This window comes from Oncorhynchus clarkii, chromosome 19 (assembly GCF_045791955.1).
Source record: "Oncorhynchus clarkii lewisi isolate Uvic-CL-2024 chromosome 19, UVic_Ocla_1.0, whole genome shotgun sequence".
NCBI lineage: Eukaryota > Metazoa > Chordata > Actinopteri > Salmoniformes > Salmonidae > Oncorhynchus > Oncorhynchus clarkii.
In genome coordinates this window covers 19,123,801-19,267,979 of record NC_092165.1, presented here as the reverse complement: position 1 = coordinate 19,267,979, position 144,179 = coordinate 19,123,801, and the positions used below count along the sequence as shown (strand labels likewise).

Sequence of the window (144,179 nt, the reverse complement as noted above, 5' to 3'; positions counted from 1 at the left end):
TGTTGCCTTACAACCTGGAATTAAAATTGATTTTGGGGGGGGTTGTATAATTTGATTTACACAACATGAAGATGCTAAATATTTTTTCTTGTGAAACAAACAAGAAATAAGACAAAAAAAACACTCTTCCGTAAAGCCCAGCTCTGTGGCTTAAAGTTATCCTATGGACAGATACCCTAATCTCCGCTGTGGAGCTTTGCAGCTCTTTCAGGGTTATCTTTGGTCTCTTCTTATTAATGCCCTCCTTGCCTGGTCCTTGAATTTTGGTGGGCGGCCCTCTCTTGGCAGGTTTGTTGTGGTGCCATATTCTTTCCATTTTTTAATAATGGATTTAATGGTGCTCCGTGGGATGTTCAAAGTTTCGGATATTTTTTTTTAAAACCAACCCTAATCTGTACTTCTCCACAACTTTGTCCCTGACCTGTTTGGAGAGCTCCTTGGTCTTCATGGTGCTGCTTGCTTGGCGGTGCCCCTTGCTTAGTGGTGTTGCAGACTGGGGTCTTTTGGAAAAGGTGTGTATATACTGAGATATATATATATCCATGTGTGTACATGTGTGTATATACATGTGACACTTAGATTGCACACAGGTGGACTTTATTTAACTAATGTACCAGATCTTATTTTGGGGCTTCATAATAAAGGAGGTGAATACATATGCACGCACCACTTTTCAGGTTAGAATTTTTTTTTAAATGTTTAAATACGTTTTTTTTTTCACTTCCCTAATTTGGACTATTTTGTGTATGTCCATTACATGAAATCCAAATAAAAATCTATTTAAATTACAGGTTGTAATGCAACAAAATAGGAAAAACGCCAAGGGGGATGAATACTTTTGCAAGGCACTGTACACTACCATGGTTCAATTAATCTATATCACATACAGTATACTGCATTTCATTTCCAGGGGGCATCAATGAAACCACATATTTTTTATTCAGATATTACCAGTGTGGAAATGTACCAAATTGTCATACTTGAGTAAAAGTAAAGATACCTTAATAGAAAATGACTCAAGTAAAAGTGAAAGTCACCCAGTAAAATACTACTTGGGTAAAAGTGTAAAAGTATTTGGTATTAAATACACTTAAGTGTCAAAAGTAAAATCATAAATAATTTAAAATTCTTTATATTAAGCAAACCAGATGGCGTTTATTTACAGATAGCCAGGGGCACACTCCAATACTCAGACATCATTTACAAATGAAGAATGTGTGTTTAGTGAGTCCGCCAGATCAGAGGCAGTAGAGATGACCAGAGATGTTAACTTGATGTGTGAATAGGACCATTTTCCTGTCCTGCTAGGCATCCAAAATGTAACTAGTACTTTTGGTTGTCAGGGAAAATGTATTGAGTAAAAAGTACATTAAGTAATGTACTGAAGTAAAAGTAGCCAAAAATATAAGTAGTAAAGGCAAGCAGAGAGACCCCCAAAAACTACTTAAATAGTACTTTAAAGTATTTTATAAGTAGTACTTTAAAGTATTTTTACTTAAGTACTTAACACCACTGGATATTATATTAAAGGAAAACTCCACCCAAAAATGATATTTTGGTATTTGTTTAATTAGTCTATTGTTGACATAGTCCCAAAATGTTTTGCTTGTCAGCAATCAAGTTTTCAAGATATGTAACTTTCAAAATACAGAAATCATCATATGGTGCTGCATTTTGCATCATATGATGCTGCGTTTTTTCATTAGTTGATGCAAAATGTATCATAAGGGGATAATTTCTGTATTTTGAAAGTTACATATCTTGAAAACTTGATTTCTGACAAGAAAAACATTTGGACGAATCAAACAAACACCAAAAAATAGTTTTTGGGTGGAATTGTCCTTTAAGATGGCAGAATAATATACAGAAAAGAGAGAAAACATCCAACCTGCGGGTGATGTTTCTGGACAGCAGAGGGCAGCAGAAGTGTACAAATAATAACAGTGTCAACACATACTACTGTAAGAACTAATCGTGATCGTGATAGTACCTCATAAATCAGATTAAACTAAGAACAGCTCCATTTTCAAAATTATTGGGTACTGCTGCTCACTCTTAAGTGAATAGGAAATATTGGACAATGTACATATTATGATATACGGACGTTTAGTCCCAAATGGCACCCTATTCCACATTTCGAGCACTACTTTCCACTAGAGCCCTGAGAGAGAGAGAGAGAGAGAGAGAGAGAGAGAGAGAGAGAGAGAGAGAGAGAGAGAGAGAGAGAGAGAGAGAGAGAGAGAGAGAGAGATTCAAAGAATGAAAAATGTTGATGTGGCAGCAGTGGTCAGAGGATTGTTGAGAGAGGTAGTTGACGTCAATAGATTGGCAACATTTTCACAGTTGTATAGGACCTAACCAATCAAAAAAAGGTCTGACTGAGAAAGCGAGCCAAACTTTTCAACGTTTGGCATGTTCATCAGAAAGTCAAATGAGTTTACGTCCGTTATTATGTCACTTAGACAATGAGAAAATGGAGGACAAAAACAACAAAACAACATAAAGTCAAAGGGATCACTGGTTTGTACTAATGTATTACGTCAAGTGCCAATTAAACACAGTAAGTGAATGAAATGTAATAAATTGCAGGTGAAAGGCTTCATAATGATAGGAGCATTCTATGCATACTGATGTAGATCAGGCATGATGATACCACATGGACCGTGGCGTATAGAGAAGCTCCAACAAGATCCAAGATTCCAGATAGAGAGAATTGACTTCTACATTATTATTTATATGACGAGAGAGTCGAACAGATCAATGTAACAGTGTATACAGACGATCCAACAAGTTGAAAGATCAATAGAACAGTTTTCATGAAGGTACGTGTATCTCCACTACGACTTCCAATAAAAGGAAACATCTTGTCTACAACATAGCCCCCCCCCCCCCCCCCCGTACACACTCGGGTTGTAACTGATGTACAACGCATTAGACACAACTGTTGTGATTACAACTGATATTTGTGACGCAATGGAGAGTTTGTCTGCACAAAATTGCTTACTCGGCCCTTGTTCTCTCCACAGCGCAAGTGTTCTAATTCTTGTGCAGAAAAACTCTCCATTATGTCACAGCAACTGTGCCAAATGCATTGTTCATCAGTTGTAAAAATGAGTTTGTAAGGGACCATGGATGAGTCCTTCTGCACCAAGAATAATTAGATTTTTCTGCCAATATTGAAAGCTCCCTAATTACGACTGGTTGAAACTAGATTTCTTCTATCCCATTGATGAGAACGATACATGGGTCTGGAAGCAAAATCCATGTACACAATGACAATGATTATACAGACCACTGCATTTTTAGCATGAGCCATACTGTCGATGCTGCCATGGTAACAGAGTATGTCTTATCAAGTATGGCTCTTGTGTGAATTTTTTTCCCCAGTGGAACTTATTTTGGGCCAGCTTTCAGTGGTGTAGGTATGACAACAGGCTGGTGAGTTGCATTCATTTGCATATTAATACTGCTAACAGCCATTGTGTGTTAGTTTAACCCTTGCCTGAGGGACCTCGTCAAATCACTGTCACATTACCTAGAACTTGGGCTATATAGAGAGGCTTTTACGTAAATGGTGTAAAACACTTGGAAACTATAAATAGGTGGTCGTTCAGATACGGATGGTGATATCAACACATTGCTTTCCTGTTCTGATTCAGTGAGGCTCGTGGAGGGTTCCTATTTATCACAAACCACGTTGAAGACCATGTCATCTTCACACCGTATATCTCACACAACACTATTTGACGTATGGTGTAATTACTTCATAGCAGAATTACGCAAATCCCAAAAGTGTACAGAAGCAGAGGGGAGACACAGCAGGAAGGGGCCGACATGGGGACTGAACCCTTGTCTCCAGTGGGGAGGAATGTACAGTATATACGCTACCACTAGACCACAGGCTCTGCACCAGTGTTTTCTGTGTTAATAATAACTACTTTTATCTCCACTGACAGTCTGACAGGCTCTCTGCCTACAGAGATGGGTGGCCTGTCGATATAGCGTGCATAGCATAACCACAAGGTTCAGATATTATTTGAACTTCAGTCACTTTGTAGCCCCCGCTTCGTCATCTCTGTGTACTTCGCGTTTCCTCCCTTGTTGAAAATAACGAGCAGGTTTGATGTAGGGCTACTATAGCCGATAATGAGAGGAGTGTTGCTGTTCAGACGACTTGAAAGCTCTTCAGTCTATCTGGTCCCACAAGCGGCGGCCATTATGGAGCCGGATAGAGCGATTAAAGCCACCATGGAGTTCTAGTTGCAGACTTTATAGTGTGAGACAGCAGAAAGTGACTGAGGCTACAGCTGGGAACATGACCCCTTTTAAACTATACTGGAGAGATGGAGCCGTAATGCTCAAATTAGGTTATACTAGGAAATCCCCCCTAATTTAAGTGGGCATTGTGTCAAGAAGCAGTGTGACTTGGTTGGGTTGTGTTTCGGAGGACACACGGCTCTTGATCTTCACCTCTCTCGAGTCGTACGGGAATTGCAGCGATGAGACAAGACTGTAAACTACTAATTGGATACCACAAAATTGGGGAGAAAAAGTGCTAAAAATATATATATGTTTTTTTAAGTAAAAAAAAAACAGGGTGGCACAATGGTCTAAGGCACTGCATCGCAGTGCTAGCTGTGCCACCAGAGACTCTGGGTTCGTGCCCAGGCTCTGTCGCAGCCGGCCGCGACCGGGAGGTCCATGGGGCGACACACAATTGGCCTAGCGTCGTCCGGGTTAGGGAGGGTTTGGCCGGTAGGGATATCCTTGTCTCATCGTGCACTAGTGACTCCTGTGGTGGGCCGGGCGCAGTGCACGCTGACCAGGTCGCTAGGGGCGCAGCGTTTACTCCGACACATTAATGCGGCTGGCTTCCGGGTTGGATAAGTGCTGTGTTAAGAAGCAGTGCGGCTTGGTTGGGTTGTGTATCGGAGGACGCATGACTTTCAACCTTCGTCTCTCCCGAGCCTGTACGGGAGTTGTAGCGATGAGAAAAGATAGTAACTACTAAAAACAATTGGATACTATAAAATTCAAAACAAAAAAAATCTAATTTGAAAAAAGTCTGAGAAAAAAACAAAACAATGCAAGCTGTTGTCAATAAAGTGGTTGTCTTGTGTACACAGACTGTGCAGTGAGAGTGGGGGTTTTCATTCATAGGAGTATGTGTGCTTTTGCTATGTGGAGATGATCATAAAATACAAATGTATAGCTTGTAAAATAACACATCCACTCAAAGCCATGTCTAAAAGAGGTATATTGTGGTACTCTTAAAACTATATGGTAACATTTATTGTCACATATATAAATGATATGGTGACAACTTCTTAACAATCATAAAACAATGGTGCGGCAGGTAGCCTAGTGGTTTGAGTGTTGGGCCAGGAACCGAAAGGTTGCTGGATCGTATCCCCGAGCTGACAAGGTAAAAATCTGTCATTCTGCTCCTGAACAAGGCACTGTTCCCTGGTAGGTCGTCATTGTAAATAAGAATTTGTTCTTAACTACTTGCCTAGTTAAATAAAATGACAAGCTCTGTTGTTTTCCCTTGGTGTGTGTGCCTCCATCCAGTGAGAACGACGAGTCCATAAATTCTTCAGCCATGTAGAGTAACAGGAAACAGCACGTTCGTCAGATCAATCTATCCGTTTATCCTTATCATTCACGTGTCGGGGGACACAACTGTCCTCTGTGGTGAATGAAAGAGGGATGAACAAATAAAGAGGAGGAGGGATGGTGATGGAGGGATCAGGGATCCCTCTCTATCTGTCTACGGGACGAGATGAAGGCCCCGGCGGTGACACGGTTAACGGTTAACCACCTCGTCCTGGGGACCGTGTGATCTATCACCCCCCCCCCCCCCCAGAGCAGCCCAGGAAACTGGCTCTCCTGCCCCAGTGTCATGTACCTGGTTAATGATTAAACCCAGCATCCTGACACCAGCCGTCATTTTGGATCCATAACAATAGAGGGTGCCTGGACCTGGATGGATCTACTGTGGAGGAATGGAATTATCTCGTTGTCTGTCTCCCCTTGGCACGCAATGGCTGTTCGGTTAATGGTTAATGGGGGTACGCATGAATCAATCGGATGGACTGTCAGAGGGCACAAATACACACACGGGATACTGAGGATCGACTCATCTGATTGTACACGGATCATCCAAATAGTTTGTTAACAGGAAGTTGACCCTATGCCTACAGTTGTACTTATAGTCATGAATCATCAACATGTCATTACGTCTCAGCCTTTCTAGGTTTTGTCACATCATGATCTGTTTCACCTGTCTTTGTGCTTGTCTCCACACCCCTCCAGGTGTCGCTCATCTTCCCATTATCCCGTGTATTTATACCTGTGTTCTCTGTTTGTCTGTTGCCAGTTCATCTTGTCAGGTCTTACCAGCGTTCTTTCCCGCCTTCCTGTTTCTCTAGTTCTGTTTGCTAGTTTTTTTTGCCTGCCCTGACCACGAGCCTGCCTGCAGTCCTGTATCTGCCTGACTCTGACCTGATCACAAACCTCTGCCTGCCCCGAACCCGAGCCTGCCTGCAGTCCTGTATCTGCCTGACTCTGACCTGATCACAAACCTCTACCTGTCCACAACCTGCCCCGTGTTTCTAATAAATCATCTGAGAACTGTACAATCCGCCTCCCGTGTCTGCATCTGAGTTGTGATAGGTTTTGTGAATTAAATAAATTATTGGCCTGCACACGGACACTGTGAACTAGATTGTATAGTTTAACTATATTGCAAAGTTATATTGTACCAATGCCATGTATTATTTAAACTAGGGGGGAAGGATAATGCATATTCAACTTTGGCTCTTCAAACAGCCGTGTGGCTCTTTAAGTACAGTCTGTTATTCAACAGAAACATTACTTTTTTAACACATTTTAAAGCACACATTTAAAAATACACATTCTCCTTTTTAGAATTTAGAAACCGGTTTAATTGCCCCCTTTATATCATTTTCATTTTCACCTAAGTTTATCTCATAATCACCTTAGCCACAAAAGTAATTACCCAACCGAGCATTAATTCACATTGTCCCATGATCCATGGGAGTGCTATTAGAGCAGCCCAAGACAAGGGAATTAGCGGCTATAACAAGAGAAAGTGTTTTGATTTTCAAATGGCCAGCGATGCTCTGAGTCATTCATACGAAACCCCCATTTAAAAAGAACAAAGCAAATAACCGCGAAACGTCTCTTAAGGGGCTCAAAACACTCCAAGGGGATCACATCCAGCGACAGTTTCCGTCTGCGATACTGCCAAGGTCTGGGCTCTGGGTCAACTGAGGCCTTTTGAGGGGCCCCTGTGTGGCCCCAGCACAGAACAGAGAGAGACGTCACTCTCCCCTTCCTCCCCCAGGTGAGGGGGACAATCCATCACCCGCCCAAAGGCCACGGCACTGGGGGAGCGGGGAGGGAGGAGCAGCTCTATTATGCGTCATTGAGGGGAGGAGAGGAGTGAGGGGGTTGTGACTTTGTGTGATGCTATACTTTTAACCGGGGGGGGGGGGGGGGGGTAAAAGAGCAGGTACAAGCCAGGATGGAGGAACAGAACAGGGGATTCTCTAGCTAGCTACTACTACTCCACAACAGCCTGCTATTGTTCTCCTACGGAGGTGTGTGTGATGCTGGCTGAGGATGAGTCCTAAATGGCCCACAATTCCCTATATTATGCATTTGGTACACAGCTACAGTGTTTCCATATGGAGGTGTGTTTGTATGACGCTAGCTGAGACTGGAGCAAGCCACATGTGACGTTACACTATTGCCTGGGGGGCTGCAATGTGGTGTTTCGACTGGACAGGTTATAATGTGTGGTGTATCGATATGACAGACAGGTGACGTCATACTGTGTAGCCTACCTTCGTGCCCTGAGCACGATCAACTTGGATTACTCCGCTTTGTCTCAACGACTGATTGGGTCCCATCAACTCCTATCATAACTGAGTATGAGATTATGAAAAAAAATAAAAATCCCTATATCATGCACTACTTTTGACCAGGACCCGTAGGGCTCGAGTCAAAAGTAGTGCACTATGTAGGGAATATGGTGCCCGAGACACAACCAATGTAATTTGGCATGTTTGCCTCTGAGCAATTAGTAGATGACAATAATTCAGAGAAACATGTAATTCAACATAATCTAAGAATGGATCATTTGGTCCTTTGTAGTCGGTGGAGAACGCCAGCATAGTGGGTTCAATTACCAGGACCACCCATACAGTGCATTCGGAAAGTATTCGATCGGGTTCAAGTCCGGGCTCTGGCTGGGCCACTCAAGGACATTCAGAGACTTGTCCCGAAGCCACTCTTGCATTGTCTTGGCTTTGTGCTTAGGGTCGTTTTTCTGTTGGAAGGTGAACCTTCACCCAGTCTGAGGTCCTGAGCACTCTGGAGCAGGTTTTCATCAAGGATCTCTCTGTACTTTGCTCCGTTCATCTTTCCCTCGATCCTGACTAGTCCCCTAGTCCCTGCCGCTGAAAAACATCCCCACAGCATGATGCTGCCACTACCATGCTTCACCATAGGGATGATACCAGGTTTTCTCCAGAAGTGACGCTTGGCATTCAGGCTAAAGAGTTCAATCTTGGTTTCATCAGACCAGAGAATCTTGTAGGTGCTTTTTGGCAAACTCCAAGCAGGCTGTCATGTGCCTTTTGCTGAGGAGTGGCTTCCGTCTAGCCACTACCATAAAGGTCTGATTGGTGGAATGCGGCAGAGGTGGTTGTCCTTCTTGAAGGTTCTCCCATCTCCACAGAGGAACTCTGGAGCTCTGTCAGAGTGTCCATTGGGTTCTTGGTCACCTCCCTGACAAAGGCCCTTCTCTCCCGATTGCTCAGTTTGGCCGGGCGGCCAGCTCTAGGAAGAGTCTTGGTGGTTCCAAACTTCTTCCATTTAAGAATGTGTGTTCTTGGGGACCACTGTGTTCTTGGGGACCTTCAATGCTGCAAAAATGTTTTTGTACCCTTCCCCAGATCTGTGCCTTGACACAATCCTGTCTCGGAGCTCCATGGACAATTCCTTCGACCTCATGGCTTGGTTTTTGCTCTGACATGCACTGTCAACTGTGGGACCTTATGTAGACAGGTGTGTGCCTTTCCAAATCATTTCCAATCAATTAAATTTACCACAGGTGGACTCCAATAAAGTTGTAGAAACATCTCAAGGATGATCACTGGAAACAGGATGCACCTGAGCTCAATTTCGAGTCTCATAGTTAAGGGTCTGAATGCTTATGAAAATAAGGTATTTCTGTTTTGTTTTTTTATACATTTGCACAACTTTCTAAAAACCTGCTTTCGCTTTGTCATTATGGGGTATTGTGTACAGCTTGATGAGGAACATGTTTTATTTAATCAATTTTAGAATAAGGCTGTAACATGAAAACGTCAAGGGGTCTGAATACCTTCTGAATACACTGTATATAAAAATATGTATGCACGCATGACTGTAAGTCGCTTTGGATAAAGCTGTCTACTAAATTGCATTTATTATCATTATACTGTCAAGCCACAAAGGAGAATGACTATGTTTACATGGTTAGATTTTTCAAAGTCCCCCAGCTAATGGTTATAATTCACTGCTATAGCAACACAGTATTTGACATGCACACCATATCCCTTGCTAGATGATCGATGCTGTTACTACTGTAGTAGGTACGTTTTGCATACATTTCATGCTGCTCAGATGTGCGATGCTTGATTTGATGGTTAATTCAGATGCAGGAAACAGAGAGCTGCGTTGAGCCTGGTAAGCAAATGCAAATCCTCACCCTGCTCAAGCTGAAGGTTCAGTGTACTAGCAGAGCCCGCGTTCCGTTCAGCCCACTCATTTTATACTGCTATTCTTTATGGCTCAGGCTTCTCTCTCTCGCTCTCCCTCTCTTTCAGGCTCTCTGATTCCATCTTGCCCGTGACAGAGGGGTTGTCATTAACACACATGCACATGCACGGACACACACACAAAAATGCCCACACGCACACACACACACACGCGCGCACACACGCACGCACGCACGCACGCACACACACACACCGAGTTTTCTCCAGGCCTCTGCCATTTGCAGTGATGCTCGGTGGGTGAGCCATCGTTAGAGGAGAGCGGTGCACCGGTGCCATCGCTTGGCCACAGTACATCTCCTTCCCCAGTGTTCGTCTGAATCGCGACAGTACAGTAAGAGAGCAAACAGACGGCTCGTAGTGACACAGCTGTCACAAGACATGCCTCATTAATGCTCCTCAAATGTCCTCCACTAAAGTCATCACTCAATGCACACACTGATCTGCCGGGCCTGAACATACGTGGCGCTTTATTTTAGGAGAGGACGTTGTGTGATTGTGTTTGTAAGGCATGGATATTTGTAGATGTTTATTAAATTGGAGAACTTGAAACAGGCTGCCATAAAGCTGAATGCTTTGAGAGCCAGTTGGAAGAAATAAATGGGTCTCTGGCCAATAAAGTGTGGCTAAATGTAGTCGCATATCTATGACATGGTTGAAGTCCAACTCCAGCATTCTGGTACAACACTTCGCTATTGTAATTTGTTTCCACTAAGAACAATGTATTGCAAGGTGTGAACTACACAAACACACTGAAATTTCGACTCTTCAGATACTAGGAGTGCATCGCTGAATCAGCAGAGTGGTGGAGCCGATCCATCCATCACTGGGCGTGGCAGGAACCAGCCATCACAGGGGCCCCAGTGCACTACAGCTCAGCCCAATCTGGGGAAAACAGGGGAGGTAATCCCGTAGAATCTATACACAATGACGGCCATCACAGACTGATCCATCACACTAGACTAGAGGAAGTTGAGCCACTGAGAGTCGCTGAGCCTGTTGCTGTGCTTCCAGTGCCACCGGCTGGACCAGGTTAATGGTTAACCCATTGCATCCTGTCATCCATCTTGGATCTGCTGGATGCCATCCCATGCAGGCGGAGCCACTGTCAGGGCCATTGTTATGGCCAGGGGGGCTGATAAAGTTCCAATGCAAGCTAAGGCGACAATGAGAGAGAGTGGGAGGGGGGGGGGTTGTTGTCGTAACAGAGTGCTCTTGTCTTGGGTTCTCGCTTTGGGGTTTTCCTGGTCATTTCTTTGTTTCTAGTCTCATTTAGTTCCGAATCAAAGATCTTCTTAGAAAACCTTACGTAATGACATGTCGATGACTCAGGGCTATCAATACAACTGTAGGCATTTATAATCCAAAGAGTATCAACTGTAATTGAATTTACTTAGATATTCCACAAAATCAATCGGTTTGACATCTGGCAAGAAGCCACAGGTATACACAGTGAGTAATCTCACATTTAGTCATTTAGCAGATGCTCTTATCCAGAGAGACAACTAGTGCAGTAGAGTACACCTAAGATATAATTTACATTGGGACAGTACATGATGGTACTGCACATTGGTAGAGTACATTGGTCATTGCCTGGTAATTCGTTCACATTTCCATTAGAGCTGTGAATCAATAAATTGGCAATAAATGAATCCCACCAGAAATACTAGGAAACTGCATTATCCCCCTGTGTTAACATGATGTGTGTCCAAAATGGCACCCTATTCCCTTTATTTGTTTGATTGATTGATTTGACCATTTTAAACACAATACAACCACACATGGGGCTCTGGTCAAAGGTAATGCATTATATAGGGCAGGGATGGGCTCCCCTTTTGAAGGCACTGGGATCAATTTCCACAAGAAAACTCAGTGACAGTCTCAATTTACTGTTGCGAGTTAGAATCGTAGAATGCACAAGGTGTAAGTTAGCTGGCCGCTAAACTATCAAAACGTGTTATCATGGTGGAATTACCGGCTGGGGGCCCCCACTGATTTTGTTAGTCAGTCTAACTCCGATAAACTGCAACATTTCTCTCCACCCTATGGCAAAATGTGTAGAATTGCACAAAATGAACTCTGAAACTTGAAAAATGATGCTCTCAGCTGTCAAGAGGGAGGCCACTCAAATGTTTTGCATACAGACCTGGGAGCAACTGCGGTGAGTTCAGATTTTTTTCTGAGTTGCACATCCCTGATTTAGGGAATAGGGTGCCATTTGGGACTAAACAATGGTAAAAGTAGAGAAGACACTGCCTGTCAGGATCTTCAATAAATATTTTTCTCCAAGAATGCCTGTCATGGCAGATGCACAGCATACTAACGATCCAGGGTTATTATGAGGGCCTTTGCTTTTTGACGGTTTGCATCAAGGACAGCGGTGAATTGTCCAGTAGTGATTGAATTGCCTTGAAGTAATTTACCTCACGCCAAGAAATATTCACCTTTCCATTGCCGTGCACCTTTGAATGAGTTACCAAGGAGATGTTGTGTGCGGGAATAAAACAGCAAACGAAGACTCCTTGACCCTTTGGTTTGACACGCAATTTGTCAGGGAAGAGATACGAGAAATGAGTACAGTGCGTTTCCCCTCCCATCCATCCGCTATAGTGCCTCGCCTGATCAGTCATATTAATGAAGAAATTTGGCGCCTCCGGAACAATGGGAAAGAATTAGACACTTGGAGAACAGGTTTGCATAACGAGCTCCTTCGCCGTTTTCAACAGTTTCTAGTCTTAATCACCTGGCGCTCTCCAGAACACCTACACCCTTCTTCAGGATCAGATATGGGGACCACCGGACCGGGAAATGATCTGAGCCGCGGCATTAATCCGCTAAGCCTGATTGCTATTACCGCGGTGTGATTATGCAGCTTGATTACCGAGCCCACCAGAAGGACCATGGCGCGCCTGCTTCTACGCGTTCTCTAGGTGCGAATCAAATTACGCAGTGATTACCTTGTAACGGATCAATCGAGACGTGGCGGCCGGTGTGGTCATACACCATGTAGACGTGCGTCTGAAGAAGGGTGACTGTGATTATTAATGGGTACTTGAGGAGGCCTGAACGCTGTAGACTTGAACCGTTAAATCGAACCCTGATGCGTAATATAAGCAAATGCATTCATAATACGTTTCAGAAGAGTGATTATTGGATTATTGCCGTAGACAGAAATGTTTGGAGTTCAAGCATAGACAATGGGGTTGTTTTGTGCTCTTGAGAGGCCCAGGGCAGTAACTACTTATACAGGCGTTCCCTAACTCATTTCAGCCCCACAGTAGTGGATAGCTTGCACAGCGGATGGAGTGCAACTTTTCATCCCTTATAGGCATTTTAGTAGTGAATGCTTTTTATTATGGAGCTGTCTGTACCTAAATAATACCCTGACCTTAACCACACAGGGGTTATTATCTAACCTTAGCCCTTCTAGGTTATTGCATCCTTCAAGTCATGATGTTTGCAGATGTTGGATAAATGCCAAGAACAGAAGTGTGCTTGTGAGATGAAGTTGGGCTGCAACTAACCACATGTACATGGAATTCTTTGACATTCCAATAGACCTAGTCCACAAGGCCAGAAAAGGGGGATGATAACCCTAACACGAATTCGTAACATGGGTGTCAGAGGTGGGATGGCAGCCGTGGGGATAGGCGTGTACACGAGAGTGACTTAGAATAGAGAAGCATGCGAACACGCTCTCCCAAAGGAAGGGGTAATGTAGCGAACTTAACCCAACACCTACCAACCTCATCAACAAGGCATAAAGGATAAGGTGTTTGCTTGACAGTCGCTGGAACCGGGTTCAAGTCGGGGCTACCCCCGAATTCACTACAATATCTCATCCTTTACTAGGTTTCATTCCCGCGTCAGGGTTCTTCGTGTAATCTTCAACCAAAACACGAATATGGTTCAGGCAGATAAATAGCAAGGTTGACTTCATATCCAGTTGAAATGCGATTCAATAGAAAACACAGACAACCGGGCTACGTTTTTTTTGTCTCACTGGCCCCTTAGACAGCATCAATCATACAGACATGGTATATGAATTGAATTACTGAAACTCATTACCCATCACAGAACATTGACTTGAATGGGGATTTCCGTTCTAGTAATTCTACTTTTATGACTCTCCCTTTCTCCTGTGGTTGTTGCTTGAGCTTCATGTCAACACTATGCACTACGGAGCTGACGGCTGGGGGCTGATTGACACAATGAGTTGTCATCACCGTCGTGCAGGGCCTACCCCGGTGAAAACAGGTTTTCGCGGGGCTCGCCAGCTTTTCCCGACAGGGCTACTTAATGGCCTTCATATAATTATTAACAACCACCGTGCGGCTACAGCTCCATAAATGTCAACCTGAAAGTGGAGTTGATGCATTGCGGGCTGGACTCTCATCTCCATGAAATATACATGGTTTGAAACAACATTAACATATATCTGAGAGCAATTCGTGATCGGCTATTTAGGGGGGGGTTTGGTAATCACAGCTGATATGGTTGAGGCTGCAGTCACGGGGTTCACAGGAGTCATGTTCTAGATCTGAATGCGGAAGAAGAATACCAGTTTGAGCTGCTCCATGCGGGATTCCATCAGTGGCACAGTTCAACAGCTCTTCAGACTTCAAGTGTCTGGATAATGAATCACTGTAACTGCACAGCTATGCAATTCAGATTTCAACCACCCTCCACTGGACATGTTGGCTACTTAAACAATGTGCTATACCACTGAATATCCCCCCGTCCCCTCTGCTTTTGGAAGTGGTGAGGATGGATGGAAGAGAACTGTTGCCATCCATAAGTGATGATGGACAGGAGTTGGTAATATACGTTGAGCTCCCTGTGGTGTGGGTCACATGTTTCACGCTGCCTGGTATGGTGCGTTGTGTTGTCAGAGCGACGGGGAGAACGCAGGCTCTTACACACTGGTGTGGGCAATGGGCAATGTTCTGCCAGGCAGCCACGTCACAGGCACACAGGGGGTTCTAAATTGCCTGCCTGCCTGCCTGCCGATACACTACCAACGACAGATTGCCTGGAGAGAGTCCAAGCGAGTTGCCTACAGAAGGAAGTGTGCTGAAGATCTCGACTGTCTCTCCAGTGTTATCCCGATATAACTCTCTCTTGTCTCCTCTCTTGGTAATCCCTACTCCCCTTCAGTGGGGAACACAACGGGCTGAGTTGCGTTAACCACCGTCAGGGAAGACCCTGCTCTACTCTGCTCTAATGTGGACCAACAGCCAGAAAGACCATGCATAGAATAGAATAGAATAAAATAATTTTTCGAAGTTGTTAATGCAGGCCTTTCACATGCCATTGTTGGGAATGACACTTTCAGGGCACAACACTCAACACTATATGATGTGCCTGTGATACAGTATAAAGTATTGTATGCAAATATGTTGGTTGTTAAAACCTCAAGTATAGCATAATTATGAGCATAATAATGGGCAATAACGACACATAGAAAATGCTTGTTTCTGTTCGGAACAATCTTATCAAGTCTGATCTAACTCATGAGTGACCAATGAGATAACTGATTGCCAGCTCAAGAATACAACAGCCCGATGAGAGTGCAATCTGTCATTTGCATAGAAATAACATTAGACATTGAAATATGCTAGTCTCTTGCCTTCTTTTTAAAAAAACCTCTGACACATTGATTCAAATGGACTCAGTTGCATTTAGTAGACCTACTGCACACTGGTAAAGGAGCAGCACCACACAAAAGTCAAAGTACCATTGAATTAGCAGGATGTGATCTCTTGGAAATTGCATATCCTTTGTGCATATTCATTTTGATAAGTGATATGAAGGATATGAATGATGAGCGAGTCAGAGCAACAACTGTCAATAGGTAACATTCTCTCGACACAGCCACTATGAAAAGGAGGAGGTGAAATGGGACGATTGCAGTGCTACTGGGTCACAAAGAGCCAACTAGAGAGAAACAAACATCATTGATCTCTTATCTATCAGCATTGTGGGAATGAATGACAGGTCAGACAGAGGAGAGGCTAACCATGGAGACATGCAGTATTTCTATGGGTCCATTTGAGGCTAACAACATACAACAGGCCATAGACCTCCATGGAAATAGGAAGTATTGTTAAGGTCTCTTTCTGATGAAGGTCTGTTTTAGACTGAAACATCTGCAGCCGAGGTTATACCAAATAAATACCAATTATAATGGTGTCATCCCTCACCTAATGTGAGTATCTCATCTTTTGGTAGCTATAAACCTGTGATCTTTTTCCTGTCAGATGGAACAGAATCACAACAATGAGTAATCGGGTATTCACTTTAATGAGTTGGAGTCCAAAGCCTTGTGAGTCAACATTACATAGAACTGTGATGTCAAATGTTAGGATTCCACTATCTGCTGGTGCTAGGATGCCCCGTTTAAGAACGTGTATTTTTAGGAACAGCCGCAATAGTCATCCATATGAGTGTGCCACTTACATAAAGGAAGTTGTCAGCATAGGGAGGAAGGACTGAGGAATTTCTATGCATGGACAAATGACTCTTGCAATGTTTCCAGAAAACCACACATTTTATTCATAAACATTTGTCATAAAAATAACAACATCAATATTCAATTTATCGAAAGTATTTTCATATAAACTTTGTATATATACAAAATTCATTATATACCCAAGCAGTTAATATAACTTAAGGCGAGTTAAAAGTTTTTTTTTTACAGTACCCTGACTGATTGGTGACATTCTCGCCAAGCCATAACCATTGTTTTTTTTTTGCTAAAGTGAATAGCTTCCTCATCAGCAATGCCTTGTCAAGTCTTAAATCATCTCATCTGAAAAGTACATAAACTCGCAGCAATGTGTGCTACCTGATTACTCAACAGCAATGTTTTAGTGTTGTGCTGCTAGTCAATTCTGGCTTGACAGTACAATACAGTACATCGTACTGTACCTGAGCCATGTATAATGACATACTAGTTTAACACTATAGTCCTCATCACGAACTGATTAGCAGTGGAATCAAATGAGATTTCGAGTCACTATTATAGGAACAGTTAGGTCATCTTTTACTTGTCTTAGAAATATATTTGATATCAAATGACAATCTCTCTAAAACACTGTTTGCTACCAGCCCTCCAAAAGTACACGTAAAACATTGTGAGTTTGTTTAAAAAAGCCTTTTACACTTTAACAATTCAAGGTTAAACAGTGGTCTTTTGAAATATGTATATACACAGCTATAAAAATACAAAGTACAGTCATACAAATATATTTATTTTCCATTTATGGTATAACTTCCACGATTTAATAATTCAACCAGTTTTCTTTAAATACAACACAAAGACCAATCAATAGAATACTAATAGCAAAGCAAAATAAATTCTCAAAACCTTGGCACAAATGGACTGCTTTGTGACTAAAGCCAAGAACAATGTGTTACATTCATGTCATAAAACGAAGTCTCTTTCACTTCCATTCGGTAAGTGGAGGACTAAGTTATTTGTTGGCTATATTTAATAATACCACATGAACATAAACATGCATTTGAAGAACCACTATCTGACTGGTTGCAGTGTTCGTGTTATAAAAGCCTCGAAAGCAAAAAATATACGACTTTCTAATGGATAGAGGATATCTCAAATTAGGTATATAAGTGCAATATAGCCCAGCAATTTCGATGCAGTTTGTTGTCTTAATGGTATATTTCTTCGTCGAGGTTTGACGTTGGAGCTGTCCAGACGAAAGGGTACTGAACTGGTGAAGACATTTGTTATGATGCCTTGGTGTTTGGTTTGAAATAATCAAATTGGTTGATTGTAACAGAGAAACACAATACGTGTCTGTTGAGCTGTCAACTCGGGAAGGTTTTACAATCAAGTCATGCATGATCTTGCATAGAGTCAGCAGCAGCAAGTAAACTAGGGTCGAAAGAGCAGACCCTTTTCACCATTCGCTCCCCGATATAGCACTATGCAAATCTAACTCGTAAAACATCCTTATTCTTAGACTCCCTATAGAGACTTTCACAGTCAAACCAATTTCACTCGACCTATATGTCACACCGCAAACGTTGATACGTCGACCTGTAATCAGCAATGAACTGTTAAGCGTTTTATCTTCGACAGAAAGATTGTAAAGTTGTGTGGACAGAGCTACTCGTGTGCGTAATGGGGTCTCTTCAAATTCCCTCGGGAAGAGTAAATGGCCACGCACTGATCACTTGTGGCTTCAGCTCCATCTTTTCTTTCTGTTTCAGGTGCACGCGACCGTGCCGTTTCCTCTCGTCGCTCCGAGCGAACCTTTTGCCGCATACGTCGCAGGAGAACGGCTTCTCTCCCGTGTGAGTCCGGGTGTGGGTGGTGAGGTGGTCGCTACGGCTGAAACTGCGCAGACAGATGCGGCACTGAAAGGGTTTGTGTCCCGTGTGGATGCGGATGTGCCTGTTGAGTTCATCCGAGCGGGAGAAGCGCCGGTCGCAGTTCTCCATGGGGCAGGTGAAGGGTTTCTCTTTGGCAGGCCCGGTAGAGGCGGCGGGGCTTTTCCTGACACGCGGTGCCTTTTGCGCGCGCGGCGTGTAACTTTGGGCAAAGGAGTCTGGCAACAAGGAGGAGTAAAGAATTGAGTCTATAGTACTGGGTAAAGCTGGTGAGGTAAGCTGGCAAGACGAATCGCACTGATTAGATAATGGCGGAAGTTCAATGTTGGGAAACATAGCTGGCTTGAGGAGGTTGTTGGTTGAGTGGTCCATGACTGGCGCTGGGTAGTTGGGGTAAAGAGAACTGCAGAAACTCTGAGAGCAGGTGTCAGAATAGCACTGCTCCTGCTTGATTCCACCTTCAACTTTGAACTCCATCTCTGGGTTAGGACACATGGGTGAAAATGAGTCCAAAAGTTCCTTTACATCCACTTGTTGGTCAGACGGGAAGTCACTGGACATCGGGAACGTTTCTGATGTTTGGAAGCTCGTTTCCAAATAGGCGTCCGATTTATTGAACGTGCCCCATTCGTAACAGCTGCTATCGAATTCATTCTTGACCACCACTGGAAAAGACGCAACTTCTGACTGCGGAACGGTGGTGCTGTTCTGGTTTCGGACTTGAGCGGGGGAGCCGAAGCTCACGTGGGGAGAGGTTGAATCTTGAGCTTGGCCGCCGGACTGACCGTCGGGGTAGCTGGGGCATGTCTGCTCCGACGAGTACAGGGGCGGGGTGGCGCTGCAGGTGGAGGATTGCCTCTGGACGCCCGCGTCGACGAAGCTGCTGCTGTCCATGGTGCTCAGTTGAACTTCGGAGATCGGTAACGTAGAAATACCGACAATTTCTGTGATCATGTTGAGCAATGTCTCAGTGCTGCACGGGCCCCCCTGAGTCGCCTCGACATAGAATCTGCCTGAGTAGGCGAGGGAGGAGGAGGTGCCTTTGGGCCCCTCACAGGGATTAAAGGCGAAATCTGAGTTGGAGGCCTCAGTTTTCAGGGTTACAGGTGCTCCCTCTGAAAAAGAAAGAGGGAAAGTTTGTCATTACAAAGGTTGATTGTATTCTGATAATTGCACATAAAGTAAAGTCGTTATGTAATCAATAAGCATAAATGCATAACATGTAAGCTGCAAATGGACCAAATTAAATCCATGGAATGTTTTTAATAAATCACAATGTGCAACCACAAACAATCTTATTTAAACTGTCAATGCATGCAAATTGATTTATCATATTATGCAATGCAGCAAGAGGCTACTGCGAATTTACCAGGGGTATACTGGGCAGGTGCTCCTCTCTCTGCGTCCGAAAACATCTCCTGTGTATCTTTCCGAGCGCTATTTTCCACCCCCAGGGAAGAACCGTTACAATTCTCAAACTGTGGGTAGAAGGAATCTTTAGAGTTCAAATCCATGTTGTTCAGCATGATTGCGAGATTGATTCCAAGTCTGTCAATCCAGGTAAGTGTAGGTAGATAAAAATAAATAAAACAAAGCAGATGCAAATTATGCGTCCTTTTCCCTCGGATGCACGGGTCGTCGATTATCCCCGAAAATGTGCAGGTAGTCGTTTGAGGAAAAAGGTGTCAATAAATAATTCGAAATGTCCTTTTTGTCCAGATGACTGCGTGCTGTATCGCTTTGTAGCTTTTCGGCTATCTGTTGCTGTGGCTATGTTTCACACCAGTGGCTTCCCTTGCCTCTCCTTATATACACTCTGGCGGGTCGCTAGAGCCCTCCCCACATTCATCGGCTCCAGTGAGAGGATTCCCTGCTGCGTGTAAACTTCATGCCCATACATGGACAGAGGATGTGACGGGCTTCCCCAAAAAAAGGAGAGTTACGATTCTGACGTTGCACAAGTCTCTTGGATCTGCGAGAGAGACTGCCATTGATATACCATCGGGAATGTTTAATGTTATGTGTGATAATAAACGCTTGATTTGTCAAATCATGATAACAAGATATCATGGCAGTGGCATGGCAAGTGTTCTTACGTTTAACTCGGTCGACTAATATACATGGTAGCTTGTAGACAGTCATTCTATGCCGTGTGGAGATGTCTAATGCCTTCTGCCACCAACCAACACACCAAGACACCAAACAACTTAATTTCTCATCAATTAAACAGATGAAGTTTAGGAAGGCTTTAGGGCATAACACGTTGTGTATAAGCTACTAAGCGAGACGAATCAATTTCAATTGTCTGTATGATTCATAGAAGAGAGATTTTCCAAATCAAGTTAACTGTGATGTCGACAAGGAAGAAGCAATCCCTCCCCCCAATTAGAACTTTCCATTGTGGCAGCTGAAGTTACTGCACACATCAATATTTAACTGGTTATGAAAGTTTGACCACGGGCTTGAAAAACACAAAAAAGTAACAGTTGTAGGCAGTTTCCTTTGTAGTGCACTGCTTTTGACTGGGGCCCATTGGGAATAGGGTACTCTTTAGGATGCATCCTGTAGGCTAAGCTAAGCTATGCAATGCACTTGCTCACATCAAAAGATGACAGACCTTAAACTCAAAAGAGAGGCATTGGATTACCTGATAACAGAGGGGCAATAGGCCTAATCCTCGAAACATTTGATATTTTTGTTGTACACTTCATGACCAAAGGTATGTGGACACCTGCTCGTCGGACATCTCATTCCAAAATCATGGGCATTAATATGGATTTGGTACCCCCTTTGCTACAGACTCCACCCTTCCGGAAAGGCTTTCCACTAGATGTTGGAATATTGCTGCGGGGACTACCATTCAGTCATAAGAGCATTGGTGAGGTCGGGCACAGATATTGGGAGATTAGGCCTAGCTTGTAGTCGGCGTTCCAATTCATCCCAAAGGTGCTTGATGGGGTTGAGGTCAGGGCTCTGTGCGGAGTTGAGGTCTGGTCTCTGTGCAGGCCAATCAAGTTCTTCCACACCGATCTTGACAAACCATTTCTGTATGGACCTCACTTTGTGCATGGGGGCATTGTCATGCTGATACAGAAAAGGGCTTTTACCAAACTGTTGCCACAAAGTTGGAAGCACAGAATCATCAAGAACAGGGATGGGCAATTCCAGTCCTCGGGGGAATGATTGGTGTCATTCTAACACTCCAATAATCAAATAATCACGATCTTCAGTTTAGAAAGGAATTTGATTAATCAGCTGTGTTTGCTAGGGTTGGAGAAAAAGTGTGACACCAATCATGCCCCCGAGGACTGGAGTTGCCCAACCCTGATCTAGAATGTCATTGTATGCTGTAGCGTTAGGAATTCCCTTCACTCGGACTGCCAGATGGTGAAGCGTGATTCATCACTCCAGAGAACGCATTGCCACTGCTCCAGAGTCCAATGGCGGCAAGCTTTACACCACTCCCGCTGACGCTTGGCGTTGAGCATAGTGATCTTAAGCTTGTGTGCAGCTGCTCGTCCATGGAAACCGATTTCATGAAGCTCACGACTAACAGTTATAGGGCTGACATTGCTTCCAGAGGAAGTTTGGAACTGGGTAGTGAGTGTTTCAACCGAGGAGAGACAATTTTTACGCGATATGCGCTTCAGCACTCTGCGGTCCCGTTCTGTGAGCTTGTGCAGTCTACCACTTTGCGGCTGAGCCGTTGTTGATCTTAGATGTTTCCACTTCACAATAACAGCACTTACAGTTGACCGGGGCAGCTCTAGCAGGGCAGACATTTGACGAACTGACTTGTTGGGAAGGTAGCATCCTATGACGGTGCCACGTTGAAAGTCACTGAGCTCTTCAGTAAGGCCATTCTACTGCCAATGTTTGTCTATGGAGATTGCATGGCTCTGTGCTCAATTGTATACAACTGTCAGCAACGGGTGTGGCTGAAATAGCCGAATCCACTAATTTGAAGGGGTGTCCACATTCCTTTGTATATATAGTGTAGCTGCTGCTACTTCAAACTCGGTCAGTTCTAATGCCTGGCCCCACTGAGCACATGTGGGCGACAGAAAGGTAGGCCTGGATGCTGTTTTCTTTTATAAATGAAACTCAGGAAAAGTGCTTGCTGGTAATTGCTTCCTACACGCTGCTGCTGCTCAGCACTGAACTGTTTTCACTCATTCACTTCCATCGTTGTCTAATAGCAAGCGTGACCGCTGTGGTGGCGTTGTCACTGTGCTGCGAGCCTAAACTACAAAACACTAGGCTATCTAAAGGGTTGGCCTTTCAGGTATGCGGGGGAAATCGATCATACCCCGAAGTGTTCAGTGGTTGAGCCAACCTGTTCACACAGACGTTGACATTTCAAACAATAAAAAAGGCGTTTTATTTTCACTATCTGATGCTGGGTCCATAGAGGCGATGTAGCACATGTCCCTATGGGGAAAGTTGTTTAAATCGAGTGGGCAAACTGTTATGTGCATGAGTTTTCTTTCCATGATATCAAAAACTCGATAAACACTGAGTGTACAAAACCTTCCTAATATTGAGTTTCACCTGGTTAGTCTATGTCATGGAAAGAGCAGGCGTTCTTAATGTTTTGTACACTCAATGTACACTTTCAGCAGCGGAAATCAGTCGTTGTGCTGTCCATGGTCCTGAAAGGACCCACACCATGTATAGCCACACTCCGTTGCGCTGATAAGGGTGATTTCAGGAACACGGACAGCGCCAGTGCTGATTTTAACACTGTCACCATATAAACGCAATGGAGGCTTAATTGCATCATATTCCCTGCTTAATTAATTTCACATGCAATCTATATTATTGCACAAGTGTATTGAAAACGATAGTCGAGGCTACTTACTGCAATATGATGACAATTGGTAATGGTATAGCCTACCTAAACGCGCTAAAGAGAGGGGGAGGGGGGGGGGGGGCTCTATGTAGAACTTATTTGAACTGTATTTCACATGGTTTGCTCTCTCTGTTGTGTTCTCCTAGCTCACAAATGACACCGATTTGGAGAGCAAGAATGGATCTTCAAAATCGTTGCCATAACTGCATACGGAGAGAGGAGCACTACCCGTCCACTTTTTAAGTTATGATAATATCCTAATGCGCTACTGGTCGCGCCAGCCAGCGAGGGGTTTGACATTCTCTGGAACAAATCGTTTTCACCTTAGTGACGTGCCTCTAGCTGCTCTAATTCTAGGGCCTTGAAATGTTTCGTCTTTCGGATATGTCTTCAAGTAAACCCCTTGAAGTCTATTAAAACAGATCTGATCACACAGGGGTATTCATCCCAAATAGCACCATATAGTGCAATACTTTTGACCGGGCCCTGGGTCGAAGCTAGTGCACTAGATAGTGAATAGGGTGCCATTTAGAGCCACGGAGTTTAGAACGCTGTTAAGATAACTGCAGAGTGCGCGCTAACCTCTCCGCTCCCCGGCGAAATACCACAGGGCCAAGAAGCCTAATGGATTTGCGTAATGTCAGCACTTACCGAGATTATTGCACGGAGCCCAATTTAGTGCCTGTAAAAGTTTAATGAGACACAGGTGTTATTGTATTCTGTGTAAAAGAAGTCTCATTTCTCTTATGGAATTTGGTAGGCTAGTTTTAGGATTGGATGTTCGTTCTAGATCTTAGCATGGGTGTTGACATCAAAGAATGATGTTCAAAGTGTTTGCTAGTGCTAAAATATGAAAAATGGCTGGAATGAAAGGATATCGTCCCAGGCTCATGAGGCACACTTTGACTAAGGTTTGTCCCAAATGGCACCCTATTTCCTATATGGCACATGGTCAATAGTATTGCACTATGTTGGGAAAAGAGTGCCATTTGGGACACACCCTAATGAATCCAGCTTTAATTAAGTAGAAGTACAACATAATTACTTCTACATCACTATTAATAGAGTTACAGATGTTGAAACACACTTCCTTTACCAGGACAATAATGACCTACATATTGAATAATGACCTTCGAAAACTGTCCTAGCCTGGTCATCTCCTATCGTCATTGTCAAGTTGGCGAGACAGCTCTGGGACCAGGCTATCTTTTTATTAAACGGTGTGATTTTTATGAAAAAACTGGGCTGTTTATCAAATGGTACCCTATTTCCTTTACAGTGAAACATTTTTAACCAGAAGCCCTTGTCAAAAGTATTGCACTATGTAGGGAATAGGGTGCCAGTTGAGACATATCCTGGATGACCTGCAGTAAACATTGGGCTTATACCATTGCTGAAAGAGGACGCAAAGCAGGATGCTTGAGGGAAATTGCAGAGCATGCTGAAAGGCCTAAAATACCTATATAAGGATATAGGATAAGGGTTAAGGATACGCTCTCTCTTTGGCCAATTGAAGGTGCCAATTAACTCTCATCAAAGTAGAACATCTGTGGTCATTGGAAGCTCCCCGTGGGATATATACAGTTTAGATACAATTAATGTATGCAGAGCATAGAGAATCCTTCTGAAACCATCCATATGGTAATGAAATGATATCATACTGTATAATGCAGGACTGCGTCCTAAAACAGCACCCTATTCCATATTTAGTCCCCTACTTTTGACCAGGGTCCATAGGGCTTGGTCAAAAGTAGTCCACTATAGGGAACAGACATAATAATTAATATCCCGTATCTAGGCTTGAGCTCAAGAGCAAGATAGGCTCTTTATTCACCGATACATCTGCATTTATATACAACAGGTTTTTGGAGGCAATACCACAAAAAGAGAAGGAGAAATCCTATACGCAACCCATTTCTGACAAGAAAGTCCCCCACATTAAAAATATGAAATACCCCCTTAGGCAACGGATGAGAGAACATCTCCGTCTAAACCTGGATGGACGTACAATAGGGCTTCTGAAGAGAACTGAAAAAATTGATTGGGAGTGCTAACAACGGAGAAACCTCTGCCGGAAACACGACTCGCTATAAATACAAGATGCTCGCCTCGGCTGCCAAGTTTTTTCTCTCTCCCTTCTCTCTATCTCTCTCTCGTTGGGCCACGCAGTTACATATACCAACATTCAAAACACCGGGCGACGGAGAGCGCATAGAGAAAGAGGGAGAGAGAAAGAGAGGAGCAGAAGCATGGCTTTTCTTTTGAAGGAGCAGCTCTTTCTCTGTGGGAATGATGGGTTAGGGAAGCCCGGGTAACTAGGCCCCTGTCTGTTGGTCAGTGTGGCAGGTTTCCCTTGTGTTCTTAAAATACACCCCACCGCTCGCCCACCTCTGCCCCTGCCCGGCCGCCTCTCTTCTCCCCTCTATTTTCCTCTCCGGCAGCGATGGGATTAAAGCCTGCACTTCTTTCTCCAATCAGTGACTGCAGATGGTGGCTCCAGCTCCAGCAGTTCACCCAGCCCTCCTCCTCCCCAAACACCCCGCACTCATCCGGGCCCCTACCCTACCCTGCACTCCTCTCACCACAGGATCCCCGCTCGAGTAGCACTCTGACAGGCCAACTTGCTGGTCCCATGCCAGCTACCTGCCGTTACCTAACTACTCAGATGCTTGGAAGTTAAAGCGGCGTAATGGAACGCAGAGTGAAATTATAAGAGTGAAATCATACCCTTTGTGGTCGATGTTGAGGGTCGGGGCAATACTTAGCTTGGTTGGAAGTTACTTAGGGTGAAATAGAACCTGAAGTGCTACGCTGTCGTTGTGATGTGAGTGACAGAGGGCCTTGAACAGTGAAAATTAGATGTACAGTAGGGTGATGATAATACAGTTGAAACCAAGCTTAGGAAAGCTGAATGATTTTCTCTGCAAGACGCAACAACTACCTCCAACGACTACACAAAATCTATACCCCACTTAAAAACCATCTGTACTATTCAAAATCAATAGGGACCAAAATTCTTCATATTGGTGACTGCCTTCGACTGCCATTTGTGAGATATTCTACAAGCATATATTAACTGTAACATTTGAAGCAGGCTTGCTTATTTGATACATTGACAATATGCAACAGGGAGAATGGGTTATGATGACAGTTCACGCTCTAAATAAAAGATATCTGATAGCACAAATGGTGATTCAATCACCTTTTCGATGCACAACCGAGAGAGAAAGAGAGACAGCTAGATAGAGCAATAGATAGCAAGAGAGAACACTGAATTCAAACAAATAACTTGCAGCTGTTCTGAGGCAACAAGACTGAGAGAAAGCTAAGCCTTGGTCGGCTAACAAAAGTAACTATGGTTACGGCCGCTCGGCATGGCACTAGCTTTCCACAGCTTCACTCCAGAAATAAAACTGTTGGGCTAAGAGCGAAGAGCAGGTAAAGACAAAAAGATCCTGGCCGAGCACTATTTATAGCGGCCAGGCTTTACATAACCAGCGCAGAGGGCAGTGTTGGTACTGTAGAGCAACTGGGTGGAGTGGCTGCTGCTTGGTGCTTCTAGTTGCTGGAATGCACTGCTGGTTTCTGAAAGGGGCAGAGGTGCTGGGCATGAGGGAGGGGAGAGGTCCACGGAGAGAGGCGAGAGCCAGTCCTGGGGAGAGGGAAGGAAGGGAGGGGGTGAGTGAGTGTGGTGGCATACCAGGGGAGCTCTACATTAAAAGATAAGAAAGTGAGGAGGGCATTTGTTGCTGGTGGTGGTGGTGATGAGGGGTGAGGGGAGGAGAGGGGGTACTACGCAGGAAGATGTTGTTTTGTTTTGCTGACGGACGGATGGACACACACACACACAAACGCTATACTATTGCGTCTATCGTCATCCCATGCTCCCCTGGGAGAGGCAGTGATGTCAGCGGAGAGACGACACCAGAATGTCCACCCGCCGCTTGGCGTCAACATCAGCATTTACATCATTGGGCGACGCGTTAACGAGTGTTTGAGAGTTGGGAGTGAGAGAAATACATTAGCCGAGCTCAGAGGGGCCAGCTTAGCCACGGGGTGTGGAATCCACACACAGTCACACACACACACAAACAAAACCTAAACGTCATAGCGTGAGCTCATAGACAAAGCCAGAGGCGAGTTAGGTGATTCCCCCCACATTATCATATCACCCTAGGACAAAGCCCTTACAAGTCTCCCCTTGTTATCCATGAGAACGTTCTCTTTTGGCTCTAATGTCCGTGCCAATGTGAAACAACGAACGAGGATCTACGCAACTGCCTAGAGATACTCTTCATGACCACCACCAGATCTTACACAAATTGAACTATTAGCATAATTACCCATTTATATGGCTCTAATGTACTGCACTTCTCAATTGTAAGTGTAAAGCGATAGTCAAACTGAATTCAAAAATAGCTTTTCTCCAACGGCAGAAAAGCTTGATTAATTGGAATGGTGCTTGATTTTGTATGGTGCCTGACGTCATTCAGACTCAATCATATGCCTAACCAAATCAAATCAACATTTATTTACAGTGTATTTTACAACAACAAAAAATGTGTCACAATACTCATTACACACACAAAAAAAGAAAGAAGGAGAAGAAAGAAAGAAAAGAGACAAAGGGCAAAAGGTAAGGGAAAACAGTCAACTGTGACCATAACTTTTACCCTCAGCCCCATTAACCTAACTCTAACCTTTAACCCCAAACATATCCTTAACACCCCTATGTACAAATCTACCAGCTGTACAATGTTCAATTCCAAATGGACCCCTTATCCTACAGTAGACACTCCTGTAGATCTGAAAGGATTGGATAAGCAAAACTCCACCCAACCCATCAGAGGTTAAGGTAAAGCTATTTACCATATTGCTTATATTTATCCAAGCCTTCCATGTCGACAGGAATTTCTAAGGGGTAGGGGATAAGGGTCTATTTGGAATAAAGGAACACACTTGGTTATTAAATCAGCTCCCTCTAGCATAACTTTCTAGTCATTGCATTCTAGATAGCCGTGCTGAAAGAGGGGTTATTCATTTCTATCTCCAACCAGCATTATTTTAATGATGCTCTCCATATGTAATTAGCTTTTTTAAAGGCAAACTTTATACAATAATTGAAATGTGAGATTTTGCCCAACACATAGCTTCCGTCTAAGAGGGGTATTGGGCAGTCACAAATTCTCTAGAGGACGCTCACATGTTGTTTGGCTGTAAATCCATAGAGAAAACGCACCAATGAATAGGCCAACACCACGGGCCTGACTCATCTGTTTATTATGCAGCCACATTAGTGAGCTCCGGTGCCATTTGGCTATTATCCCACTTCAGCGTGAAAAAAGGGGTCTTTGGAACAGGGTGAATGCTCTGTGAATGCTTTAGTCACACTGATGGGTCGCTCTCTTCAAAGGAATTAATGCATTTGTTTTCTGACTGACTGCCATTGCTTTGAGGGGAAGTGGAAATGTGGAATACATTTCCTCAGTGTGTGTGTGTGTGTGAGAGTGAGTGAGTGAGTGAGTGAGTGAGTGAGAGAGAGAGAGCGTGGTGTGTGTATGGTTCTACCATATGTTACACTTACTCAGGCCCAAGGCCCATGATGACCAGATTTGCATTTACATTTACCCAGCAGTACAGCACTAAACCAGTGGTATTCAAAGTTGGGGTCACTTGGTAACTGCAGTGGTTTCACCAAAATGTAATGCAAATAAATATACAATAATTAAGAGTACAGATTATTGGATGGGACAATATAGATATGTTTTTTAGAAAGATAATTTGAAAGATACAATGTTATTGAGTAAATGTACTTATTAGTTTCTTTTCACTTTGATAAGAGATGAAAATGCAATGAATTGAAGGTTATTTGTTGCCGTAAAAATCTAAATTGAGCAAATTTAAGGACGTGTCATTTGGGGTGGGGTGGGGTGGCGGTGGGGTCGCAACAAATTCGTGGAGGAAAAAAATTGGGTTACCACTGTGCTCCGCTGAAAAAGTCTGAACACCACTGTGCTAAACCCTCTGCACTTGCGGCCTCTCCTGTGGAGCTTCTGACACACCAGAGCGGCAGGTAGCCTAGTGGTTAGAATGTTGGATTAGTAACCGAAAGGTTGCAAGATCGAATCCCTGAGCTGACAAGGTTAAATCTGTCATTCTGCCCCTGAACAAGGCAGGTAACCCACTGTTCCTAGGCCGCCATTGAAAATAAGAATTTGTTCTTAATTAACTGACTTATCTAGTTAAATAAAGGTAAAAAATAAACATCAACCCTCCCTACTGGACAACAGAGTGAGATATCACTTCCACACTCAAATGTTGGTTGCTAAAATTCCCAGGGTTTCTAGATTAGAAATTACATTTGGAAGATTTCAGGAGTCTGGGGAATGTTACAGGAATTTTGCAAACCTATTCTACATTGGAACTGTTGTGGGCTAACGACAATGAACAATGAATGTCTCTGTAGATCAATAAAAAAGGACAACTCACCATTGGCAGAATGTGAAATAAAGACAACAGCAGTTGTGCTTATGTTTTTTAATAAAACATTTCCAGTAGCCTATTTCCCAAAAGTGAGGCAAATTACATCAATACATAAAAGATGTCTACTTTATGTTGGTGATGATAGTTTAAAGATAAATACTGAATGTTGCATTGCTAGGTTTTTCACCTTTTACAGTCATTCTCTAACTAGCTACAAGCCCGCGCTGCTTCCTCCTGAGCATAGGCCTATTTATAGAACTGCAAACCTGACTGTGACAAGACAGACCTTGAACTACACATCTATTCAAAAGGCTGTGATAACATGAAAGCCAGAAAGATTTCGGTCCCAGGGTCACGCGGAAGCTGTAAACCAACATCAGTGCATTCAGGAGCCAGGCCCTCTGTAATGGTGTACACACACTGCTGTGTTAATAAAGATCTGAACTGAACACTATGCTCTTGTCTTGTTTGTATGCGTCTCGACTCTCTGCATGTCAACGCTTGAAAAGAAGTTGACACCGGCGATGCACTCCGAGCCTCTCCATTTTATCCAATTCAGCATTGGGCCCCTTCACAACGATGCCTCGCCATGGTAACCGGGCGCCGTAGAAACAATGACTCTCGGCGGATTGACGTCAGCGGCTGTCCTTCGCGTGTCGCAGTCTGACAAAGGACCAGGATCAGGCTCTGACAGTGGCTCTTTCTCAATTCAGCTTTCCTCGATTCCTCGCATCATCTCTCCTCGCCTTTCTTAAAACCCATCGAAAGAGGAGCTCCCAAAGAAGGGGACCATCTCGTCCAGTATGGTTGAGAAGGAGGCTGGCTAGGAGAGAGCATGCAAGAAATCAAAGCAAGACAAATTGACCCAGTCAACGGTTATTGATCTGGAGGGTCACTCCTATCAGAAGTGTACATTATCAGCTGTAGTTTAATACATCTTAATAAGCACTGCTATAAACTATACAAAAAATATATACTTTGATTGAATTTCTAAAATGTCATGATTGGTTACCAAAATCAGAGGCTAGAGTAACAACACCACACAACAGTACATATTGAGAAAATAAGCGTCTTCCTAAAAGGCGATAATGACATCCTTCCCACAGATAAAAAGTAATCAGTACAAGGGTTTGACATATTTATTGTTCTTTCCACTGAAGATGTAACAAACCAACGCATTGAAGTTACTCGTGTTATTCCGTGCCACTCAGGATATCTGCTACCAGTGGAGATACATCTGTGACTTGTTTTGCATTGATAAAATGAACAGGAAACCGTTTGTTTGCAGCAAAACATTTGGCAAAAAAACAAAACTTATTTCTCAATTTTATACGGGCTTAAATGAGATTGTATGAGGGGACAAAGCAACCCGAAACAAAATGACCCTAGGGATCAAATATTTGTTAAGACAGAATATACTATTTCTCAATAGGTCCACCAATTGTAGGTATTATTTTGTTCAACAGAAAATGCATCCCCGGAGACTAAAAAAAGTTTGAATGATCGACTTTGAAAAAGTGCATTATTTCCTAGTACGGTAGTCTTGATATGATACTGTATGAATGATTTATGTCAAGACTATTCTTTACTACTACTATTGTTACTATAGTTCTTAAAAGATTTCTGCCATCAAACAGACTTCTCTCAGTCAGGCGGCACTTGGGGAGTTCATTGATAAGTATATGGGGTATTCAAAAATAACCTTTCATCTGTTCTTTGGGGTATGGGCTTTGCACAAACACTCACTGAGACAGCCAAAGGGGAAAAATTGGAACATTAGAGTTGGCCCATAGACTTAACATCTATTGACGTTAAAAATGGCAAATTTTTTGAGAACATCTTACAAAAAGCGAGATGAGATTTTTTAGCATCAGTGTCAATACTGCTCAGCCATTATCAAAACAGTTAGTGCCGACCAGCCAGTGAAGGGGTGGCTCCCTTGCCCACTGCCCGTGCTGTCATTGTACTGTTCCCAGATATACCCAGTCTCTGCATACTGTCTGTAAACATTGTTCATGATATTAGTTCTGAGTTCCTGGTAGAGGGCGGCTGCCTTCTCCTGATATGGCCCCTCAGTCTTGCCATAGTGGTGCAGGGCCCTGACGACCAGGTAGTTGATGTTGATCCATATGGGGCCCCGCCAGTAGGGGGCGTCATGCTCCGTGTTACGCTTCATGTAGAGCGGGTCGGCCCTGGACAGAGAGCGAAGGCCGTAGGGCGTCCACAGCTTGTCCCCGTCCCTCATGTCTTTGAAGATGTGCTCTAGCTTGGGCGAGTCAGGCGTCAGGACGTGTAGCAGGAAGGGGAATAGGCTGATGTAGCCCAAAGCATTGACGAACTGTGGCTTGGGTGCCCGGCGGACCGAGCGCACCAGGCGCGTCACGGGAAACTGGTGCCTCGGCTGCCCAGGGGGCACGTACAACTTCTCCTGCTGCAGCGACACCGCCTGCGTATGGTTTCCATAGTCGCTGAAAGAGCGAAGCTGGTCTGACCAGTGCAGCTCGTCCAGCAGTGCATTGTCGCTGAGCGTCTGGTGGGTGCGCTCATACTCCTGGTGTGGCTCTCCCAGCAGCCGGGCCACGCTGGCCATGGTGCCTGACGCCAGGGCCATCCAGCAGTGCAGGTCCACATGGCGCTCCTCGGCTGACGGGTGCGAGGCCCGCGGGTAGTCATCCAGGCCGGACGTCAGAGTCTTGGGATTGAGAAAGAGGTTGGTGTCCTTGTCGCGGCCCCGCCAGCGGTAGGAGTTGGGCAGCGGGCCTGTCTGGGTGGTGTTGTACCACTCGAACCACGTCTGGAGCCGGGGGTAGAGCCTGCGGAGGAAGGGCAGGGTGGGCCGTGAGGACTCTGAGTCCGGATTGGCCTGGAGCTGCTCCACTAGCTTCTGCAGGGCCAAGAAGAGGGTGGGCGGGTTGGCGTTCTCATTGCGCTGCACCACAAACTCGGCAGGGACCTTGCTGCGTGCCTCATCGCCCAGGATCTGCTCCCGGGGAATCCATCCCTCCATATTGACCAGGTCCAACCAGTGGGCCGTGGCCTCCCGCGTCACCTGGGGGTCCCACTTGCTGAGCAGCAGCTGGTGGAAGCCTTCGTCCCACAGGAACCCCCGGGGGAAAAAGGAGCGCGAGGGCACAGCGGTGAACAGGGCACCCTCGGGGTAGAGCAGCGGGTATTCGTTGTACACCGACTGGACCACCGACTGGCCGTAGAAGTAACCCATCCCACCCAGCATGTTGCTCAGCGCCGCCTTGCTGAACTTCACCTGGGCATGGCCCAAGCCTTTGGCCTGGAGGCCGAACGTCTTCTCAAACTTGGCGTCGAACGCCGCCTTCCTCTCCTCCAGCTCCTCCGTCATGGCCGCCGCTGACAGCTGGTTGGGACGGTTGCGGAAGCTACCGGACTCGAACAGGACCTCAATCTGGAAGGGCACCTGGACGGTGACCTGGTGCAGGACAAAGTCGCTCCCCTTTCTGGGGTCGGCTGGTTTCGGCTGGTGCGGGGGCTTGTAGGTGCCCACCGCGATGTACTGCCTCTTCCCGTCAGAGGGGGGGCTGTAGACGAATCTGCGGTTCAAGCTGTTCCTCACGATGTCCGTCAGCCTATCCAAGCCTGGCGACAAGGTCTGGAGGTAGTTGTAGCTGAGGAAAGAAGATGAAGGTGAACCACCCTGAAGGTAGTAGGAATCTCATGTTCTCGTCTTGCCAAAGCTTCCTCTCAGAATTGGAGCAAGGCACCAATACCCTTGACCTGCCATCCCCATAGGGTTTTATACCCTTCAGAGTGCAATGGCCTCCTGGAAAGTGGCATGACCTTAAACCTACATCTGTGATTTCATACTACTTCAGCCAAGGGTCAGGCATAAAGAGTACAGCATACTGACCGATGGGTTATGTTGAATTGGCAGACACACTAAATGGCAGAAACAGTAAATGGCAGACACACTTGTGATAGGTTTGTTTGTTTGCTGTGTTCCTGCTCTTCCTACCTTCTATTCAATGCTCTTTTCTAGCCTGCGTTATGGCTTGATTGTGCAACCTCCTCATGAAACGTTGCTGTCCCTTCGATATCTATGCATTGGAGTCTCTATTGACCTTGTCCTCACCACTGGAACAGATCAATGTCTGTCTGTTTTGTCCCTCAAAACGTTGAACAGAACCATTATATCAGAGCCAGAACAGCAGTTTGGCTGGCCATCTTCACCGCAGACACTGAGGACATATCCCATCTCTGCTTTGTTTCTCAATGCATTGCTGTAGCAGTTGTGTCTTTATTAATATGCAATGCTTTGTTTCATACTACATTATTTCTGTCACATATCATGTTGCTCTCTTGACAGGCTCACTGATTTTATTGAAAAAGATTGATTATGTGCCATTTCTATTTTTTCACTTAGAACATTTTCTTCAGATATTTAATATTGCTTGGTATTATTTAAATATGAATTAATAGGGAATATTGAGGCACATTTGTTACTAATTTGGGGTACATTCATTGAGTTCTATTGGTTTTTGGGTATGAAAATACTAACGTTAGCAGTTTGGGAGTGTACCTACCTGGCATATTTGGCACTGGAGGACTCCCCGGCAACAGGCTTGCGGAAGGTGATCTTGAAGTTCCCCAGCTCCTCTGAGAACCCAGTGATGGAGCCCAGACGGTTCCTCTCCTCCACGTGGGCCTCCAGGGAACCCTGGGTGTCAGCAGCAGCATAGAACATCAGGGAGATGACCGGCGCGTCCGGAGCCGAACTCTGGGGGAAGGAAGAACTGGGTCATGTTCAATAAGAAGGAGAAAATGTTTTGAAACCTAGTGAAATGGGAGAGAAAAACTCTGCTCAGTATCATTCAAATAAAAATAAAAAAAGTCAATACCAGGAGACAATATGAATAGTTTCAAAAATCAAATGTCTTTCAATGTAAGACAAATAATCAGAACAATATATGCCTGGTTAATTGCCAGGTGGGTTTAAAGGTGTCAAATCAAATCAAATCAAATCAAATCAAATTTTATTTGTCACATACACATGGTTAGCAGATGTTAATGCGAGTGTAGCGAAATGCTTGTGCTTCTAGTTCCGACAATGCAGTAATAACAAGTAATCTAACTAACAATTCCAAACTACTGTCTTGTACACAGTGTAAGGGGATAAAGAATATGTACATAAGGATATATGAATGAGTGATGGTACAGAGCAGCATAGGCAAGATACAGTAGATGGTATCGGGTACAGTATGTACAAATGAGATGAGTATGTAAACAAAGTGGCATAGTATAGTATAAAGTGGCTAGTGATACATGTATTACATAAGGATACCGTCGATGATATAGAGTACAGTATATACGTATGCGTATGAGATGAATAATGTAGGGTAAGTAACATTTATATAAGGTAGCATTGTTTAAAGTGGCTAGTGATATATTTACATCATTTCCCATCAATTCCCATTATTAAAGTGGCTGGAGTTGAGTCAGTGTCAGTGTGTTGGCAGCAGCCACTCAGTGTTAGTGGTGGCTGTTTAACAGTCTGATGGCCTTGAGATAGAAGCTGTTTTTCAGTCTCTCGGTCCCAGCTTTGATGCACCTGTACTGACCTCGCCTTCTGGATGATAGCGGGGTGAACAGGCAGTGGCTCGGGTGGTTGATGTCCTTGATGATCTTTATGGCCTTCCTGTGACATCGGGTGGTGTAGGTGTCCTGGAGGGCAGGTAGTTTGCCCCCGGTGATGCGTTGTGCAGACCTCACTACCCTCTGGAGAGCCTTACGGTTGAGGGCGGTGCAGTTGCCATACCAGGCGGTGATACAGCCCGCCAGGATGCTCTCGATTGTGCATCTGTAGAAGTTTGTGAGTGCTTTTGGTGACAAGCCGAATTTCTTCAGCCTCCTGAGGTTGAAGAGGCGCTGCTGCGCCTTCTTCACGATGCTGTCTGTGTGAGTGGACCAATTCAGTTTGTCTGTGATGTGTATGCCGAGGAACTTAAAACTTGCTACCCTCTCCACTACTGTTCCATCGATGTGGATAGGGGGGTGTTCCCTCTGCTGTTTCCTGAAGTCCACAATCATCTCCTTAGTTTTGTTGACGTTGAGTGTGAGGTTGTTTTCCTGACACCACACTCCGAGGGCCCTCACCTCCTCCCTGTAGGCCGTCTCATCGTTGTTGGTAATCAAGCCTACCACTGTTGTGTCGTCCGCAAACTTGATGATTGAGTTGGAGAAGTGCGTGGCCACGCAGTCGTGGGTGAACAGGGAGTACAGGAGAGGGCTCAGAACGCAACCTTGTGGGGCCCCAGTGTTGAGGATCAGCGGGGAGGAGATGTTGTTGCCTACCCTCACCACCTGGGGGCGGCCCGTCAGGAAGTCCAGTACCCAGTTGCACAGGGCGGGGTCGAGACCCAGGGTCTCGAGCTTGATGACGAGCTTGGAGGGTACTATGGTGTTGAATGCCGAGCTGTAGTCGATGAACAGCATTCTCACATAGGTATTCCTCTTGTCCAGATGGGTTAGGGCAGTGTGCAGTGTGGTTGAGATTGCATCGTCTGTGGACCTATTTGGGCGGTAAGCAAATTGGAGTGGGTCTAGGGTGTCAGGTAGGGTGGAGGTGATATGGTCCTTGACTAGTCTCTCAAAGCACTTCATGATGACGGATGTGAGTGCTACGGGGCGGTAGTCATTTAGCTCAATTACCTTAGCTTTCTTGGGAACAGGAACAATGGTGGCCCTCTTGAAGCATGTGGGAACAGCAGACTGGTATAGGGATTGATTGAATATGTCCGTAAACACACCGGCCAGCTGGTCTGCTCATGCTCTGAGGGCGCGGCTGGGGATGCCATCTGGGCCTGCAGCCTTGCGAGGGTTAACACGTTTAAATGTCTTACTCACCTCGGCTGCAGTGAAGGAGAGACCGCATGTTTTCGTTGCAGGCCGTGTCAGTGGCACTGTATTGTCCTCAAAGCGGGCAAAAAAGTTATTTAGTCTGCCTGGGAGCAAGACATCCTGGTCCGTGACTGGGCTGGGTTTCTTCCTGTAGTCCGTGATTGACTGTAGACCCTGCCACATGCCTCTTGTGTCTGAGCCGTTGAATTGAGATTCTACTTTGTCTCTGTACTGGCGCTTAGCTTGTTTGATAGCCTTGCGGAGGGAATAGCTGCACTGTTTGTATTCGGTCATGTTACCAGACACCTTGCCCTGATTAAAAGCAGTGGTTCGCGCTTTCAGTTTCACACGAATGCTGCCATCAATCCACGGTTTCTGGTTAGGGAATGTTTTAATCGTTGCTATGGGAACGACATCTTCAACGCACGTTCTAATGAACTCGCACACCGAATCAGCGTATTCGTCAATGTTGTTATCTGACGCAATACGAAACATCTCCCAGTCCACGTGATGGAAGCAGTCTTGGAGTGTGGAGTCAGCTTGGTCGGACCAGCGTTGGACAGACCTCAGCGTGGGAGCCTCTTGTTTTAGTTTCTGTCTGTAGGCAGGGATCAACAAAATGGAGTCGTGGTCAGCTTTTCCGAAAGGGGGGCGGGGCAGGGCCTTATATGCGTCGCGGAAGTTAGAGTAACAATGGTCCAAGGTCTTTCCTCCCCTGGTTGCGCAATCGATATGCTGATAAAATTTGGGGAGTCTTGTTTTCAGATTAGCCTTGTTAAAATCCCCAGCTACAATGAATGCAGCCTCCGGATAAATTGTTTCCAGTTTGCAGAGAGTTAAATAAAGTTCGTTCAGAGCCATCGATGTGTCTGCTTGTGTGTGAATGTATCCCACCACACTCACATGCTGCTTGGCTGTGATCCTCCAGGTCCAGTCCCCTCCGTGCTCACCGCCCATCCGCTTGACGAACTCCGTGGTGAGCGTAAAGTCGCTGTCATGGATCTCCTGCACACCAAAGCTGAGGCCATCATGCATCAGCCAGCCGTAGCCCTGCAGCCGGTCACCCTGCTCGCATGTGTGCCGGAGGTTCACATCCACCTCAGAGAACTGGCGCATCCACATCATCCCTGGGATGTAGAGAAATGGAAACACCGAATTATTTATTTAAATCATTCCCAAAAATATTAAACATTTACACGGATTATGTATATAATCCAGGGTTTCCATTAGAAAAATGTGCCTCTGGACATTTCATTTACGGGACATTTAAGAAATGTACCGGATCCATATGCATTGGGTGCGTAACCTGATTAGAGCGTCCACCCACAGTGCTTAGAATGAAAGAAATGGCATTAACTTTAAGGGAATTCATTTTAACAAAACATGCAATTCGAGGATGCAATAGCGTGTCCTTCCTACCGAATTCTGATGAAAAATTTGAACTGTCCACATTTACTTTTCCTCAGCCATCAAGACGAGTAACGAAAAACAAAATCACTAGCCTAGGTCAATCTACTATCCCCATAATAGAAAAATTGACATATTCTATTGGTCAGCTTGTCGTTCTGTGTGAGAAAGAAAGACTATTCCAAACAGACAGGGACAGTTGAGAGACGATAGATACCACATTCATACAACCAGTAGGCCCAGGCTGCAATCACAAAAAAACACAAAAAAGCAATGAGGCTCACTTTAATTTTAAAATGTTGATTGAATATTATTTCTTCACATTATACGCGCAGCAATGTGCAAAGGGCAGTAGGCTACACACGCATGTTCGTTCCCTAATGCAATTAGCAGTTTCATGAGACAGAGATGAAAATATCCATTGGAAATGTTAAAAGAGTGGAGATCTAACCAGGGTTGTCAATATGACTAAGATTGTCCCGTTGCCAAAGGCACAATGAAAGAAATTTGGTTTCAATGACATATGGAAGTCTTTGTAAAAAAAAATCATAATAATAATTACCTGCAAGTTTGGTTGGATTTTGGCTAGGCTACTGTGAAGCAAGGTAAGACATGCCTCATAATATGTAGCAAAACGTTAAGGTTTCAAACTATATGTTTTCAAAATGCATACTGCCTCCAGCTCATTGCAAAGCGGTGTGTGACGCGCTGAAGCCTGCCAAGTTGTCTATGCACTTGAATGGCGAATGGGAAGCTCGCTTGAATTACCAATTGGGAAATAAAAATATAGGGCTAGGTTTAGTCTTCCAAACGGTCATCCCGCCATGTTACAGCAAATGTTTACGGAAGACAGAGGGACCACGTGTGCTAACTAGCTATCTAGCATGCTCTGAATACCTGTGTGTAATGGAAGGCCACCAGAAACGTGTTGTCACCGAAAAATACTGTTGGCTGCAACTGTGATAAAGCCGGATAAAAGTGTACAGTATAATTTGCATTTGTAAAATGATTTTGATGTGAGATGAAAGTAAAGGGCTTTATGTTTCAGTAACTGAAAGGTTGCTAGACCAAACACCCCGAGATGACAAGGTCAAAATCTGTCGCTCTGCCACTGAACAAGGCAGTTAACCCACTGTTCGTAGGCCATCATTGTAAATAAGAATATGTTCTTAACGGACTTGCCTAGTTAAATAAAAAGGTTAAATAAAAATGTTTCTAGAAACATATCGCAATTAAGAATCAATTCACGTTTAGATAAGAGTTTTGGCCGCCAGAGCCAGTCTACCTCTGAAAATAACATAAGATCCCTGGACCTTAAGGAGTAACGGTAGGGTCCTAACATAAACCCTGATATAAACCACATATAATATGAGGATAACACAATAAGTCATACAACTTATTTCCATTGTGTTCCTCTGGTGTTTTCGCAAACAGGTTAGTAGCGCTTGCCACATAAAACACACAGTTATTTCCAGCTGACACTTTAGTCAATAGTATTAGCAAATATTTAAGGGTGAATGTAGAGAAACCACAGTCTTGTACCTGTGACAACAGATCTGGGGCTCCTGGTTTTCATCCCAAAGTAGACCTGGGGTCGGTAGGAGCCCCAAAACCTCTCAGGGGACACCTCAGCACTGCTGCTGTTGGCATCAAGGACGGGCGGCGAGTGATGGAGAGTTACCACCCGTTTGGCCAGCGAGGAACGCATGTAAAAGGCATAGAAGAACCAGGTAAGGCTGAAGATGCAGAGGCCGATGGAGATATTGATGAAGATTTTGCCGATGTCAAGCTTTTTTTTTTTTTCCTTGCGTTGTAGGGTGGCAGGTTTCTCATCTTTCCTTGTGAGAGGGGGGTCAGCCTCGTCGGACACCACTCTCTTCCTCTGCCTGCCCATCCTTCCAGCTGAGGAGGAAGAGAAGGATACTGTGGGTGAATCTCACATTTCTCTCCAATTCCTCACGTCCTTCTCAACAAAGTGGGAAGCGAGGAAAGGACACGAGGAAAGGAATGCTCTCCACGTTTATAGGTAATATGAACATGTCTACACTATTTTCATAGCCATGTATAAGTTCTATCCAGTATGTTATCATATTTGGTTACCATAAAAAGAATGGCATGCCAGTGCTCTTAGTTTATAGAATAACAGGGACAAAGTCATTACCATATAAACATTAGCCTAGACCAGGGATGGGCAATTGGCGGCCCTTCATTTGAAGGCGGACCAATGGATGTGGGTACGCAGACCCACTGCGGCCCCTCATGATAAATTCAGGTTTTTTTGTGGGCCACAACCCCATCAAAGGTGTCCATCCCTGGCCTAGACCTTAACTGCTTTTAGCAACGCTATCATTTACACACTAGTGTTGCTTGGAATTAGCTTGCAAAAAAAAAGAATATTCCGCATGAATTTAATTTAAAATTCAACCACAAAAGCCAGGGAGGTTTTCCAATGCCTCGCAAAGAAGGGCACCTATTGGTAGATCGGAAAAAAATAAATAAAAAGCAGACATTGAATATCCGTTTGAGCATGGTAAAGTTATTCATTACAATTTGGATGATGTATCAATACACCCAGTCACTACAAAGATACAGGCGTCCTTCCTAACTCAGTCGCATGAGAGGAACGCAACCGCTTAAGGCCAATGGTGACTTTAAAAAACAGTTACAGAGTTTAATGGCTGTGATAGGAGAAAACTGAGGATGGATCAACAACATTGTAGTTTCTCCACAATACTAACCTAATTGACATAGTGAAAAGGAAGCCTGTACAGAATAAAAATCATTCCAAAACATGCAACCTGTTTGCAACAAGGCAATAAAGTAATACAGCAAAAAAAAATGTGGCAAAGCAATTCACTTTTTGTCTTGTTAGGGGCAATTCCAATACAACACATTACTGAGTACACCCCTCATATTTTCAAGCATAGTGGTGGCCGCATAATGTTGTGGGTGTGCTTGTCATCATTAAGGACAGGGAAGTTTTTCCAGGATAAAAAAATTAATGGAATGGAGCTAAGCACAGGCAAAATTCTGGTTCAGTCTGCTTTCCACCAGACAATGGGAGATTAATTTACCTTTCAGCAGGACAATAACCTAACAGACAAGGCCAAATCTACTCTAGTGTTGCTTACCAAGAAGACAGTGGCAGAGTTACAGTTTTGACTTAAATCTACTTGGAAATATGGCAAGACCTGAAAATGGTTGTCTAGCAATGATCAACAACCAATTTGACAAAGCTTGAGGAATTTTGAATAATAATAATTTATAACATTTCTAAAGCATTTTCATAGAATTTCAAAGCGCTTCAAAACAAAAAAGCAATATATCATGACAGGTCAACCAATAGAGGCCAAGTCTTTGGAAGCTGCATCCTCCGAAGATGGAGAGGTTCATGGCTTGAGCAGAGGGAGCCAAAGAACGGTAGATGGAGTCTGCTGATGATCTTGTAGAGGGCAAGTCTGGGAACCAGCCTGAGTCTTATAGCCTCTGGACTTCTCTTCCACTCTGTAGCACCCACTTGTGACGCCTCAGCAGCTCTGGGCGTCAGAAAGCTCACCACAAAGTTCAGAACAGTAGCCAGTCGCCGCACTGTTGAATACCTGTAGCACCCATTCCTCTTACACTTCAGGCGACTCCTCAAATTATGTTCTCAGAAGATCAGGAATTGGCAGCCAGATGAAACAAAAACGCAAAATCATAGGCAAATGTTGCACAATCCAGGTGTGAAACGCTCTTAGAGACTTACCCAGAAAGACTCGCAGCTGTAATCACCGCCAAAGGTATTGACTTATGGGTGTGAATACTTCTGTAAATTAGATATTTCTGTCTAAAATCATGTTTTTACTTTGTCATAGGGTTTTGTGTGTAGATGGGTGAGAAAAACAATCTATTTAATCTATTTTGAATTCAGGCTACAGCACAATAAAATGTGGATTTACATTTTATTTACTTAACTAGGCAAGTCAGTTAAGAACTAATTTTTATTTACAATGACGGCCTACCCCGGCCAAACCCAGACAACACTATGCCAATAGTGCGTCGCCCTTTGGGACTCCCAATCCCGGCCGGATGTGATACAGCCTGGATTCAAACCAGGGACTGTAGTGATGCCTCTTGCACTGTATTATATGACAACATTGTGACGTTTTTGTTGGTTTTCGGCTGTTTGTGCAAATTACATTTTTTCTCAAGGCAAGTCTAATTTCGGTAGCCGAAGTCTAGGCCCCTTCGTTGCTCATTTTGCAGACGGGGAGACAGAGCAGTCTTCTTGGTCAGGCTCTGTAGACAGGCACATCGCTCACCGCTCCCGAGTATACTACTCACCAATGTCCAGCCTCTTGACAAGGTAGACAATATTCGAGCAAGGGTTGCCTTCCAGAGAGATATCGGAGATTGTAACATTCTCTGTTTCACGGAAACATGGCTCAGAGTCGGTACAGCCACCCGGTTTTGCACCGACAGAAACAAACATCTGTCTGGTAAGAAGAAGGGCGGGGGTGTATGCCTTATGCGTGGTGTGATCATAACAACATACAGGAGCTCACAAATTATTTTGTTCACCTGACCTAAAATTCCTTACAATCAAATGCCGACCGCATTATTTACCAAGAGAATTCTCTTGGATTATAATCACAGCCGTGTATATTAGAGGTCAACCGATTATGATTTTTCAACGTCGATACCGATTATTGGAGGACCAAAAAAAAAAAGTTTATGCCGATTTTTAAATTTGTAATAATGACAATTACAACAATACTGAATGAACATTTATTTTAACTTAATATAATAAATCAATAAAATCAATTTAGCCTCAAATAAATAATGAAACATGTTCAATTTGGTTTAAATAATGCAAAAACAAAGTGTTGGAGAAGAAAGTAAAAGTGCAATATGTGCCATGTAAGAAAGCTAACGTTTAAGTTCCTTGCTCAGAACATGAGAACATATGAAAGCTGGTGGTTCCTTTTAACATGAGTCTTCAATATTCCCAGGTAAGAAGTTTTAGGTTGTAGTTATTATAGGACTATTTCTCTCTATGCCATTTGTATTTCATTAACCTTTGACTATTGGATGTTATAGGCACTTTAGTATTGCCAGTGTAATAGTATAGCTTCCGTCCCTCTCCTCACTCTTACCTGGGCTCGAACCAGGAACACAACAACAACAGCCACCCTCGAAGCAGTGTTACCCATGTAGAGCAAGGGAAACAACTACTCCAAGTCTCAGAGCGAGTGACGTTTGAAACGCTATTAGCACGCACCCCGCTAACTAGCTAGCCATTTCACATCGGTTACACCAACCAGCCTAATCTCGGGAGTTGATAGGCTTGAAGTCATAAACAGCTGCTGGCAAACGCACGAGAGTGATGTTTGAATGAATGCTTACGAGCCTGCTGCTGCCTACCATCGCTCAGTCAGACTGCTCTATCAAATCATAAGCTTTGTTATAACATGATAACACACAGAAATACGAACCTTAGTTTCCAGATTCGGGCATAATAATGACCTATCATCTCGAAAACAAGATGTTTATTCTTTCAGTGAAATACAGAACCGTTACGTATTTTATCTAGCCGGTGGCATCCATAAGTCTAAATATTCCTGTTACATTGAACAACCTTCAATGTTATGTCATAATTACGTAAAATTCGGACAAATTAGGCGGCCCAAACTGTTGCATATACACTGACTCTGCGTGCAATGAACGCAAGAGAAGTGACAGAATTTCACCTGGTTAATATTGCCTGCTAACCTGGATTTCTGTTAGCTAAATATGCAGGTTTAAAAATATATACTTCTGTGTATTGATTTTAAGAAAGGCATTGATGTTCATGGTTAGGTACACATTGGAGCAATGATACGCACCGCATCGATTATATACAACGCAGGACACGCTAGATAAATTAGTAATATCATCAACCATGTGTATATCTAGTGATTATGATTGATAGATTGTTTTTTAATCGTCCATTCCGATTAATCAGTCAACCTCTAGTGTATATATATACACCTATGTAAGAATGCTGTTCATCGATTACAGCTCAGCATTTAACACCATAGTACCCTCCAAACTCGTCATTAAGCTCTAGACCCTGGGTCTTGACCACGCCCTTTGCAACTAGGTCCTCGACTTTGACGGGCCGCCCCCAGGTGGTGAGGGTAGGAAACAACATCTCCACCCCGCTGATCCTCAACAACGACAAGACGGCATACAGGGAGGAGGTGAGGGCCCTCGGAGTGTGGTGTCAGGAAAATAACCTCACACTCAATGTCAACAAAACAAAGGAGATGATCGTGAACTTCAGAAAACAGCATCCACAGGACAGTAGTGGAGAAGATGGAAAGTTAAGTTCCTCGGCGTTCACATCACGGACAAACTAAAATGGTCCACCCACAGAGACAGCGCGATGAAGGCGCAACAGCGCCTCTTTAACCTCAGGAGGCTGAAGAAATTTGGCTTGTCACCGAAAACCCTCACGAACTTTTACAGATGCACAATTGAGAGCATCCTGTCAGGCTGTATCACCGCCTGGTACGGCAACTGCTCCGCCCACAACCGTAAGGCTCTCCAGAGGGTTGTGAGGTCTGCATGACGCATCACCGGGGGCAAACTACCTGCCCTCCAGGACACCTACACCACCCAATGTCACAGGAAGGCCAAAAAGATCATAAAGGACAACAACCACCCGAGCCACTGCCTTTTGTTTTAGCTACTGCGCTAGGCAAAGCATACATTTAAGCCTTTCGGCTAAAGCTAACTGGCTAATGAACGGTTAGCAAATCGGTGGCTGTCACGAAGCTATCGGGCAGACCTGTTTTAGCACGAGTTTGCAGAATTTTTAAAACTCGCTTTTCTGCCAATAATGCAGCACAAATCACCGAGAAATGTACTATACATACATCCTGTAATATGGACAGTAAATGTAAAACTCACATTTCAAATGGACAGAATATCAGCGGCACATCATTCGCGCTAGTTCCTGATCCCCTCGCTCTCGTAAAACACTGACTGTGTACAGTGTTGACGGCCCATTCATTGCGACCATTCTGTTGCGAAATGTTTCTTACGCGGAAGAAAACGTAACACCTACCTACCTGCATTAGTCGAATTTAAACTCGTTTGTTGCGAAACGGAACGCCGCAACTCTGATTACACCACAGCTCGAGTTGTCTGAAGCCACAACATTCAATCTATGCACACCATTTCATCAGTAGTTGACTATGACATTTGGGACTATGCCATCCTAAATGGTGTTCACTAAACCAGAATATGCAGATAAAGTAAAATGTTTGTATTCGAATTGGGCCAGGTTGTACAATGCATTAGTGTTGATCATTGTTTATCATTCAAGCCTATCAATTTGCTATCCAGTATGGAACGAGCATTTGACTGTCATATGCCTAGCAATAGCATGTAATAGAACTGGTTATACAAAAATGTCCAAAGAATATTACACTGAAGAGAAATATGGAATTTTATTGAAATGATTGTATAATGAACTGCACGAGGAAAGGAGTTGGAAACAGTTTAAAGTAATAAAGATGGCTCTGTGGGGCTCGTGTGTAAAAACCCACATTTTCTTTTTGAAATGCATTCACAAATGCATTGAAATCCATAAACTGTAGTTGGGTGTGATTGTATATGTAACAACTGTATCTGCTATGAACTTTTCAAAACAAACAAAATGGATAATGGCAATCAGGAACGGGTGGTTCAGAGCTGATGACTAGGAGTAAACGCTGACGTCAGGCGCCTCCTCTCAGCCCTAGGTGGCGATGACCACTCACTTCTAGCTCATTCTTAAAGCCATTCCCAAACCAGTTTATGTAAACAAAACAGGGGTGATGACACTCAACCTCACTAGTTTTGTTACATAAAAAAAAATAAAAAAATAACTGTTAACCCTCATCCAGAACCCTCACATTTCGATTGAGCTTATTACTTTACATATTGGTCAACAAAGGCAGGAAAAATCCATTGCATTCTCATACGAGACCCTAGCTCAGCGATAAGACTTCTGTTTCCTTCACGCTCTCCTAGGGCCAGACCTGGGTTCAAATGTATTTTCAATTACTTATTGAGCATTTGATGTAGCCTGCCTGGAGTGCCTGAAAAGGTAGGGAGACTTAATTCATTGGTTTCATTGTGCCAGACAAGTCTAATCAAGCACAAAGTGTTTTATAAACCTTTTTAAACCCAGGTCTGCCTAAAACAGATTGTACAGGTTCCACTAGATGACATGTAACAGTTGGAGTATGAGAATGAAACATCACAATACAGACAAAAGCCTCCAGGGTGTTCCAGTTTCTGTCAACAGCTCAGCGAAAGGAAGAGGGGTTCCAGAGACCCTGCGTATTTGTACTGTATATTCATTGAGACGCTAACCCTCCCATTCTGACACTCAATTAGTGTACTAGAAGGGAGAGGCCTTCCACTAAGGGGAAGGCAGGAAGGTCCTGATCTGGGCTCTAGTTATAAACCCGACAGGCTTTTGTGACTGCTGCTGTGCTGATAACAGTTTAAGAACCCTGCCTGTGGAGTGGACAGATAAATAACCCAACTGACTGAGCAAAATCACCATCAAAAAGAAAAATTAAGAACCATATAACTTTGTCTTTGTGTAATTACAGAAACCTTTGGGCAAACAAATGCAGAGGTCCATGTCATTCCAAAGAGCGATTCAGTTCATAAAGAGCTTGCGATGCAGTATGCTGATGAAGAGTTGTCTTTTTTGACAAGTGCTTTGTTTTTTTTATTTATTTTTATGAGCGTTATACATGCAAAGCGAAAAGAAAATTAGAGTCACCGGTGTAGCAACAAACAAAAAAAGCCCAAATAACCCGTGCCCAGCACAAGACAATACATAATCCCTTTTCCACTTTCCATTGACCCTTAACCCCAGCTTAAGTGACTCCATTTGACCCCCCTTCCCCCCTTATCCAGGGCCTCGACTCACTCAAAGAACAGACTGAAAAGAATGATCACCAAACCCAGAATTAAAAATAAAATCTTACAAAAATGACCGAAAAAGTAAAAAAATAAAGTAAAAGATTGCCCTGCCCGTCTCCTCGGTCCTCCTTCACTTGATGTCAGCGTTGGTGTGTGGGTGGTGATAACGAAGGGCCGGAGATAAAGCAGGGGAGTCTGACCGCGAGCCTGCCCAGTCTTAGGACTGCAGCTTTAGGGGCAGAGGGACGCCGAGCACACCCTCCTCCACACTAGTTCTTGATCAGGCCCCCGTCTCCCTCACTCACAAACCGCTTCCGCCCCCTGGTGGACAGACAGAACAGGCAATTCAGTACTTCAGGCTACCAATGAGTTGAGGATATCAGCCTTACAATGCAAAACACTTGGGGCCTAGTGAACAGCTATACATAAAGAAATTAACATACTCATATTGAGTGGGTTTACATGTACGCTAATAACTTGATATTACTCAGACTATGGCATTATTCATGTAAACACTTACCTTAATTGAAGTAAAGTATGCATACTCGGATTTGTCTAGTTTTATCAAAAACATGACTTTACTATAAAGCCCCTCCAGGATTTGGCAGAGATTGTGATATTTGCAGGTAAAAATGCTTTATTTTGAAGCAGCAATTCTGACTTCTTGCATGACAAAGTGCAATAATTCTGTCCAATTTGTCAAAATGCACCGAAGAGGTTAAAGGTTTGTTGACGTGTGGCTTGATTGAATCATTATGCAGTAAATGTGCGTTGATTGGTTGAAATCACGAGCACTATTTTTGTATTGTGGTGATGGGTCAATGCTTTTAGTTTCATGCCGAAATCATGCAGTGACAGGTCAAATTTGCAAGCCCTCGCGCATATAATATGCAAGGATTTGTTGATTTTTGCTAAAATAAATGCGATCGCAGAATCAGGAACTGACTATACCCAAGAGACAAAATGAGAGTTTGCACCACTCTACACTGGGACTGACCTGGAGGGACAGGAGTCTCTCAACTGTTTGGTGATAACAGACTCCTGGTAGCAGAGGTCCGTAAAGGACTCCATGATGGAGTGGGCGTGGGGCACGTCCAGGTTGATCTCTGGCAGCTCGTCGTACACACGCTGGAAGCCCTGGATGTTACAACAACTCAGAGTAAGCAAGTCATACAGTCAAAGAACACTTTGAATCATAAGAGATGATTGAATTCTGTCACTTGATCTTGTCAGGTAACTAATATGCCTTGACAGTGACTCGAGAGAATATCACAATATATACTGTGGCTATAGTTAAGAGGATATGGCCAAATACTGTAGCTATATCAGCAACAGTAAATATGCCTTGACTGAGTTGTTAGATGGGTCTACAGATGGGTTTAAATCCACAAGGTCTGACGTTGACAATTAATACTCGTTTAACATGAGTCATGCTATGTTAATAGTGCTGGAAAATAAAAACCTGCAGTCATATCACTGGAAATAGTTTTTAGAAGTTGGAAGTTATTGTTTTGTGCTAGTGCTACCAGTGAATTTGGTGCTACTTTCTGGTGCGTAAGGGGACGTACCCGGTTCATCTGGTCCACTGTGACGAGGCCAATCTTCCAGAAGGCCTGGAGGAGCTTACACATCATCTTGACGGCCGTGTCCCCCTTGGACTCCAGCACCATGACAACAGCCTGGTGTCCAGCCAGGAAAGGAAGAAAATGCATTGGACTTCATGCTAATGTCTATGAACAGGATGTTCATGTACAAAATGATTGTAAAATGTGTGTCCCAAATGGCACCCTATTCCCTATATAGTGCACTACCTTTGTCCAGCGCACTAAAGGGAATAAGGTGCCATTTGGAACACCGGTTATGTCATGCACAGTGTATTAACTATTCCATTATGTGCATTGACAGCTTGACCAAGATGAGACTGAAGAGTGGAGAAATAATTATTTGACACAATAAAATGCGCTGTTAATTGAGCTATTTTCAGACCAGACTATTTTCAGAGAGATTTCAATCCCTTATTTAACCACATTGGGGCAGCATTGCTTTAATTCTCACCGTGAATGGATTTGGCATGAAATATTTTGAGTAACTGATAACATTTGCATTTAATTAGTATCTAGGATGTTGGTGGAAAAATGTTTGGTAATGATTTGCAAGATAAAATGTCAGACAAACAATTAATCAAACTTTCTTTACAGCAGCATGGACCATAAATATTAAAGTAACACACTACCGTTTAAAAGTTTAGGGTCACTTAGAAATGTCCTTGTTTTTGAAAGAAAAGCACAATTTGTCCAATAAAATAGCATCAAACTGATCAGAAATACAGTGTAAACATTGTTAATGTTGTAAATGACTATTGTAGCTGGAAACGGCAGATTTTTTAAATGAAATATCTACATAGGCGTACAAAGGCCCATTATCAGCAACCATCACTCCTGTGTTCCAATGGCACATTGTGTTAGCTAATCCAAGTTTATAATTTCAAAAGGCTATTTGATCATTAGAAAACCCTTTTGCAATTATGTTAGCACTGCTGAAAACTGTGTTCTGATTAAAGAAGCAATAAAACTGGCCTTCTTTAGTCTAGTTCAGTATCTGAAGCGTCAGCATTTGTGGGTTCGGTTACAGTCACAAATCGGCCAGAAACAAACAACTTTCTTCCGACACTCGTCAGTATTCTTGTTCTGAGAAACTATGGCTATTCCATGTGAGAATTTGCCAAGAAACACAAGACATCGTACAACGCTGTCTTCTACTCCCTTCACAGAACAGCACAAACGGTCTCTAAGCAGAATAGAGAGAGTGGGAGGCCCCGGTGCACAACTGAGCAAGAAGATAAGCACATTAAAGTCTAGTTTGAGAAACAGACAACAATTCCTCAACTTGCAGCTTCGTTAAATAGTACCCGCAAAACACCAGTCTCGACGTCAACAGTGAAGAGGTGACTCCGGGATGCTGGCCTTCTAGGCAGATTTCCTCTGTCCAGTGTCTGTGTTCTTTTGCCCATCTTAATCTTTTCTTGAGAATGCCGTTTTACGGGTACTATTTAATGAATCTGCCAGTTGAGGACTTGTGAGGCGTCTGTTTCTCAAACTAGACACTAATGTACTTGTCCTCTTGCTCAGTTGTGCACCGGAACCTCACATTCCTGTCTATTCTGGTTAGAGCCAGTTTGCGCTGCACTGTGAAGGGAGAAGTACACAGCGTTGTATGAGATCTTCAGTTTCTTGGCAAATTCTCAAGGCAAATTCACCTTAGTTTCTCAGAACAAGAATAGACTGACGAGTTTCAGAAGAAAGGTCTTTGTTTCTGGCCATTTTGAGCCTATAATCGAACCCACAAATGCAGATGCTCCAGATAGACAACTAGTCTAATCAATTCGGATTAGCTACACAACGTGCCATTGGAACACAGGAGTGATGGTTGCTGATCATTGGCCTCTGTACGCCTATGTAAATATTCCATAAACTTTTTAAAAAACGGTTTCCAGCTACAATAGTCATTTACAACATTAACAATATCTACACTTTATTCCTGATCAATTTGATGTTATTTTAAAATGGACAAAAAAAATAGCTTTTCTTTCAAAAACACGGAAGTTTCTAGGTGACAACACATTTTTGAACGGTAGCGTAAGTCAAACCTATCGTCACGACGCCCCCTCTCTCTCCCTCCCACCACAGATTTATGACTCATGAATACCTAAAACTCTTTTCCCCACTTGGCCAAAATGAAGGTTGAGAATCCCTTTGTTACCACAGAAATATTTTGCAGTACGGTAACCTTCAAGGTCAAATAATGTAACAACATTTCTATATTCAAACCACTTGAAATGGTTGGTGGACACTTATGTCAAGTTTGTTTAATTTGGTGAATCTCATGAAGGACATGAAACAGTCTTTTTGGTTGTGTACACTTTTCAATTATGGGGTTTGCATCTGAATGTTGTATAAAATATGAAACTATTTGAGAAGATGTAATGCAATTTTAGCCTTCTAAACGAGATATGAAAACAATTAAGGTTTTAACTAGTCAGTGGCCACGCCTCCGTGAGCACAGACATTATACCCCAACATCATGGAATCGCCCCCCAAGGCAAGTGCTTCTAAAGGACTCCCGACAAAATTTACATTAGATCAGAAAACACAGAGCTGTCGCTACATGTTGAAATGGTTGGCGATTTAAATATAGTCAAGATAACGCCGGGACAGTGTACCCACGTTGAAATGGCTACTACTCGAGACCAAAACACAACCGGGTGGTTCAAATTTCAACTCTACCGAAGGACAAGACCAGAGAACGTGGAGAGCATTCCCACATTGTAGATGTCTTAGCCATTTCAATCTAAAGAACAATTATTCAGGCTGCAGCTGTTTAAGTACTTTAGTATGGTAAACGCAACCGGTCGAACGGTACTCTGACGTATCCATTATAACAAGCTACAACTCCGAAAGACTGATCTCTGGTGGACCAACCAGAGACTTTGTTGACAATCTATCCAGCAGACAGACCAGACCGGCAATCGCAGAGGGGGACAACAAAGGCGTAAATTTGTAAATTGCCATTTTCAAATGAGCAGTTGTTCAAAAAGTATAAGCATTTCCAGGAGTGTAGCGTATGTATGGGGTCCACTAACATTTCCCGCTCTGGAGCTGGCCACACCCCTTTCCTTTGTCTACCAAGCCATCATATAGGCTTAGCCCACTAGGGACTTTTCAGTGTATCATGTCAGAAACCAATGTATAACTAATTGTGTGTTTACGTAATTCTGTGATCGATTAGTTAGTAAATAAATAATTAAGCCAATTTGTAAATTGCTGATTCACGTTAGGGTTTGTGACATTCAAGAATGAGACTGAGGTAACAATACATTAATAGAACACAAAAATCGACAAGAAAATAGCTGAAGCGTTATAGTCGGGAAATTGAAACTAAAAAAAACTTTCCCATGGTGCCCAAACTTCCTAGTGAAATACTGTTCCGTGATTCCGTTTAATAATGGAATAATTAGAGAATTGATTTGATAAATATAACAGTCTTCACATTTTAATGACAGTAAACATGACCACACTACAGTCTTATCAATACTGAAAAGGCAAGTAAGATTACACCATATGTTGCCACTATTGAAAGTACAGTAGAGCCATCAATGATCCGCTACCAATATCCTTATATGCTGACAACAAAGGCCATATTCAGTATGGAGAAACTCCATGTAGTTGTCCAATAAAATATGTTTGCTTTCTGTTGCAAAACATTTTGATACAGTGTGTCCTTCTAAACAGGACACAAAGCGCTTTCGGTATTTTTCTTTACCTCATAGACAAGCTCGTGGTGGAAGTGAGGGACTTCTAGGTCACGCAGACAGCGTTCCGCCTCCTTCACCTCTCCCGATACAAGGTACTCCTTCAGCAGCAAGTTCATCTGAAACGCATATCAATAAAGTATGAATCAATCAAATTCTCCATCATACCATCATTCACCGCCCATGGATAAAACACTGCCCAATACAGATTTTACCAGTAAGGTTTCAAACGTCAACGTATCCCACTGAGCTAAAGCCTATGTCCAATAGATAAAAGATGCATCTTATCTATAGTTTCAGACATTTCTCAGCAGTGACTACCGGACATTGTTTATTTGGTAGTGCAAGATTTTTCCTGTTTAATACAGGAAGTCATGAATCGGGGGGAGGACTCCCAAGCGATCACTGGCTGGACAAGTTGGTCATTGAGCATCGTGATTGACTATTTGCTCAAACAATGTCTGCTTTGTGTGTGTAGTACTCAGCCCTCATGTTTCTGTTCAGTTATGAACCGCGAGTGCAACTGCAATTCCGCAAAACCTTGGTGACTCGGGCTTACCCCAATTTTTGGGGGGGCGATAAGAAATGTTGGTCGACCAACAGCCTATGTTGAGCATATAGCAAAAAAAAGAAGAAAAAAAAGTTGCTGTGTACAAGACACCCGTCTGATTCTCGTCTGTCTGACTAGACTAATCTATTGTGGAGGCAGTGGGGATGGCACAGTCCATCAGACATGTGCTACTGAAGGACAATGGTGCAACACTAATATTATGTTATATATTTTCTCCTGCTTTAGATAGAGGTCACTGCCTTATACATACCTACACGTAGACTACAGTCACAAGACACAAGCCTCCTTATTGTACCTAGAACTTCTGCGCAAACAGCTGGAGGCAGGGCTTTCCATTTTTATGGAATGGTCTGTCTATTCATGTGAGAGACGCAGACTCGGTTTCTGAAGACTCATCTCTCATCTAGTAGGTCCTATGATTGTGTGTCGTCTGGCCCAGGAGTGCAAAAGTGAACGGAAAGGCACTGGAGCGACGAACAGCCTTTGCTGTCTCTGCCTGGCCGGCTCCCCCCTTCACTGGGATTCTCTGCATCGGAACCTATTATGGGGGCTGGGTCACTGGCTTACGAGTGCTCTTCCATGCCGTCCCTAGGAGGGGTGCGTCACTTGAGTGGGTAGAGTCACTGACATGATCTTCATGTCCAGTTTTGACTGTTCTGCCTGCGGCTATGGAACGCTGACCAGTTCACCGGACGTGCTACCTTGTCCCGGACGTGCTGTTTTCAATTCTCCCTCTCCTGCTGTCTAGACCTCAATGCTCAGCTATGAAAAGCCAACTGACATTTAGCCCTGAGATACTGACCTGTTGCACCCTCTACAACCCCTGTGATTATTATTATTTGACCCCTGCTGGTCACCTATGAACATCTTGAAGGCCATGTTCTCTTATAATCTCTACCCGGGATACCGCCAGAAGATGCCTGGCCACCCCTCAGAGCCTGGTTTCTGCCTTTCTTGGGAGTTTTTCCTAGCCCCTGTGCTTCTACATCAGCATTGTTTGCCGTTTTAGTCTGGGTTTCTGTATAAGCACTTTGACATCTGCTGATATAAAAAGGGCTTTATAAATACATTTGATTCATGATTTGAAACGCAATCAAGCATTTTCGTTTTAAAATAACAAAACGACCCTTGAATAATAAGCGTACACAATCCTAAAACAAATGATTTCAGCAACAGAACCTTTGTCAGAAATGGCTGTAATTATTTTGCCGGTTCAGCAACATGGACAGTGCGATAAACACTTGATGTTCTGTGGTGGTCGCTGCAGCAGGGAGGAGAGACAGACAATGGGGCAGTCTTTTTTTCCCCCTTCTCTTTTTTTCTGCGCAGCAAGTCTGAGCCCGGTACAATAAAATCACTTGTGGTCAGACTCCCTCTAGTTATCCATGTGTCATTTAATCAAAACAGTGCACTTAAAGCATCAGACAAGCTCAGTGCATATAGTACATTTGAATAAAACACTCAAGTCAACCAAGGTTGTTGTTTTTTGTTGTTGTCGGGGACTGCTTCTGTTTCTACAGCCCAAGCTGTAAACAATCTCCTATGGAATGCACTGGCAGGAGAGAACCCCTAGCACCCCCCAAACATCCCTCAGCTGGAGAAGGCACACTGCCGACTACCCCTCTCCATGGTGAAGCAGTGAAATGGGGGCAGGGTTCCAGCGGTTGCCGCCACTGGGGGGGGGGGGGGGTAACTGGTGCACGATCTCACTGACGAGTGTGTGATGACCCTAGCGTGACCAGGGCTTCACCCCTGAGCAGTGAGCACGGTACTGCCAAACCATACAGTCCTCTGGCAGACAGTGGTAATAGGCAGCCTTCCTAAAGCCCAGATTAAGAGAAGCGAGAAAGACAGGATCAGGGTGCCATTTGGGACACAACCCATTCCTATTAAAGTGTACTACTTATTGGCTCTGGTTAAAAGTAGTGCACCATTGAGGAAATAGGTTGCCATTTGGGACAAAGCAAGATGCTCTGGAGGACTCCACTAGTCACTCCCAGCACTGACTTATCAGTCCTATTCGGGTTGTGTGTGCAACGGTACAGTATTCAATCAACCCTAGCTTAATGTTTGTGCAGTCGTCACCGGCAGCTTTGTATACAAAAGATACTGCCCACTGTGCACACACACACACCCCTGTATTCAATTCTGATCACTATGCACGGCCAAAAGCACTATATAACAGTAACAGCAGGGGAATAAGGGCACTTGTCTGACTCTTACACGCATATCCCTGAATGAGCCTGCTCTTGGAGCATGTTGTCAAATCACACCCTGAAAGGGTTATTTCAGGTCTTGTGAAAGAACACTCCAGGGAACCTCACCACAGTACTAAATGCATATGTGAAAACGCCCTAGGGGGATACTGCTATTCAAATTGCTCTCAACACCCATACTGACTTCAAATGTAGTCTCTGGCAGAGTGATTTGATCAAACCCAGAGGCTAAATCTGCTTCCCTAATGACCCTATGAAGTAACACTACTTTTGACCAGGACCCATTGTGCTCTGGTCATAAGTAGTGCAGTATACAGGCGATAAGGTGCCATTTGGGACGCACCCTAGGAGCTCCTGTTCTGGCAGGCTGTGTGGGCCGTGCCCTCTGTAGCCCAGTGTAGACACACTCGATCAGGGCCCGAGGCCCAACAAGGACAGGCAGGAAGTCAAACCTGGTCGGGAGTCTGCAGGCTAGAGACTAACGTACGTTGGGTTACACAATACTCTTGCTCTGCTACATCGTCACACGCATGTGTGCAACCGTGCACATTCACACGAGGGTGCCAAATGATCCATTTAGTTCAGGGAGCAAAGACTCTTGACCACTATAGAATATACAAATGCGCACACACACTCACACCTCTCACGACTTGAAAACCTGCACTCAGGTGTGTGTGTGTGTGTGTGTACGTCCCTGTGCATCTGTTTATGTACATACATGCACGCATGTGTCCCTATGCCTGTGTCCCTGTAAGTGTGAGCATCAGCCTCTTTGTTCCAGGCTTTGCAGTCAGAGCCAAGCTCTGAGGGACACCGTTGTGCTGACACCAGCCTGGCAGTGCTCCCTACGGCTCTTTTCCCAGCATGAAGTTCTCTCCACCTTGTTGTGTTTACATACCATACGAGTACAGATCCAGACCACCAGGCAGGCAATGTCCCAAATGGCACCCTATTTAGTGCACTACTTTATAGGGTGCCATTTGGGAAACAACCAGACAGAGCCCATCTCTCTGCACTGAGAGTCTGGGTTCAGGTGGAGGGAACAAAAAGGTAATCTCCACTGTGTGTAAATACAGTTGGCCCACAATGGAAGGCTGCAGAGAAATATAACAAAGCTCTCCTTTGATTGGTTGTGCATGTTTCTAGCTCTGATAGATGGGTGTTAGCTGAATATAGGTTTTGTTGAATTGCCATTCAGACCTGGGTTCAAATAATATTAACAGAACCCAGGCCTGTTGCCATTTATCCATATTTTGTTCTCATTAGGTGTCTCCTGTCACTTCCAACAAGGCATCAAATTTCATGCATGCAGAGAGAGAACATCCGGAATGGGAGGTTGCTTGTATACCTGGAATGTTTTGATGAGTCACACAATGATACAACACTGGCATGTGATGATTGGCTGGCGGGGTGCCAGGTCCCGCCTACTTGGCAGAGACGGCCTCTTACCTCTTTGACGAGGTGTTTGACAGGTCTGAGGCCGCCGCCCACACCCCACACGTTGTCTAGCCGCACCATCTCCCTCTTCATGGAGAGGAGCACCGCCGCGCGGTCCAACGCAGCTCTGTGGGGAAGGGAATAACCGCAACAGTCATGATCGCAACCGTGACCACAACCACAGAGAGATGCAATGAGAAAAGGGGAATGTGTCAAGTCACAGCTAGATATTGAACATGGTCACATGAATTCACAACAAAATGACTTTCTGAATAAAGTTGCCTAGTAAGACAGGGTATGTCAAAAATAAATATTTTAAAAAAGGAAATGTCAGAAGTCAGCAGGTTAACTACAAAAGGGACTTTCCCCAACTCATCAGAATAAATATAACAGTATAATATCCATTGGAATTCACATTCTCAGGTTGGAGTAGTATATCTTTAACAGAAAATGGGAGATTCCAAACATTAGGTGAAATCACACAAGGGTTGTCATCAGTTCTGGAGGGGGATCATTCAGTTGCTTGGAGAATGACTACGCTTCCATGGTGAGAAGACGCAAACATTTACCCTGGCCCTTCATCAGGCGGTTGTTAAGTGCTTAACTGACAACATCAGCAACAGAGATATGTAACCACTTCAGGCTGCTTTGATGTGAAGTGGGCTTTTCCACCATGTTCCTTGTTGGCAACAGATCCAAGATCAGTTTATTCCTTAATCCTTAGAGAATACTGATTGTGAGCAAAACTGACAGGGGCAACCTCATCTGAATTCTCCTCACCCTAAATGACCAACATTAACTAATGCTACCTGCCTTTTGCACATGATTCATATCAGTGTCTAAATGTTGCTGTCCATTTGTCTGTGCCAGTCTGTTTGTCTGAAGCACTACTTCACTACTTTAGCCCTAAAAAAGTATTCTAAGGACTGAAAAAGTTGTTTGAATTTAAAAATCACCCCTCCACCAATCAACGCCCATCTTTTTTTATTATCCTAACCCTTGCTCACCTAGCGTGGTCACAGTCCACCTTGCCTTTGTAGCGGTCCAGGAATGCCATAGGTAGAGCGTGGTCGGCGATGGCTCGGGCAATAAACTGTCCCAGCATCTGTAGAGTTGGAGAGAATTACAAAGTCAAACTAGAGTAGATGATCGGTTATTATCTTTAAATTAGAGGGTTGGGTTTAAAGCAGCATGACAAATTATAATTTGTCTGAAAGAAAAATGTACAATGATTGCATACCAAATGGCAACCTATTTATTCCTTATATAGTACACTACTTCAGACCAGAGAGCCATGGTCCCTTGTCAAAAGTAGTGTACTAAATAGGGAATAAGTGCCATTTGTGATGTAGCCCATGTATTTTTCTAACAAGTCCTTCCCCCATCCAGTACCTGTGGAGCCTCTGGCGTGTCCAGCATAAGGTCGGGCAGCTCTTTGAGGATCTTGTCGAAGGCGCGGGCCATGTCGGACTCCGAGAGCTCCTTGCCGACCAGGTCACGGAGCAGCCTGGAGGTGAGCTCCCGGTGGCTGGCCTTGCCCTCCAAAGACAGAGACACAGCCAGGCTGGAGAACTCGTACTTGTGGTGGCCCAGGTTCAGCTCCCTCAGCAGCATCTGGGAGTGGAAGAGGGGTGGGGTGTACACAGAGAAACACACACACAAAAGGCAGTTAACGTGAAGTAAAATGACATGAAAGTCACAACCCTGCATGGTTTTGAGACAAAACAGTAAAAGAAAATAGATGCACCGCCACCTAAAGACCTTCTCAAATAACCAACCCTCCATCCAACCTCTTCCTCTCTTTAGTACAATGTCAAACACATACTTGGACTTCTTTTGTGTCCCCGTGCTCAAAGTACTCCTGTACGATGGGGTTGACGGTCTTCTCCAGTTCCCTCTCGTCCAGCTCTGGAACAACAGTGGCATACACGGTGTCTCCCTTTAAAATGAAACCACAGACATTGTAGGTCAGGAATAGCAATCTAATAACATCAACACGGCCGGCCCGCTCGTTAGGCAGGATTAGGCTGTAATCTGAAATGCTACTGGTGCATTTGTTAAATTCAGTGCAGCCATTTTTATCTCAAATTCAAATAATTTCTGGGTAACAATTAAATACCTTACTGTGAGAGTTTAATTGTCCAAAATAAACAGCTTCTTAGCAAAGAGCAATTTCTCAAGCAAGAGTTTTGCTAGGTCTGTCGGAGTGGTTTGAGTGGGGAGGGGAGAATTAGATTTGGAACCCTTTCTTATTGGTCTATTAACTAATTTACAACATAGTGATATCACCATGGAAGGGCAAAACTCCCACCTACACATTTGTTTTTGCTAAAAAAGGGGATAATCTTTTTTTTTTTTTACAATTTCACAGTAATATTCTAAACCGTTGTGGAAATGTATATAAAACACAGGAAAATCACATTTGACTGCACTGGGCCTTTAAGGTATAGAGCAGGGGTCAATAACTGCCATCATATTTAGACTGAATGGCCGGGATATGGCAAATGTAACAGCATGATAGCAGTTCTGTGCCAAGTGCTGCCGACATATACAGTCGGTGTTTAAGCAATTACTCAACGCACCGACTCCCTTTCCGGTTTTCTCTCCAGGTTTCAGAAGTATGCTTGACCTTCAAGAACAACCAAAAATGTTCAGACTACACCAATGACCTGTTCTGGTATTGTCCTGCAACTCCCTTCCTTAAAAAGTAACCATTGATCTTACTTGATTGAATTTGATTACACCCTTTAACTTTCACAGACCCAGTCGTGATTGATGAGTGATTACTTCCAGGAAGGGAGGAGGATGGATGCACACTTTCAAGTTTTGAAACAGGACCAATGTGACCCTTACCACTCCCTTTGCTAGTAGGGATCCCAGACAACACCACTACTGGGATATACTGGAGACCGGCATGTGTCTCAAGAGCATGGGACATCCCAAATGGCACCCTATTCCCTATATAGTGCACTACTTTTGACCAGGGCCAGGCCCATCGGGCTATATGCTTTTAGAGGTCAGTAGGGCTGCTCTCCAGTGTCGCCAACTCTGTCCTAGTTACCTGCTGCCACGGCACTACTGCTCCAGTACTGTTTTTAGGTTTCTCTCTCTCTCTCTCTCGCTCTCTCTCCAATAGCCTTGGAGGCACTTTCTCACTACACAGAATAGCAAACACCTTTGACATCCACGTTTAACTGATAAAGTTTTGAAAAAAATACAAAATAAATAAACCCTCGCCATCATAGATCATTCCTAAGGTGTATGGTGGAATATACGAAATGACTTGTCATAAATGGCCTATGACAGAACAAGCCTACCTTCATGATTTAAATGGAAGATATTTCACCCAGAAAATAATACAAATAAAATAGTCTATTCTGATCCCATTCAAAGATACAAGAGGATGTAACTCATTAAGTGAGTCATAATTATGGCGATGGATGTTAACTACAGGGCTGTGTTCAGTCGGCACGAAAAGGAAGAAAGAAGTTCAAAACGGAGAGCTAATGGGGAGGTATCACCTGTCCAATAAGAAACGCTGGTTTTAGTTTTCAGTTACAAAATGTGTCCTGATGAGCATGACCCAGTTGTGGACTTTGTATGGACAATATCTGCTTGTCTGGGAACATGTGGCCCCTGCATTCACCGCCAATCCCAGCAGTCACCATAAGCATGTTCATTCTCCACAACCCATAAAGTGGTATGATCCAACACGGGCCGCGGCTTTGTGACGATTGGCCACTTCTGAACAAAGCTAGACCAAAAACAGAGCTCAGCACAAAACAACTACAGAAAGAACCCAACCCTGGCCCCCCCATCTAAGCAACTGTTGTCTTTGTAGTAACAATTTGGGACATGGATTGTGGGAACACTGGTGTACATGAGAAGAGAGGGGTGCGTGCAGGGGCTCTAGCGTATAGGTTGGGGTAATAGAGAGCTCATGTCGTTTACACACGCATACCTTGCCCGTGCCCCCTCTTTTACCTGTGCAATCTCGTCGTAGTTGGGGTCCTTGACATCTGGTTCCTCTACCTCGTAGACCATACCTGCTGCTCCCCACACACCTTTACCCCCTGCGCCACCTGTAGTGTAAAGACCACATCAACATCAGAGCTAGTCAGTTAGCACTAGAGACACATTTAGAATATATGGTTTTGTGAGCCCAGGGAGATTACCTCAGCCATAAGCACTGCTCTATGATCAGTTTACCAGACTTCAATCCTAAACAAAAACCTATGGCCCCAGACAAACTGGTACTAGACCACCAGCGCTTACAGAGTAGATTACTTCCATCTCTCTCAACCATTATTAGCATAGCACAGACCTTTCTTAGGCAGGCCCCGGCCCTTGCCTGTCCTGGACTTGCGGTCGTTGGGGACGGGGACTTTGCCCTTGGGGCTGTGGGAATCGCCGTCGGCCAATTCACCCGACAGCGACTCTGAGAGCGACTCGCTGCGGGATGACGATTTGCGCACACGCCGCTTGGCCTTGGCCTTCAGCCGCGCCTCGTGGAGCGCCTTCTCCTGTGGCGTCCAGTTGCCGTTCACCTCCGCCTCGAGCGCCGCCTCGTCCTCATCGCAATAGGGATGGTCCATATCCACATCGTCGTCAAAGGATAACACCCCTGCGATTGGATACAAGGACAGGCAGTGTGAGTTTAATCAATTGCATGTAAATATTAATAACATTGAACCAGCAGGACCGCACCCTGGTTGGCTTAAATACTTGTCTGCATAGCTTACTTTTTTTTTTTTTATTAAACAATGTTTGCAGTTCTTCCAGTGGCCACAGGGGGACAAAGACTGCAGATAGCACCTTTGACAACACGAGGTATGAATTTGTTTGTGTATCCTACATTGTTAAGTTGCAAGTTATGGGGATGGATATTCAAAAGTTTGAGGTCTGTGGAAACATGTCAACTGCCAGCACTTCTACTACAAATGACAATCAGAATGCCCAAGCAGAAGGGTGTCCAGTCACAGTCATGAGATTATAATAATTAAAGGATTACAGAGAGCCAGTAAATCAAGGAAAATGCGAAACTTTCCAAGGGCTTGGAGGATGTTCAAAGACACTAATTTCCCTGACAGATAACATCGCTGTAAGAATGACTTGCAGGTATGAGATAATTTGTTGTTATTTTGGCACTATGGATAATGTCTAGTGTAAATTGAGACTGGTGGCTTTTTATGGACAGGACAGCTGTTATCCTTAAAATAATGTCTACAACATCTATAAGAATTGCAGAGAACACTTGTATGCAGTCGAACTGTGAAGTTAACTAAGCTAATCCCTTTCATTCAATGGTCACATGAACATCTAGTTTAATGGTTAGCCAATTATCATGCCCAAACTGGCCAGTTGACACAGGCTCATATGGTACTAAAACTTCATTTTGCTTGGAGTTAAGAGTTCCTTGCAAGGCAACTGGTAGTTCAGAGTGACTGCCGTATCCTATCTGCATAGCTTAAAGCTGCAATATGTAACTTTTCGGGTAACACGACCAAATTCACATAGAAATGTGAGTTTTAGTTTCCACGGGGGCTGCTAGCTAAACATGCTAACAACAAAAACAAATTACAAAGATAGCCAATCTAGCGCAAAGGTTGACAGTTGAAGTCAGAAGTTTACATACACTTAGGTTGGAGTCTTTAAAACACGTTTTTCAACCACGCAACCAATGTCTTGTTAACAAACTATAGTTTTGGCATCTACTTTATGCATGACACAAGTCATTTTTAAAACAATGGTTTACAGACAGATTATTTCACTATCACAATTCCAGTGGGTCAGAAGTTTAAATACACTATGTTGACTGTGCCTTTAAACAGCTTGGAAAATTCCAGAAAATGAGGTCATGGCTTTAGAAGCTTCCGATAGGCTAATTGACATCATGAGCCAATTGGAGGTGTACCTGTGGATGTATTTCAAGGCCTACCTTCAAACTCAGTTCCTCTTCGCTTGATATCATGGGAAAATCAAAAGAAATCTGCCAAGACCTCAGAAAACAAATTGTAGACCTCCACAAGTCTGGTTCATCCTTGGGAGCAACTTCCAAACGCCTGAAGGTACCTCGTTCATCTGTACAAACAATAGCACGCAAGTATAAACACCATGGGACTACACAGCAGTCATACCTCTCAGGAAGGAGATGTGTTCAGTCTCCTAGAGATGAACATACTTTGCTGCAAAAAGTGCAAATCAATCCCAGAACAACAGCAAGGGATCTTGTGAAGATGCTGGAGGAAACTGGTACAAAAGTATCTATATCCACAATAAAACGAGTCCTACATCGACAGAACCTGAAAGGCCGCACAGCAAGGAGGAAGCCATTGCTCCAAAACCGACATAAAAAAGCCAGACTACGGTTTTCAACTGCACATGGGGACAAAGATCTTACTTTTTGGAGAAATGTCCTCTGGTCTGATGAAACAAAAATAGAACTGTTTGGCCATAACGACCATCGTTATGTTTGGAGGAAAAGGGGGAGGCTTGTAAGCCGAACAACACCATCCCAACCGTGAAGCGCTGTGGGGGTGCTTTGCTGCAGGAGGGACTGGTGCACTTCACAAAATAGATGGCATCAAAAGGAAGGAAAATTGTGGATATATTGAAGCATCATCAAGACATCAGTCAGGAAGTTAAAGCTTGGTCGCAAATGGGTCTTCCAAATGGACAATGACCCGAAGCATACTTCCAAAGTTGTGGCAAAATGGCTTAAAGAAAACAAAGTCAAGGTACTGGAGTGGCCATCACAAAGCCCTGACCTCAATCCCAGAGAAAATGTTTGGGCAGAACTGAAAAAGCGTGTGCAAGCAAGGAGGCCTACAAACCTGACTCAGTTACACCAGCTCTGTCAGGAGGAATGGGCCAAAATCCACCCAACTTATTGTGGGAAGCTTGTGGAAGGCTACCCGAAATGTTTGATCCAAGTTAAACAATTTAAAAAGCAATGCTTCCAAATACTAATTGAGTGTATGTAAACTTCTGACCCACTGGGAATGTGAAAATAAATAAGCTGAAATATATCACTATACTATTATTCTGACACTTCACATTCTTAAAATAAAGTGGTGATCCTAACTGACCTAAGAATTTTTACTAGGATTAAATGTCAGGAGTTGTGAAAAACTGAGTTTAAATGTATTTGGCTAAGGTGTATGTAAACTTCCGACTTCAACTGTATAAGGAGTTTTTCCTAGCCACCGTGCTTCTACACCTGCATTGCTTGCTGTTTGGGGTTTTAGGCTGGGTTTCTGTACAGCACTTTGAGATATCAGCTGATGTACGAAGGGCTATATAAATACATTTGATTTGATTTAAGGTAGGAGCTTGTCATTTGTGGTAAGTTTACAAGCGAATGTGAATGAGAGACAACAAAGTTGAGATGCATGCTTGTCTGAAGGAAGCACAGTACAGGCTCTGGAGCAGCATGTGTACAAGCTGTGTCTGTGTGGAGTCACTAGGGCAACAGGCCTACCTGCTCTGAGAAGCAGAGGGGTCAAGAACTGAGAGAAAACGAGGGGGGGAAAAACAAGACAGCAGCAGCTGTACAGATTCTCAAACAAGGCAGAAAGCTAACACTATATGATGCCCATCTCCTTATTTAATCAGCCACTTACTTAGACAACTAGCCCCCAAAAAATAGACTGCTGTGCCTCTCAGGAGTGTAGCAAGATTTAAGGCACTGCATCGCGGTACTGAGGTGCCGACCGTGACCGGGAGCCATTTAAGGCAGCGCACAATTGTCCCAGCGTCGTTAGGAGGGGGTTTTGGCCAGGAGGATTTCCTTGGCTCATCGCACTCTAGCGACTCGTGGCGGGACAGGCGCCTGCAAGCTGACGCCGCTCATCAGTTGAATGGTGTGGCTGGCTTCCAGGTTAAGCGAGCGGTGTTTTAAGAAGCCGTGGCGCTTGGCGGGTCATGCTTTGGAGGACGCTTGACTCAATCTTCGCCTCTCGCGATGAGACCATAACTACCAATTGGATATCACAAAATTAAGGGGGAAAAAATGCTTCTTATTGTAATTTCTAAGACTCATTTTGTGCTTCAGTTGCACTTCCTCACTGAGAATTCTATCAGCAGACAGTGCTCTGACTGATGTGTAGCTACATTTCTCAGGTAGAATGGCAGATTAATTTTAAGCAAAACATTAAGAAATATAGCTGGCTACATTCTTTCTAGGATAAACATTAGAAATGATGACCATGCATTATTTTTGCAAAGAAGATGTTTTTCCATTAAGCCTTTTCCATTTACTTGTGTGGCTGGCAGCCAAATAGCATTGCACTTCTGTCGAATGTGTTGTCGAATGTGTTTGAGCACCGGTACACACTACCAAGTGCACTATTTTTCAGATGTTGCCCTACCGGAGTTACACAGTAATAGCGTCACTGATATTAGCTTCACGACATACATACTATGGAACGACATTTAGGACTTTTTTGTCAAAAAAGATACAGTAGCACTGTCAAAGCTATACAAAAAAGCCTGCAAATAAGCCAACACCAGTCACGAAAGATGTGTTTACAATAACCCGTTGGTAATAAAGCATTATTTGTTTGACCGCAACATCTGGGGTAGCTAGCGCCAATACAACCAGCCTGAAAACAATGACCAGTAGAAACTGCAGTCATTCAATATTCTTAGCAATGATTTAGGAATCCTCGAGAGTACGTTTTAGCTAGGTTGCCACTTGTTGTTCGCCTATTGAAATTGAACTTCAGTTCATGAAACGAAATAGCTAGACAGCTACTTAACCCGGTTGCCCAAAGCTAACGTTACAAGCAGCCAGCTAGCTTCATCTGGCTAGTGAGGCTCGACTGGAACGGTTTATGTGTTGTGAAGCTAGTCACAATACGGCTCAAGTGGAATTTGCGGTTGCCTTCAAAATAAGTGACATTGACGGTGATGCAAATGAATACAAACAGAATTATACCACACTTTAATTTTGAAGGCTAACCGCAAAGTCCACTATTGTGGCTAGCTTCACAGATGGGTCTGACCACCATTTAACAAATAAGAATTGTCTTACAAATTAGCGTTATTTTAGATGACACCTAGCTATATAGTTAGCTAGCTATAGCTACCGAAACAGATTATGTTGTGTTATTTTTTTTGACACGCAAAGACCCAAACGGCGTTCCATAGAAATCCTGGTTGAGAATAAAAAGACTGAACAAATGAACAACGAAACAGCACAGCAAGTGAAAGAAATAGGTTTTGATTTTTTTACTGGTAATGGGGACATAAGTAAATGCCAACAAAATAACTTTTTGCTCAATGTGGTGTGTGTGTAACCTTTATTTAACTAGGCAAGTCGGTTAAGAACAAATTCTTATTTACAATGACGGTCCGGTAGACGCTGGGACAAATTGTGCGCCACCCTATGGGACTCCCAATCACAGCCGGATGTGATAGTCTGGATTCGAACAAGGGACTGTCGTGACCCCTCTTGCACTGAGATGCAGTGCCTTAACACACGCACATGGACGCAGCGGTCTAACTATTTAACTGTACTAGAATGCTTAAAGGCTGCTAAAATTTAAAATATTGGTTTTCCTTTTTTTTGGCAAGGAAAATATCAGATATCAGCCAAAAATGACATATCAGTGCATCACTAGTCACAACAATGCCACAGATGTCTCAAGTTGAGGGAGCGTGCAATTGGCATGCCGACTGCAACATGTCTACTAGAGCTGTCGCCAGAGAATTGAATGTTAATTTCTCTACTGTAAGCCGCCTCTAACGGCCTTACAACCGCAGACCATGTGTATGGTGTCGTGTGGGCGAGCAGTTTACAGATGTCACCATTGTGAACAGAGAGCCCCATGGAGGCAGTGAGGTTATGGTATTGGCAGGCGTAAGCTACAGACAACGAACAGCAGCATTTTATCAATTGGCAATTTGAATGCTCAAAAATACCGTGACGAGATCCTTAGGCCCATTTTAAAAAAAGATGCATATCTGTATTCCAAGTCAAGTGAAATCCATAGATTAGGGCCCAATGGATTTATTTCAGTTGACTGATTTCCTCATATGAACTCGGTAAAATATACATTTTAGTCATTTAGCAGATGCTCTTATCCAGAGCGACTTACAGGAGCAATTAAGGTAAAGTTCCTTGCTCAAGGGCACATCAGATTTTTCACCTAGGCGGCTCAGGGATTTGAAGCAGCGACTTTGATTACTGGCCCACCCGTCAATACACAGCGGGACTCTTCTGCTCCCACTTTCTCCCATTGTGTGCTATTGGCAAACTAACACGTGACTAGCTCAACTGTTCTGGGGAACTACAGTAAGCTTCATGTAAAATAATGTGACAGGTGAAATGAAGAATGTGATTTTATCTCCTAGTTGACTGCAGGTGTTTAAAAATTAGCTACAAATATGATAATTTATTGATAAACTTCAAACAATAGTTTGTTTAAACTGTATTGAAAAAAACATCTCATGGTCATTTCCAAATACGCCGCCCATGAATGGAAATGGCGGAGCGATTTGTGCATATTGAACCTTTAGACCAACAACCAAAGTGCTTCACTGTTCCGCCATGGCAAAATATGCCCTTGTCTAGATTTGTGTGCTGTACTGTAGCTTTAAAAAAAGGTGGGGGCGCCCATCTGAAGCCCATCATTTTTGTGACTTCTAAATGACGTGTAACCATTGATTCTTGACGAATATAACCTATAAATGCCTCATGAGCTTAGTTGAACTGCCCTATCCCATCAGAATCCAAAACATATGCTTGTTTTGCTCCAATGTTCATAAACAAACATTGTATTGCAACAAAACATGATAAAAACTACTCCTTGCATCGATAGCCCAGTCTATACATTTGAGAGTGGTTCCATTTCTCCAGACCCATCCCTCTGCCTTTAGTCAAACAGAGCCAGGAAGATCTTTGTTATTGTTTAAATTACCGCTTCTAGAAAATGATGCAACATCAACTTTATGATCGAATGGGGCCCTACAGAGTTTAAGAGTTTTACTAACCAAACTGCTTAGGCCCATAAAGCCATAAATCCCGAATCATAAAAAGTAGTCTTAATGGTAAACAGTCCAGCTTTAGACTAGGCCTATACCTTTTTCTGTCAACAGTGTTAAGCCTCCACCCTATTTTACGATAAAGGGGGGGGGGGTTACATTCTAGTAATAATGACTAGCCAATGGTTTCGTCAATGATAGCGCTTCAATCTCTCCAGTTCTACCATCAACATGTCAGCTCAAACAGCAGAGCACACTCAGGCAGTGTGGGACGTTACCAGCTGTTAGAAGCCCTCTTGGCTGCTCACACTACATAGCTTAATAAGGTGATTTAAAGAGGCCACACCGACAACATATGCAAAGTCCACACCGACAACATATGCAAACCAAAACGTGCCTAATGGTCTACACCCAAGTCTAAAAACACCTTTCGAGCTACAATAAACAGACCAGGAGAAAGAGATAAAATGCATTATGCTGGTCACATTCTGAAGTCACATCGTCTTACTACCAGGACTACCCAAAGCATAGTTGGCCCGCTTCCATATGTTAAAAGTGTTCACGCACAACTGTTTTGCAGGCACACGGTAGCATGTTCACACAGAAGACTTAAAGGCCGCTGCACTTACAACACCAGGGCCCACTAATCAAAATGTATTATGGAGACTGATCACACAACACAAAAAAAACACAGAAAAATGCTGACGTGAGTGCTTTTCCCCCATCCTTCTAGAGTGCATCTCGACACTACCACTCAGCGTGGGTCTGACTACATATGGCAGTGCTAGCCCAGAGCCAGTCAAATGACCCCTCAAGAGGAGAAGGAATTTCTTAGGGTGTAATGAATACCCCAGAGCCCTCCTACAAAGCCCACCGCCGAGCCGTAAGAGGAGACACGACCCTATAGATTACAGGGAAGAGGAGGGCGGCCCAACCACAGAGCAGATCCAGCATTGTCTGGAGACTTGAGTGGAGCCATCACCAGCCAAACTACTTTTCCTGGCCATGAGTGCTGTGTGTGCCTGCATCTAAAATGGCACCCCGTTTCCCAAGCTGTTGCACTACTTTACGCCCAGTGGGCCCAGTTTAAAAGCAGTGCACTTTAGGATAAAGCCTGTGTGCCTGCTCTCCTAGAAGGGCTAGATGAGCCAGGCCCCCACGAGTAAGTCAACGAGCTAGCAGTCGGTGAGACGTTTTGTACATGGATCAAGTGAACAAGATTCCTATGGGGTTTAAAAGGTCCAACAGATGTCCAGTGTTTGTGCATACTGTACAGCAGAGTCCTCGCTATCCGATTCTAAACAAGCGTGGGCCGGCCTACCGTCGGTCAGAAACACTCCCTGGGCCTGCAAAGCTGTAAACAACTGACCAAGTCCCTCATCGTCTTCCAACTCCCTTCAAATAGGAACACGCCAGACCAGTAAATTAGGGGAAGATCAATGTGAACCAGCCAAAAACAGGCCTGGTCAATTGGAAACAGGAAGAAAAAGAGACGAGAGCAGAGAGGAAACGAGGGTTCTGCCAAGACAAGCATTGTAAACCACAAAAAAAAAAAAAAAAAGTGCTACCTAACAAGCAACGGTAACGTTATACCTCTCTGAGAAGCTAGTACTGGACACATGCCTTTTGACATGTGTAATGTAATGATCTGTAGCCTGAGGCCATGTAGGTTGTCACGGACTGTATAGGGAACTGAAAGTGCTAGAAACTAGTTTTTCTACTTCAGTGTTTTCCTTTTTTTTTTTTTTTACATGTGTGTGTCTAAAGAAGGATTTAATCTAACCAACCGACACTACATGTTGTAGCTGGGACCCTTTGGATGACAAAATCAGAGGCAGATTTTTAAAAAGTTAATATTTAAAATGGCTATTTGTGAATTTATGGAACCTGTGCCAGCGAAAAAATATTTTGATGTGGGGAGCCGTCCTCAAACAATCGCATGGCATGTTTTAGCTGTAAAGGCTACTGTAAAATTGGACAGTGCGGGTAGATTAACAAGAATGTAAGCTTTAAACCGATATAAGACACTTGTATGTACATAAATGTTTAATATCCATAATTTTTATGATTATTTATTTGAATTGCGCACCCTCCAGTTTCACCGGAAGTTGTCCTGCTAGCGGGACGCCTAGCATTAAGAAGTTTTAAAAGAACTCCAGCACAGAGAAGAGAAAGCAGCCATGTCGGTAAAATTAAAATACTGTTAGACTTGGGGATTATGGTCTCGGACAGTGCCATTCGCTTGAGTTACGCTGAACGTGAAAGCCCAGGAAAATGAACAGGTATAGTAGGCTGCAATACTGTAAAGTAGGCCTAATGATTCAACAAAAAAAAAATTGCTTAAATAAAATTGACTGCTGGTCTTTACTGTATGCTGCAAATTGTTACATTGTATTCCATTTCCAGCGAGACTATTCAAGCTATCGACTCACTGATGGTCGATCCGCAAAGGCAATGTTTAAAAGACCAAAAGTTATGGGTGGAGCTAGAATTTTGGCTGTCAGCAGTATTAAAATCGACCAATGTCAGCCTTTAAATGCTTTATTATCCAAATGTTCAAAGTGCGTGTGGTCGACGGAGAAAATGCATTCGACTGTTTTGACTCGGTATACATTTCCCAAAATAGATTTATTTCGGGAACATGTATACAGAGTATGTCCACATCCCTGTCAATCGATTTTATTGGTCAAACTACATGGTAATGTAAAAGTAAAAACATTTTGTGATCCAATATGTAAAAAAACAATATCAATAATCATAGTTGGTAACAGATCGGCTCTTGGAACTGCCACGAACATTAGTTAGGTTGGGCACTGATGTTGGGCGACTAGGCCTGGCTCGCAGTCAGCGTTTCCTTATTCATCCGGGTGTTCAATGCAGTGGAGGTCAGGGTTCTGTGCAGGCCAGTCAAGTTCTTCCACACCGATCTTGACAAACCATTTCTGTATGAACATCACTTTGTATACGGGGGGGGCATTGTCATGCTGAAACAGGAAAGGGCCTTCACCAAACTGTTGCCACAAAATGTCATTGTATATTGTAGCGTTCAGATTTCCCTTCACTGGAACTAAGGGTCGCAGACCATTATGACTCCTCCACCCAACTTTACAGTTGGCACTATGCAGTCGAGCAGGTAGCATTCTCCTGGCATCCGGCAAACCAAGAGTTGGCCGTCGGACTGTCAGATGGTGAAGCATGATTCATCACTCTAGACAAACAGTTTGTGTCCAAACTTTGCTTCAAGAGGCAGTTTGGAACTCGGTGGTGAGTGTTGCAATTGAGGACAGAACTATGCACTATGCGGTCCCGTTCTGTGAGCTTGTTTGGCCTACCACTTTGCAGCTGAGCCGTTGTTGCTCCTAGACGTTTCCACTTCACAATAACAGCAGGGATGCCCACATTTCAAACGTCTAGGGATAGCCTAATATTGGCCCAATGGCCTTCATAAAAAGTCATAATGGATATCAGTAAGAACCATGAACTTTAACCTGACGTATTTGGCAATTTATCAATCCATTGGTACGATATCGACCACTTAATCTTTTAAAAGATATGTATGGCACTAGGAAAGATGATATTTGACAAAAACTGATCATTTATCTGTAGGCTACGTGCATAGCAATTTGTTTTAAACATAAATTTGTTTCCGTGTTCTTACCCAAACTGGGTGAAGCACCTGTTTATAATATCCCTCGATACACAGGGTTGATGATTCGCATCGGATAAGTACTATCAGAGGTCCTGGGAGTTTACCGAAAAACAGTAGGTTTTTAGGACTGGGATAACCTTCCTGCCAAGTAAAAATGACTGACATAGCAGATTTGGACGGGACTAAAATTACAGATGTGGTGATTTGTGCTCGTGCACATAATTACATTACCTGAGCTCCCCCAGTCAAACTTATCTTGTTCAAATAGGGCTTTATGAGTTGATTCCTAGCGGAAAAGGTTCCCTTTCTACTAAATGACTTGGTAACTCACAGTATTTAACTTTAAAAGTACTTTATTTTAGGAAAGAGTGGTCGGCGAGCAGGCAGCAGTCTAGCTGCGCGCAGGCAGCTCAAGATTATTTGATTGGCAGTTCTGGTCGCCTAGTGATGGACATGTTCGTCCCGCTTCAGAAGCGATATTCCTTTACAGACAAGTAAAATGCCCATTCAGTGGCGCTTCGAAACTATCTCCAGTGAAGGTTTTGTGTCGTCATTTAAAAAGCCGTAGAGTACCCTTGCAGACAAACAAACACATAGTAGCTAAGGTGTATTCAAGGGTATTTGACTGTGGTAGATCACTAAGGCTGGGAAATGAAGTTGTCATGCATATGTAATAGGACCATTATTCCGCATTGTGAATTGACGTGGGATTTTTATTTTCTTTCCTTAGCATTTTAATGGAGGAAAAAGTATCAAATTGGCAGTTTAAATGTTAAGCAAAATGGTTCTTCATTTGTCACATCCCTAGTGTGTGTGTACACTGTTTAGGCCTGGCACTGGCTTGGAAGTGGTGAGAGGGTCAGCCCTGGGGGTCAGTGGAGCAAAGTTTTCAGAGAGCTGGGAGAATTGACCCAGTTCCACAGTTCTAATGGCTGCTTGGTGTGAGGTGGCAGTTCAGTAAGGTCACTCACAGCCAAAGAGATTGGCGTCAGCGGGGTAATGGACGCAAAGTAGTCGTATTTTTTTTTTTTTTCTGTCAACTTTCTCGAAACTCCCCAAAATCCTGGTTGGAAGATTTCCTATTCCTTTCTGATTCTGTTAAGAAATCCAGGAATCCTACAACCAGGATTTATAGAAAACCTGGGCATTTTGGTTAAGCTACCAAAGTTTTGCAACCCTAAAGCCAAGGCAAGGGAGGGGGCCTTCACATGTTGAAATGCAGTCCCAAACTGCTGTCTGAAAAGGCTGTGTTCGGTGTGGAGAATTTGTCTCCAAACCGGGTGTAAAGGGGAGGTGCTACTCCCTGGACCTACAAGACATACTGTTTTCTGTTGCTAAATGTCTTTATACAAGGGGCCCTGCTGAACATGAACAAGCACTATGGGGCTTAATCCGGGACAATCAGACTTTTTGGGTGTGTTGTTACAGTTGGGTTAAGGAGGGATAGAGAGAGAGGGGTGTGGTTGGTTGGTGGTTCAGTCCTGGGGGGGGTTCAACTGTCACTAAGGGGCGGACAGAAAGACAAGTTAGCTACAGAGCTGACTGGGAAGAATAAGCTTAACTGGGAAGATATTGGACGATTTCCCATTAGGTCTATTATTGAATTAGGCGGTTTTTTTAAAGTGTTGTTTTTGGCCTCCCTTAAATTGACACGTCCTTGTTTTAAGTAAATAATTGTTTGCACTAAAAGAGCCAATGAGCTACATCCCAAATAGCATAGAGTGATAGGGAATAGGGTGCCATATCTTACTGGCCATATCGGTTCTCAGCTGGGTTTGTTTTTCGGTCCTTATTTGAAATTAAAAATCGGCTGAGCGGACCTTAAAAAAAATAATTTAAACTTGCATTATGTGTAGTCAGTAGGCCATAAACAAATCCGGCTTGACATTTCAGTGTAGTGCACGCTCCATTATACTTATAAGCCTATATTCACCTATGGTCTACTATCTATATAACATTTTCTGGACAGGAAGTACCCTACAATGCTGCTAAAATAAACACTGTAGCCTATCATGTTAATACTCTATAGGCAAGTTGCTACTCCATTCAAAAGATGGGTTACATGCTACACTTGCATCAGATAATCAAAATTTAAGCAGGTATAATCAGAATGTCAACTCAAACAAGTATACAACAAATAATTCAAATGCAATTTCTTCCAGTTTTCTGCTAGGCTATATGTATGCCTATGCAAGACATGTCACCAGTGGAGTGGGCATTGCATCATTTCAGGGGTGAAATTATTTCACTGAGAGTTGTGTTTTCCTCAATAGACGCACATAGGCCTCTGTGGGAGGGTTTCTCCTCCAACCCACACACAAAGGAGTCTTTGACGGGGAGTGTTACCACCACCACAGCAGCTGAGCAATTTAATCAAGCACAACAGGCCTTCCTCGAGTAGACTAGCGCCAACACAGTTCATATGAAAGAGCAACAGCCCATATGTGCAGATGTATTCACCAGTATGGGAAACAACTATGACTCAAGCATGGAGTGTACCATTAAAGTGCACATTCCTTGCCTTATATATTGGGGGGGGGGGGTACTTTGAAGAATCTCAAATATATTTTAGATTTGTTTAACACCATTTACTACATGATTCCAAATGTGTTAATTAATATAGTTGTGATGTCTTCACTGTTATTCTAAAGAAAAACCCTGGATTGAGTAGGTTTGCCTAAACTTTTGACTGGTACTGTATGTGGGACGCTGGGCTGAAGGGAGCTGTCGTTTTCATTATTCTCTTACATTACTTTCACATTTCCACAAACTTCAAAATGTTTCCTTTCAAATGGTATCAAGAATATGCATATCCTACCACATGAGAGACGAACACCACATTCAAGAGAGAGGGAAAAAGTATGTCCGATCTACTTTGAAGAACTAGTAAAATGATTGTCAGACAGCTCTGCAGCATGCCTAGCTATATAGAAGGACTAAAGACAGTACAGTATGGGGAGCACAGAGAACGTTGTCTGGCTGTTTGGTTGCTACTGCCTGAGCAGAGATGAGATTACTTTTAGGAATAAGAAAAACAACAAGTTAAAAAAAAAAGTAATACACACAACTGAAATATTGTATTATGTCACAGTAATTTCAATTTTTGTAATTGATATTTCATAATGACTTTATTGTAAAAAAAATAATAATCTAAATGGCCTTAAAAAGCAATAATTTCTCAACATTACTTTTTTTTTTGGGGGGGGGGGGGGGACATTCCAATGTATGTACTTGGCAATAACGTAGGTATTTTCACATGTGACACAAGGATGAAACCATGGGTTTAATTCTGCTGAACACTTGTTGGATTTAATGTTTATTAGTAAATATTTTCACTGAATTGTGGTTATTTTATTTTTTATCCTCAACAGATATTCCAAGTAGGAACTGTAAATGAGACAATTGCAACCTTATCGCCAAACCATAGTAATCTATATACTATAGACAAAAATGTCATCCATTTCACATTAAGCACATATATATATATATGAGCTATACATATAGAGCTATACATGTATATAGAGCTATACATGCCCACGTCACTAATCTTGTAAGACGTGATACTGCGTTAGTAACCAAGTGGGAATTTCACACCATAGATAAAACTTTAGATAGATTAAACCAAATTTGACATGAACATTGCCCTTAACCTTCGACCATTTTAAAGTGGGTGAAGGATCACATGATTCCATCCAGGTCATCAGCTAATGAATTATACACGCGAGTACACATTCCCAAAAAATGTAGCTGGCAGTAAATGGCTAACCTTGTTTGAACAGGTATAAAGGGCAGCACACCGGCAGTATGCACCCTTGCAGTTTTTTTTGCCAACTCAGAAGTAGTAGATAAGAAATTATACTACTTCAAAATTGAGATTGCGTTACTGGCACTGCCCTTGCGCTCACAGATGCCACATTGGGACATATAAAGATGATATCTATCAGACTGTTTACCACATACGACTGGGGGAAAAAACAACAACATTTGAACAGCCCTCCAACTGGTACTTCCTTGTGGTTAACTCGTCTAGCGCCGCTGAGCTCCGACTTCCCCCACATGGTGACCTCTGATGTTACCTACTAAGGAAATTCTCAATAAAAGCAACTCAAAACATTATTTTTTAAAGCAATCTATTCATATGTTTTTTTTAACACTATAATTTGTTTACAGGCCTGATAGCCGTACTTTTAGTTTATGGTTGACACAGCTTGTTGGCCATTAGCTAATTGGGTGTTTCTCAAATGAGCTCAAAGCACGCGAATGCATCCAACTGGTATTTTCGACTTCAAAATGGTACATTTCCACCTCCCACTTGGAGCTCAAGGATGATCGACTCGTTTCCCCACTAGTCTCTACCAGCTGGTGGGATGTTCAAATAGATTTTCCCAGTCGTATGTGGTAAACGTAGAGAATGATAAAGATATCATCTTTATATATGTCCCATTATGGCATCTGTGAGCACACAGGCAGCGCATTGAGGCCATCTCCATTTTGAAGCAGTACATTTTTCTACTACTACGAGTTGGCAAACAAACTGAAAGGGTGCATACTGCCATTCAGAGTGTGTTGTTTGACCAGGTATAGAGCCAAGGATGGCAATTTACTGCCACCTACAGTTATGGAATATTTGCCTCACAAATATAATCTAATCTTATTAAAAAAAAAATTAACTGCATTGTTGGTTAGGGGCTCCTAAGTAAGCATTTCACTGCAAGGTCTACAACTGTATTCAGTGCATGTGACATAACACTGTATTTGATATTGGCGGATCCCTCCTGATGACCCAGATGGAATCATGTGATCCTTGCTTCACCCATAGGAAGTCCCACCCAGTTGACTAAAAAGGTGAAATCCTCAATGGCGATGTCCATGACGAAACTTGTTTTATCCATCTAGAGTCCTCTAACTCTATGGTGGTAAATTCCCACTGGTTATCAACTCCGCATGAGTAGTCAGTCATCGGTTACACAGGGTTGTGCATGTGTCTACTAATCTCGAGTTCTACTGGAGAAAAACATGTATTATGTAGAAGTCCATAGCCACATGTATGTCTTTGGTCAATGCAAGACATCATGCGACCATTTTGCTCAGTGGGGAAATTCATGGCAATGTGATAGAGGATGTTTTACGAATCCGTGCCATTCAACATTAGCATAAATGAATGATGGGCAATATGACACGTTGTCTTTAACCAATATGCATAAAAGTTGATTGATGTTCTTTGCAGTATTTTTTTATGTAGCCCAATAAAAATGGTATTGCACGTCTGGTAAGGGGGCGTGATGGTGTTTGACAACATAAATTCAGTTCGTCGTTTGACCGCATGTTTGTCAGTGTATATAGCGTTTAGTCAAATTATGAATAAAAACACGATAGCACTGGCCATGAATGAAAGCAATGTTGCATGAATGTTTATGGACATTCCTTTAAAGCAGTAACATTAAATCACAAAACACCCTTTAAAATACAACTAACTACATTTGTAGGCAAATGTCCGTAATTGAAACATTTGACAGGTCAGTGTATAACTGTTAGTGGTTGATTGCGCAACACAGTATGTTGATTACATATTGCTATCTAAATGGCTAGCCAGATACGTTAGCCTTTCGCCAAAGAGGAAGGGACGTTAATGCACTGCAAAACAAGTCTCGAATGGGTTACATATTAGAGTGCGTCTTCACATGTGCCCAGCGAGACAATGGTCCATAAAAAAACAATGCATAGTCAAATATGTCGTCCAGCAATTTGTGAGTTGGCTGTCGAATTAACTTGCTAACTAGCTACATTGCCAACTGGTTCGCTCTAATACAAGTGCTCGAGCAATAGAGCACATGGTGGAGTGTGGCTGGAACTGCAGCCCAACCCTTTGAGACAATAGGCGAACTGGGCAAACATGTTTTCGTCGTTCAATCCAAACGATTTACTGCCTTGAATTAACCATGCAATTCGTGCATATGCTATTCAAATAACTCACCATCGTGCTTTTGAACGGTGGTCCATGTCTCCACTTCGGTCGCCATGGCGCTCTCTTGAACTGGTTGTTTACCGTTTGATAGCGATCCACACAGTTTGGCCTGTCACGAAAACAAATAGCAGAAACGTGCAAAACAGCGTGAACAAAACAATCAAACAAAATGTGCACCTAAAGGAAACATTGGTGTTATGCACATGCATGCCAAAAACATGTAAATACGTTAATCCTCACCCTCAAGCAGCTTGCTTGCTCGTGCTATATAACGTCAGCTATTATACCCAACAAATATGAAATTCCGTAGAAAAATGAATGTCAAATAAATTCGACACTTTTTTAAATGAAATTAATATATATCTACTACTCCTTTCAGAATAAATCTGACAAGAGCATGGGGGGGAACCGATGCGCAAAGAGAAAATAATCCGTGGACCTTTCCGCAGCAACCTAGAAAATAAACAAAGTCTGTTTTTAACTTTGGAACGTCTGTCTCAATGTCACGTGGTTAATACAGGGGCAAGTCCTTTTCTGTTCTGGCCAATCATTTGGGGTTAGTGCTATCCGAGATTCTTGGGAAGTCCCTACCTTAAACCCTACAATTAACCCCTACCGTTATCCCAATCATAACGGTACCAAACCCGAACCATTTTTTAAAATGTCAACTTCAATGCGGTAGGGACGTCCCAAGGAACCGATATTGCAAGGACCAATCAATTAAATTTAAATGTAAGGGATTTATTGGCATGGGAAACATATGTTTACATTGCCAAAGTAAGTGAAATCGATAATAAACAATAACAAATTAACTGTAAGCATTTACACTTACAAAGGTTCCAAAATAATAGAGACATTTCAGATGTCGTATTGTGTATATTTACAGTGTTGTAATGATGTGCAAATATTTCAAGTACAAAGGGGAAAATAAATAAACATAGGTTGTATGGCCCTCCTTAACCCGGACGACGCTAGGCCAATTGTGCGTCACCACATGGACCTCCGGGTCGCGCCGGCTGCGACAAAGCCTGGTCTCGAACCCAGAGTCTCTGGTGACACAAAATGTGGTGTCCTAGACTACTGCGCCACCCGGGTCCCATTTTTTGCAGAATTCTGCATGAATATTCTCAATTTGGTGTTTGTCCCATTTTGTGAATTCTTGGTTGGAGAGCGGACCCCAGACCTCATAACAATAAAGGGCAATGGGTTCAGATCCTAATTGGTATGTCGAATTCTATGTTCATTCTACACCACCTGCTTTGTACACTTTTTGTATGAATACTTCTTGCCATTGAACCCTATAGGCCTAAAATGGTCGCTTCCAGTGGTTATTATTGTCATGTGACCATTCCAAAATGGCGGCCCCCTTAGCCTACTTTATATTAGCATGCTAGTGTAATTAGCCGCATGCTAACATGAATGCTAACGTTCTAACTTATGCTTGCCTATGTATGGGTTTATACTGTTTATAATGTTAGGTTAGCTTGCACTGTTGATAACGCACTACTGTAGCATTCTAGCTATATTCGTTTAAGCTTTTCCTTTAAACTATGAGTCCACCTTACCGGGTGGTGCTCTCCTGTCACGGAGGTTTAAAGGAAAGGAAAAATGTATCATTAATTCCAATTAATTGAAATAGGCCTACCTTGGATATTGACGTGACAAACACATTTAAACCCTCGAAAGTAATTGTTATCTGGGTTATAATGGAGTGCCATAACTATTACTGTAATGTTATTTAAATATTTGCTATAAAAAATTGTTCTATCAACTTGACGTGAGAAACGCATAGACATGAAAATTGTTTGATACGCCCTGAGGAGTATAAAGACAGGTTTTGTGTTTGAAGTTATACCGCAAAAGATGCGACTCCGGTGGGACTCGAACCCACAACCTTTGAATCACTCCTCAAGTGCTTGACTAGAAGTCCAATGCGCTATCCATTGCGCCACGGAGCCACCTGTTGATAGCTTTCGCACTAGCTAATATAACGTTGCGGCGTCCCGAAAAACCTTGCGTAGCTACAGCGCATTTTCTATGTACACAGGTTACTAAATACGTCACAATGGTCACGTCATATGTTAAGGAAGATAAGTATAGATGTCGTGTACATTGTAAGTGAACAACGTATAATATACATTAGCCCTGATAATATTGCTGTAGTATGGATTGAATAACAAAACATTTGCTGGCTGATATCTGAAACCGCTTTAGTTTAGCGTTTTCTTGCCACGGACGCGTTGTGCAGTGGATTGAACATAAAGGGACGGCTCTTTCGCATTGTCAATAGAGCAAGAATCACATGCTGTTTAGTGAAACAAGCGAATATATTGTGCTAACTGTCATTGTAGCTATATGAGCATCCCCCAGTTAGTCGAGGACATTTCTGGTTGCGACAACCTAGTTATGATATCACTGTCTGCAACCAACAAGTAACCAAGATTTGCACTCGCCAACCAATCCGAAGATTATCGCTCATCAATCAATCGAGGTTGCTACACCAGGAATTAAATAATGGGGGGCATTTTCTATCAAGAACCAACATACTCGTCGAAGCCTACACTATATCGAATCCCAACACGGGTGCTGTATTTAGCCTTGAATGGTTTTTAATGCTTTCTTTTCCTTACAGTGACAATCTGAGAGTAGAAAAGTAGCGGGCTTCATCCGACAATCCTCTCAGCCTGTAAATCTGTCATCATCATCCGTTACTTTTCATTATGAAAACCTGTCTCTTTTTGTCAAACCACTCACCCTCTTCAATTCTTGGTTACTCCTTGGTTGCACTGGCGTCTCGGATTGGTTGCCAAACCTTGGTTGCAGACGGCGATATGATTGGTTATCGCAACTAGAAATGAGGTTGTAACAGAGTCTTAGAAATTTGTTGAATTACCATACATGGCCTGCTGAAAACAGAGCCCGGATAGCTCAGTCGGTAGAGCATCAGACTTTTAATCTGAGGGTCCAGGGTTCAAGTCCCTGTTCGGGCGATGCTTTTTTTACCCTCTATTGCTGGCCATCATCTACGCTTCATTAGATTGCTGAGTGGCTGAACGAGAATTTTGAATTCACCTTGATTGAAGACGACGCCTAAATTGCGTTCTTGTGTTTACACAAATTCGTTGTATTCAGAAGGTCCGTTTCTTGTATTTATCAGTTTTAAAGACCGCCATGCTATAGTCAATAATAAATACAGAACAAGAGTCTACTTTGACTGGATTTGATTGGAATATCACTTTCAAGGCTGTCTGGTGAACGTTTCTGTGGGGCTAATTTATGCATTTCCCAAACGTGCCGCTAGGTGGGCTTTTACATTATTTTTTCAAATATAATTTAAGTACTTTTACTTCTAGTATGACTAAAAAGCCTTCACAACATTTACTTGATACTTATACATTAAAAGGACTGAAATTCAAAAGGAATACATTATATGTACATTTACTAAGCACACTGTGCATTTACTAAGCACACATTTACTAAGCACACTGTGCTTCACTGTGCTTAGAGTGCATTTTAGTCCAATGCTATGTTATGTCCTTATCTACTTCTGTACTCTCAACAAATGCATAGGATGGTGTTTCACAGCTGCTATACATTGACATTTACCTGATTTCCATTGCACAGTACGTACGTCAAGATTTACTGTTAATACTAGTCTATCATCTATGCTGGTCATTGTGATTCTTACTAACAAAACATAGCAGAAAAAAACCCATCTCAACCACATTATCAGATTGTTGAGATATGAAATGAATAGGTGAAATGACATAGTAATATCTTTGAATAAAGGTCAATTGGTTTACATTTCCTCTAATCAAACATGAATATATTCTTATATCATCTAGCTTGTCAAATGTGTGGTTCTGGTTTACTATCGCAGATGTAACACACATTAACGAGTTTCCAGGGCATAGATTCATGGGGTCAAATACCATAGTGATATAATTCAATTACAGGTCTTGGTCATATGGTATGTCATGTCCAGTTGAGTGGTGGAAAATCCACTGCCGGGGTTTGTTCTCTCCGAAGGTAACTGTTGTGGAACAGATGTGGGAAGTCATTCTGGTGCAGAAAGTTCCTCCTACAGGTAACTCATAACAGTTCCTTTCTTTCCAACCTGATGTGCCTCCAGTGGGTAGAACCTGATCACGACCCGGTAAGTCCAAGTTCTCCTGTAAGGAAAGGGAAGATATTGGCACCGTGTTCCTTGTTCTTCTCGGCAGTGTCAGTGACACCGATGGCGGACACGGACAGTATCACGCAAGGAGCACAAGTTCCACCTATTAGCATTGGCAGTCCAGGTTTCATCACCAACATCATAGGCTTTTCAGTACACGACACACTGGTTACGTTGACGTTGAACACAGATGCGCGCGAATTTCGGCTGTATAATATGGAACGCCGTTTGGGTCTTTAGTGTCAAAAAGATACACGTCAAATAACACTATTTGAGGCGTCAAATAACACTATTTGACACGTCACGTAAGCTTCTTTACCAATCTGCACCTGCATATGACCCCACGTCACATAATAATTTAACACTTTGTACGTAGTTATTACACATTGATTACACTCTCACTCTATTTCATACGTCACAACGATTCACCGATACGTATCGCTATGAGTCATAGATTTTGGCACTGGTGATAACATTTGCATAAAGGTCGTTTGGACTCCGCCCAAGTCTCAGGTAAGAGAGACGTTCACTCAACTTCTGTTCTCCCGAGGTAAAAAAAAAATCAATGGCTGCCCAATTTCTGGAAGATCGTAAATCTACCATCTCTGATTTGCACCAGACTGCTGCTCACGGACAGAAGAGATGGACTTCAACCATCAATAGCCCGGTAACGTTAATGTTAGCTATCTATCTAATGTAGGTGTTGAGAGTGTGTGGTGTACAAGCTGCAAAACGTTTTTAGGAGTGTAATTTGTCATTATCTATTGTATTTGTTTTATTTCAGTATCCTATCAAGCGTCTTTGGAGGGAAGGTGGTATCACATCACCAAGGAGCAGCTTGAGGTGCTCAGTTTGTCATATGACCGTCAGACAAATGGCAGATGCTCTCAATGTGTCGCACTCTGTGGTCAAGAATAAAGCAATTGTAACACAAGAGGGAGATGTCAACATCCTCTCTAGATTTGATCACATTCCTTATTGATGTATCTTTTTGAGTCATTTTCAGCTTTTCAGGTCCTACTCACTGTTGTCAGACGCTCAGCTGGATGAGAGGATCAAAGGGCTGATATCAATAAAAACAGAATGGCGTCCCTTTAAGAGACCAAAAAAAAGGTTTTTGTAAAACAAACGCATCTTGTTTTTTAGGTGGAGGATTGTTATCCATGGTGCTGTGGATGGTTACAGCAGACTTGTTGGGTTTCTGAAGGCCTCTGACAACAACCAGTGTGCCACAGTCATGGATGTCATTCAAAGCAGCCATCACCAGCTACGGAGTACCATCCCGGGTGAGATGTGACCTGGGTGGTGAAAACAACCGTATCTGTGCCTTCATGGAGCAATTCAGGGGTGGTGAGAGGGGAAGTGCCCTCAGAGGAAGGAGCACACAACCAGAGGATAGAGTGGCTGTGGGGGGGGACGTCTGGCATGGAGTCTCCAACGTTTACCATGACCTGTTCACCTTCTTGGAGACGGAGCAGATCATCGACATCAACAATGAGGTGGACCTGTGGGCACTGCACTTTGTGTTCCTGCCACGGGTGAACAGAGATCTTGCTGTGTTTGCCAGTCAGGGGAACCACCATGGGCTGAGGACTGAACAACGGCAGGCAGCTCTGCAGTTGTTCGTCTCGGGCTCCCTGGCAATGCAGAGGGCCAATCTGACAGCGGTAAGGGATTTGTTCGCCCCAAATTCATCCACCATCAGCTCTCAAGCCACCACCTCAGATACTCCTCCAACAGCCATCACCTCAGATACTCCTCCAACAGCCATCACCTCAGATACTCCTCCAACCACCACCTCAGATACTCCTCCAACAGCCATCACCTCAGCGCCTCCTCCAACCACCACCTCAGATACTCCTCCAACAGCCATCACCTCAGCGCCTCCTCCAACCACCACCTCAGATACTCCTCCAACAGCCATCACCTCAGCGCCTCCTCCAACCACCACCTCAGATACTCCTCCAACCACCACCTCAGATACTCCTCCAACAGCCATCACCTCAGCGCCTCCTCCAACCACCACCTCAGATACTCCTCCAACAGCCATCACCTCAGCGCCTCCTCCAACCACCACCTCAGATACTCCTCCAACAGCCATCACCTCAGCGCCTCCTCCAACCACCACCTCAGATACTCCTCCAACAACCACCACCTCAGCGCCTCCTCCAACAACCATCACCTCAGCGCCTCCTCCAACCACCACCTCAGATACGCCTCCTCCAACCACCACCTCAGATACTCCTCCAACAACCACCACCTCAGCGCCTCCTCCAACAACCATCACCTCAGCGCCTCCTCCAACCACCACCTCAGCGCCTCCTCCAACCACTGGCGCTGCAGCTATTTATTGGTCGGAATGGGTGATTGTGCCACAAACCCAGTTCACCATCAGCAACACACAGATGGAGCTGTTGCGGACAGTAATTCAATTGGAAGGCCCCAGAGGCAGCCTGGGAGTTGACATTCTACAGAGGGTTATGGCAGTTACATCTTCAGCGCCACTCGTTCCTACTCCAACCTGATTTATACTCCCCTACTGGGATGAGGGATTGGATCTTCAGCGCCACTCGTTCCTACTCCAACCTGATTTATACTCCCCTACTGGGATGAGGGATTGGACACTATATTTTCAGTGCTACTCCTTCCTTTGAATCAGTTCATTTTTATAATACTATTATACATTTTATAATACTAACATTCCCCCTCTTTCACACACTGTATGATTTGGTCTCTAGAAAGGTGCGACAACTCTAAACGGATGGGGACCAGAGTTTAGACACAGGTGGCCTTAACAAAAGTGACGTACTTCTCCATTCCGTTACGATTTTGTTTGCTCATATTTGGAGAGTGTCATTTTAAGATATAAGGCCGATGGTTATTGTATTTTGCTCCATGGCGCTTTAGCACAACATTCCATCTGCTGACACAATATTTGTCTTCCACTCAGTACAACACGACCCAGGAGAGGCCTACTGCAAGCACTGGATTGGAGCCTTCAGAGCGAGCGTTCCTGCTGTGGGAGGACAACAGAACATTCTGAATGGACATTATTAAAACAGAACTTACATTTTTGTAATGCCCAATCGGGACTTTTATAAATTGTTAAAATAAATAATTGTGTGGAGAAAGCCCTATAGTTAAAAAATAAACTTAAAAAAAAAACTATTTAGATAGGGATTCGGTGGTTCGGCCCCCGTTACATTTTATATCATTGTGATTAACAGCAACCGATTACAGTTACTAACATAACATTGTTGACACATTGTGGCAGCTCAAATGATGTGTTTGAAGATGGACTAGTGCAGGGCTCTCCAACCCTGTTCCTGGAGAGCTACTGTCTTGTAGGTTCACTCCAACCCTAATCTAGATAGGGATTCGGTGGTTCGGCCCCCGTTACATTTTATATCATTGTGATTAACAGCAACCGATTACAGTTACTAACATAACATTGTTGACACATTGTGACCACCTGCATGCTCCCTTGGGAAGCTGTCCGGGTGGTTCCCCAATGCTTTGAGCAGCCCAAGAGAGTTGGGACCATATTTGAACCTGTCATGGTTTAGAGACAGTATGTATATTTAAAATAAGTTTAAGGACAATATAGAGATGTGTATTGATTTAGGGGGGTGGACTGATTAAAAATACTTATGTTAGAGGAGGTAATGACAAGTCCTGCACAGATTTATGACAGAGTTGACTTACTGCTCCAAGACCACCTGCATGCTCCCTTGGAAAAATTGTTGAGCCACCAATTCAACCACACCATCTCTGTCCTCCATTGTCTTGACAACAAGTCTCCTCCTCCTGTCCGTCTTAAAGGCCTCTACATTTGGATTCAGCTGGGGGAAATGTTTCCCCCAAAACCTTCAAGAAGCTGCTCTCCTCCTGACCATAGGGCACTTTGATCTGCCTCAAAGGATACTCTAAAGATACTGAGATATGGAAACGTTATTTAAATCTATTAAAAAAGTATCCTAATATAAAACAGAAAAATAGTCCAAGATCTTTAAATCAGTCAAATAACCTAGGTACGAGTCTCCAGCTTCAGAGATCTTTGCAGTTCGTTCCAGTCATTGGCAGCAGAGAACTGGAAGGAGAGGTGGCCAAAGGAGGAATTGACTTTGGGGGTGACCAGTGAGATATGCATGCTACGGGTGGGTGCTGCTATGGTGACCAGTGAGCTGAGATAAGGCAGGGCTTTACCTAACAGAGACTTGTAGATTACCTGGAGCCAGTGGGTTTGGCGACGAGTATGAAGCGAGGGCCAGCCAATGAGAGTGTACAGGTCGCAGTGGTGGTTAATATATGGGGCTTTGGTGACAAAACAGATGGCACTGTGATAAACTGCATCCAATTTATTAAGTAGAGTGGAGGATATTTTATAGATGACATCGCCGAAGTCAAGAATCGGTAGGATGGTCAGTTTTTACCAGAGTATGTTTGGCTGCATGAGTGAAGGATGCTTTGCTGCGAAATAGGAAGCCAATCCTAGATTTAATTTTGGATTGTGGAGATGCTTAATTTGAGTCTGGAAGGACAGTTTACAGTCTAACCAGACACCTAGGTATTTGTAGTTGTCCACATATTCTAAATCAGAACCGTCCAGAGTAGTGATGCTGGATGGGCGGGCAGTGATCGGTTGAAGAGCATGCACTTAGTTTTACTTGCACCTATCCTAACGTACCTATCCTGTTCAGCTGCCGGATGGTAGGGTCAGCGATCAGGCATTTTACTGGTTGAAGTGTAATGCATATTAAGCAAGACATTCATACAAGCCTTAAAATCCCATTTACAATCCAAAAGTCATGTGAAATGCACTCATAAGTAACATGTAAATGTAAGCTTTTTTTTGTTGTTGCTGCAGCTCTATGAGCACTCCCATGTTATGCCACCAACTTGCAACTCCTCACTCTAGTGCGGCAATGTTTGCAAACACAGAAAGAGGTCTTATCTTATTTCCGGCTTCTCTGATGGAACAGTATTTCTATTTATGGGAATCCTGCAACACAATCTTGACACGTGACAGGCAAGGTTATTGAATGATAAATGAATGATTCTAACACTATAATATATGAAATTCATCATACCCTTCTATTTACAGTAGAGTGAGTGCACACATTTTCATGTAGCCTTTGCGGGAATCGAACCCACGACCCTTGTTGGTTGCTAGTCATTAACAAATGAGATGAAGAGTGAAACAAACCAGCACAAACCGGTTGTATACAATAGAAATACTTTTAATTTGATGTTTTATCACAAGCATCAACATTAACAAGAATATAAAAAGCAGATTTGTGTTCTGTTTCATCGCTCACTCACGCGCATCCCCATACACACCTAATGGACACAAAGAAAAAAAAATGACAAGAGATTCTGCTGGATTAAAATCAGTTATCAACCCTAGTAGACAGCCTACTCCCCTGCGTACAATAGTGTGCGCACACACGCTTCAACTGAGGTTCTCTTGATGTCTGTAGTCACCTCTACCTGGACAATGCGGAGATCCTGAGAAAGAGAAAAGGAAGGAGGGTTTATTGTGAGAAAGTAGTGAACAGATGGGAGGCCAAAGTAAATGTCCAGTGGGCAAAGAAGAACGTGTGTGTACTAAATTGAATTCCTCCCATTCTATATTTGAGTAATTTAGAAGACGTTCTTCTCCCAAGCGATTTAACTTGCTCGAGGGCACGTCAACAGATTGTCCCCCTAGTCGGCTCAGGGATTCGAACCAGGTACCTTTAGGTTACTGGCACAATGCTCTTAACCACAGGCTAACTGCAGCCCTAGGTCACCCTGAAGTGTGTGACAGATTGGAAATTCCACCTCTGACTGGGATGCGAACTCACAACCCTCAGCACCTTAACACAATGTACTCAAAAAGCGCCAAGGCATTGTGCATGTGAACTTGTCTACCATCCATGCTTTTCAAATCATTGAAGGGGAGCTAGGAACAGCACACTTCAGGGAGAATTTAAATTGGGCCAAGGACACGAGAGACTGTACTCACTGTAACTTCTCCTGCAGCAGCTCCAGCCTCTGTCGGTCGACGTAGCGCGAGAAGAGAGAGAGCAGGTTGGGAGGGGTGAAGAGAGGAGGGGACAGGGACGAGGAGGGCACGTTGAGCAGCTCCCTGGTCACAGAGAACACCAACTCTGTCCTGCGAGAGCGAAGGAAAGCAAGAGGCGAAAGGACACAGACAAGGTGGAGAGTTAGACTTCAACCACAATAAACAGTGTTTTCAACATCAAACAAAATATGTATAGTTTTGTCGATGCTGTGTGTGTTTCCAGAACCTGCCGCTAGGTGGAGACATCGACCATGCATCACTAGCCATTCCTGGTACCTTATTTCATTAGCTTCTGATGGAAACAATACTAGCTAATATTGATGAATGTAAACATCTAACCGCCATTCTAAATGTTGCCAATCACAAAACACAAATTTTTCTGACTAGTAAGAGGCGGGCTGTGCTCACCATCGATTGTCATCCATGAGTTGACAGGTGGGGTTGGAGCTCTGCATTCGCTCTCCTTCACTCAGGATCAGGTAAAGCAGTGTCACACCAAACTGGGAGGATGGGAGAGAAAAAGAAAGAGATGGTAGAAAAGGAGAGACGGGGACAGGAAAAGTGAGCCCACTGACTTCATAACATCAATGCCATCATGGCCTTATCTATCGCCATTGAACCTGAACCAATATCACTGCTGGACAGAGGAAGGTAAGGTGCACTATTTTGCATCATTCTAACAGCAGGTAAGTGCAGGTACCTTATTTTGTAACACTCTGGACAGTTGACCCTCGCTGCCTTGCAGCTCCTGCAGCAAATCTGTGAGGGAGGCGCTAGATAGGGATGAGATCACCACGGCAATTGGCTCCACCAACCAGCACAGCACCTGGGGGAGAGCAATTATAGACCACTTATGAGCATTAAATTGTATGCATGTGTGTGCGTGCGTCTCTGTGTGTGGGCTTGAGTTTCTCATAGAGAACATTGTTTTTTTGCAATAAAGACCTGACGCTAACCAACTTTGTGTGTATGTGTGCCTCTCTACCTGGTCCTGTTTGTCTTTCTTGGCCAGGGCTGGCAGGTTCCGGGCAATCCCCATGACAACGGTGGCGGCCTGCAGCGGAGGCAGGAAAGGGATAAGCCTGGAGACGAGGCGCTTTCCCTTACGCACCGACATGATCAACAGACACTGCTCGTCACTCACCCTGCAGGATGTGGGGACAGATGGAGGAGAAGAGGCGAGTGAGTCTGCGGTGAATATTAGTGACAGGGGGAAGCAAAAGCTTTTCAGGGACAATTAGGGGGGGGGGGGGGGGGACTACTTGAAAGTTAAACATTGAACATTAGTGACAGCCGGTTGGCTGAGGGAGTGGTGAAGCAGGAGGGTATGGGGAGGTCATGTTCACCCCTTCCTCTACTCCCTCCCCCTAATTCCAAATTGTTCCCTAGCCCCTTCACCCTAGGCACTCATGTTGATCTGAAAGGGTGGGATCGGTATAAGCAATAGTCATTTCCACCATATTTCTTCCACCTATCACAACCCTTCAGATCTACACAAGTGTCTCGGGAGGGGGAGCCCGGAGTCCATTTGTAATTCAGGGACCCACGTTCCCCTCCTCTCCCTCCCTCACCCAGGCGCCGACGTTAACGACGGCCCGCTGCCAGTAAAAAAATTAATAAAATGTGTGTCGGCCCAGTGGATCTCATCAACTCCTCGGCGTATTTCTGCGTTCCAGTTCAACATTTACATGCTCTGTCGCAGTCTACTGTCGAAAACCACACGCAAAATGATTGGCCGTTCATTCAAGGACCACCACACCCCCGCAAGTCACAACTGCTTGAGCAGAATATGAGTTGATGCCGTCACACAGCACACGCGGGCTGTCCAGAGCAAAAAGAAGCGCTCGTCAATCCACTCGCTGCGCTTGATTTATTTTAAGAAAAGTGATTTACAAAAAGTAAACCTTCAATAGTGAACCTACTTGCTGGCTACTGTTGATAGACTTGAAAAAAGAAAGCCACAAAAACACACCTAGCATTCATCTTGACCGGCCTACTGGAGCCAGATATCTATTTTCTGGGACTCGTTCTTAAAGGGGAAGCTGACGATTTTGAAAATGTACAAAAAAAATATTCTCTCAAAATGACATATTTTAGAAACAACAATTATTGCAACTAATACAAATGTAATGAGTCACATTGGCTAAATTATATTACACAGCTTTTTCAAACTATAATAACAATATGTAGCTGAATATAGAGAGAAAGCATGCCAACCTATAGGCCTTGCAGGATCTTAATGCATTTGAACTACCCCAAGTCTGGGGCCAACAGATTTTTGGCCGACTGGGCCAGTGACCAAAAAAAGGTTACCGTTGGACCTTGCTCACCTTGTCGTCCCACTCCTTCCCCTTGAGGGAGCTGTAGAGTGTGGGTCTTGTCCTCTCCCTCCTCCCCCTCACTTACCCCATCCTCTCCTCTCCATCCCTCCACCTCACCTGTCGTCCCACTCCTTCTCCTTGAGTGAGCTGTAGAGTGTGGGTCTTGTCCTCTCCCTCCTCCCCCTCACTTACCCCATCCTCTCCATCCCCCCCTCACCTGTCTTCCCACTCCTTCCCCTTGAGGGAGCTGTAGAGTGTGGGTCTTGTCCTCTCCCCTCCTCTCCCCTCTCCCCCTCTCCCCACTTACCCCATCCTCTCCTCTCCATCCCTCCATCTCACCCGTCGTCCCACTCATTCTCCTTGAGGGAGCTGTAGAGTGTGGGTCTTGTCCTCTCCCTCCTCCCCCTCACTTACCCCATCCTCTCCATCCCCCCCTCACCTGTCTTCCCACTCCTTCCCCTTGAGGGAGCTGTAGAGTGTGGGTCTTGTCCTCTCCCCTCCTCTCCCTATCCCCCTCTCCCCACTTACCCCATCCTCTCCTCTCCATCCCTCCATCTCACCTGTCTTCCCACTCCTTCCCCTTGAGGGAGCTGTAGAGTGTGGGTCTTGTCCTCTCCCCTCCTCTCCCTATCCCCCTCTCCCCACTTACCCCATCCTCTCCTCTCCATCCCTCCATCTCACCCGTCGTCCCACTCATTCTCCTTGAGGGAGCTGTAGAGTGTGGGTCTTGTCCTCTCCCTCCTCCCCCTCACTTACCCCATCCTCTCCTCTCCTCTCCATCCCTCCATCTCACCCGTCGTCCCACTCCTTCTCCTTGAGGGAGCTGTAGAGTGTGGGTCTTGTCCTCTCCCTCTTCCCCCTCACTTACCCCATCCTCTCCTCTCCATCCCCCCACCTCACCTGTCTTCCCACTCCTTCTCCTCAAGGGAGCTGTAGAGTGTGGGTCTTGTCCTCTCCCTCCTCCCCCTCACTTACCCCATCCTCTCCATCCCTCCATCTCACCTGTCGTCCCACTCCTTCTCCTTGAGGGAGCTGTAGAGTGTGGGTCTTGTCCTCTCCCTCCTCCCCCTCACTTACCCCATCCCTCCATCTCACCTGTCGTCCCACTCCTTCTCCTCGAGGGAGCTGTAGAGTGTGGGTCTTGTCCTCTCCCTCCTCCCCCATCCTCTCCTCTCCATCCCTACATCTCACCTGTCGTCCCACTCCTTCTCCTTGAGGGAGCTGTAGAGCTGCAGCGTGTGGGTTTTGTGCTGCTCCAGCAGGGCCTCCCTCTGCTCCTCCGGCGTCTGCATGAAGCGCTTCTCAAAGTCCTGCACCTCCAGCAGCAGACTGTACATCTGATGGAGAAAGAGAGAGGGGGAGGGAGATCATGTTCGGGTCCCCAGTGTGCCAAGCTCTCACGGGTGTTTTATCGGGATGCGTGGTAATAGTGCAGAGTTTCATAGATAATGAGTAGATGGTAGTAAATGGTTACAAATGTGAAAAAATTGAATAAATGAATAAAGATATTGAACAATATATATGCTCCCAATAATTGAATAGGCAACACCAATGTTTAGGCACATAGTTACTGCTAGCTAGCTACGCAAGAAGGCACCAACACAAGATGGTTACAAAGAGATAATGGAGTGTATACAGATATAATACATGTTAAGAGTGAGAGCACTGCAGAGTTAAAAACAGGCAGAAGAAGTAAAAAAGAAAATCAAGGTAATACAAATGAATGCAACCACAGAGCTGTAGAGACAACAAAGTAATCCTCCCCCTTCGTTCTCTTTACCTTCTCCACAGTGTAGAGGATCTGCCGTCTCTTATTCCACACCTGTTTCTCTCTCTTCTCCTGCGTGGGATAGAGGGAGCGGTTAGAGGAGTAGAATACTGTACTACCGCAGTGTTTCCCAACCGGGGGGTAGGCGGGCAGTCCCCGGGGGTTTGTAGGATATTTTTACAAAATGTGCAAAAAAATAAATATTGCCGAATATATATATTTCAATCTTAATAGACAGGAAAACATTTACTGAGGTCACTAGGGTGAAATCTCCAGTTAATTTTATATTTATAGGACTACTTTTTTTCAAACTTTAGTTTCGGTGTGCATTGCTCGGTCTCCCTGGCCTCTGTCCGCCTGTTTATCCTCTGCTCACGCCCAAATGCACGTGACCCTCTGCTCCCCACTAGTGGCTCACCATTTCAGCTAACAGCTAGCTTTGAGTAGAAACTAGTTATGGATTCATGGCTGAAACGCACCGTTTCAAGCAGCAGTAGCAGCACTAGCGCCAGCTCAAGTGAACCAGTGGAAAAAAGAAAGAAAGATCAAAGTAACATCAATTTCATGAACAGTATGTCCTCTTTGGTTTCACCTCCTGGGAAGTCGAGAGAAACTAAAGAATGTGACTAGTGTCAATCAAAGCATTGGAGGCTTCATATGCTATGTCGCTACTTGTGGCCAAGTCAAAAAAAAGCCATTCACTATAGCTGAGGAGTTCATTTTGCCTGCTGCTGTTATCCTCACTGAAACTATGACTGATAAGACAGCAGCTGATGCACTGAAGACTGTACCATTGTCAAATATCACGGTGTGCTGTACAATCGACGACACGGGCGTTGATATTATTGATCCAAGTGGTGGGAAAGTTCCATTTCAGTTCATTTGAGCTGCAGTTAGACGAATGGACGGATGTCAGTTTTTAAACACAGTTGATTGCATTTTATGCGATACTGAGACACATTCGGTCCAGTGAGAAGCTTAACGGGGAGAACGACAGGGGAAGATGTGTTTCACGTTATTGACAGCTTTTTCCTCAGAACACAATCTGGATGGGAAATCCTTTGTTCGTGTGTGCACGGATGGTGCGGCATCGATGACTGGGAGAATGAAAGGATCAATTGCCCACATAAAGTAAACCCGGACGTTGAATGGAATCACTATCATTCAGATGGAGGCATTGGCCAGCAAGAAAATGAGTCCCGAGTTCCATTATGATTTTTTTTTAAAGGCAGTGAAAGTGATTCCCTCTATCCAGTCCAGGCCTCCGAATCACCAACTTGTTTTGAAAGGCTCTGTGATGACAGTGGGACTGAGTTCCAGCAGCTACTGCTTCACACCGACATCCGTTGGCTACCCAGAGGGAAAACGCCTCCGCGGTTTTGAGCTGCGGGCCGAAGTGATTTTCTGTCTGAGCACTCGCACCCCCACTGTACTACAATACCCAGTACCACTGTACTACAATACCTACTAAAATAAAACTGTTATTATGGGTAAGTTTGATGGGGTAAACTTTGGGTCATGATAGGGGCTGCACCAAATGTATGATGTATTATAATAATTTATTATGCTTATGTTGTATTAATAGAAGGGGAAGGGCTCCCCCCACTACATTTATAGGGTCCTAGACTACAGATTAACACAGACACACTATAAGGTTTAATATTGTTCCACAATTATTTTTTAGTCTCTATAAGAAACGGTCTGAGAGATGTGTGTTATTGCAGTAAAAACAGGATGTCTGTGAGAAAGCGCCTCAAGGCCAAAAGAGATTCATCGAGACAGAACTCTGCAGGGAAGTGAAAGAGATTAGACTAGTCAGACATACCACTATAAAGCAACTTGGGGATTGGAAAAGTACTGCTGAGCCCTTAGAAAGCACTGGAACTAGTGTCTCTCCTGCAAGTTTGTAAAACGTAATATGCATGGGCTTGGTCTCATGAGTAGAAGGTATTGACCTAGGCAGTTACATCACTAGGGGTTGACTGCAAGCATATTAAAAGCAACTTGGACTTTTCCTATTTAGCAGAACTCAGGAGACACATCAGTTGGGTGTTTGATCTTAGACTTCTGTCGAGAGCTGTATTTTGATTAAAATTGTTATGATTTATAAGTGCACATTTAGATTATTTCTTATTTGTTAAGTAAATAACGGAGCCCAGAAAAAAGGAACCAACAAGTTCCTGAAAATTATTAATGTTGTCCTGTCTCCATATCAATGCAGGAAGGATAGACCAAACAACTGACAGTAACATCTGGAGTAGCGAGACAAAAGCAATATAATAATAACAGAGCATGATAAGGAACGGGGAACATACGTCAGAGACAATAACAGCAGGAGATAGAATGGCAGGACTCATGAGACACAGGAGTCTGGAGAGATTGTGGTGTGTGTGTAGTACGTACCTCGTCATCAGTGCGACTAGTCACCACCGTGTCGATCATCTTCCTGGGGTTGTTGACGCTGGACACAGTTAGCTTACCCAGCGAGCCTGCAAACTGCACTGTGGGGGGGGGGGGGGGGGTAGATCTCGGTTAAATAGTATTGGTTCTCATTTTAATACTTGTTTGGGCTTGCCTGGTGCAAAGGAACCCATGCTATAGTCCCAAAAGGGCAAACCTGGCCTATTTAGGCACCAGCGCAATAGTCCCCAAAGTGCAAACCCTGCCCATTTGGTACACCAGGTAGTGTGCCAAACATTATTTGAACTCAGGTCTGGATTTCATAATTGATCATGTATCATCCTAGTTTTATAATAATCATTCATGCGTTACCTGGTCTGTAGGTGTGTTCCAGCTTGGCCACCTGGGGGGTGATGAGTTTGGTGGTGTGCTCCTTCCTCACGCCGTCTCTGTCTCGCTCCTGCCTCTTCTCCAACTTCTCAAAGTAATTCTGCCAGGAAACACAACATTGGCATCCATTTATTTACATATTTCTGCATCTAATCCACCATACACAGGGACAACTACTGAAAATAAAAGTTTCCTAATCATATAAAAATGTATCAGGATAATTACATTAAAAGGTGGAGCTTTGACAACAAAGGTCAAAGGACAGCAAGACCTATCGGTCCCTAGAAGCAGGTGAACAGGGATTAGATTGAGGTAGACCGCCAAGTGGAACTAATAAAGGATCTGAAGGACAGGACTAGAACAGCTGTATCCCTGGTGGACATTATGACCTTGTTTATGACATGCTCCCTCCTTATCCCATTCTGAATTGGTCTGTCTAGCCTGGTAACGATCAGATAGAAACAACGTAAGGACTCGTGTAAGCTCAATGAATTACATTTCTATTTCATCTCATTCTAGGTTGGTCAGTAGGACAGAAGGTGATGGATAGTTCAGATATAAACAGACTGTGTAAAGCCGACATGCATCTTTGCAAGAGGTTGCGTCAGGTTTATAACTGACATTTCTTTATATTGTTCAGAACGTCACGCCCTCCTGCACATAACCCTGCACTGATCTGGGTCATGTTTATTAGGGAACACCGTAGCAAAACATTTTGCAGCGGAAAATGACGAGCGTTAATTGGACCAAGTCCAGGTAGCCATTCCCGATATCAATCAATTTTCTTGCGCAGTTAAATAGCGCTTGGCATACCGCCTGGTGTACCAAATGGGCAGTGTTTGCACTTTGGAGACTATTGCATTGGTTCCTTTGCACCTAGTGAATACAATCCGGGGTAATGTTCATTAGGGTACGCAGAAGAAAAAAAACGTTAAAAGATTTTGCACAAGAAAACTAAAAAACAGGCGTTTCTTTTAGGACCAACTACTCACTCCCTATTTCAGTCCATTTTGTTCCGTTTCGTACCTAATGAACAGGGCCATGGCTTTTTCCATTGACTTGGCTGTACTGACCTGGTAGTAGTAGTCATCCAGGTATGGATCAGTGCTCTGCAGCTGCATCATCTGGATCTTGGCCACCCACTCCTTCTCCCTCTGGCTCATCAAGTTACTGTAGGGGTCCCTGCTCCGCCAGTCCCCAACACGCCCACCACGCTCACTGGGGAGAAAGACGATAGGGGAGGCAAAGTGAGAAAGAGGCTCCACAGCTGCAGGTTAGCTGAACGTAAAGCATTAGCAATTCAAGGAAATTCGTGAGGCAGTTTCTGGCAACAGCACAGTGGATAGATATGGAGAAGACATGCGGATGCTGGGACAACTCAAATTATTTATACACACACACACTTCAATCTACATACCCTCCTCTACTCTGCATCCTCTGGGTGAGCATGCGGCGGTGCTGGGGGTGCAGGTGCGTGGTGTTGTGCCGGATGATGGGACAAGGGACGTGGTTGTGGTTGGGAGGGGGCCCGCCGGGGTGGGGACCCATCCTGTGGGGAGGGGGCTGGCCGAAGAAGGGCCTGAAGCCTCCGCCACCAGGCAGCAACGGGGGACCCTGACAGCCCCTGGGGAAGCCAGCAACCTGAGAGGGGGAGAAGGAAAGAAAAAAATATATATATTTTAGAGGAAAGGAAGGGAGGCTAGCATTGAATGTGTGTCGTGGAAATTTAAGGACTCGAACTCAATGTAAATGAATCCATTTTATTATCGTCACGTCCAGGGAAGAACAATCCAAGCTTGATGAAAATTCTGAAAAGGAGGGGTTCCCTTTCAGTCCTTATATACTTCTCCACAAACAAGTTATATAAGCATGATTTACATTACTCATTATTAACGTTGGTTCCTGCATGCGACTGACGAGGCTCCTCTCAAAGTTAGGACCTTGAAACTGAGAAGGATCCCAGAGCAACATTCTGGGATTACTGCCAATTGGTCTGAGGGTCACAGTCACCTGCACGAACCAAGAGAGTGAGAGGTGTGTACTATTCAAGGATGTCTTCAGACAAAATGTTCCCTCGTGTGTTTATGCAAACACACATTCCAAATAGTATGTATAGACGTTCATAGGTATGTTGCACATGTGAATCATTTTTGTTCATAAGGAGTGAGCATGCGGTGTATTCCCTACGCATCAATCAGAAGCAAAAGGTCTGAACAGGGAGGGACTAAATTACCTTATAGATTTTTATTTATTTTAAACAATACGTTTATTGATTTTTTTAACAAGACTTAAATAAGCAGAAGTATTACATGGGAAAAAATAACAGCAAAAACCACATCAAAAGTTAATAGCAATACAAAATAAATACATTCTGAAACATTAAGACAAAACAGAAGTGTTACAGAAGCATAAAACCACCAAAATTAAATTTTACAGCAGTCTGATCTAATGGGATAGAACATATTTGGGACACATTTCAGATGAAACACAGCGCAACAAGCCAACCGGATATCTCTCACCACCACCCCACATGCACACAAAGCATAGAACACTACCCAGAGTTCATTAGCCAATACGTTGCAACACCTTTTGGTACGGTGTGCACTTACGAATGAATACACCCAGGTGGCCAAATTTGTGAGTGAGACGGCTCAAGGCGAGTGCATTCAGGTGTACGGATGAGAACACAGGTGAGCGCTGAGTCCAGTGACGATTTGTAGCGTGTAATCTTGGTGGGACAAACTCAAAAAATAGTTTTTAGATGCATACCAGCATATCCACTACACATTCAATGGACTATAACGTTGACAGACGGTGTCCAAAACTGATAGAACCTACATAAGGTGTTTGACAGCTTTATAACTGTTACACCTGGCTATCAGTGGAGCCTTGTCTTGCAGCGAAAGTTGGTTCAGTCTCATTTATTTACTTTAAAATAAAACAAAGCTGATATGGCTGAATTGCTTAAAACAAATGTGGTTTCTAATGACAATTGAGATGTACAAACTGTGGCATAAGGGGACGACGAGCGAATAAGAGGCAATCCGTAATTTCGATTAATACAAATGAGCGAGCTAGGACGGACATAGTCGATTATAACCATTTGTTCAGAAACGTATAGTAACAGAATTCAGAACATGGGCATTTCTTACAATATTCTCCCTGTACACCAAGTCAGAACCACAGGATAAAGGAGGCATAGAAGCAGACAATGAAAGCATTTACAATATATTTACAATGAAACAGGCTCAAGGCTACATCAGGGCTACATGTGCCCCAGCAAGTCAGAACAGTAGGCTAAATTATGAGGGGGAAAAGGGACCAAATTATTAGGGTGAGGCACATGGGCTACTAACATACACTTAGTATTACTTTCTTAACTACAGTACACATCTCCCTGGCATATTATATCATTTATGCAGCAGCATACAATACATTTTTGGACTCACCTTGTTGTTCTGTGCTCACTTGAACTGGAAGGTGGCACGGCGGTCCTTGGGGGGCAAATTTTGTCACCAAAGTCTGGCATTCTCTGGATTCATGGTGCTTTCGAGACAACTGAGAACTCGGAAAAAAACAAGGTTGAATCATGACGTTAGTGATCTTCAGGTCGGAGCTCTAGAAAGAGGCCGAGTTCCCGACTTGGAATTCTGAGTTGGATGACCGCTCAAAATTTATTTTCCCAGTCGGAGGTCGTTTTCTCCCCAGAGTTCCCAGTTGTCGTTAACTCACTGAAGTCAGATTGTTCCCTGTTCCGAGTTTCCAGTTGTTTTGAAAGCGGCAGAAGTCATGTTGAATTGACAGCATGGCCAATGTTGAATGTTTATCCTTTGAAGGTTGGAAAAGAGACCCTTAAACCCAGACTTTGACAACACATCCACTCCACTGAATAGCAGGCTAATGATTGCTTTGCAATGCTTGCAGTTAGCCACCGATTCCTTACAAGCCACTCTTTGTTGAATTTCCAACTTGTTGTGTAATGTTTATGTCCAATGGTCGTTGAGCACCGATACGTTTTATCTACAATTTCTCTTCATATGACAAGGATTGAAAAGGATTTGACAGTAGATTGTCGACTTGATTCATGATGACTGCTAGCTTAATAGCTAAGATTTTGAAAGTATGTTGTTGACATGATCAGTCCAATCAAAGCTACTGTAGATATAACGTAATTTTATCTGTGGCCAATGACCTTGAACCTTCTTGGATGGGCACATTCTAATGTAACTATGGCAGCACCCAAGCGCCTTGAATTTTCGAGCTCTCCCCATTGATTTTGTAGTAGTGTCCCCATGAGTGACAGAACACTGAGCCAATCACAGAGCAACTAGAGAACATTACCAACCCCTATGCTCCGTATTTTCCGCTGGCTGCCCCACCACAGCAAGCACCAAGTTATGCTGAAACACCTGCATTTTGGTGTTGCCTTACTCAAGAAAGCAAAAAAAGAGACCATGTTTGTACGCAGCTTTATTAACTCAATTACTTTTTATAAAAATATATATTTTTACATTGTTTGTAAACTGATATGTGACACATATTAATGCCAAAATAACATGCTAAACTCTGCCCCACCTGACCTGAATGACAGGTTGCCACTGGTTGAGTCTCACCTGAGAGTTGAGCATCTGGGCGCGTTGGATCTGGGACAGAACGGGGCCCACGCCGGCCGGGAACGGAGGACGACACAGAGGAGAGTTCTAACAGAGAGAGAGAACCCAACTCAGAACCAACACTGACCTGGAAACTGCATCTGCAGTGAGCTAACCAAGCTAGCTGCTATGGAATAATCAATATTTTGTGTTTATATATCCACCCTCACGGAAGTAACTGACCATGAGAAGTCAACACTCATTCAACAATTGGTCAAAAACACCACAACAAAATAAAAACATTACTTTACATTCCACAACTTCACATGTCCCACCTAATAAAGTAAGGGAAGGCCGGAGAGGTAGGACTCACAGCGATGTTTAAGAGGGTGTTGGGAGAGATGCGCTCAGGGAAGGAAGGGGGGTAGCGGTGTTGGTGGTGGACCGGGGCTCGCACATGAACGGCAGTGGGGTGGTGGATCTGCAACACACACAGGAGAGAGAGCGAGAGGGTTTCAATACAACTCATTAGCCTATAACTGTACACAGAGAGAGGGTTAACTCCAGCTTTGCAACAGATAGGAAGAGAGTAGAGGCAGAAACAGGAGGATAACACCAAGCAGTTACTAATAGTCTAATACAGTGGTTTCAAACTCCAGGCCCATGGGCTAACGTAGTGACTCGGGGGCCAGATGTGGCCCATTAACTGTAAGTTTGAACAGTAGTTACTATTAACCGTAGTTACTTCTGCAGAATAATGCTATGTTATACAAAACTACACTGACAAGGGCATACACAGTTCACAAGAAATAGGCAAAATTACACAAATTACTATTTAAAATATAAGTGGGAGGGCAGAATTCTCCCACTGACCTGCTGATGATGATGATGATTCATAGCATGACTCATCGGTTGCTTGGGCGGAGTCCCGATAGGCACAGCCCTCACTGGTGGGCTACCAATCACGGGAGAGGACGAGCGAGGCGGGGGGGCCCTTTCCGACAAGTCCCGCCCATCCTCGCTCATCATTGACGGAGGCCGATTGGGCAGCCCCACTTCTTTGATGATAGACATAAGTGGACTGTCCTGGAAAGAAGAAACGGAGTTTAACCTTTGGAGTCTACAATCAATAATTAATACAATTAGTTTAAACAAGATCTGTTAAGTCATTCAGAGGGCAAATGCGCCAACAGTAAAGTCCACCAATTGTACTGTCCTGTAATTTTCATCATAGGTACACTTCAACTATGACAGACAAAATTAGAAAAAAAAATCCAGAAAATCACATTGTAGGATTTTTAATGATGGTGGAAAATAAGTATTTGGTCAATAACAAACATTTCTCAATACTTTGTTATATACCCTTTGTTGGCAATGACAGAGGTCAAACATTTTCTCTAAGTCTTCACAAGGTTTTCACACACTGTTGCTGGTATTTTTCCTCCATGTAGATCTTCTCTAGAGCAGTGATGTTTTGGGGCTGTTGCTGGGAAACACAGACTTTTAAGATTTTCTATGGGGTTGAGACTGGCTAGGCCACTCCAGGACCTTGAAATGCTTCTTACGAAGCCACTCCTTCGTTGCCCGGGCGGTGTGTTTGGGATCATTGTCATGCTGAAAGACCCAGCCACGTTTCATCTTAAATGCCCTTGCTGGTGGAAGGAGGTTTTCACTCAAAATCTCACGATACATGGCCCCACTCATTCTTTCCTTTACACGAATCAGTCGTCCTGGTCCCTTTGCAAAAAAACAGCCCCAAAGCATGATGTTTCCACCCCCATGCTTCACAGTAGGTATGGTGTTCTTTGGATGCAACTCAGCATTCTTTGTCCTCCAAACATGGCGAGTTAAGTTTAAAGTTAATATATTTTGGTTTCATCTGACCATATGACATTCTCCCAATCTTCTTCTGGATCATCCAAATGCTCTCTAGCAAACTTCAGACGGGCCTGGATATGTACTGGCTTACGCAGGGGGACACGTCTGGCACTGCAGGATTTGAGTCCCTAGCGGCGTAGTGTGTTACTGATGGTAGGCTTTGTTACTTTGGTCCCAGCTCTCTGCAGGTCATTCACTAGGTCCCCCCGTGTGGTTCCAGGATTTTTGCTCACCGTTCTTGTGATCATTTTGACCCCACGGGGTGAGATCTTGTGTGGAGCCCCAGATCGAGGGAGATTATCAGTGGTCTTGTATGTCTTCCATTTCCTAATAATTGCTCCCACAGTTGATTTCTTCAAACCAAGCTGCTTACCTATTGCAGATTCAGTCTTCCCAGCCTGGTGCAGGTCTACAATTTTGTTTCTGGTGTCCTTTGACAGCTCTTTGTCCTTGGCCATAGTGGAGTTTGGAGTGTGACTGTTTGAGGTTGTGGACAGGTGTCTTTTATACTGATAACAAGTTCAAACAGGTGCCATTAATACTGGTAACGAGTGGAGGACAGAGGAGCCTCTTAAAGAAGAAGTTACAGGTCTGTGAGAGCCAGAAATCTTGCTTGTTTGTAGGTGACCAAATACTTATTTTCCACCATAATTTGCAAATAAATTCATTAAAAATCCTACAATGTGATTTTCTGGAGAGAAAAAAATTGCCCAGCAACACTGTTCTAGAGGAGATCTGCCATTGCCAACAAAGGGTATATAACAAAGTGTTGAGATAACAAAAGTTTGACCAAATATTTATTTTCCACCATAATTTGCCAATAAATTCATAAAAAATCCTACAATGTGATTTTCTGGATTTTTTTCCCCTCATTTTGTCTGTCATAGTTGAAGTGTACCTATGATGAAAATTACAGGCCTCTCATCTTTTTAAGTGGAAGAACTTGCACAATTGGTGGCTGACTGAATACTTTTTTGCCCCACTGTATGTTGTTTTTCATGTAAAGTACTGGGCCACATTCAGCAAGGCACAACGTTACAACTTAACCGAAAAGCAGTGTTCTTATTTGACAAATTCAGGAAGTACATCATCAATTATAGCCCGTTTCAAAGCAGGCAGGTTTACCTCCATTTGAGTGATTAGTCCAGGGGTGATGCTCACAGGCCCGAATCCCAAGTTGTTCTCCCAGATATTGTGAGAGTTCATCTGAAAGAAAGAGGCAGAGGAAGAGAAAGAGTGTCAGAAGGCACCGCTCCCCTAGTGATGCATAATAATCGTCCCTCATTGAACGAGCTGATAGGTTTTGGAGAAGGAAACTATAATGTTGTTCTGCAGCATTTAGAGCTACAGAATACTAGATCAGTGGTTCTCAAACCTCTCCTTGGCGACCCCCAGACATTTCAAAATGATGTTGTATCTCTGAACCAGCTCACCTTATTCACCTAGTCAAGAGTTTGCTATTTAGTTGACAAGTTGAGTCAGGTGTGCCTAACACTGGCATAGATCAAATACATGGAACGGCTGGGGGTACCCAGGAGAGGTTTGAGAACCACTGCACAAGATACAATGATCTGCAGCATTACTACAGTATAACATACTAGACTGTCTCACCTGTTGCATGGGGGCCGCCCCTCGTCGTAGAAGGTGCTGATGCTGCTGGTAGCTAAGCAGGGAGAGGTGCGGTGGGCCGGGGGGTAGCCCAGACGGGGTCAGCTGGTGGTGGGGAGGGAGCTGGGAGGGGTGGTGATGCTGCTGGGGAATGGAAGGGAGACCAGTGGATCGGTCATCAGGCCCGGCTGGACCACCCACACTGGCGATGGCCGGGTCCGCCCCGAGAATCAACATGGCTAGGGACTCGGCTAGGTCGCCTCCCCCCCTCTCCTCCAGGCCCGGAGGGGGCATCGAAGAGAGGGAGTGATGTGGTGGTGGGAGGGAAGACGGATGGGGGACGCGACTGGCGGGAGGAGGAAGGTGAACAGTGGAGGCGTTTCCTCCTCCCATTCCCCCCATCCCTAGTGTCCCTAGACCTAAACCTCCGAGTCCATCGTTCTTTTGTTCTTCGAGCTCGGCTAGCCGCTTGTGCTCCTCCTGCCAGTCATCGTCTGTAGGAGGTAATACATCATTCCATTATCACAGGTGTCATCCATCTAAGTAATAAAGACTGACTGACAAATGGGGGATATTAACTGTGAACGTTAACATTAGCGATGAGGTAAAGGCCGATACTTATTTTTTTTTTATTTTTTTTATTTTTACCTTTATTTAACCAGGCAAGTCAGTTAAGAACAAATTCTTATTTTCAATGACGGCCTGGGAACAGTGGGTTAACTGCCTGTTCTTTGTACCTTGTCAGCAATTCCTTTGTCATCTAACCACTAGGCTACCCTGCCGCCCCAGGTTATAATTAACCTACGGTGCCAGTGTTTCTCTGCTTTAGGCAATTCCTTTGTCATTGGCTAATTTGGCACGACAGAGATTTTACCATGACCACAGCATTGAAGCTAGCTAAAGCAGAAACAGACTTGAATACCCTGCGTGTATTGTATGCAGAAAAGGCTTGGATATATGTTGGATATAGTGTGTGCAGTGCAGATTTGCATAGTGTAAATTATGCTTTTGTGGAATGTACTACATGCTGTAGCCTATTGCCTGTTCCTGAGTAGTTTATGAAGAAAATGTGAAACAATGCATCCGTTTGATGCTTTCCATTCAAGTCATGTATAGCTGTACTTTATATGGCCTAAAATAAGTTCATATGGGCAAATTATGTATGTATGTATAGTAAAAACATAGCATATTTTGATCAGTTTTGAAAATACAACCGTTCATGCAGGAAAACAATTCTGGTCAAAGGCTGACATTTGGACATTTCAATTTTTCAAAAGACACAATTATAGAAATGGAGACATCGTGATTTTAGAGATAATGTAACAGCTGATGTTTAAGGGGACTACAACAGTCAATTTGTTACTGGGCTCTCACCATCAGGTTTGTCACATTATTCAAATTTAATAAAGTCACATTCACAATTCGACTGCCCACCATGTATTAACTGACATTAAAAGGAGATACACATTGGGTCTAACAATAAATCTAGGACAAAAACTTTCATGACCTGATATATATTTTTTTAAGCCCACTAGACGACTCATTTGTCGTCATTCTAAACGTCATGAATAATGGAAAGGAAAATAATGTTGGGTGTTGCGCAATAACCTACACAATTGTGCAGTGGACTAGGTGTCCAATCGAACGCACAGAATCATATGAAAAAACCCAGCAGCCGTTTAGTGCCAATCGCGCACACATGGGCGCGGACGAAAGAGTCGCCGACAAAGGAGCTTGTATCTGCTGGCGAGAACACAAAAACGTTGCGGAGGTGCTTCAGTAGATGGTATCGCCTTCTGTGCCTTTATCATTCAGAACAAGAAGAGTTTGTGGTTGGCTCAGTCTTTCATGCTCTTAGTATGCCACCAAACGACATGCTATAGCTAAGCTAACCATGTGTCTCAAAACAGTAGAGCTGACCCCATTTAGTCGATAGGCTGTTGGTCAACCAAGATTTCTTGTAGTTGAGCAGTCTAAAATATACAGTACCAGTCAAAGGTTTGGACACCTACTCATTCAAGGGGTTTTCCCCCTTTACTCTATTGTAGAATAGTAAAGACATCAAAACTACAAAATAACACATATGTTGTAAACAACAAACAAAAAAACAGTTAAACAAAACATGTTTATATTTGAGAGTCTTCAAAGTAGCCACTATTTGCCTTGAAGAAAGCTTTGCATACTCCTGGCATTCTCTCAACAAGCTTCACCTGGACTGCTTTTCCAACAGTCTTGAAGGAGTTCCCACATATGCTGAGCACTTGTTGGCTGCTTTTCCTTCACTCTGCAGTCTAACTCATCCCAAACCATCTCAATTGGGTTGAGGTCAGGTGATTATGGAGGCCAGATCATCTGATGCAGCACTCCATCCCTCTCCTTCTTGGTCAAATAGCCCTTACACAGCCTGGAAGTGTGTTGGGTCATTGTCCTGTTGAAAAACAAATGATCGTCCCACTAAGCGCAGACCAGAAGGGATGGCGTATCACTGCAGAATGCTGTGGAAGCCATGCTGGTTAAAGTGAGCCTTTGAATTATAAATAAATCACTGAGTGTCACCAGCAAAGCACACCCACACCATCACACCTCCTTTCACGGTGGGAAGCACTCATGCAGAGATCATCCATTCACCTAATCTGCATCTTACAAAGACACAGCGGTTGGAACCAAAAATTTGGACAACAGACCAAAGGACAGATTTCCACCGGTCTAGTGTCCATTGTTCGTGTTTCTTGGCCCAAGGTGTCTTTAGTAGTGGTTTCTTTGCAGCAATTCGGCCATGAAGGCCTGTTTCACGCAGTCTCCTATGAACAGTTGATGTTGAGATGTGCCTGTAACTTCAATTCTGAAGCATTTATTTGGCCTGCAATTTCTAAGGCTGTTAAATCTAATGACCTTATCCTCTGCAGCAGAGGTAACTCTGGGTCTTCCTTTCCTGTGGTGGTCCTCATGAGAGACAGTTTCTTCATAGCGTTTGATGCTTTTTGAGACTGCAGTTCTTGACATTTTCCAGATTGACTGACCTTCATGTCTTAAAATAATGATGGACTGTCATTTCTCTGCTTATTTGAGCAGTTCTTGCCATAATATGGACTTGGTGTTCTACCAAATAGGGCTTTCTCTGTATACCCCCACCTTGTCACAACACAACTGATTGGCTCAAACGCATTGAGGAAAGAAAATTCACAAATTAACTTTTAACAAGTCACACCTGTTAATTTAAATTCATTCCAGGTAACTACCTCAAGCAGCTGGTTGAGAGAATGCCTAGTGTGCAAAGTTGTCATCAAGGCAAAAGGTGGCTACTTTGAAGAATCTCAAATATATTTTGATTTGTTGAACACTTTTATGGTTACTACATAATTCCATAAATCAAAATCAAATGTATATGCCAAATATACGTGTTTAGCAGATGTTATTGCAGGTGTAGCAAAATGCTTGTTTCTAGCTCCAACAGTGCAGTAATATCTAAATTTCACACCACACACAAATCTAAAGTAAAGGAATTAAGAATATAGAAATAGTTGGGCGAGCAATGTTAAATATAGTAGAATAGGTTAGACCAGGGGTGCCCAGACCCTCTTCCTAATGAGGTCTACTTTTTATGGTGGATTAAACTGAAATTGCAACCAATCACGGCCGGTTGTGATACAGCCAACCTAACTAAGAAATACATTTGACGATATAATTCTCCCTCCACCCTCCTTGTAGGCAAGTCTATTGTCCAGCTACCTGCTAATAGGCATAATGGCATTGTACAACGTGACTGTGTTTGAAATAGTATTTTCCAGTAAGCAACCATTTGTTTACCTTCATTAAACAACTTTGTTCCAATATTTCTGTAATTCAGTGATTTATTCCCATAGTAATTTGTTATGGATCCATAACTAATTAAATATAGGCATTTTGAAAGAGTATTTTTTACCATTATTTAATTAACGAAAGCATTAAGATGTCATTCTTAGTTACATTGTTTTAGTTTGAACATGCAGACTGGCACTAACAGAATAGAACAGCAGGAACGTTTCCCTAGTCAGCACCACTATTAGTGCAATGCCCCCAAAATGTGTTGCTCTGTGCTACCCAGTGTGGAGGGGTGGGGTCCCCCCATGGGCTAGGTCTGTCTTCTGTGTGCAGCTCTGCGGCCCATCCTTTGCCCCCTCCCCTTGAACCTCGCTCGCTTTCAGAGGATACAGCTGGAGAACTACAAGGCAATCCCATTGTACGCCACTCGGGAGTCATGACCAATATGCAGTTGAAGTCGGAAGTTGACATACACTGGGCAAAACGGACTTTCAGCTCCCTCCAAATATTTTCTATTGGGTTCAGGTCTGGAGACTGGCTAGGCCACTCCAGGACCTTGAGATGCTTCTTATGGAGCCACTCAGTTGCCTTGGCTGTGTGTTTCTGGTCGTTGTCATGCTGGAAGACCAAGCCACAACCCATCTTCAATGCTCTTACTGAGGGAAGGAGGTTGTTGGCCAAGATCTCACGATACATGGCCCCATCCATCCTCCCTCAATACGGTGCAGTCGTCCTGTCCCCTTTGCAGAAAAGCATCGCCAAAGAATGATGTTTCCACCTCCAGGCTTCACGGTTGGGATGGTGTTCTTGGGGTTGTACTCATCCTTCTTCTTCCTCCAAACACGGCGAGTGGAGTTTAAAAAAAAAAGCTCTATTTGTGTCTCATCAGACCACATGACCTTCTCCCATTCCTCCTCTGGATCATCCAGATGGTCATTGGCAAACTTCAGACGGGCCTGGACATGTGCTGGCTTGAGCAGGGGGACCTTGCGTGAGCTGCAGGATTTTAATCCATGACGGCGTAGTGTGTTACTAATGGTTTTCTTTGAGACTGTGGTCCCAGCTCTCTTCAGGTCATTGACCAGGTCCTGCCGTGTAGTTCTGAGCTGATCCCTCACCTTCCTCATGATCATTGAGGCCACACAAGGTGAGATCTTGCATGGAGCCCCAGACCGAGGATGATTGACCATCATCTTGAACTTCTTCCATTTTCTAATAATTGTGCCAACAGCTGTTGCCTTCTCACCAAGCTGCTTGCCTATTGTCCTGTAGCCCATCCCAATCTTGTGCAGGTCTACAATTGAACCCTGATGTCCTTACACAGCTCTCTGGTCTTGGCCAATGTGGAGAGGTTGGAGTCTGTTTGATTGAGTGTGTGGACAGGTGTCTTTTATACAGGTAACAAGTTCAAACAGGTGGAGTTAATACAGGTAATGAGTGGATAACAGGAGGACTTATTAAATAAAAACTAACAGGTCTGTGAGAGCTGGAAATCTTACTGGTTGGTAGGTGATCAAATACTTATATCATGCAATAAAATCCAAATTAATTACTTAAATCATACAATGTGATTTTCTGGATTTTTGTTTTAGATTCCGTCTCTTCACAGTTGAAGTGTACCTATGATAAAAAATTACAGACCTCTACATACTTTGTAAGTAGGGAAAACCTGCAAAATCGGAAGTGTATCAAATACTTTCGTTCTCCCCACTGTATATAGGGCAGCAGCCTCTAATGTGCTAGTGATGGCTATTTAACAGACCACACCACGCTATGGAGAGCCCTACGGTTGTGTGCAGTGCAGTTGCCATACCAGGCGGTGATACAGCCTGACAGAATGCTCTCAATTGTGCATCTGTAAAGGTTTCAGGGTTTCAGGTGAAAAGGCGCTGTTGCGCCTTCTTCACTACACTGGGTTGGTGGACCATTTCAGTTTGTCAGTGATGTGTTCACAGAGCAAGTTGAAGCTTTCCACCTTCTCCACTGCAGTCCCGTCAATGTGGCTCGGGGGGTGCTCCATCTGCTGTTTCCTGAAGTTCTTTGTTTTATTGACGTTGGGTGAGAGGTTATTTTCCTGGCACCATACTCCCAGGGCCCTCACCTCCTCCCTGTAGGCTGTCTCATCATTGTTTGTAATCAGGCCTACTACGGTTGTGTCATCTGCAAACTTGATGATTGAGTTGGAGGCGTGCATGGCCACGCAGTGATGGGTTAACAGGGAGTACAGGAGGGGGCTGTGCACGCACCCTTGTGCGGCCCCGGTGTTGAGGATAAGCGAAGTGGAGGTGTTTCCTACCTTCACCACCTGGGGGGACAACCCATCAGGAAGTCCAGGACCCAGTTGCACAGGGTGGGGACAGACCCAGGGCCTCAAGCTTAATGATGAGCTTGGAGGGTACTATGGCATTGAATGCTGAGCTTTCGTCAATGAACAGCATTCTTACATTGGTATTCCTCTTGTCCAGATGGGATAGGGCAGTGTGATTGCGTTGTCTGTGGATCTATTAGGGCGGTAAGCAACTTGATGTGGATCTAGGGTGGAAGGTAAGGTGGATGTGATATGATCCTTGACTAGCCTCTCAAAGCACTTCATGATGACAGGAGTGCGTGCTACGGGACGGTAATCATTTAGTTCAGTTACTTTTGTTTTCTTGGGTACAGGAACAATGGTGGCCAACTTGAAGCAGACTGGGATAAGGAGATTGAATATGTCCGTAAACACTCCAGCCAGCTGGTCTGCGCATGCTCTGAGGACTGGGCCGGAAGCCTTGCGAGGGTTAACACGCTTAAATGTGGTACTCACGACTGCCACGGAGAAGGAGCCCACAGTCCATGGTAGCGGGCCGCATCGGTGGCAGTGTGTTATCGTCAAAGCAGGCGAAGAAAGGAAGACGGTGTCCACAACGTGGCTGGTTTTCCCTTTGTAGTTGGTGAAAATCTGTCGACCCTGCCACATACGTCTCGTATCTGAGCCATTGAATTGTGACTCAACTTTGTCTCTACACTCACATGTCGCTTGTTTGATTGCCTACGGCGGGAATAACTATGCTGTTTGTATTCGGCCATATTACCAGTCACCTTGCCATGTATAAATGTGATGGTTCGCACGAATGCTGCCATCTACTCATGGTTTCTGGTTAGGGTAGGTTTTAATAGTCACAGTGGGTACAACATCCCCTATACACTTTCTGATGAACTCAGTCACGTGGCCGTGCATTCGTCAATGTTATTCTCGGAGGCTACACTGAACATATTCCCAGTCCACGTGATCAAAACAATTTTGAAGCGTGGATTCTGATTGGTCAGACCAGCGTTGAATAGTCAATAGCAGTCAGCATTTGATTGTGAGGTATTCTTGGCCGGGAGAACAAAAGGACTTGAGTTCCTGTATGTTGTTATCACAATCACACCATGAGTAGTTAATCATGAAACATATAAACCCGTCCTCCTTCCCGGAGCAATATTTATTCCTGTCTGCACGATGAACTGACAACCCAACTGGCTGTAGGACTCAGAGGAAACAGAGGATGTTACCATCCTTGATGTCTCTCTGGAAGGAAATCCTCGCCCTGAGCTCGTTAACTTCATTATCCAGAGACTGAACATTAGTGAGTAATATACTTGGAAGCGGTGGTCGGTGTGCACGCATCCTGAGCCGGACTAGAAGTCCACTCCGAGTACCTCTCCTCCACAGGCAGTGTTTTGGGTCAGCCTCTGGAATCATTTCAATTACCCGTTGGGGTGTGAACAAAGGACCCGATTAGAGACATTCCTGGTCGTAATGCTGGTGAGTTACAGCCACACTGTTATCCAAAAGTTCTTCACAGCTGTATGTAATAGCACAAAACAATTCTGGCCTAATAATGTAAGAAATGACACAAAAAAAACTAAATACTGCAAAGTTTCCTAAGAGCTAGAAGCACAGCAGCCCTATCTGTCGGCGCCATTTTAACATCTGTTATGTCATAGTTTTGATGTATTCGCTATTATTCGACAATGTAAAAATAAAATAAAAACCCTTGAATGAGTAGGTGTTATGAGGATTCTGTGTTATGCACTATAGCCTGTTACCATATATGTGATTTAATATTATCTGCTGTTGGCTTGTGTGGATGTATGTATGTGTTATGCAACATAGCTGACTTGAAACATTGTTAACAGTTTCAGGGCCATGGGCCTTTCTCATGATGGAAAAATACAGAGTAGCATGAAGACAGGAACTGTGCAATGAGTTGGGAGGGGGCACATTCAGAGCGTGGGGTTGCGAGAACAAGCGGTCTTTTGTTAGATAACAGGAGCCAGGTGCGAGATAACGGTATCGAGCATGAGCGCATAGATATTCTTCACAGCAAGTTACATCTATCAACTGGAGCGCCCGGGGGCTGGTACGTACACGCGTACGACAACAATCAATAATAGGCTGGGTGAGTCTAAACCAGGCCCAGTCTCTACTGTGATAGACATTGTCCCAACCCGTCTGTTGGCCTATCACAGTATAAGAATACTGTTTACATACATCTTGTCAGTTCTCTGTTTGCCCTGCGAGGTGGGAAAATATACGAAAATTGCATTTACCACTTATTGCTTAGCTAATAAAAAATACATAGTATACAATCGGTGACTCATTGTCATATTTATCCTGATACCAGATTCGAATTGACGCAATTCTAACAGTGTCCAAACTTTTGACTGGTACTGTATATCTTTTTTTTATGGCACGAGACACCTTTCTGATTCACACCTGTCTCAGTGGACAAATGTATTTCGGAAGCCGTGGGGATGGCACACCAGTACCACCATTTGTAGATTTTCCATGAATTCCCATAATTCTAATCTACAATGTTTGTTTGGTTACGGTAATATATGTTAATGCATTCAATACATTATTATTACAATCTTTTACCATTCTCATTGTAGAAGTGGTCACATTGTGCAGTCTGCAAAACAATCTAGGCTACACTTGTGAGGAACAAGTTGGTTTGTTTCATTCCATTTAGGAGTTGTTAATGTATACATTGTCATTTGTTTGTAGCGCTCCTGTCAATGTTCAGTAAGGACGCGCACCTGATTATTCATAGAAGTAGGCCCAGGCTCCCTAGCCTGTGCATAAATGTAGGCCTATAAATGTGCCCATTTGGAGATCTGATAACATTTCTGATTGTCTTAACTCACCACCACTGTTGAACTTCAAAGCAATTTTCTCTTCACTTCAAACAGCAAGTAAACAGTCTGTTTTTACATCCATTGAGAATGACAATAGTTCCCCAGCTCTCTCCTTTTGATAGCCACTCAGCATGAAAGGGGGAATAAAATGTCATGCTCTGATCTGGTGGAAATCATAAAATAGGCCTACCTGATTACTTCTTATCCCCTGCACAAAACAGCCTACAGCTATGTCTGTCTGGAGCAGGAAAGTGAGGGTACAGAATATTTTATGCATTGTTGCATGTTTGCTCATGCCAGCTTCAAGAGACCCAAGTTATTAATAGTTGATACAATGTTTCAAGTTTGTGGCAGACAGGCCATACCTAACCATTGGGATTTATAGAATATTCTCTACCTGCTGGCTGCAATGTTTTGATTTGTTGGCTCTTGTAGGATATTTTTACATAGTTTGCAACGGCTATAGAATTTACTTTTAGAATTTTGATTTACCACATAATGACTGAGATATGAAAACTTTATTATAAATTAAACTGTTCCATGAAAATGTGCATATAAAAATCATAACTGGCACGCAGATCGGTAGAAATGGTAAGATAAATTGGCACTCCAAATGGAATTGGCTGCCGATGCCTGGTGTAGCCTATTAGGAGCGTAACAGCAGAATCCGCGAAGGCCAGACGCAGCAGGAGGGAGAGAGAGTCGGGAACAGGTTCGCTTCCTTTGCGTATCTAAATGATTTAATCAGTGTGCTCAAAACATCAGACAAGCTCAGTAGCCTACACATAGTTGATGTCATCGATTGGTCGAAAGAACAGACATTTGTTTTAGTTGAGACAGTCCTTCAAAACAGAAAACGTTACAGTGCGTGAACTTTCTATTCTTTATGGGACCGTTTCTCAAAAGCAGCTTCAGCCTAGGCGAAACAGCTTTCGAGAACTCATGGGGGTGGGTGCTCAGATGCTCCATGTGAACCACAATCCTGACGCTTTGTTTTAACGTAATCCTTGCTTGCCTTTTAAGAAACCGTTGGCACTTAACTTTAGTACCAGCGAGAAATAATCTTTCAAATGCAAAAGCATTTTTTTCCCCCATGTTCATTTGAAAGTTACGCTTCAAATGTTTCCAAAACTGTAAAGTGTGCGAGTTGTATTTGCAATTATACAGAGGGCATTTCCCTCACAAGGCTAAAGGGGACATCCAATGGCCCAAGTTTATTATTTTAGATTTGTCCATTTTATTTTTTATTTTCAGTTTAGTTTGTTACTTTTCAGGCCCTGTTTGCTAGTATTTATTTCATTTTAGTTGTATAAAATATTAATATTTTGTTATATTATTCAGTTTAATGTGTTTTGTCAGTCAGTTGGTGACAGACGGGCAAGTGACTCACCGATGGCCCCATCTCCGAAGGTGTCGTCATTAAACTGGTCAATCTCATCTTCTTCTTCTACCAGCCCCTCCTCCTTCTCCAGGGTACAATCTTCATCAAGGGACTGGAGGGAGAGAGAACAGAGAGAGATGAGAGAGAGTAAGGAGGGAGGGGTGAGAGAGAGTAAGGAGGGAGGGGTGAGAGAGAGTAAGGAGGGAGGGGTGAGAGAGAGTAAGGAGGGAGGGGTGAGAGAGAGTAAGGAGGGAGGGGTGAGAGACAGTAAGGAGGGAGGGATGAGAGACAGTAAGGAGGGAGGGATGAGAGACAGTAAGGAGGGAGGGATGAGAGACAGTAAGGAGGGAGGGATGAGAGACAGTAAGGAGGGAGGGATGAGAGACAGTAAGGAGGGAGGGATGAGAGACAGTAAGGAGGGAGGGATGAGAGACAGTAAGGAGGGAGGGATGAGAGGGATAGGAGAAAGAAGTTATGAGAGAGATATGGAAGGATAACAGAAAGGAGCTATGGGAGAGAAAGAGAAGCAACAAAAAATATATTGATTGTTGTTGAAGGGAGGGGAGGTGATGAGGTCAAGAAATTTTAAGAACTAAGTCTAGAATGTTGTTTTTCCTCATGCAAAATTTTGTTTTTCAACAAATGTCAAAAATCTTCATCCGCAGATGAGGCTCTGGGTACAATAGGAACGAAATTACAGATTTCCCTCAATTTGATAGCGAATGATTAGAACCCTATATATATATATATAATATTGTGAGTATTTCGTGAACCCACGTGGATGGGGGAGGTCAATGCTGCCAGCTAGTTACCTCTGCAACTAGATTGATTGGTGCCACTAGTTTTGAAGTAACTAGCCCAAAGATATAACGTTACTGTTAAGACATTAACGTCTATGAAAATGTTAAGGTTAGTTTAGAAGATAAATCGGAGAAGAACAGTCCAGCATTTCACAGGCAGAGTGATCCAAATCACCTTGGCTTTATCAATCGACTCACTTGTCAACAATACACTGTATTTCCATTTCAAAGAAAATAAGCATAGCAATTATACTTCTGAACCTTATAATGTACTGTCAAACATGAGCCACCTAGCTAGCGACTTAGCTAGCCATCTTATTACCTATCAAGACAAATGTTTCCCAGACAAAATAGCGAACCAGAAAAGCTAGCTAACGTTAGCAGTGGAAGGCTGCGCAAACTAGCTAGTTAGGGTACATCACACGGGATCCACGTCGATAGTATCGAACTTGGAACATTTCCTAATAAAAATCCAGCATTCTTTAGTACTTTTCTTTTAAGGTAAAATGTTGAGCCCGACAGCCATGTCCATACTCCGTTCACTGGACACCCAGGCCGGGGACAAGGTGCCGGGGACAATTAGCCAGGGAAAGCTTGGTAGGCCGCACGGAGGAATTTTGTCAACGGAGTCGATAAGTAAAAGGCAAAATCCTCCAGAAAATGGCCACATTTCAACTCGTCTTGAGGGAACGCTGGCTAAAATGTGTAGAGAAATTGCCAGAGGTAATCTAAACACTGCTCACCTGAAAACGGAACATGTATCTTCAATCCGTGAAAGGTACAATTCACCCAAGTGTCTCTGGTGGAAGGCGGCGTGCAAATTACGCAGCATTTGGGATCGCGGCCAAGTCTATGTGCACGAGTACGCACACGGGGAGAGACTGCGACGCACGATTTACCACAACGTTTAAGTGCATGCAATGTTATTATATGTGACAAGGTGCAAGGTAAGGTCCATTGACATACATTTGAATCTTGCCTTCAAAGTAACCTGAAACACTATTGTGCACGCACAGTACTCTACAGTAAAGCTAATGCAGACATGAAAACCCACATAGTCCTGAGCAGGGTTCTTATGACAATTTTCAGTGTGGTTTCCTCAGCCTGATGAACCATTCCATGGTCATCCCTCCCTCTCACCTCTTACCTAGGCAACAATCAGTCCATTGCATAAGTCTATGTGAATAATCAGACTAGCCACCACATCTTCAAAAAGTAGTGAAGAGGCAGCCTCTTGTGTCTGTGTATGTCTATACAGTGCTTGACAGACCAAAATCAGTGTTGATACTCATTTTCGGTGCAGGTACTGTTCATATTTAGGTGCTGGAGCGCCACAATACCTTTGAGAAAATATTCTATAAGAGGAACAGGAGCTCAAGCAGTGGAACGTTTGAGGTCCTGGTTCTCAGCTCTGGTGAGCTCCCCAAGTCAAGCACTGTATGTGTATGTGTGTGTGTGTGTGTGTGTGTGTGTGTGTGTGTGTGTGTGTGTGTGTGTGTGTGTGTGTGTGTGTGTGTGTGTGTGTGTGTGTGTGTGTGTGTGTGTCCTTGCTTGCGTGTGCGTAGGGTTTACCTATGCAACAGTGTGTTATGAACATGACTATATGCATGTAAATCTTGATGGAGCAAACCATTTTTTTTTAGATGCATGCCTGCAAAGCCAATACACAACGCTAAACAACACATTAATTGCACTATAACAGCGACAAGCGGTGCCCACAAACTGTTAGGGCCTTCATAAAGCTGTCCCAACAGCAGAGCTTTCTTTCCAGCAAAATGGAGTGAATCCTTACCACTGCTACACCTGGCTATCAGCGGAGCCTTGTCTGTCAGCGAAACAATTCATTCAGCCTCATTTACAACCTTTAAAAAAAACATAGCTGATATGGCTGACCATATCTCCCTGGCATATTGCATCATTTTTGCAGCAGCAGCATATAAGACATTTTTGGACTCACCTTGTTGTGCGGCAGTCCTACGTTGGCTAATTTTTACATCAAAGAAAAAGATTTAGAATTCTGGATGACCGTTCAAAACAAATTTTCCCAGTATGCCTTCTGGTTAGCCACTGGTTAGCCAATTCCTTCCAAACAATTCATTGTTGAATTTGCACATTTCCAAAATGTTGTGTAATGTTTGTGTCCAAAGGATGATTTTATTTACCTAGGCAAGTCAGTTAAGAACAAATTCTTATTTTCAATGACAGCCTAGGAACAGTGGGTTAACTGCCTGTTCAGGGGCAGAATGACCTTGTCAGCTCGGGGATTTGAACTTGCAACCTTCCAGTTACTAGTCCAACGCTCTAACCACTAGGGTACCCTGCCGCCCCAATGAACACTGATACATTTTATCTATATTTTCTCTTCATATGACAAGGATTAAAAAGGACTTGCCAGTAGACTTGATTCATGAGTCATGCTGATGACTGCTAGTTAATTAAGATTGTGAAAGTATGATGTTGACATCATCAGTCCAATCAAAGCTACTGTACATATAACGAGATTTGATGTCACTTCTGTGGCCAATGACCTTGATCCTTCTTGGAAGGGCACTTCTAATCTAAGTATATGGCAGGACACCGGAGGGCTCACATTCCTAATGTCTCCCCTTACTAAAGGCGGGTAACGTAGTGTCCCATGAGTGACAAAACACTGAGCTAATCACAGTGCAATGCTCCTATTTTCTGCTGGCCTGCCCCAACACCACAGATAGCACTGAGCTAGGCTGAAACCCCTGCATTTTGGAAATGCCTGTTTGTATTCGGCTTTAATAACTCAATGAGACATATATACACTGCTCAAAAAAATAAAGGGAACACTTAAAGAACACAATGTAACTCCAAGTCAATCACACTTCTGTGAAATCAAACTGTCCACTTAGGAAGCAACACTGATTGACAATAAATTTCACAGGCAATTAGCAAGACACCCCCAATAAAGGAGTGGTTCTGCAGGGGGTGACCACAGACCACTTCTCAGTTCCTATGCTTCCTGGCTGATGTTTTGGTCACTTTTGAATGCTGGCAGTGCTTTCACTCTAGTGGTAGCATGAGACGGAGTCTACAACCCACACAAGTGGCTCAGGTAGTGCAGCTCATCCAGGATGGCACATCAATGCAAGCTGTGGCAAGTAGGTTTGCTGTGTCTGTCAGCGTAGTGTCCAGAGCATGGAGGCGCTACCAGGAGACAGGCCAGTACATCAGGAGACGTGGAAGAGGCCGTAGGAGGGCAACAACCCAGCAGCAGGACCGCTACCTCCGCCTTTGTGCAAGGAGGAGCAGGAGGAGCACTGCCCGAGCCCTGCAAAATGACCTCCAACAGGCCACAAATGTGCATGTGTCTGCTCAAATGGTCAGAAACAGACTCCATGAGGGTGGTATGAGGGCCCGACGTCCACAGGTGGGGGTTGTGCTTACAGCCCAACACCGTGCAGGATATTTGGCATTTGCCAGAGAACACCAAGATTGGCAAATTTGCCACTGGTGCCCTGTGCTCTTCACAGTTGAAAGCAGGTTCACACTGAGCACGTGACAGACGTGACAGAGTCTGGAGACGCCGTGGAGAACGTTCTGCTGCCTGCAACATCCTCCTCTGTGTCATGGTGGCATTTCTTTGGGGGGCCGCACAGCCCTCCATGTGCTCGCCAGAGGTAGCCTGACTGCCATTAGGTACCGAGATGAGATCCTCAGACCCCTTGTGAGACCATATGCTGGTGCTGTTGGCCCTGGGTTCCTCCTATTGCAAGACAATGCTAGACCTCATGTGGCTGGAGTGTGTCAGCAGTTCCTGCAAGAGGAAGGCATTGATGCTATGGACTGGCTGCCCGTTCCCCAGACCTGAATCCAATTGAGCACATCTGGGACATCATGTCTCGCTCCATCCACCAACACCACGTTGCACCACAGACTGTCCAGGAGTTGGCGGATGCTTTAGTCCAGGTCTGGGAGGAGATCCCTCAGGAGACCATCCGCCATCTCATCAGGAGCATGCCCAGGCGTTGTAGGGAGGTCATACAGGCACGTGGAGGCCACACAAACTACTGAGCCTCATTTGGACTTGTTTTAAGGACATTACATCAAAGTTGGATCAGCCTGTAGTGTGGTTTTCCACTTTAATTTTGAGTGTGACTCCAAATCCAGACCTCCATGGGTTGATCAATTTGATTTCCATTGATAATTTTTGTGTGATTTTGTTGTCAGCACATTCAACTATGTAAAGAAAAACGTATTTAATAAGAATATTTAATTCATTCAGATCTAGGATATGTTATTTTAGTGTTCCCTTTATTTTTTTGAGCAGTGTATTTTTTAAATTGTTTGCAAACTGATACATGACACGTATTAATACCGAAATAACATGCAAAACAGGCAAGCTGCCCCCCCCCAAAAAAATATAAAAATACATTTTTATTTTATTTTTTATTTTTTGTTTCAGAAAATGTGGGCCTCTGCCCCACCTGCCCTAAATGACGGGTTTCCACTGACTATATGTGGTGGTTGGTGTTATTAGCAACCTACTTGTTTGAAAAAGTACAAATGGTTAGGATATTGGTTTTACTACTCTACTTTAATGCCTGAATATCACTTCCCCATTCTCCCTGTATCTGTCTCTCTCTCTTTAGTCTTTTCGCTCAGTTTGACTCTCTCTGTCTCTCCAATCCCCCTTCTATCTCTATCCGTACAGTTCAAGATGGTGCGGTCTGTCGAAGAACGTAGGCAGCTAAGCACCATAGAAGACCTTAAGGACAATGGCTTCGGCCAGCCTCCCCCACGACATGGACTCAGGCTCCTCTACTGGTTCGCCACTGAATGCGTGGAGTTCAATCAACATGGCAACATGCTGTTACTGTGCAATCTTGAGGAAGAGGACTTCGGCTTCCACTACTTTGGCAACTATGAGAAGATTCTCCCGGACCTCACGGGCCGCAGGGAACGCTACTTCGAGGTGGGCAACCTGAACACATTGACCTATCCCAAAGCCGAGGACCTACCGAACTACGTGAGAGACTCCCAGAACGACCAGAGCCAATGCAACAAGGACCGCATCATCATAAGGCTGAAGCAGGGGGACGTGCAGGACGTGATGGCCACCTATGTCACCGAGCACAAGCAGGGCGGCCGCCGGGGGGAGTTTGACGCCAAACGCACCCACCTTGTAAATCCGGATTTGATACGGATGATTCGGGATGCTGAGCTTGAGAAATTCCTGGACCAGACGATGAGAGAGCGCCTCCTCAAAACTTTCAAGGTCTTCATCTTGTTTGTGGTCTTCCTGGTGATCACTTCTATAATTTTGAGCATATTAGGGGAGTTGTAGAGAGAGGAGTCCGATGTTAGCCATTGTGCGTTTATAGGTTAAGTCCAGGGGAGCAACTTTCACTGGGCACATTCTGAAATTGCATTTTTGACCCCCCTCCCCCTCCCCTTTAAGAGAATGCGGACGCCTCCGAGCGTCGGGTAGGCTGTTAGGAGTGTTTATACAACTGGATAAAATATATATATAATTATGTCCCCCTCACTTCTAAAACCAAAGTTGCGGGACTGGTTAAGTCCATAGGTAATTTGCCAAAGTGTTTTGGTTGCTTAGGTCATATAGCCTAGTAAATAAAATAGTTGTATTATTTTTATAAATAGTAAAATAGTTATGTTACAAATGGTATGTTATTAGGCCTATTTGTAATAGATGATATATTATCTGTTTAAAAACATGAATTTACATGAATGACACCTTTCTTTCTGTGATTATTTTGAGTACAAATCAAAGAAGAAAGGAAGACAAAAGAGCCAACATGTCTTGTCGTTGTTTCAGGTAGTCTGGTGGTAGCCTAGTGGTTAGAGCGTTGGGCCAGTAATGCTGGATCAAATCCCCGAGCTGAGAAGGTCAAAATATGTAAATCTGAGCAAGGCAGTTAACCCACTGTCCCCTGGATGCCATGGATGTTGATTATGGCAGCCACCCACACTTCTCAGATTCAGAGGGATTGGGTTAAATGTGGAAGACACATTTCAGTTGAATGCATTCAGATGTACAACTCCCTACATTATAGCAAAAAATGTAATCTCTCTTGTTGTTTATTTATAGCAAAAATTGGATGTCATCTCGTGGGAGTTTGACTCCGAACACTCAAAACGATCTCGTCCAGACCAGACAACTTGGGACAATTTGGTCCGGACCCCTTTGGATCCGGAGCAGGACGCGACCACGTCCCCGCCGGGACTATCGCTGAGAAAACAGTGTTCCAGATCCTGCAAAGTCTTTAGCATCATCCTAGTGGTTTCCCTGGTCATCACTGTTCTTGCCATAATATGGATTTGGTATTTTACCAAATAGGGCTATCTTCTGTATACCAACCCTACATTGTCACAACACAACTGATTGGCTCAAAAGCATTAAGAAGGAAAGAAGTTCCACAAATTAACTTTTAACAAGGCACACCTGTTAATTTAAATGCTTTCCAGGTGACTAGCTCATGAAGCTGGTTGAGAGAATGCCAAGACTGTGCAAAGCTGTCATCAAGGCTCATCACGTTCTGACCTTAGTTCCTTTGTTTTGTAATTTGTTTTAGTATGGTCAGGGCGTAAGTTGGGTGGGTTGTCTATGTTAGTTTTTCTATATTTTTCTATTTCTGTGTTTGGCCTGATATGGTTCTCAATCAGAGGCAGCTGTCAATCATTGTCCCTGATTGAGAACCATATTTAGGTAGCCTGTTTTCAATTGTGTTTTGTGGGTGGTTATTTTCAGTCTTTGTGTGTTTGCACCAGATAGAACTGTTTCGGTTGTGTCTTTGTTGTTTTTGTTATTCAGTTTTGAGTATTATTAAAAACCATGAACACTTACCACGCAGCACCTTGGTCCTCACCTTCTTCCACCGACGACAGCCATTACAAAGGCAAAGGGTGGATATTTTGAAGAATCTAAATATGAAATATATTCTGATTTAACACTTTTTTCATAGCACTGTATATATATATTTATTTTACATGACAAATCTGTGTGGGCATGACACTCTGGTTTGAATTTATTTTCAGTCTTATGGAAGTGAGACCGAGTAGAGAACAGAATTATTGTTGACCACAGCATCACTTCGTCTTGGTATCAGAGCAGCCTCGGTTTGTGTGGTAGAATAATATCAATAGGAGGAGGTCAGGTGCATGCAACCACTTATTGTTCTACACCCGCAGATTTGATGCATGGGAATCAGGACTGTCAGCCTTACAAGCTGGCTGCAGTTTCTCTGGGACTGCTGTGTGTTCTCCTACTAACCACAGTCATCTCCAGTTGGAGAGGGAGAGTGACCAGTTACAGACCATTTATAGCAGCTTGACTAAAGAAAGGGACCAGTCACACACCCACTATATTACCATAACTGGAGAGCGAGAGAGAGACCAATTACAAATCCCTTACAACACCATGACTAGAGATAAACCTGTTAAAGATCAGCTACAGACCTGAGAAACATCACATACAAAGGACGATTTCAGAGCAGGAGAAAAATATATCAGAAGAACTGGGTGAGTATCAATTCCATGATAATAACTGTGAATTTGAGTTGATTATGACATTTGGAATAATTATTTTCTGTGTGTATGACTATATTCATCAATGCATTTTCTTTCTGCAAGATGCTGTCCTGACAGTTGGAGGAGATTCGGATGTAGCTGTTATTACCTTTCAACTGAGAGTAAAACTTGGAGTGAGAGCAGAGCAGACTGTATAAGGGGAGGAGCAGACCTGGTGATCGTGAACGGTGGAGAACAGGTGAGAGAGCGGAGGGGCAGAAACAAAGCGGGAAATAACTAATGAGAGGGAGAGAGATAGACAAACAGACTAAACGTACCAACTACAGTTGAAGTCGGAAGTCTACATACACTTCCGGACATCAGTCCGGAAGTTAAAGCTTGGTCCCAAATGGGTCTTCCAACGGGACAATGACCCCAAGCATACTTCCAAAGTTGTAGCAAAATGGCTTAAGGTATTGGAGTGGCCATCACAAAGCCCTGAGCTCAATCCTATAGAAAATGTGTGGGCAGAACTGAAAAAGCGTGTGTGAGCAAGGAGGCCTTACAAACCTGACTCAGTTACACCAGTGCTGTCAGGAGGAATGGGCCAAAATTCACCCAGCCTGTTGTGGGAAGCTTTGGAAGGCTACCCAAAACGTTTGACCCAGGTTAATCAATTTAAAGGCAATGCTACCAAATACTAATTGAGTGTATGTAAACTTCTGACCCACGTGATGAAAGAAATAAAAGCTGAAATAAATCATTCTCTCTACTATTATTCTGACATTTCACATTCTTAAAATAAAGTGGTGATCCTAACTGATCTAAGACAGGTCATTTTTACTAGGATTAAATGTCAGGAATTGTGAAAAAGTGAGTTTAAATGTATTTGGCTACGGTGTATGTAAACTTCCGACTTCAACAGTATGTTATTATCAGGTGTTTCTAAACAAACTGGGAAAGATGTGCATTTCTGGTTAGGTCTGTCTTACTCAGAGAGGGGAGGGATCTGGAAATGGGTGGATGGAACAACAATGTGAGTAATATTTATAACTATACTTTCACATGTGCTCCCTCTCTGGCCTCTAGGTCACCAGGTTGCTCGTTATGGCACGCACCTGTCACCATCGTTACGCGCACCTGCACGTCCTCAGACTCACCTGGACTCCATAACTTCCCTGATTACCTTCCCTATATATATCACTCCCTTTGGTTCCTTCCCCAGGCGTCATTGATTCTGCTTCATGTCTGTGCGTTGTTCGTGTTTCTTGTTTTACGTTTTGTTTATTGGTTAAATCACTCACTCCCTGAACTTGCTTCCCGACTCTCAACACACTTCGTTACATATACTTGTTTCTTTTTTGAAGCGTATTGATTCTTGTACTAATATCATGTTGAAATAATTTTCTGCTGAACTGGTTTGTAGGTTCTGGAGAGGAGGAGAACCTAATAATGCCGGTGGGGACGAGGATTCTGTGGTCTTCAACAGGTTTATTGATCTGTCTGTGCCCTTGGCAACTATTCAGTTAGGGAATGACCAGCTGTCACGACTTCAGCCGAAGTCGTTCCCTCTCCCTGTTCGGGCGGCGTTCGGGCGACATCACCGGCTTTCTAGCCACCGCCGATCCACTTTTAATTTTCCATTTGTTCTGTCTTTGTCTTATCACACCTGGCTTCACTCACCAATCACTTGTTTATTATTTAACCCTCTGTTCCCCATGTGGTATTCGTGAGTGATTGTTATTTGTTACGTGGACGATTGTCAGGCGTTTTGTTTTAGACCGTGTTTTTGGCACTTGTATGTGTTATGTGCTGTCATTTGGTAACCGGTATTAAAGTGTGCCAGTTTATTATACTCAGCTCTCCTGCACTTGACTTCGCCTCCCATATACACGCATTACACCAGCCTTGCTCAGGGACACTCAAGGGGTATGTGAGAGCACACCTAAAGTGTCATAACATAATGAATTACGTCCACAATGGGAGAATAATATCTGAATTCCATTTTGAGTTAGAAGTTGTATTGTCACAAATTATTGTTGTAGTGTAATTTAAATAAATTACAGTATAACATTAGTTCTAAATAGCAATGATTGTAGTTATAATTTGTAATGAATGAATTTATATAGTATAGAGTTGCTTATACAGAACCATTGTATTATAAAAGTGCCACTCTGATCTGAAAGCTAATGTAGTGAAGTGCCATGCTTCAATTTGGGTTTGTTTCTTTGTCAGACGGGATGATAATTATAGGCTACTTAGTAATTCATTTTGGCTCTGTCGTGGAAACTGACCAAAAAGGAAGAGATTGCAGATTCTTCAAAACAACTTATTTTATTGTAAGATTTATAAATCTGGAGCAGTTAACAATCACTCAAAAGGTGCAGAGTTAAAAGCCCAACGAAATTGAGTTGGGTCTCAGCTTTTCTAGAAAGTACTACTCCATTTTAGGTGGTGTGACAACCAGAGAGAAAATTAGCCGTTGGGAAAGCATTGGTTGGTGACCCAAATGTACAGCCAAAGGACTATGGAACTGAGAGGCTGCGATTGGCCTGCGGTGAGGTCTTGCTGAGAAATGTCACGCCAAATCCCAGTGCTCATTGTCACAACACTGTTTCTCAAAGGAATCTAAACCGTTTGTCTTGCTCGTCTCTCACAGCTTAGTTCAGTGTACTGCTAAATAACAGGATATTGAGTCAGTAAATTAGACAAAGGGATAGTGTTCTAGCAGAGGGAGCAAGTATCATTATTACATAATCTGACTTTAGTTGAATCTCCTTAGGGCTAGGCCCCTTTTCTCAATTTCTCAACAAATTCCTTTTAAATTGGAACCAAATAATGTCATGGAAATGGTAGTAGAGAAGGACAGAGTTACTGTCTGTGTGTGGTTGAAGACCACAGCATTAGTTCTTCTTGGTATCAGAACAGTTCTCTGCGTATTCTGTAAAACCCTGTCCACGTAGCATCTGAGGTCTAAAAGGGTTGCTCTCCTGAACCTCCTTTTCGATCGATCAAAGATTGTAGTAGGTTGGAGTAGTAGGTTTCTCCTTTTGTTTGTGTAGGTGAGAAAGTGGTACATTTCCTCCAGGTACATCTTACACCCTGCGATGAGCGGCCTACACAACCTGTGGAATGTGGAACTTTTGGAGCCTTCGATTCTGTGTTCATTCACATCGCTCTCGCTGAATATGAGGCTTACTCTCTCCAGTTGTAGAAAACCCAGCTTCCATAGCTCATGAACAACCTCTCTGATTCTGAGTGTTCACCATTTTGATTGTTCTTCAACCCGATCTGAACAAGCAAAAAGTGAGTGTATATTTGCATCAGAGTGTCTATCTCTACACACTCTCCCCCAACAGTGATTTCTAAAATGGCCACCAACATCTCACAGCACAACGGTGACTGGCACAGGATGCAGAGGGGTATCGCTCTCTGACGTCATGGACGAGTGGAAGTGGTTGATGAGGTCACACATTTTTGCCTAAATCATGAAGAGATACAGTATGAATATATGCCTACAAGAGAAACATTCTGAAGGAAACAATCTATCGTCTCCAGTGAACTTAGCTCTAACTGTTGTGTGTACAGTGAGATGAGCTACAGATGCAATGTCAAAAGGAAGTAGATTCAGTATATACAGTGCAATCAGAAAGTATTCAAGACACCTTGACTTTTTCCACATTTTGTTACGTTACAGCTTTATTCTAAAATTGACTAAATATTTCTTTTCCCTCATCAATCTACACACAATACCCCATAATGACAAAGCAAAAACTGGATTTGAGAAATTCTTGCACATTTAATTTAAAAAAAATAATATCACATTTACATAAGTATTCAGACCCTTTACTCAGTACTTTGTTGAAGCACCTTTGGCAGTGATTACAGCCTCTAGTCTTCTTGGTTATGACACTACAAGCTTGGGACACCTGTATATGGGGGAGTTTCTCACATTCTTCTCGCAGATCCTCTCAAGCTCTGTCAGGTTGGATGGGGAGAGTCGCTGCACAGCTATTTCCAGGTCTCGCCAGAGATTTTCGAATGGGTTCAAGTCCGGGCTCTGGCTGGGCCACTCAAGGACATTCAGAGACTTGTCCTGAAGCCACTCCTGTGTTGTCTTGGCTGTGTGCTTAGAGTCGCTGTCCTGTTGGAAGGTGAACCTTCACCCCCAGTCAGAGGTCCTGAGCGGTCTGCAGCAGGTTCTCATCAAGGATCTCTCTGTATTTTGCTCCGTTCATCTTTCCATCGATCCTGACTAGTCTCCCAGTCCCTGCCACTGAAATAAATCCCCACAGCATGAAGCTGCCACCAACGTCCTCCAGACGTGACGCTTGGCAATCCAGCCAAAGTGTTCAATCTTGGTTTCAACAGACCAGAGAATCTTGTTTCTCATGGTCTGAGAGTCCTTTAGATGCCTTTTGGCAAACTCCAAGCGGGCTGTCGTGTGAGTTTTACTGAGGAGTGACTTCCATCTGGCCACTCTACCATAAACGCCTGATTGGTAGAGTGCTGCAGAGATGGTTGTCCTTCTGGAAGGTTCTCCCATCTCCACAGAGGAACTGTCGAGCTCTGTCAGAGTGACCATCGGGTTCTTGGTTACTTCCCTGGCCAAGGCCTTCTCCCCCGATTAATACGTTTGGCTGGGCGGCCAGCTCTAGGAAGAGTCATGGTGGAACGAAACTTCTTCCATTTAAGAATGATGGAGGCCACTCTGTTCTTTCAATATTACAGAAATGTTTTGGTACACTTCCCCAGATCTGTGCCTCGACACAATCCTGTCTCGCAGCTCTACGGACAATTCCTTCGACCTCATTCCTTCAACCTTTTGCTCTGACATGCACTGTCAACTGTGAGACCTTATATAGACAGGCGTGTGCCTTTCCAAATAATTTCCAATCAATTGAATTTACCACAGGTGGACTCCAATCAAGTTGTAGAAACATCTCAAGGATGACCAATAGAAACAGGATGCACCTGAGCTCAATTTCGAGTCTCATAGGGTCTGAATAAAATGTAAATAAGGTATTTCTGGGGTTTTTTCTTTCTAAAAACCTGTTTTCGCTTTGTCATTATGGGGTATTGTGTGATAATTATTATTGTAGGGCCAGGCATATGAAAATCATGAAGAGATTCAGTACTTACATTCACTCCTCTGAGTAAGGGTTGTACGTTCTCCCTCGGTGTGTGGCAGGGTCTCCCCCTTTTGGCCAGAATCCGCCATTCCAGTCTGAGCCAGGCTAATGTCACAACCTGTACGATACACTTGTGATTTCTTCCCAGAAAAGATTCACAGCAGGGTTGGGCTCAATTCAGCATGCTCTCTGTTTTGGCTGTTAAATGTACTAAAATGGGAATACAATGGAAGTTTCAACTTTCAAATGGTACCTCAAAGATGTTTGGAGGGCCACACACCTATCAGACAACGTTGATTTGAACGGGAATATCAGTTCAAAAAAATAATAATACTGTCAATCTTCAATAGCAAACAGGGTTGGGCTCAATTCAGAATTGAATTGAGAATGCCTCAAATTCCAAATAAATTCTTGAATTTGAATTGAATTCGAATCGAAGTAGTAAACAGGATCAGGAATTTATTGGAAATATAATTTAATTCAGTTAAATTAAATGCCTTTACTATTCTATATTATTATTATTATCATATATTTTTTAAAAACTTTTATTTAACTAGGCAAGTCAGTTAAGAACAAATTCTAATTTGCAATGACGGCCTACCAAAGGACAAAAGGCCTCCTGTGGGGACTGAGGCAGGGATTAAAAATTGAAATATAGGGCAAAACACACATCACGACAAGAAAGACACCACACCACTACATCAAGAGAGACCTAAGATGACAACATAGTATGGCAGCAACACATGACAATACAGCATGGTCGCAACACATGGCAGCAGCACAACATGGTACAAACATTATTGGGCACATTCTAAGCACTAAGGTTAAAAGGGTATGTGACATTTTTTTCCAGAGAAAAGTGATATATTCTTTGGTATCTGGAAGAGTGACCTGTCCGATTCATTGAAACTCTTCGGTTTAATAACTTAATGGAATTTATTTTAATTGCTCCAGAGAGGAAGAGACAAAACAAGAGGTTTACTCCACCCACAAAATCTGTCCACGAAAATAAGCCCACGAAGTGAGAACATTTTGTGTTGAGGTCAATGAGTTTTGAATTTGGTCAACAAAAAATGTAATTACTAATTTGCTACGTGAGACTTATTTGATCTAATAGAAGTTTCGTAATGGTTAGGTTGTTATGAATGCACATGGCATTTCGGCAACAACAAAAAAACGACTATATCAGAGTTGTGCTTGTTGTCATAGAGATAGATAGAGGACTCATCTTGGATATATGTTGTTTTAGCGTGGCCAATACCATTGAGGGGTTCAACCATTTTAAGGTAGTCAACTGGGTGAGGATTCTTATGAGATGGGACTAATCAGCTAATGAAGAAGAATACTGGCTAATTTAAAATGGAAATAGCTTCAATGAGGCTACCCATGCTGTTACAGATCCTATAATGGCACAGATACAAAGAAGAGTCCTCTGTCTATCTCTATGTTGGGTTTTATTTGGAATTGCAGAAAAGGGCTGTCCCAGGATGCCTGACCCTAACTGGACTCAGGGGCGGTCCTCTGATTTAGTTCAACTCAAAAGGGAATTGGAGTTTCTATCATTAAACAGTCCAAAATCACATCACACAATTTTACAAACAGTATCATACTCACTCATTCATCTTATACAACAATTAGATGTAAACCTAATATCCGAGGCTATTATATAAACAGCGTTATAGCAATGGGGCCACACCGTCTCCCATGAGCTTCCCCAAGTTGTGACAAACGGACCACTTCGTAGCTGGATTCTTCACCGATCTTTTAAACCTTGTCCAGAACATGACATTTGTTCGGAGTTCTGTGAGGTGGAAGAATTCCTTTGTTCACTATGAAAATTCACTCTGTCTCTTATACTGTGTGGCCATGAGGCAGGGTCTTCTCAGGAATTTACGACCTCTCTCTGACCACAGCAGCCTAGTTGAAGGAGGCAGGGGGAGGCAGGGAGAGGCAGGGATAGGGGGATGGGCTTGCTGTACCCAAAGAGGGCAATGTCATGACACAACTGTTTTAATTGTTACTCACAATAACGTTACAATAAATGGCACAAATGGCACAAACATGCGGGATCACAGTCCAAAGCATAGAAAGGCTAGATTACATTTTGGTTGCACATAATTTTTGAAATATGTTTTAATTTTTTTTAACTCTGTTTATTAAGTTTTGAACATACACACACACAGACAAGACAAAGCAATATACATAATATACTCAACTAGAAAAAAAATACAAATAAAAATACAAATAAAAAAATAGCTTTAAAGATACCATACTTTAGACAAGTTAAACACACCAGGCAGAAGGCTACAGAGGTTAAAGGGCAATCTATAGTACAGGGACAGAGCAAACACCTCACCATTGTTCCTGTAAACAGTCAAGGGATAAGGGTGGAGAAATGCAACCACTCAGAGAGTCATGGCCACAGACCGACCATCCACTGGACAAAAAAAAAGTTTACAATGCTTTAAAATAAAATAAAATAAAAGATTATTAATTTTGGCGTGAACAAAATGTAAATATAACTGGGAAAAACAAGCTCACACTTCAGTCTCTGCCTGGGCAAGGTGAACAAGGCCTCTGCGGACCACAATCAATAAGCACATGGACCTTAATGCCCCCCCCCAGCAAAAACACAGAGAGAAACTCCTCCAACCCTTAAGTCACAGACTTATTTTAGTATTAATTGGAATGCCATCAGAGGATGGACTGTTTAAAGTAAGACCGGAATGGAGCCCAAGCCTCATCAAACAGTTTGGGGTTCCCACGTGAATTGAACTGAATTTTTTTCTAGTTTCAGAGAGCACAACACATCCCTCATCCAATATTTATAAGATGGGGGAGCTGCCATCTTCCAGTTCTGTAGTATTAGCTGTCTAGCTAAAATAGTTGTATAAGCAAAAGTGTCTGACTGGATTCTTGATAGGGGGGTACACATGGGCAGTACTCCAAAAAGGGCTGTAAGGGGAGACGGATCTATAACAGTGTCATATATATCAGATAAACATTTAAATATTAATTCCCAGAAACCTGACAGTTTATGACAGCCCCAAAACATATGCAACAGTGTGGCTGGTTCCACCTTACATCTGACACAGGTAGGATCAAAATCAGAGAATATTCTTCCAAGTTTGGCCCCCGACCAGTGGATACGGTGAACCACCTTGAATTGAATGAGGCTGTGTCTAGTGCTAAAAGAGGACGAGTGGTTGCACATAATTTAAGCTACACTTACACAATTTACAGTACGCTGTCTCAGAACAAAACTTTGTGCAATATGTACAGTATACTGAAATATAAAAACGTTCAACCACTAGATGGGGAGAAAGGATTGGAGGAAAAGGCCAACGTTTTCTCTAAACAATGCTTGAAATTGTATAGGATTTTTAAATACAAATGAGTAAATCACTGTTAGCAGTCATTATCGTTTACAAATGTACAGCTGCCTGGCATGCAAAGTGACATGACAAAAGGTCACACACACTTAAAGTCTCTAAAATAGAGAATCCACCAAACAACTACAGTGATCCCTCCTATTTGACCCTAGAAGTAGGCTACATTAAAACCACAATCTGAAGTTGTGTTTCTGGAGAAATGTCTCTGGAGAAATGTTTCCCCTCTCAAACTCATTGAGACAGCTTTGGCTTCAAGGAATGACAGTCTACACAGGTATTCTGAAGCAATACATACTTTGTTTACAAAGATCTAAATGACAACAAAAACATAAATGGAGAATAGAGTAATCATATTTTGGGTTGTGATAGGGTATGTAAAACATGTATATATTGCAAGCATGGTTATAGATGTATTGATGACTGTTAAACATCAGGAAATATACACAATGTATGACTTTAAAGGAAAGCCTTTGACTTAATATATTGAAGCTCAGTACAACATGTTTATTTTTATTGGTTTGAATAAGTCACAAGGTTATTTTAAAATAGTGAAAAGTGAATTATATCTTCATATTCAGTCTCAGTAACTACTCAGAAATTGAGTGGCATAAAATTGAAATAGCCTACAGTGCATCAACTCACTATGGTATCGACAGATTTTCTATTTTTGGGTGACAGTGATCTTTGCAGGCACCGATCCATTCAACGGTTGCACTAATGTAGGTGGACCAAAAAATGCTCTGATAGAAGGAGAGTGTATGGTGTCTGCAGGAGTTGCAGTAGGAGTCTGCAGGAGGGAGTGATTGTATTTTGAAGGGATGATGTGCTACATATGTTGTGCTGCTATTTTTATTGACTAGGCCAAAGCTTTTGGTACTGTAGAACATTCCATTCTTGTGGGCCGGTTAAGGAGTATTCGTGTCTCTGAGGGGGTCTTTGGCCTGGTTTACTAACTACCTCTCTCAAAGAGTGCAGTGTATAAAGTCACAACATCTGCTGTCTCAGCCACTGCCTGTCACCAAGGGAGTACCCCAAGGCTCGATCCTAGGCCCCACGCTCTTCTCAATTTACATCAACAACATAGCTCAGGCAGGAGGAAGCCCTCTCATCCATGTATATGCAGATGATACAGTCTTTTACTAAGCTGGCCCCTCCCCGGATTTTGTGTTAAATGCTCTACACCAAAGTTTTCTTAGTGTCCAACAAGCTTTCTCTATGGAACGCCGTTTGGGTCTTTACGTGTCAAATAAGCTTGTTGACGAATTGGGACCTGAATATGACTGCACGTCACATAATAATTGAGCGCGTTCATACATTTCTTTACGTAGTTATTACACATTGATTACACTATCACTCGTATTTAATATGTCACAACGATTAATCGATACATATCGCTATGATGCTGGCAAAATTGTCTCGCCCACCTGCCCTTCCCCAAGCTCTGGACAGTGCTGGTCGTAAAAAGGTTAGCTAGCTGATGGATTTGATGCAAACAATGTTCTTCCCCCAAAACACAGCAAAACGACAAGTTGTATTGGGTTAGGGTTAGGGTTAGATACCAAAGAAGTTGAGGTTGGTTTCCTCTATCGTAATCACTCCTCTTTCACCCCAGCTGCCAAACTAACCCTGATTAAGATGACCATCCTACCCATGCTAGATTACAGAGACTTAATTTATAGATCGGCAGGTAAGGGTGCTCTCGAGCGGCTAGATGTTCTTTACCACCGGCCATCAGATTTAACACCAATGCTCCTTATAGGACACATCACTGCACTATACTCCTCTGTAAACTGGTCATCTCTGTATACCCATAACCCACTGGTTGATGCTTATTTATAAAACCCTCTTAGGCCTCACTTCCCCCTATCTGAGATACCTACTGCAGCCCTCATCCTCCACATACCACCCATTCTGCCAGTCACATTCTGTTAAAGGTCCCCAAAGCACACACATCCCCATCACTTTTCAGTTCGCTGCAGCTAGCGACTGGAACGAGCTGCAAAAACACTCAAACTGGGCAGTTTATCTCTTCATTCAAAGATTCAATCATGGACACTCTTACTGACAGTTGTGACTGCTTTGTGTGATGTATTGTTGTCTCTACCTTCTTGCTTTTGTGCTGCTGTCTGTGCCCAATAATATTGGTACCATGTTTTGTGCTGCTACCATGTTGTGCTGCTGCCACGTTGTGTTGCTACCATGTTGTTGTCATGTGGTGTTGCTACCATGTTGTGTTGTCATGTGATGCTGCCATGCTATGTTGTCGTCTTAGGTCTCTCTTTAAAAAACACCTAAAAAAAACACCTAAATCAGAATAACCAATAGATGGTCCATCATAATAAACAAAATGAGCTAATTAAGAGTTACAATTTAGCCCAGACCTCCATCTTGTGAAAAACGCTAAGAAGAGGAAAATGTCGCTGAAGATCAAACGGCAAATCTACCCTCAAAAATTTTTCAATACAACATATATAGTGAAAGGAAAAAATACATCTATGGAACTTTTGTTTTCCAAAAGCAGCCTAACAGCCATTGCTTCTAAGGAGTAGGTGTCTTTATCTCAAACGCCTGCTCTTTTTATAATACGTACACAGCTGCTATCCTCTGGCAAGCGAAACAATAACCAGCTGTAAAAAGATACAGGGGAGGGACCTACATTTAAACAACAGAACAGTCAGTACTGAAAATAAGCTTTGGCCCAGCAGTAGCATAGCAAACACACTAGGGAATTGGATTAAAAGACAGGTTCCATTTGTTTTAACCTATAAATTGGGATTTGGGACAAAAGGCACTTGAAAAGAAGGATTATACAGATCCTGCTACTAACTCAATGCGTAGTTATTGAATTGGTCCATACCAGTGGATGTCATCAAGACCCCTGTTTGGCAGAAGGTCTGTGAGAACGACCTACAAAGAAAGCCTGAAATTATAACATCAGCGCAAAAGTTTCAGGGGTTCTCCCATAACAACTGTGCCTCTAAAAGGTTTTCTGGGCGAATATTTTTTTACTTTCAGTTTGTTTCAACATCCTCTTCATGATATGCCGTCCTCTCCAGGATGTGAATTATCATGTCGGTTTTTCAGTGACTTCCCATTTCGCTCCTTCATGCTGTGTCAACATCCCCGCTGGCAGCCATGCGATGTGATTGGAGTGTATCATAAACTGATGTCAGTTTTGGTTTGTCTCTAAGTGAATCCAGTTCTGGTACACCTGTTCGCTCCTCCTAGGCAGGGAGAGGGAGGGAGGTAGGGGAGGGAAGGACGGAGAGGGACAGGGAAAGGGAGTGGGAGGGAGGTACGGGAGGGAGTGGGAGGGAAGTAGGTGTAGGGAGTGGGAGGGAGGGAGGGAGGGAGGGAGGGAGGGAGGGAGGGAGGGAGGGAGGGAGGGAGGGAGGGAGGGAGGGAGGGAGGGAGGGAGGGAGGGAGGGAGGGAGGGACAGAGAAGGACAGGACAGAGAGAGGGGAGATTAAAGGGGTAGGAACAAACCGAAAAAATGATCTTATGCTTTATTAGAAACAGGACATGCTCTCTTGTCTATCTTGTTTGTTCTGCAGTAAGTAACTCAACAGTCAACACAACACACCTAGGACCATTCCTAAAGCTAGTGGGAGGAACCACGAGGCCAAGCTTTAAAAGCCCACAGACTTTGCAAATACTGACAAAGACTATGTGAAGATCAAAGGCATTACTGTATACCATTTGTGCTGTGTGGCTTCTCATTGTGCAACCCAACCATTTCATATGGTCAAAACTGGTTGCAATGACTTCAGGCTGCGTATCACGCTCATGTGGTCTGTGCAACTCAAGACCACATTAATCCACTGGCGCAGAGCTAAAGCCTACAGCTGTCGCCATGAGGGCTGCAAATGCTGCTGTCTTGTCTCTCAGCCTGTAGCATTTTTTTTTACTAACCTGATTATCTGCTTGTTTTTTAGGAGTTATCGTTGCATACACGATGTCCACTTGCACTTTTTGAGATGAATCTATGAAGAGAAATAAAGGAAAGTAAATATTGGCCTAAGGTGAGGAGTGACTAACTGACAGAGACATACAGATGCTCACCGCCCAGGACAGGTTCTGTAAAAACTCAGGACTCATTTGGTACTATGGGTACCGGTCTACTATGGGTACCCGTCTACTATGGGTACTGGTCTACGATGGGTACCGGTCTACTATGGGTACCCGTCTACTATGGGTACCGGTCTACTATGGGTACCCGTCTACTATGGGTACCGGTCTACTATGGGTACCGGTCTACTATGGGTAGCCGTCTACTATGGGTACCCGTCTACTATGGGTACCGGCCTACTATGGGTACCCGTCTACTTTGGGTACCGGTCTACTATGGGTACTGGTCTACGATGGGTACCGGTCTACTATGGGTACCGGTCTATTATGGGTACCGGTCTACTATGGGTACTGGTCTACGATGGGTACCGGTCTACTATGGGTACCGGTCTACTATGGGTACCGGTCTACTATGGGTACCGGTCTATTATGGGTACCGGTCTACTATGGGTACCGGTCTATTATGGGTACCGGTCTACGATGGGTACCGGCCTACTATGGGTACCCGTCTACTTTGGGTACCGGTCTATTATGGGTACCGGTCTACTATGGGTACTGGTCTACGATGGGTACCGGTCTACTATGGGTACCGGTCTATTATGGGTACCGGTCTACTATGGGTACCGGTCTATTATGGGTACCGGTCTACGATGGGTACCGGTCTACTATGGGTACCGGTCTACTATGGGGTACCGGTCTACTATGGGTACCGGTCTACTATGGGTACCGGTCTACTATGGGTACCGGTCTACTATGGGTACCGGTCTATTATGGGTACCGGTCTACTATGGGTACCGGTCTACTATGGGTACCGGTCTACTATGGGTACCGGTCTATTATGGGTACCGGTCTACTATGGGTACCCGTCTACTATGGGACCGGTCTCTGTACCGGTATGGGTACAGGGTACTATGGGTACCGGTCTACTATGGGTACCGGTCTCTGTGCTTGCAGTCTTTTTGGTGTCAGAAAAGCTAAGCTATTCAGGTAATCATTGTCAGAGAGAGAGTGTGTGTGTGTGTGTGTGCGTGTGTGTGTGTGTGTGTGTGTGTGTGTGTGCGTGCGTGTATGCGCCTTCTGCTTTTTCAACATTTAGAGAAACTGTCTGGAATAATGACACTGTCGGGACAAGCAGAGGAAGTGTGGAAAATGTGCCACTTTATTTGACCTGCATCCTGTGTTCAAGCAAACATTTCCTACCTTTTCCAAAACACTACCCTTGATTTTAAATAAAAAAATAGATGAAAAAAGGCTAAGCACTTTGGGGGGTGACCTCACACCTGTAAAAGATAAATACCTGCCTTTTGGTTGTCCATTTCTTCTCTTCTTCAGATAGATTGCAAGTCCAACCAGCCCCAAGGCAACCAAAACGCAGAATACAGCAATAATAAGAATACCCCGACCCCTCTCATCACTGTCTGAAATAAATGACACAAGGAAATTATTTTTAGTAAAATATGTTTTGAATGAGCTCAACGACACTTCACTTTCACTTGGTAATTGCTATTTTCTGGATGGCTTTAATTCAAAATTGCTCTTACCTGCATCATTAGGATGACCATCTTTGCTGCAACATTTTGGGACAGGAACTGTCTCATTACTGATAGGGTTAGTAGCCACACAGCTGTAAGTGGAGTTGTAGTTCTTTCCCTCTACCTCCAAACGGAGAGATAGATCGGTGGTGAGATCAGGACTGCTCGTCTGGTTTAGTTTGTCCCCTCCCCTGTACAAGGTCAAGGTCACCTCTTTTTCGTTGTCCACAGAACACACCACACAACAGGAGCTGCTGTCACATTCTGTCACCTGAGGTTTGGAAACAACATCTGGAAGACAAATTTGGAATAAATTGGAAATGGAACCTATATCTAATGTTTTTGTAATATACAGCACGCACGCACGCACACACACACACACACACACACACACACACACACACACACACACACACACACACACACACACACACACACACACACACACACACACACACACACACACACACACACACACACACACACACACACACACACACACACACACTTACTGTATACAGTGAGCTCAAATTTGTTTTTTTTCCCTCCATCTGTATTCTCCACAGTATAAACCCCAGCATCGTCTATCTTAAGGTCTGACAGAGTGAAGTATCTTGTAACACTGTTCAAGTGGATACGATTTTCAAATCTCTTCTCAAGGGTGATTTTGCCTTCTTTACCAGGGTACACATTTGCAATACTGCCAAGGTCTCCGTAAAGTAAATTGCCAGACTTGATCACCCTCTCCGGAAAAGAGAAAGACTGTCCCACGATGCCATTCACTCGCTGAGTCTCAGACTGGACTGTTGGTTGGGAAGCACAGAGTACTGTGGAAAGAGAGATACTAAATATCAACACAACGACTTCATTCCAGGGGGGCTGTAAAACAGTCGCACACTAAATTTCACAACACCTGGATAAGTGTTTAACATGTCAGTAACTGCATCCATATGATATAGTGATCTGATGCCAGACTGCACTGAAGATGACAATGACATACAATCATTAGTACATTTTTTTGCTGCAATGTAGTCGCCTGGAATGACACTACTGACTTGAGTATCACAGTCCTTCTTAGTCATTTACAGGCCTAATGTGATGGTTGGGGTCAGGAAATAATTGTTAGGATTAGTAGTTTAATATTTTGTCAGAGATTAAGTTCACATGGAAATGGATTCTCTGAGTGAGGGAAGTTCTTCCCCAATTGACTGTTTGTTTTTTCCCCAAAATAAAAGTCAAGGATATCACTGAAAAAGCACACGACTTTACAGAGATATTTCATTACCACCTAACATAATTTTCCACGGCAGCCTCTAAAATAGCCTAGATTGCATTCTTTGAATTTCAGGGTCAGAGGAACATTGCAGCATGACAGAGGACTAATGTGTTATTTGTTGAAACAAGGCTTTGTGTTGACAACACAGAAAAAGAGATGAGGGGCATGATGGTTGTCCTACTAGCAGTAGGGAAGAGGGAGGAATTCTGTACATATGGAGACTGCAAAAATATTCTGATTATAAGCAGCTGTAGACTGTTGAAAAGTGTCTGCTAAATTACTCAAATGTAATTTTCTTCTAAACAGAAGTAATGTATATCAATAATCAGTGGTGGGAAAAGTACCCAATTGTCATATGTGAGTAAAAGTAAAGATACCTTAATTAAAAATGATTTAAGTAAAAGTGAAAGTCACCCAGTGAAATACTACTGGAGTAAAAGTCTAAAAGTACTTGGTTTTAAATATACTTAAGTATCAAAAGTAAAAGTATAAGTCATTTCAAACCAGATTGTCTTGTTTTTTGAAATTTACGGATAGCTAGGGGCACACTCCAACGCTCACACATAATTTACAAATGAAACATTTGTGTTTAGTGAGTCCGCCAGATCAGAGGAGTAGGGATGTCCAGGCATTTTCTCTTAATAAGTGTGTGAATTGGACAATTTTTTTGTCCTGCTAAGCATTCAAAATGTAATGAGTACTTTTGGGTGCCAGGGAAATGTATGGAGTAAAAAGTATATTTTCTTTAGGAATGTAGTGGAGTAAAAGTAAAAGTTGTCAAAAAGATAAATAGTAAAGTAAAGTACAACCCCCCCCCCCCCCCCCCAAAAAAAACTGCTTAATTAACCCTTGTGTAGTCTTAACATTCTGTATACTCCCCTTAAGGGTACGCCTTCACTAAACCCCTAAAATAAAGCAGCTTAATTGAATTTTAAACCCTAAATCTATTTTGCATGAAGAAACAACCTGTCATTCATGACAAACTTTGTGAATATCTGAGTTTTCCCTCTTCACAATGTAGAAATACTGCATTTAATCAGTTGACACCACTCGTTTTTACTACAAAACACCTGTCATAGTTGTTTTCCTTACTAAAGTAGAGGTTTGTTATTATTATTATTACTATTATTGCTAAAGGTACTGCATAGGTGTAAACATATATTTTTTAGCAAGAGATAGCACACGTATAGCCTAAGATAGTAGCAGAAACATGCAGAAAGTAGTTTTGAAAGCATTTTATTGAAGAGAAACAATAACAGTCTTGAACTTTTTTGGCAACAAAATGATATATTCTTACATACTGTACAATGAGGAATTCAAGTACAAAATACTAGTCTACTCCCATATTTTTAAACCATTGCCCACACCCACAAGGTGTATAAACAACAACAATAAATACGAACAAAATAAGATAAATACAAAACAAAAACTTGAAGAACATAAATCAATCAATTTACATCACTTTGCAGATGTATTTCTAACATGTGCAGCACATAGTATTTGTTTTACAGTCCTTCTTTGGGGCAGAATTGGCATCTCCTCCTCTTGCCTGCCCCAGCTGCAGCCTCAGGCGGATCAGGACAATATTCAGCCCCCTGAACCGCTTTCACAAGCGCTGCAGAGGCTGCTGTGCGGGGGAGGCGCTCCCTTCTTTGAATGTATGAGGTTCCAAGTGCCTTTCCCAGCTGCTCCAGGAACACCCTCCTCTTGTTCCGCTTATCAGCCATCCAGGTAGGGTTGATCTTGTTCCATATCACGAAGGCATTGTATGAGGACACATCAATGATGTTATGGAAGAAGACCAGGGGCCAGCGGGTGGTCATCCTCCTGCAGCTGTACGTTCAAATCATATTAATATGTGACCGTGTCTCTGCTTGTGAACACAGACTCGTTTCCTCAGTCTGTCACATTGTGTGTTCGGCCTTTTTCTGTCATGTTAGTGGTTTGACCACACTGAGAAGCAGCCCCACACAGTCTTCCCTGCATACAGGAGTCCTGTATGTCTCACATGCAGGCCTATGTGGTAAAATATGTTTGCACTGAAATTAATACTTTTCACTGCAGCGAACAGAATAGTTGTCAGTAACGCTAAAGGTCTACTTGTGACTCTTATAATTCTTACAATTGTCAGATCAATGTAGACCTGATAGGGGTCTTTGGTGAAGTGAAAGTGAAATTGTACTGGGAAAAGGAAGGCTATTTTGCTTGGGTGGGTAGGCCCAGGAGTGTAACTACATTATTTTTCTACAACATTGTTTTTACATTTTACATGGTCCACTTTGACCTGCCAACCTCCCAGCCTGCCACACCCTACCCTACCTCACCAACCTCCCAGCAGTCTGACCATGTTCAGCCGAACACCTCCCGAGGACAGGATCCAGTTCAACCCAGGATACCTCCCAAAACTCCAGTTCTGATAGACTCTAATAGGAAGTATCTGGAAGATAGGATAATTTCCCCAGATACCAGATGGCTAAATGCTGGTGTACCACAACTGACAACTAGTGCACTACAACTGCTCTATCAAGTCAAGCTGGAAAATCCTGACAACCTTGTCATACATACTGGGACAAATGACCTGCGCACAAAAGGTGAAAGAGTGGCTGAGGAAGTGAGAAAGGTGGCAGATAAAGCACACACCCTGGTCCCAAGGAGAAACGTGATTCTATCCACCCTTCTACCAAGGAAAGATCTCCCCCGGCAAATTATCCAAAATGTCTACCAAGAAATCACCACGGAGCTGGTCCTCACTACCAAATGTCAGCGTCTCTCACCACCACACCCTGACATGTGAACACTTGTATGACCATGTGCAACTGGACCCAGAGGGAGTCCGAATCTTTGCCAAGGACCTGAAGAACGCCACGTTAGGCAGAGTTCCACAATCAAACCAGGTCAGCCACCAAGCCCCCCCCCCCCCCCCCCCCCCTCCCCGCATATTTACTTGAATAAAAAACATCAGCTGGCGCACACCCAGAGAAAATTATTTTATGTAGAGGTGCTGACTAACGGCGAATAAACCATAAGCTATAAAAAAATTAAGTAACAAAGTATTTACTAAAATAAACAGAAGAAAAAAAGAAAAATAAGAAAATAGAAAAATAGAAAAATAGTAAATAATTGAAGAGCAACAATAAAATAACAGTAGCGAGGTTATATACAGGGGGTACCAGTACAGAGTCAATGTGCGGGTCACAGGTTTGTCGAGGTAATTTAGGTAATATGTACATGTGAGTACAGGTAAAGTGACTTTGCATAGATAATAAACAGAGAGTTGCTGCAGTGTAAAATAGGGGTTGGGGGGGGGGGGGGGGGTTCAGGAGTCTTATGGCATGAGGCAAGAAGCTGTTAAGAAGCCTTTTGGACCTAGACTTGGCACTTCGGTACTGCTTGCTGTGCGGTAGCACAGATAACAGTCTATGACTAGGGTGGCTGAATTTTTAGCGCCTTCCTCTGACACTGCCTGGTATAGAGGTCCTGGATGGCAGAAAGCTTGGCCCCAGTGATGTACTGGGCCATATGCACTACCCTCTGCAGTGCCTTGTGTTCGGAGACTGAGCATCTCAACCTGCTCCACTACAGCCCCGTCGATGAGAATGGAGGCATGCTTGGTCCTCCTTTTCCTGTAGTCCACAATCATCTCCTTTGTCTTGCTCACAATGAGGGAGAGGTTGTTATCCTGGGACCACACTGCCTGATCTCTGAACTCCTCCCTATAGGCTGTCTCATTGTTGTCGGTGATCAGACCTACCACTGTTGTGTCATTGGCAAACTTAATGATGGTGTTGGAGTTGTGCCTGGCCATGCAGTCATAGGTAACAGGGAGTACAGGAGGGGACTGAGCATGCACCCCTGAGGGGCCCCAGTGTTGAGGATCAGTGTGGCGGATGTGTTGTTACCTACCCTTACCACCTGGGGGCAGCCTGTCAGGAAGTCCAGGATCGAGTTGCAGAGGGAGGTGTTTAGTCCCAGGGTCTTTAGCTTAGTGATGAGCTTTGAGGGCACTATGGTGTTGATTGAAGTTTTCCCCACCTCTAGTTTCATATGAAGAAGTGTATTGCTGTTGTTGGGTTGTTTATTTGTTTTTGTCTTGCTTCAATAACAAATCTCACCAGATTGGGTCTGCTGGATGGTTGGGATTTTTCCTTAAGGATTTGCCATCATCTCCCTCACCCTGTAACTCTGCAGTGAGGTTGTCAAGATGATAGGGGAGTATAAGCCAATTCTCTTTGACATTTGTCTTAGACATTTGTATTATCAATTTTGGCATTAGTAATAATTTGTCATACAGTGAATAATTAGTCATTTAGTGAATAGTTTGTCTGGATTTCCTGAATCAGAAATGACCTGAACTAAAATGTCCTGGTTTGTCCTCTATCGAGGTGATTGCGAAGGTGACAACAGATGGTATCTAGATGCACGGAAGGGATAATTTGGCCGAGAACGGTATGAACCTCACCCCCTCTAACCGGCTGAAGTAAGGGCGATAATGGCGTTCACGATGATCCTTCACCACCTGAAACCTGAGTCCGAGCCAGCAACCTGTACACAGCAGCCAGTTGAGGCTATCAACTGCCTTTTTTTCTCATGCCTTTTCTCTCAGGAGTGCGACATGAGTACACGTGGAGTGAGCATGGAGAGAGATCCCGTCCAAACTTCTTTCATGCTTCTGGTGTACTGGTCGGAAAAATGGACATAATGGACCGTAAAGGATGGTGGATGGCGGCTCAGGTGAGAGATTTGTCTGCTGGGAAAATCGGATTATTCCCCAGATATTGAAATTGGGACATTATCAAGGGCCACCCACTTTGAACATATGTGCCATTGGGAAGACGAATTGTAAAGCTATCTGAAGAAGGAAATTAAGACACGCCAGAAGGATGAGTGGCGTGAAGGAGGGGGGTCGTCAAACGTGCCTGTAATTGATTTAGATTTGTCAAATTGTTTATTTGGGATATCAGGTCGATTGTGGAGGTCTGCACACTGCGGATGTTTTTGTAATTTAGACGAAGAATGCATTGAGATCTGTCATTACCACAAATGGGGGCCGAAAGAAGTTAATGCTAGAATTATAAGATGAATATACTGTATGTCAACATGAATGTACATTCTGCAAGTGTCGGTGTGTGCTAAGTTGAGGTTCTTCGAGTGATTCTAAATTTGTGTTGGATAATTCATTAATTGATTGGGTTCAAATGATGATTTGGAAAGGCGAGAAGGAGTGACAGAGCGATGCCCTAAAATGAGAGGAGAGCCACTAGAATGTATCTTGGGCTAACCTTGCCCCAATCTCATTCTTATCAGCGTTGGTATGAAACTGTTACAACGTGTGTGCTCTCTTCCCTGTGAAAGTCAATAGGATTTCTAGGTGGGATGGACCATGCACTGTTTGCATTATACTAACACACAGGCCCACTGTCTTTTGCTAGGCCAGATAATACTCTACTCCCACCCATTTCAATATCAGGAGTGGTGACAGCCCCTTGGTTTATTAAAGGAGAAGAGCTTTGAGGGAGAATTGAAGTTTTCTTTTTACAAGTTTAGAATGCCCTAGCTCTTAAACTACAGGCTTGGTGTATTGACTCGTCTCAGGGACTGTCACTGCAACCCAATTGTGGTGAGAGCTATGTAAAACTATGTAAACAATGGTTAAGCATCGAGAGATTTAGTCACCTCTGAGTCTACAGATCCCTTGTGTGTGTATTTTAGAATGTAAATCCCAGTTGGAGTTCCTGATCGATATGTGTACTTGGTGTATTGAGTTGGTTGGAGCCTCTCCACCGTGCAGATAACAAATAATTATTAATTTCATATTGACTTCAAGGTGTCCCTGGTGGTCATTTCCATGACATGGTGTTGAATTTCCACGACAACGTGATCATCTCACATAGTATGTATAGGAGATACGAAAGAGCAAAATACTAATCCTCGTTTAATTAAGAAGATACATTTTTAAAAGTTCTCTCCTCAAGGGTTTTTACGTGACATGTTCTGGTCTTGATTTAGCCACTGTCTCCTGTAAAAATGTATCCTCCATATTTATTTTTCTGGCAGATAAACACGCCCCTTTTAAACAATTCAGAGTGAAAGATAACTCAGAAGAAAACCAAGGGTTGGATCTATCTGAGCTCAATCAGGTGAAAAATCCGGCCTGGTCCAAGGCAAGGAAACGGACCCTGTTAATTTTCTAGACCATTGAGAAACATATCTACAATATCATTTAAGGAATCTAAATTAAGCTACTTTTTAAGCTTTATCTCTGACTCGGCTGGTGATCCTTAAAAAGTTGGGAGAACAGTAAATGCACTCAAGCGTACAAATTCCTCTTCCTCCCTGTCTAAGCAAGTTATATCTGACTGTGGCATCATAACTGTGAAGGGGAAAAGTGATGCTTTTAATCATAATTTTATCTAGGCAGGCTTTTCATTTGAGAGAAACTGTGGTTTAATTAACCCTGGTAAGTCAATGAACTGCTTTTCCCTATGCCAGCCTCTAGCTGACTCGATGATTAACACGTCATCTTCTAGTGAATCTTTGTTTTCATATCAGCAAACTTACTATCTGTGATGTGCTAGATGCCTTGCTTAAGATGTAAAAATGACCCGCTGGGGCTGATATGATTGATCTATTTTTGCTCCAGGTCTCTGCCCCCTGATTGCTGAATAATTAACCCATATTTTTAACTGGGTGATTATATCTGGTACTATCCCCAGGGTTTGGGAGGCGGCCCATGTACTCCCTCTTCACCAAAGTGGTGACCCTTGTGACCTAAATAATTATCGGCCTACTTCTAAACTTTCTCGCCTAGCTAAAATATTAGAATCCTTGATTAAGATCTTTCTTATCTTTGAAATGTTTTCTAAATGTACATCAGTTGGGTTTTAGACCAGGTCAAAGCACTATCTCTGCTGCATCCCTAGTTATAAATGATCTGGTTAATTATGTGGATAAAAGGGCAACATTGAGCCGCCTTCTTCGTTGACCTGTCAAAGGCTTTTGATACTGTTGATCACTCACTACTAATTTAAAGGCTGTCCTCAAGTGACCTCAACCAGGCTGCATGTAACTGTAAAAATTACTTAACAGATTAAACTCAACGTGTATCTACTAACGGTGATAAATCATGTTTCCTGGATATTACGAAAGGTGTCCTGCAGGGGTCGATTTTGGGTCCTATACTTTTTGTGGTTGACAAAATCGCCTTGTCTGTAAAATAAATGTACCTGCACTTAGCATCACTGTATGCTGATGATACTGTTGTGGATGTTATTGCACCCATAGTTGAACAGGATCTATCTGAAGTACAGTCTGCTTTCATTGTATTACAGAAAAACGTTATTGACCTGAAATTAGTATTGAATGCAGGTAAAACTAAGTACAGTGCCTTTGGAAAGTATTCAGACCCCTTGACTATTTCCACATTTTGTTGTGTTACACCCGTATTCTAAAATTTATTAAATAATACTATTTCCTAAGCAATCTACACACAATACCACATAATGACAAAGTGGAAACAGGTCTGTGGTAATTTTTGCACATTTATTAAATGTAATAAACAGAAATACTTTATTTACATAAGTATTCAGACCCTATGCTATGAGACACGGAATTGAGCTCAGGTCCATCTGTTTCCATTGATCATCCTTGAGATGTTTCTACAACTTGGAGTCCACCTGTGGTAAATTCAGTTGATTGGACATTATTTGGAAAGGCACACACCTGTCTATCTAAGGTTCCACAGTTGATAGTGCATGTCAAAGCAATAACCAAACCATGAGGTTGAAGGAATTGTCTGTAGAGCTCCGAGACAGGATTATGTCGAGACACAGATCCGGGGAAGGGTACCAAAACTTTTCTGCAGAATTGAAGGTCCCCAAGAACACAGTGGCCTCCATCATTCTTAAACAGAAGAAGTGTGGAACCACCAAGACTCTTCCTAGAGCTGGCCGCATGGCCAAACTGAGCAATCGGGGGAGAAGGGAATCTGCTAGGTGACCAAGAACCCAATGGTTACTCAGAGAGCTCTAGAGTTCCTCGGTGGA

At 43.5% G+C, this 144,179-nt stretch overlaps 5 protein-coding genes and 2 non-coding genes across 9 annotated transcripts in view; 1 reads left to right on the top strand and 6 right to left on the bottom strand.

Annotated features, from left to right (window-relative positions):
* Nucleotides 1–18,005: 18,005 nt before the first annotated feature.
* Nucleotides 18,006–19,729, bottom strand: LOC139374157 (early growth response protein 2b-like). Its single transcript, XM_071115167.1, has 2 exons — nucleotides 19,573–19,729; nucleotides 18,006–19,318 (listed from the first exon to the last, which is right to left on the bottom strand). Exons 1-2 carry the CDS (start codon nucleotides 19,727–19,729, stop codon nucleotides 18,006–18,008), a joined length of 1,470 nt encoding a protein of 489 aa, XP_070971268.1.
* Nucleotides 19,730–30,898: 11,169 nt separating this feature from the next.
* On the bottom strand, nucleotides 30,899–44,819 carry LOC139374156 (mannosyl-oligosaccharide glucosidase-like). 3 transcript variants are annotated; one of them, XM_071115164.1, is made up of 5 exons: nucleotides 44,746–44,819; nucleotides 39,355–39,714; nucleotides 37,309–37,532; nucleotides 34,092–34,285; nucleotides 30,899–33,176 (listed from the first exon to the last, which is right to left on the bottom strand). In XM_071115164.1, exons 2-5 carry the CDS (start codon nucleotides 39,704–39,706, stop codon nucleotides 31,415–31,417), a joined length of 2,532 nt encoding a protein of 843 aa, XP_070971265.1. In that variant the 5' UTR covers nucleotides 39,707–39,714; nucleotides 44,746–44,819; the 3' UTR covers nucleotides 30,899–31,414. The 3 variants fall into 3 exon arrangements, with proteins under 3 accessions (XP_070971265.1, XP_070971267.1, XP_070971266.1); XM_071115166.1 differs by lacking the exon at nucleotides 39,355–39,714 and having other exon boundaries at nucleotides 34,092–34,301; nucleotides 44,746–44,796; XM_071115165.1 differs by lacking the exon at nucleotides 39,355–39,714 and having other exon boundaries at nucleotides 44,746–44,796.
* Nucleotides 44,820–45,265: 446 nt separating this feature from the next.
* LOC139374905 (programmed cell death protein 4-like) lies at nucleotides 45,266–77,397 on the bottom strand. The gene is made up of 12 exons (XM_071116124.1): nucleotides 77,134–77,397; nucleotides 76,903–77,002; nucleotides 60,618–60,917; nucleotides 60,278–60,375; nucleotides 58,119–58,232; nucleotides 57,686–57,907; nucleotides 57,301–57,398; nucleotides 56,306–56,420; nucleotides 52,081–52,188; nucleotides 48,330–48,440; nucleotides 47,759–47,898; nucleotides 45,266–47,082 (listed from the first exon to the last, which is right to left on the bottom strand). Exons 2-12 carry the CDS (start codon nucleotides 76,946–76,948, stop codon nucleotides 47,031–47,033), a joined length of 1,404 nt encoding a protein of 467 aa, XP_070972225.1. The 5' UTR covers nucleotides 76,949–77,002; nucleotides 77,134–77,397; the 3' UTR covers nucleotides 45,266–47,030.
* Nucleotides 77,398–78,759: 1,362 nt separating this feature from the next.
* Nucleotides 78,760–78,851, bottom strand: trnar-ucu (transfer RNA arginine (anticodon UCU)). The gene is given in 2 exon segments: nucleotides 78,760–78,795; nucleotides 78,815–78,851. It is a non-coding gene; the product is annotated as a tRNA-Arg (tRNA).
* A 959-nt stretch (nucleotides 78,852–79,810) lies between these two features.
* On the top strand, nucleotides 79,811–79,883 carry trnak-uuu (transfer RNA lysine (anticodon UUU)). The gene has a single exon. It is a non-coding gene; the product is annotated as a tRNA-Lys (tRNA).
* Nucleotides 79,884–86,294: 6,411 nt separating this feature from the next.
* Nucleotides 86,295–114,090, bottom strand: LOC139374904 (protein PAT1 homolog 1-like). Its single transcript, XM_071116123.1, has 18 exons — nucleotides 113,983–114,090; nucleotides 112,449–112,551; nucleotides 102,098–102,588; nucleotides 101,612–101,692; nucleotides 99,482–99,694; nucleotides 98,982–99,089; nucleotides 98,630–98,716; nucleotides 95,434–95,657; nucleotides 95,090–95,234; nucleotides 93,999–94,116; nucleotides 93,630–93,727; nucleotides 91,239–91,298; nucleotides 90,650–90,795; nucleotides 88,123–88,282; nucleotides 87,838–87,963; nucleotides 87,546–87,637; nucleotides 87,078–87,227; nucleotides 86,295–86,578 (listed from the first exon to the last, which is right to left on the bottom strand). The coding sequence occupies exons 1-18, from the start codon at nucleotides 113,995–113,997 to the stop codon at nucleotides 86,557–86,559; spliced, it is 2,439 nt and encodes an 812-aa protein (XP_070972224.1). The 5' UTR covers nucleotides 113,998–114,090; the 3' UTR covers nucleotides 86,295–86,556.
* Nucleotides 114,091–129,743: 15,653 nt separating this feature from the next.
* LOC139374903 (leucine-rich repeats and immunoglobulin-like domains protein 1) overlaps nucleotides 129,744–144,179 on the bottom strand; it is a 16,953-nt gene continuing 2,517 nt past the window's right edge. Inside the window, exons 2-6 of the mRNA XM_071116122.1 lie at nucleotides 135,374–135,688; nucleotides 134,871–135,152; nucleotides 134,631–134,747; nucleotides 133,174–133,244; nucleotides 129,744–132,484 (exon numbers count right to left, since the gene is read on the bottom strand). Coding sequence (XP_070972223.1) covers nucleotides 132,365–132,484; nucleotides 133,174–133,244; nucleotides 134,631–134,747; nucleotides 134,871–135,152; nucleotides 135,374–135,688 — 905 coding nt within the window. The 3' untranslated portion in view covers nucleotides 129,744–132,364. The remainder of the gene's footprint in view (nucleotides 132,485–133,173; nucleotides 133,245–134,630; nucleotides 134,748–134,870; nucleotides 135,153–135,373; nucleotides 135,689–144,179) is intronic.

What these genes read in the sequence shown, in the direction of transcription:
- LOC139374157 (XM_071115167.1), bottom strand. Translation starts at nt 19,729, where the DNA reads ATGCTGAACAACATGGATTTGAACTCTAAAGATTCCTTCTACCCACAG. An exon ending in ACCTGCCCAGTATACCCCTG is followed by an intron (nt 19,319 to 19,572) that starts GTAAATTCGCAG and finishes TTTCTTTTTCAG; the next exon opens with AGGGAGCACCTGTAACCCTG.
- LOC139374905 (XM_071116124.1), bottom strand. Translation starts at nt 76,948, where the DNA reads ATGGCGACCGAAGTGGAGACATGGACCACCGTTCAAAAGCACGATG. An exon ending in ACTACGACGAGATTGCACAG is followed by an intron (nt 58,233 to 60,277) that starts GTAAAAGAGGGG and finishes TTCATTTTAAAG; the next exon opens with GGAGACACCGTGTATGCCAC. An exon ending in AGAGACTCCTGTCCCTCCAG is followed by an intron (nt 47,083 to 47,758) that starts GTCAGTCCCAGT and finishes TCTGTCCACCAG; the next exon opens with GGGGCGGAAGCGGTTTGTGA.
- LOC139374904 (XM_071116123.1), bottom strand. An exon ending in ATCATCATCATCATCAGCAG is followed by an intron (nt 99,090 to 99,481) that starts GTCAGTGGGAGA and finishes TGTGTGTTGCAG; the next exon opens with ATCCACCACCCCACTGCCGT. An exon ending in TCCTCTACACTGTGGAGAAG is followed by an intron (nt 90,796 to 91,238) that starts GTAAAGAGAACG and finishes TTTCTCCATCAG; the next exon opens with ATGTACAGTCTGCTGCTGGA.
- LOC139374156 (XM_071115164.1), bottom strand. Translation starts at nt 39,706, where the DNA reads ATGGGCAGGCAGAGGAAGAGAGTGGTGTCCGACGAGGCTGACCCCCCT. An exon ending in CCCCAGATCTGTTGTCACAG is followed by an intron (nt 37,533 to 39,354) that starts GTACAAGACTGT and finishes TCTACATCCCAG; the next exon opens with GGATGATGTGGATGCGCCAG. An exon ending in TCCAGTGCCAAATATGCCAG is followed by an intron (nt 33,177 to 34,091) that starts GTAGGTACACTC and finishes TTCTTTCCTCAG; the next exon opens with CTACAACTACCTCCAGACCT.